We start from the raw sequence: 144,179 nt of genomic DNA on the forward strand, positions 1-144,179 counted from the left end.
TACACCCATAACCCTGGAAAGACATTTATATTTATCATACAAATATCTTCCCTTGGCGGGATTCGAACCCGCGACCCCTTGTGTAGTGACCATGTCACTTACCACTACACCAGCCGGCCGTTTAAATATTAGTATAGACTCGGATTTTTTTTCTTATGGGTTATTTTTTTGTTACCACTGTTTTGTTTTATGATCACCAAACTTAGCTTACTAAATGTTTGAATTAATTTGTGACTAATTTAGTAGGGATTTCATAGATTGTTTGAAAACGCCTTTTTTATTTATTGCCTTCAAAACTAGACTAGTACGCCCCAAATCTGAGAGCTTAACGTCGCCTATTAACATTGCCTAGAGCTCAATTAAGGTGGAACAGAAATACTGTGGAGGACAATCCATTCCTGAACCAAATGATACGGGCCAAAAATTATATTTGAACGCAAAGTGGATGAGTACTTTTTTTTAGGAATGAAGTACCGCTGCCTTGGAATCCATTCCAGTTTCACCAGGACAGGTGGGCGAGCATGGGCTCTGCCAGGAGGGGTCAGATTTGCTAACAGCCGCCCGTGACCTAACGGCACAAGGGCAGCTGCTTCACGAATGAATCTACCATCGGATCAACATCGCAACCCGTTGATAAGATCCGGCGACAAACTCAGCGGGATGATATATGGGTCAGGCTGCACGTCAAACTCTTTGCCGTGTTTGTACGAGTAACAAGGTCCCTAAGCCTGCTTTTAGTGCTAGCTGCGTCTAATAGTAGTGGGTCGGAAGGATCCGTAAGGACGGATGAGTACTGTTGTTCTGAGAAGTTGGGATGAACTCTACTCTGGTGGGACCAGGAGCACTCACCAAAAATTAATTGGTATGAAAAGCTAAGATTATCAAAGTTCCTCTGAAGTTCTAGAGGTTCTAAGCCGACTTATCGTTCGATTACTGGTACCAGATCAGATCAGATCAAACTACCTTTCTTAATACAATATAGTATAAATAGTAAAACGGAACAAGCAATATTAACACACATTCTTTGATGTATAAGATCGTAATTCAAGTTCCATTATAAGGTAATAGGACAAAATTGAATGATCGTCGATTCATGAATATTCCGATAGCCGTAACGAGTACATCCCTTAGAATTAATCCTTAATTTCGAATTGTTACAAAGTTCAGCGAACGTTTTAATATATTTTATGATAAATTTTGCTTAAAGTAATTCCAACGATTCGTCAGGATGCCGGTTACGTTTTAATGCAATTTCGTTTCAAAATTTAACTCGAGATAAATTGGTTTTGTTGATCAACTCCTTTCTAATATTGTTAGACTTTTAGATATTTCTGAAAAGAACAAGTTCCTAACTAAACTTATTTAATCTAAAATAAGTTGAAGAACTGTGGCGTAATTTGCTTAATTTTATTATTAGTTCGAAGAAAAATTTATGCGCATCGCATTGTGATGAGGGCTGCGACCTTATGTCCCAAAGTGGCAGGCGATAGTCAGATGTGGCTGTAACTGTCACAAAAAGAAATAATTCAGCGAAAAACCTGAATCACTCTTTTTTTATGGCTTAGATGGGTTGACGAGCTCACAACCCACCTGGTGTTAAGTGGTCATTGGAGCCCATAGACAACTACAACGTAAATACGCCACCCGCCTTGAGTATAAGTTCTAAGGTCTCAGAATAGTTACAACGGCTGCCCCACCCTTCAAACTGAACATTTCAAGACAATCTTGCATAATATCATTAAATAAATAGTCCGCACGGGTAGGTACCACCGCCCCGCCTATTTCTGCCGTGAAGCAGTAATGCGTTTCGGTTTGAAGGGTGGGGTAGCCGATGTAACTATACTGAGATCTTAGAACTTATATCTCAAGGTGGGTGGCGCATTTACGTTGTAGGTGTCTATGGGCTCCAGTAACCACTTAACACCAGGTGGGCTGCTAGCTCGTCCACCCATCTAAGCAATAAAAAAAAAAAAAAAAAGTATTGTGTAGTCATAAATTCCGTATTACAACTGTCGGTCTACCGAGCAAAAAGACCCGTTCGGCGGACCATCTTCCGTTTGTCATTCTTCAAATTTTACAATGGGGAATGGGCAGCTCTTCCGCTGTTGCGAATTAAAAAGAAAAAGCGATCATTGTAGTTTTAAAATCGTATGTCCATTTTGCTCGAAATAGACTGAATACCAATTTAAATGGGTTCGTCTACGCCCTATCCAAACGCAACGTCTTACGTAATTCAAATTATTGTTCGCACCCTCTCTTTTAACACCTTAAGCTTAGAATTTATTAAAGAAATTTATATGAAGATTTATAAACCGGTCTTTATTTAATCCCGTTGAATTTCCAAACCACTGATCCGATAAGTCGCTGGTTTTGTAGCGTTTTCAATTCATTCCAACGCTTTCGGTTTAACCTCAATAGAATCTAGATCAAGCCTTGAAATACAAGAAATGGGATCGTCGCGACCTGAGGAACAATTGCTGTCTTAAATTTGATAGTAATTCGGAAAATGTCTTGACGACAGTTACAAGAAAAAGAAAAAGAAAATAGAATTTAATTATAAATTCCAAACTAACAATTCATTTGGTTTTTTTCTGAAATTGTGAACATACGTCCTTTGAAGGTATAAGGGAAAATTTTCAAAAATAAAGGTGAAATTTCTCAGTAGTACCAACGGCCCGAATCTTATTGTTCAGAGCTTATATATATGCAAAACTTATCTTGAAAATGTGATATATGATAGATAGTTCGTACCAACGTCTTGCCTAGTTCTTCTAGGTATTTCTTTATACCAGGGTAGCCGGTATGTAATACAATTCAGACTTCATTCTTACATCTCAAAATGGGTGATAGCAATCATATTATCAAAGTTGATCCTTTCCTCCTCTAGGAGTGTAGAGGAATTGACAGAATGGTTGCTTGTGACAATGATTATAATCAGGCGTTTGCCTCCGTAATCGCAAGGCACCAAATAATTGAAAAACATGGTCAACAGACAAACGTAATTACCTGACTTTCGTCATAGATAAGTAGTTAAGTTTTGACGAAACGGAGCAGTGTGATCAATCATACCATAGATATCACAATATTGCCTTAAATGCTTTCGTAAGTGATGATGACATTTTCAGTAACGTTCCCAGTAATATTAAAAAGTCTTCCGAGCTGAGAAAATATACGCCAGAAAATCGAGTACAGGTGTGATTCATTCGAAGTAAAAAAACTTACCCAAAATCCCAAGTCTGTAGTTAATTGTGACTACAACTAGTCCCGCGTGAGAAGCTAGTACCGTCCCATCGTAGGGGTTTCCAGAACTCCACTCGTAACTCTCCCCGTGGACGAAGACCAACACTGGATATCGGGCTACAGCATCTCGTACACCTGCTGAAGAAGACAGGGTTTTAGTTTTGCAACGTGATGCTTTTAAGCTATAATAGTATTTTGGGTACAGATAAAAAGCCTGGCACTAGATAATAACTCGATCCCGGTGACTTTGAAAGGTGAAAGGCAGGAAAGGTGTATGAAATAACATCTTCGATTCGTCAAAATAAAAAGCACAGTTAAAGGTTATCAGTTCAAGAATTGTTGATTACTGTCAGTAAACTTTCGACCGTAATCATTGAAAGCTTTAGATTTAAATTCATTTTCTATATTACACTGTCTATTTTTTTTTGTTCTTAACAATTTATCTCGAGAAGGTGAGGGAGAAACACTTTATTTAAATATTTTATAGTCTAGTGACGTTACGAACAAAAAAGAAGGCAATAACTGTAAGATAAACATATTGTAACTGTAAATAACTATAAACTATTAGTACTTAGCTCGCCTTAATGCTTTTGGATTCGATGACATTGGATAAATTGTTAATGTCTATTTTTTAGAAACAAAATTGAAATAAAAGCATTGAAAAATCAAAAAAAAATGTATGGGTAGAGACGCTATTTTGGCCTTTAACTTTATTTGTTCTGTTAATTAAGCTAATCTAAAGTTAGCTGCGCTTCTACAATGTTAAAGTCTGAAAAATACCAGGGGTACATTTTTGATACTTTATGATATTTTCTCCCCCGATTCTCCTGAAAAACTTGGGGGTAGTAAATTGAGACATAAATACGATCTCTTTATTTAGTACCCATGAACTAGGATTTACTTTGTAAAAATCAAACAAACATAAAAGGAAACTTTACCGAAGTGCCTTCAAAGCAAAAGTAGGGCTAACTAGGTTACTTTCAGCAAATTCACGCATTCGCCCCTTACCATAGGGATGTCTACTATGTATAAAATAAAATCTTAATTAAATCATTTTACATATGAACCGAAGAGTTAATGATCTAATCGACGGAGTGGTAGCGGATCCATCAGTAATTGTGGTTATAATTACAGCGGTATAGGTAAAAGGAATCTTAAATTTTAGTCTCAAAAAAAACTTGATTACTTAAGAAGAATCACTTATTATTCAATGCTCATGATAGGTCAACTTGTGGGTATCTACCAGTTTGTACTAATAAAGTTTGAAGGTATATAATATAAAAGGCGTCTGAAAATGTGTCAACTCTTAGGCCGTGTAGGGGAAATTTGTTCCGGAGCAGATAGTGTAACAATAAACAGAGATGTAGAGATTTCCTAAAAAAATATCTAGATCACTTTCCTTGAGTACATCCGATACCCTATTGATAAGCAATCTAAGCAGTTTTACCTTCGAATTTTTAGAGACGATACCACTATTTCACGTAGGGCCAAGCATTTGGTCTGAAGCGCATTAGTCATTGACTAGACGCGAAGTCTATCTTTGCCCTGTTGAAAAGTCTAACATTTCAAAAGCTATATATCAAATAGCAAAATTGACTTTCTCAAAAGAAATAATAAACTTATCAACTAAAAGAAGAAGGTTCCAACCCTTAACCCTATAGTTTCCTCCAGCATCAGTATTGAACCATGAAAGTTTTACTCTATTTTTAGTTATATGTTTTAGTTTTTATACTTTAAGAATCAATTTGTTGATGTTCCTTCAGGCCCAATGAAAAGTACTTAAAGAAATATTTATTGTTTAAGAGCAAGCGAGATCCCACGAGGCCTCCACGTAGAGGTAGAAGCTCTAAAAAGCTCTGCGTAAAGTGCCATCCCTACAGTGACCACTAACTCACAGTACAGTTTGTTCCCTCTTTTATTATTTCCAATACGGTCATAAAAATAACGTATAGGTATTACTTCTCGAATAACCTTATGTTACTGCGCTTAGAAGCTGTATAGTCACTGCGTTATTACTATTTGTAACGCTATCTATTGCCAGTTGTGTGAATTCAATAAGGCAATTTGAGGGCCGGTTTCTGGTGTTTGATATTGGACTTTACCTGAACCTTGTAGGACAACCTTTTTGTATTTTTACTCTTTAGCTACATGGTGTTCAAAAGCTAAGTACTGTTATTAGTTATCAAAGCCTTTTTGTTATAGGAGGCATTCCTGATGGAAACAATTTTAAGCAACTTTAATCCACACAGCACGCAGTGTAGAGCACAATTCATAACAGAATATCTTTATGAAATCTAGTTAACATTTTTTGGAATCCCATAATCTTCCTACATATAAATCTCTTTCCACAAAAAAAGGTTCCGACAAAACATACATTTTTACTATGTCATTGGAGAGACTTGATAAAAACGGTGAAACTTTGACAATCACATTGAAATTCAAAGTCGAAAAGAGAATGGCTGTCTATCGCGTTCGGCCGAGTTTGCGAGATATCTACCCCACTTCGAATAGGGATGGGAAAAATTGAACGAGTTTCCCGAGTCAAGCAGATCGTAGATTTATTTTTCAAATGTTGTACTTTGAGAGATAAAGTTGTTATTTAAAATAGAGAAAGTATCAATGAAAGAGCCAATATTGATTTTGTAAGTAATATAACCGATGGTTTACTAAGTTTAATAGTACTCTATGGTATGATTCTGAGTCTCTGAAATTAATGCCGCCACCTTGAAATTCAAATTCTAAGTCTCAGTTTTGTTGTACTGCCACTTACTCACGCTACAAACTGAAACGCATTACTACTTCACTCGCGGCAGAAATAGGCAGAGCGGTAGTACCTACCTACCCGTGCAGGCTCAAAGGCACTCTACCGCCAATAATACGCAAATTGTAAACTTTACGGGTTTATTACTAAATTTTTTACAATATTTTAATTATAGCTCATAAGTCGCCTTAAAGTAAACATTTGCTAAATTGGGTTGGACTCTCTATTTGTTATTTATTAGGTAAATTTGTCAACACTTCCTTCTTTCAATTATAGATTAAATAAATTTTTTTTTAAGTCAGTCGTAACATCAAAAAAATTGACTCAAATTAAGGGACTCAAGTACGCTGGCACCGCGTTACTATATAACGCCTTATTCGTCTTATCTCAGCAATGATGGATCGGAAAGAAAAGGATAAATCAAGTTTGTGTCCGACATTTTGTACGGAAGATAGGAAACTGACAATTTTGTACAAGAAAAAAAAACGTTGTTATGAAAAATTACATTGTGCGGAAAGGACAAGAGCCTTTTTCGTTTTTATGTTAATGTTTTTATGGGTTCGATTAACACAATATCTTGTTTCAGTTATTCGTTCATTGAACTTTTCTGAATGCGGATTTTTACTGGTGGTAGGACCTCTTGTGAGTCTGTACGGGTAGGTACCACCGCCCCGCCTATTTCTGCCGTGAAGCAGTAATGCGTGTCGGTTTGAAGGGTGGGGCAGCCGTTGTAACTATACTGAGACCTTAGACCTTATATCTCAAGGTGTGTGGCGCATTTATGTTGTAGATGTTTATGGGCTCCAGTAACCACTTAACACCAGGTGGGCTGTGAGCTCGTTCACACATCTAAGCAATAAAAAAAATGCTATATCATCATGAGTCATTCGGTACATAAAATAAGTAATATCGGCCCTAATATTGAACTAGTGTATGCTTTGCCTTTTGTTTTTTTTTTCCTACTTAATCGTTGGTCTTGAGAGGGCATTTCAGCGTAACCTTAACTAGTAAGTGAGCTCACGGGGCTCAAACCTGACGACGTTGCTAACACTAACCCTAGCAAGAGCAGTGCTTCGCAGAATCTACCGCCGGATCAGAAACGCGACCCACTGAGAAGATCCTGCTAGAAACTCAGTGGGCACGCCTCATTGGATAAGAAATTAGGCTTCAATTGTGAAATAATTACATATATGTATAATTAATTGCATAAAGTGTTCGTAATTTTCGAATGCTGGATGAGCTGGTCGAATTCTTGATACTTCTTGTTCATGTTTTTTTATAGTTTAGATGGGTGGACGAGCTCACGGCCCACCTAGTGTTAAGTGGTAACCGGAGCCCATAGACATCTGCAACGTAAATGCCGTCGCCCACAGTACAACGGCTGCCCCGCCCTTCAAACTGAAACCCATTACTGCTTCACGGCAGAAACAGACCTTTATCTCTATTTTTTTCCCTACCTATTCGGAGGTAGCCTAAGTGGCTATTCTAGCTATGCCCGGATGGGCTCAACCTGAGAGAGTTTGCCAACACTAGCCCTAATAAGAGCAGTGCTGAGCAAGCAAGCAAGCAAGATCAGAACGTAAGATATTTAGGTATTGGTTCTAAATTGAAATCGTCATGAAGGTCGATGTTGCTCACGTTCCACGATGCTTCGACGGCTAGAAACGGGATTGGATGACCTGGAGAGAGTTAATGTGTGTACGGGCCGCGTTAGTGAACACTACACTTGCATAGATCAAGACGGAGGTTCATGTGGTTCATTTTACTGGTGGTAGGATCTCTTGTGATTCATTCTAACTATTGCTTTGTGCAGGTTAATAAAAAGCTAATCTTTGCAGACTCTGCAGATTTTCTCACTTTTGACCCTTAGACTATGTTCATAAGAGCTTACATAATTTATGGAATGGAAGATGACTGGCTTTAAGCTAATGGCATATCTAAAAGCGTAGGTATTTAAAGTAATGCTACTGGTGGTAGGACCTCTTGTGAATCCGTGTGGGTACTGCCCTGCCTATTTCTGCCGTGAAGTAATAATGCGTTTCGGTTTGAAGGGTGAGGCAGCCATTGTAACTATACTTGAGACCTTAGAACTTATATCTCAAGGTCGGTGTCGCATTTACGTCGTAGATGTCTATGGGCTTCAGTAACCACTTAACACCAGGAGGGCCGTGAGCTCGTCCACTCATCTAAGCAATAAAAAAAACATGTTATCTCATGATATTTACCCACCAGATCTGTCTCGGAGATATTTAGAATTAGTATTCTATTATCTTACTATTTATTTAATAAGTATGCATTACGGTAACTAAAATGGTATATCGTTCTCTTGAAATGTTTGAAGGAAATGACGTGAAACGAACAAAACGACTATCAGAAAGCGTAATAAACAATGGCCAGTCGTAAAAGTCGGTAAACAGGGTTCCGGGATAGTCCGCAGCTATCTTGCAAATCAGAACGTAATGAAGGCGGTGGCAGACTCACGTTTATGAGCTGTCTCTACGTGGTACAACCTCTGTTTTATGACGTATGACAAAACGCTACCGAATTTGACAAACGCCAAACTTTAGGGACGGTACAACAGTCATAAACTGTCGAAATGTTGCTGTGAAGTATGTTAATTTCAGTCGATGTACGTGGGATTTTTTTTAAAACGGGCTCACGTAATGCTAACACTAAATGTGCTCAGAGAAAATATGGTGGTGTAAGAGCTATCTTTTTAGTGATGAACAAGCTCATGGTGCTTTGGGTTTGAAATGGTTACCAGAACCCAACCAACCATCGCCTTAAGACATGAGGTCGTAGTCTTAGCTCGAACTTATAACAGCTTTACAATCCATCCATCAGAGAGGCACAGCTACCTAGCGACGGGAATTGAGATTGTCGTCATACTTAAACACAATATCAAAATTTTATCATCCGATACTTTACAAAGTACTTACGCAAAAAAAAGATAATTCTATACTACATAACCGATTTGTTTGTTTATTTTAGGTCTTTTTTTAAGTTATCATTTTTTCTCATTTGAAGTCGTAAACCAGTCTTCGGAATATCAACAAAAGACAAACAATACATCCAAACGAAATGTATATTATGTATTATATATAAAAAATGGTGCCGAGTAAACATCAAGAAAAGTCCTTTCAAAAGTTCTGAACAATTTATTGATGTACGCACAAAAATCACAAAACATTAAGGGCTATTTTTTCCCCGCCGACCGTAGTACTAGAGCTTTCCGATAAAAAGCTCTCTTAGGAATAATAATGCTTTGTTGAGTTCTGAAATATAAAGCTGTTGAAATAAAAGCTAAGTAATATTCGTTGTATTAAGTTAAACAAAATTTTATAGAGCTTATTCGGTTGCTCAACGTGGCCTGAATTTTTATTGACTTCCAAGGTAGAGCCACGCTAAGGAACCACTCACGAATCAAATAACATGAATCAATCAAGCTCTCCCTTGTTTTTTAATACTACTAAACTTATAAATAGAATTGTTCTTAAATTTAAACTCACAAGCAAACAAAGTTTGAAAAAAAGTTTTCCTGACGATATGCATTTACTGAACTTTTTTTACCAATTACTAACTTACGGGCTATCCAGTATTGAATGGTTAGACACATACATTAATGCGCGTATAGCATCAGCAGTGCCACATAACTTTTAACAAATATTCCACCCTCAAATCGGAATATTTGACAGTAGAAATATGGCAGGACGGTGATGTCTAATCGGACACTCATCCCTAAAGAGGAAAAAATAAGAAAAAAACCATGATTTCAGTAATCACTGTCGTTGCTATCATATTAAACTCTTAAAGGACGACAGTCGCCCGTTACTAAAAAAACTACAAAGGAATTTTTTTAATTGTTTAGATGGGTGGACGAGCTCACAGCCCACCTGGTGTTAAGTGGTAACTGGAGCCCATAGACATTTACAACGTAAATGCGCCAGCCACCTTGAGATATAAGTTCAAAGGTCTCAGTATAGTTACAGCGGCTGCCCCACCCTTCAAACCGAAAAGCATTACTGCTTCACGGCAGAAATAGGCAGGGCGGTGGTACCTACCCGCGCGGACTCACAAGAGGTCCTACCACCAGTAGAAGAACGTCAGAAATATACTCGTAATGACAATAAAAAACATGAAAATAAGCCACAAAAGTAAATTGAATTACGTCTAGGACTCGCGAAAACCGAAGAAAATATGAGTAAATTCGGTATAAAGGCACTTTTTATATTCAAACTTTTCAAGTTTAAATTTAAAACAGGCAACGAGATTTTATTGTAATAAATTATGTTTTGATCCAAGAGCGGGTTGTTATTTTTTTGTAGGCGATAAACAAGCTTAACAACCATACCTCTTTCGTTTATAGAATGCATCGGCTGAATTAAAAAACTGACGTCACGCGGAAACTACGAGCTTGAATCTCGAGAGGAAGCGGGTGGAGGAAAGGGTAGGGGGGTCTGCGCTTTACGATTGTCGGTTCATAAAATTCGAAATAACTAAAACCAAGGAAACGGTTATGTTCAGTTTAGTACGTGAATATTGTTTACTTTAGGTTAATAGTTGGTTTCCGTTTTGGCACAGGGAGCGATCCCTTAATGCCTTTTACTAATTAGATGTGAAATGCAGCAAGAGTTCAGCTAACCCGTGGTAAGATGTTCGGATGCGCATTGAGGGCTCAGATCAGGTGCAAGTGTAGAAGAATGCACATGCTTTTGAGATGTCGACCTGATGCCTCAAGGTGAGTGGCACCATTAATGTTGTGATACAAGCAGGCTCCGTGAGCAATACCACCAAAGAGGTAGTGACCTGCACAGCAAGGCGGGTGAACCATATCCGACCCAGGCGAAGTGGAAACACAAAGCCACCGTCGCCCGAAACATGTCTTATGGGATCCCCCTGATCGGGTCTTGGTGCTTTTAGCCTCTTCAAGCATCAATCACCGACGTACTTGTCGAACTCGTCAATTACGACGAAGAGTTCGACGAGCAAACTAACCCATAGACACAGCTCATACCCGATCCTGTAGACCGAGTGGTAAACAGTCGACGTCACGCTAAAAAAGTCATTACGGATCCTCCCGATCCATTAACGATGCTTTTAGCTACCTCACGCACCGGTCACCGTCCTCGCTGAACCCGTCGCTTGCGACGAAGGATTCGATGAGTAAATTAACATAGAGACAGACCACTGAGTTTCTCACCGGATCTTCTCAGTGGGTCGCGTTTCCAATCGGGTGGGAGATTCTGCGAAGCATGCCTCTTGCTGTTCTCTCAGGTTGAGCCAGTGAGCTCACTTACCCGTCCGCGAGAAGGTGGAATAGCCCCACTACAAGCGAATACATACATACATAATGTGTAGGTACATATGAAATTATACAAGACGGATTACGAACCGAATTGCTCAGGAAGCCCGTTTACATTTCAACGCATGTAAATATCCATCAATAACATATCTCCATTACGCACAAACAAAGCAATAACCGTTGTGGAAAAACAGGCTGGCACAATAAGCGTTCCATTTCTGTTTAACCTAATTTGTTAAACGAATATCTTAAGCTCAAAACGTTAAGGCCTAGTTTTGCTTGAATAGCAGAAAAGCACTAGTAGAAAATAGCGTGTGATTGATTGCGTTGGATCGCCTTTAATGTAAAACCTATTGGATCTATTTGTGACGAATATTGTAGACGTCGTTATCATTACATTCTATACAGCTCCGAGGAATATGTCCTCGTATAGTGAAATAATTTAATTGAATATTGCTGCTAATATCTGTCGTACTTCAGATTTTAGTATTTATATTTGAGGTCTATAGTCGATATGAATCAGTGACGAGGTTTTTATTTAAATGTGCCTAAAGCTTAAATCTTACCCTCAGAGTAGATATATCGAAGGACAGAAAGGAAATACTCGTAATGAAATATCAGTTATTGAAACATGGTCGGTACCGTTGCTAAATGCTGTCACTTTATGACTAGTTACTGGTGGTACTGGATCTCTTGTGAGTCCGCACGGGTAGATACCACCGCCCCGCCTATTTCTGCCGTGAAGCAGTAATTCGTTTCGGTTTGAAGGGTGGGGCAGCCGTTGTAACTATACTGAGACCTTAGAACTTATATCTCAAAATGTGTGGCGCATTTACGTCGTAGATGTCTATGGGCTCCAGTAACCACTTGACATCAAGTGGGCTGTGAGCTCGTCCACACATCTAAGCAATAAAAAAAAACAAAGGTCTATAGTCGATATGAATCAGTGACGAGGTTTTTATTTGAATGTGCTAAAAGCTTAAATCTTAGCATACACATAATTTTCATGTAAGGATTTTGATTTCTTTAAATACCCTTAAAGCAGATAATTATATTGAAGGGTAGAAAGGAAATAAAGAAATATCAATGATTCAAACATAGTCCATACCCTTGCTGAATGCTGTGAAAAACACTTTATGACTAGTTTCGAAAAGAGCCATAATTCTGAGAAGAACTAGAGATATAAAGTTGACTGGTTTTTTAAATTAAACCTTTTAATTCTTATACTGGTGCACGCTTTGTAGTAGAGTATCCGCAGTGCAAACATTTGTTATAATGACTCGTGGGTCAAACATATTTTTTTTTACTTAAATGGGTGGACGATCTCACGGTCCACCTTGTGTTACGTGATTACCGGAGCCTATAACTTAAATCTTGCCATCTGTCTTGAGAAATGAGTTTTAAGTTTCAGTTTTACAGTACAAAGACTGTTTCATCATGCCACATTGCTCTACACCAGAATCATTCTATCAATTTTCAAAATTACCGTAGAAACTTTCAAATCAGTAGTATCAAGGTTACCTGAATATTTGTAAGGAACACGAACAACCAAACAAAGAAGGAAAATATTCAATACAATAGGTACGAAAAATTGCTCATACCATATGATTGGGATCTTATTGAAAAGGCTGACACAGAGCTGATTACAACATTAAAAGTGATTGTCAATAAGCACATGTTTTTTTCCTAATAAATGGATGAAATTTCCTAAACATTAATAATACAAACATTCCTTTTTAATAGTCAAATTAGTAGTTAGCGTGAGGTGTATTACCTCCTCGATAACGTCGAAGACTGTACAATCATATTGTTTAAGTCAAGATTAAATCTGGGATATAGTTGTAAATAAAGTCTACGACTTGCTAAAATCTATTTGTTTTTAGGCTGTGCAATCTGAAACCTTTGGGAACCAATCACTATTTGAAGCTAAAGTATTTATTAAATTTTAAAAAATACACTGATACGCCTAATTTGGAAACTCAAATTTTCCTTAACTACTTACCCCTAAGGATTCCCTCGAGTGTACGTTATAAATAGCACAAGCAACCCTCATCTGCAGACGGAAAGTTTACGGAAATGTTGAAGATAATTCTGTATATCCAGATCATCTCGGAATAAACAAAACCGTGCCCTTATATCAACAGCAAGACGAGTTCTTTTTGCGTGATGAATATTTTGAACGATTACATTAAAGTAAGATGATAGAAAAATACAATTTTGTACAAGTCAAATTGATGAAGCTCTGTACAATTTTATTAATTCAACGGCTCTATAAATGGGTGTGAAGAGTGGGGAAAATTTACCCCATTAACATACAATAATAGCATGTGAGCTCCCATTTAAAGTGCATTAATTTGATTTACTCCATGATATAAATTACAAATTTGTCACCGACTTCAACAGAAAAAAACCGTCAGTTAAATTCATTAAAAAAAGCCATTTTTTCCTTGGACATCATATTTTTTCCAGTTGTTTTTATTTATACCAAACTATTGACGAGATTTTGATGAAAAATATGTATCTATGGCACGAAAATGAAGTTGTATTCATTCAACGAACTTTATAAGTCTGGTTAAATCTTATACATAATTTATAAAGTCATAAGAAATGTTATAGATAAAGTTTAAGCGAAAACGTCGTCTTTTATTAAACCTGGTTAAGGAGTAGATATGGAAAACAAAATATCTTACCTAAAAGTACTGACAGTGATCAGAAGCTGAAACCCAACACTGTATAGATTCAGGGTTATAAACCACTCGACCTACGATGCGATTTAAGCTACATATAAGTACGTAAGCTGTTTAGAGACCTCGCGCGATTTTCACTTTGAGTCCGTGGACTGATGGCAGCTTCTATTACGGCTTTTAAGCAGGGGACTAATCAAGATTGAGTACAATGTAACGAGTGCTCACTCCTCCAAATTGACAACTCTGCCATATTTCAAGACATCCTCTCTTCTCTCTGTGTCATCCAATAGAAAATCTACATCACTACATAAATTAGGCGCGTATCATAGAATGACCTCAGCGGTATTTTTTTAATAGATCGGACTTTTAGTGTATCCCAAATTGCCTAATTCTATGAGCTCCAAAATAAAAATCAACCCCATATAACATGTTCAACAAAGCGGTTCATCACACAATGTTTGCCCGATTTGGGAATTGAACCCTTCGCGCAACATTCAGGACTGCTAACCACCGCACGACCGAGTCAGTCAATGAAATCAGCTAATTTACAATTCTGCCCATTTCCAATTACAAGAATACTAGGAAGCTACCGCTGTCCATTGTGTGTCGGTATTTCGGTGCCACATACATTGGAACCCTGCGGCGAATGACGGCTCTAAATGCCTCGTATTCTGCCTCTGTTTGATCCGAATATTCGTAATACCTGTTCATACTCAGTGCAAGCGATCCACTTTGTAATGAAAGCCTGAATCTTTCAGTCATAATTGTATCAAATTTTTGGTGTTAACAGTATCCTATGGAGATTACTTCATTATAATGGATATAGTATAAAGCAAACCGACCTGTACGTCACTCTCGCGGCCGTATGTATACCCGCTGGCTATACATACATAGTTTTTATTGTCTATATCCGTCTTTTGACAGATAATTAAGATCGTTTCCGGGCGCTTCCGTTTTATAGTGTGAGTTGCGTGCGCCCGCGTCATGTTGTAATTATTGTTCTATATCGTAAATTGTTTGAGTAACAAGACTAGAATTTGACATCTGCTGATATTAGTGAATAGCCCATAGTTTTATTAAATAATACCCTGAGACCTACCCCTCACTATATTTTATTATCTGCATCGCATATTTTACAAATCATACATTGACAGTGCTCAAATAGTTTCAAGTCAAGATAATAATATTGTGTTTACGATCGCTTAATTTTTAAATCTTTACTTTTGGTGAGTAGTTGTTAGCATCAATATCTAATTTGAGAACTAACATCAAGAATACAATAATAGCAATGTCAGAATTCACATTGATTGTGTCACTTTAAAATTTAGAATATTTAATTTTATTTAGATTTAAGATACCTATTTTTTTATATTTTTTATAAAACATGTTTTATTATTTCAATTACCAAGAATAACATTTCGTAATATAGCATTTTTAATCCACTTAGCATTATTAGTTGCTTTTAATAACTCTTAAAAGCAACTAATAATGCTCAGAGGTAGCAGGCTTACAATCCTGTCACGTTGCACAAATAACTGTTACCATAACACTAAAAACTGCACCAACAGTTCAATTGTCGCGAAAACGCCCATTTTTCGGTCATCATTAAAACGAAACTCTTCATATTTTGTGTCGCGTTATGTCACCAATTTTCTCGACCCCAAATGGGCCTGTAAATCATATCGTTTGCGTGACGTGCGTGATAAACTTACTTTAACAACTGTCCCAACACAATGCCACTAAAATGTATCATTTATGGGCTCAAAACTAGGTTGTATGACTCGTTTCGGCACTTTATAGAGGGAAATGTCAACGTAACACTAAAAGAATGTTAACAAGGGGCTCTCTTTGTGTAACGGTACACGTAGTTTTTCGGTGATCGTTATAGAACTCTTTGAAAATAAAACTTTTACGTTAGCTATTTATAGTTTCTACTTTTTGTAGATATTTATGGGTATTGAACTATGTTATTTGTAATGTAGTGTTTGGTACTAGCTGACGCTAAACTTTATCCTCAAAATCATTAATGTTTTTTAGCGTACAGACGACTATTTCATGTACCTAAGGGGGTATTTTATTAGAAAATAAATTATCAGTCTTATTTTTCTCATTAACTTAAGTATTTTATATCTTTCTGAGATTATTCTCGTAAGTATCATTTTCTTCTTGCTTGAGCATGTGTGTGTGATAGGGGATGGGTTTTCGTTCACGGTTATTAAAAGCAAGACGACTATTTCGGGGAGGGCTTTAAACCGGCAACCGCACTCCTCAGTTGACGCAAGTTATAAGCACAATAATTATAGATTTTCGTGGTATATACACATTACGATTTTTTTTAATTACCTCTAATCTTACTATAGCCATACCTACCATACTTACCATACCAAGCCATAGCTTTAGGGCCACGATGACTTCTAAAAAATTACCTACGGAACTATTTTGAAAAAAAAAAAAAAGTGGGATATACCAAGAAATTCTACTTGCCTAAGCCTGAATGATACATCTAACATAATTTGCTATAAAAGTGTCAAAAAATGTACATAATATAAGCCGATTTTATTAAGTACTAAGAAGTATCTAAAATTCCCTTTTATATTTATTAAGTTTTACGCTGGAACTGTAAATTTGTATTATTCTGAGAAATAATTCCTGCGTATTGATAAAAGTTCAGCCATAATCTTTTCTGGCAATAAAAGAAAGCAAACAGCCGTAGACACTGAATACTGTACAAAGCTATTTGATTAAAGAGTATTTTTTTGTTTTTTATTTCGAGATCACAGACAAACATGCTTTTGTTTATTTTTATGTTTAAATATAATATTATTTGATAACTGAGTAGGCTTATTCAAACACAGCAGACAAAATGCGTAATGCGTTTCGGTTTGAAGGGTGGGGCAGCCGTTGTAACTATGCTGAGACCTTAGAACTCACCCACCCAAGGTGAGAACTCACTCTCCAGTGAGTTGTAGATGTCTATGGTCTTAACACCAGGTGGGCTGTCAGCTCATCCACCCAGCTAAGCGAAAAATAAAACCGTATCGCTCGGAAAGCCAAAAAAAGTTTGTAACATACGTCTTGATTTTGTGTAGATAAAACGCTTTAGCTTTACATTTGGGCCAATCCTCGCAAAAGCGTAGGTGAAAAAGTATTATGTATGCACAACGTCGCACACAGGTTTGCGACAAAAGCTGAATGTTGACGAATCCCCTACGTGGGATAACGCGCAGGCTTCCACGTAATATCAGCTTCTAGCAGCCTACGGGTTTTTGGCAGTTCGTGCTTTTAATACTCTCCGTAGATTGGACGGCTCGACGTAATCCGTACAGTTTTTTAGCCCGAAACTTTCTGGTATTGTTTTGTACTAACTGATCCGCCTTGTGTTAGGAATAGGATTAATATAGTGCGTGGCAATTGCAAGTACTAATTTATCATCGTAAATTGTCGAATGTGTAAGACGCCTGATTTAATTTTAATGAGTGCTTCATCACGCGAAGCTTACCAATTCTTCTAACTGAATAACACAATACGTGCTTATGAACACGTTTCACGCTGGAGAAATACCATCATGTACAAAAATGAAACCAATAAAAATCAATAACTTATTATTAGCATATTGTGTGGGTAGAAGTGGATATATTATTATGTAGCATAATGCATTTTAAATTCAAGAATAGGCCTGATGTCAGAATTTAAAGTTTCAAGTTCATCACTCAATACCAGCGTTGACTTCATCTGACCACAAATATTTTCTATTTGTATAAAACTAATTATAATAACAAACTCAAAGAAGTTTTCTCTACAATGATAAAACAAGACAAAATTGAATAAATCAAATAAACCAAACTACATTTTATTTCAGAATCAGGTCCGACCAACAATATTGATTTCCGTTAGCTCCTCAGAAAGATAAATACTTAGATTATATTTAGCGTTAATAAGCTAACATAGAAGCATAGTACGGTTTTAACTTTTCAAGTTGATATATTATATATTATTTTTTTATTGCTTAGATGGGTGGACGAGCTCACAGCCCACCTGTTGTTAAGTGGTTACTGGAGCCTGTAGACATCTACAACGCAAATGCGCCACACACCTTGAGATATAAGTTCTAAGGTCTCAAGTATAGTTACAACTGCTGCCCCACCCTTCAAACCGAAACGAATTACTGCTTCACGACAGAAATAGGCAAGGTGGTGGTACCTATCCGCGCCAACTCACAATAGGTCCTACCAGCAGTAAAAAAATCGTAATGATAATTCGGATTGTATTTGTTTATAATATATTTTAGAAATCTACGCAATTATTTTTAGTGATTTATATACACAGGAGGTTGAGAACGCACAAATAAGACAAAAAACTACGAAACAATCCGTTTAATAATGATTTCTACTTGAAACTAGATCTGGTCTTTTGCATGGAGGTTCCCTTTGGTATTCTGGAAGGGTAGACCAGCTATGACACCTACTCACCCGAAGAATCTAGTATAACCCCTCGAGACTACTAGAATAGTTAGAAAAAAAAAGCTATGATTGACCCAAGTAGTTGATATTTGATTCCAGGTGAATATATCAAATTATTAAATCTAAGTGCAGAATACACACATTCGTACAAAATACCATTTAAATATAAAAACCACCTAAACACAAATATGAATTTATCATGAACGTCTAATTAAAACTCCAGAAATTAATTTTAATAACTTTGGTAACTTAAATCATTTGGATGGCCAATTAGCAACATCACATTAATAAAACATAATGTAATCTCATTTATGTTTCATGCGAACCTTCAGGTTTTTATATTTGACTCGTTTTTAAAGGAAAATGTGACCGAAGGAAAAATATTCAACATAATCTCAGTTACAGCCTGAGGCATTTACCTTTATTCATAGGCCGATTTTTAACGATAAGCATGTTCAAATTATATCTTGAGGAATTCACAAAAATCTGAAACTAAGAGACAACAAAGCCAAGCGGTTGTCTATTGAACGTTTGTTTTGCTAATGGAATTAATGACAATCCGAACTGCTTTTTATAGAATATTCTAGAATTAATGAAGATCTTTAAGATTAGTTAAAATTTGTTTCTATTTACTAGATTGTCACTTACTAATTTGTTGCTACTTGACTACATTGAAAAAGGATTACTTGTTGTTCCTTGTTCCTTGTGTCCCCTAGACACATGAATCAAATTACATCAGATGGATATGGTACGTTTTGATCACACGAAGAGCGACACGTTTCGGGCTTATCTTACTTTTTTCTACGATCTGAATAACGGCCTATGTTGATGAGATTTTGTGTGAGCTCACGTAATATTCCAGTTTTTACGGCACGTGACAAATTGGAGTACGTTAGTCTTGTACCTACAAGGAAATATTACAATGAAAATTTTTAGGAAATTTTATAGAAAACAATCTAAATTGATCTTCTTTAAAACTGAAAGTTTAATATCTTTAATAACTAATTGATTATTTAATGATTTATCGTGTTTTTAACGATAAATTTGAGATTTAAATATTTTCTGGTGATAAGTTGGGACCAAAGTCACCATCAGTCATCTTAATACCAGGGTTACAATTATAACAGTTATCATTTCTAATCTGATTGAACCCTATTATGCGTGTAAACAAAATCATATATGCTTAACTATGCTATCAGTTCATTCCAATAAACTAATATTTTTCATGGGTTCAATTTATCCGATTACAGTATTTAGATCAGAAATAAAAACCTGCTTCAGTTAGCAACCCGCAGCGAATTCACAGCTACGCCAGACTTATAATGTAATTAGCGCTTTTGAAAATGTCTGTATATTAGCGTACAAAGATAATAAATGGATATAAGGCAAAAAAATAATCATAAGACTTAGTATTAATTCTAAGAACTATTGCCAGAGAAATCATATAGGTACCATCAAACGATTTCCCACAGGAACTAAGCGACCGATGTAACTTCTATTATAATATAATTAATATTGTACATTACAGATCAAGTACTTTAATAAACTGAGCAAGTAATACAATAAGAATAAGGAGGGAAATTGCGTTGCTTTGAAATAACAGCTACTATTGTATCTTTTAAAAAGAACCCGTATTCCTCCACAGAATTGTCAGATGTGGCTTGAGATAGCAAAAATTACGGCAGTTTGACTTACCTTGAGCTGGGGCATAAATGTTCAAATACAAGCAATCTTCAGACTGGTTCGTTAAAAACGGCAATATCCTCTTTAAATACTCCAACCTCCCTTTTGATATCCTCTTGAGCACGACGGTCTCATTCCTTATATCCGGAAGAACTTGTGGGCAGACTGGACCGAATTCCTCAGCTATCTTCACTCCGGACCATTGAGCGCCTGATACCGGAGGCATAAACCTAAGGGATCCCACGGGAGGAGACGCATAAGGTACACCTCGGAATACTTCAACCGGTTCCAGATATCTCGATTCGGGAGTGACGATAAAGCCTCGAATATCGCCATATTTAGTTCTGACTACTCTAGAACTAATATATTGCTGGGGTGTTTTTTCGTCTACTGTCGCATCACCCATGACTGGTTTGGAAGTGAGAACCGGTAGCGTGATGAAATATACGATCATCAGAATGATCATTTTTTCGCCTCCAGCGCCAACGTAGCAGGTTTCGGTCGTTCGCTATAATTTTGCCATTTTGATGGAGAAATCCGCTCTTGCCCACCATTTACTCCTTTGTCTGTAACAAAAAAAGAATTTATTTAAAAAAAAATTAGTTGTCTGTAAAGTCGGCTTACTAACGATAGCTGAACGTGACAACGTCATAAGAAAATACTGATGGAATGGTTTCAATTTTCAAAAGAAAATTTTAATTTTATTTGTTTGATAGAATTTTGTATGGACAATTGTCACCACATTCACTTTTCACTGAACTTCATACTTAACGAAAACATGTAAATGTATTATATTGTATAGCAGCTGTCGACGCGGATGCATCGCTCACTCAAGCAGGAGAGAGACAGATGTCGAACGTTGCCGAACGCGGAGGCCGATTGTGCCTCTTTGTCGCTCGTTGCGCGCTCTCGCTTGCACTTAAAGCCTTAAATGGAACGCCTCAGAGCGAGGAAACGCCGCATGAGTCATATTTTTTCGTGCGTGCAGCCGGCTTCATCGAATTATAAGACGTCGTCACGTCAAAAATCTACTCAACGGAAACCAAGCTTATAATTTTGTAACAGAGCCCTTTTGTTCTACTTTGCTCAGAACGTTTTGTAATGAAGCAAATATTCAACATCCAAATAAATCGAGTTTCGTCTTTGGAACGTAACACACATTTAATTATACATACTAACAAAGTTCTCTCAACTCTGCAAGATCACATATCTACCCACACACTCAGACTCTTGTTTTCAAGTCACGTAGCCTACAGTTCTCATTATTTGTACATGTTCAATCAGAACTATTTGAAGGCATAGTCGAATGTACAAAGTCAGATAGACAAATTTGATATATACATTTCTGTTGAAATGCTTAAGAAATTTTTAGAGTATCTCTACATTGTTTGAAATGGTTAATGATCTTCTAGTTGATGATGATATTTCGACTTGTATTTACGATAAAAAAACTTCAATATACGTCATTTAACACGTGAGGTCATTTTGGGTATGTTATATTTTATACCAAAGGTTCAGACTATCCCAATCTATCCAACTATTGGACAGTAATTCTAGTTGTATGTGAAACTAGGCATCTTAAGCAGCTGTCGCTACTTCTTCCGCATAGTTGCTAATAGCCGCGCCTAATTTTCTACCTAACTAATTTCCCGATTCCTATCAACAACAGTGACAAATGGAATTTTGGGCGACTATATTGGCATGTAGCAATTTTTAAGTTTCAGCTATAGTTTAATCTTATGCGCATAACTAACAGAATTGCCTTAGAGACGCTTTTCTTAAAAAGCTCGCGGTCATGGCTCTATCCGACCTTCAATTAGAATAGCTGCTATCTATATTGGAAACATTATTATTGTAACAGATTCTTACTACGGATTTCACATTTAACAGATTCTCGACATTGACGAGTGTTGGAAACGCCGTGGTCAGAAGTAGACTGAAGACTGTGGGGAGAATGTTAGGAGAAGATAAATTTGGAACCTATGGGTCTACGGAGGGACATCGGTTCTCCCTGTCTTTTGTACAGTGTGTTCTACGGGAAGTACTCAGAGGAGTTCTTCGAGATGATCGTCTTTTTTGGTCCACAGCCGGAAAAAAGTTCATCTGGAACCGCATACTATCTGGAACCGCTGCGCTTATAGTCAGTGCAAGTTTAGATATCTTTTTGCCACGTACCATCCGGCTCAATTAATTATTGCTTTCCGAGCGCTTTCTTCAAATGAGACTTGTGGAAAGTACTAAGTAGCAGGCAGCGACTTCGTTACACTCCTGGCATTACTGACATCTACGAGGGACGGTAACCACTGACCCTCAGGTATACCGTAAACTCTTCCACCCATCTAAACAATAACTTAATAAACTTAAGAACTCATTAAATGTAAAATCATAGTAAGAACCCGTTAAATATTAGAGATCATTTTATTATGAAAACCATTTCAATAACACAACTGTTAAAGTCACAATTACTGTTAGAATTGATAATCATTTATTTTATGTCTTAGGTAATAATATCCTTATACGATGTATAATTGATTCATAAGCAATTTAGTAAATGTGGTTTTGATTACACAAAACATTATGCTTCATCTCAATTATCTTTGAAGCTACTTGATTAGCTTTATAATAATTGGAATATTAGATCGAAAGCATCCCTAAATCAAGACATTATGTTAACTTAGATCGGCCTTATAATAATGCCACCGAACGCAGACAGTGTGGTGTGCTGTGCAAATTTATTTTATATCATACTATTTCGCCATCAGACGATTAGGATAATGCTATATAAGTGTTTGGACGAAGGAGCTAATTTAGGATACGCAATTGTAGCAGATACAGATACTGAAATCAAATTCTAAGTGCAATTTAGTAAAGATTTCATGAAAGGCAATCTATGTAGAATAAATATAGCTAGATTGTTATTGAAAATGTTAATATTTAAAACCATGTTGCTTTGTTACATGATCTTTAAATTTTAAGATAAAGAGCTAGTGTGTCTGTTTGGCTTCACCCAACTTATTTAAGTATGGTTAGTATTTAAACAAAACGGTTGGTTGATTATTGTGGTTATACATACAATTATACAAACGATTATAAAAAGAAGGCTGAGATAATAGTATAATCTGCAAAGAAAATATTCGGCGCAACAACCACATTATTGTTCAAGATTAACTATATTATATTGTATTGCCTGCACCCAAACTTGGGTCCACTCCAGCTATAAATATTCAAAGACTTATCTCTTATTTTATGCTCGTATCGAAGGCCGAGGAAACGATTCTTTTCGGGCGGCAACGTTTTACGACGCTCGTTTGCATGTTTACATGTGTGCCTGTTTATCTGTTTCGATTTATTGCCCCCAATAACTCTGGAAACCTAAGCTGAATGGTATAAGGGCATTTTGTTTATCTATTCGGTCGTATTTGTCTTTTATGAAGTAGAAATTGAGTAATGAGTATTAGAAACGTTATAGGTGTATTTATACGATATCATTGTATACACAAACACATATTCGTTACTTTTTTGTACTCTGGTATCTAGATTCGTATATCGGATTTTTTTACATTTAGTTATGATTTTAATAACAGAAACCAGCCGTAGCACTTAAAGAATACACTTAACGTTTCATATCCATATGCGTCAACTTAAGGTTTACTTACTTACAGAAGTACACGATACTGTGGCATGGGGAGTCTAAGCCGTAAGTCATTAGACTAACAAGGGAATTAAATTACCGTTCCATTAATAATACTTAGTGTTCAATTTTTTTTTATGAAATATTAATACATAGCTATATTTGACGTATTTGTTCCATCAGAATATGTTCTGCTGCCAAACATTAACGGATTTGGTTATAGGATAGGATAGCCGATTTTATAGTTCAATTAAGACATTCATCTCCTGTCTCAAGTTAGAAGGTAACCTTCGTGATGCGATGACCCTTGGCTACAGCGGTAGCTGTGACAATAAAAACACATTTAAAATAAACCACGCAAATGTTAAATCCTAACGTAAACGACTCTTATCACATTTTCTTCAATGAAAAAGAAAGAAAAGCAATACGAAAAATAGAAATGGTATATCAGAACACATCGACGAGGGATTCGCACATTCACATGGCACTACCCAGTGATACGAGGAATCTCTTTGAAAATAAACGAAACAAGGAAATACCGTAATCAGATCCTTACGACGATTGGTCGTTGAGAATTTGGCCCGTATTAAGATGTCAAGGCTGGGATACACGCTGTGATTGCGAGAAATTTGATACAGTGGAGAATGACAAAAAAAAACATGATGGCAACTGTAGTTTGGTATAGGCAAACACCGCCGCTTCAAAAGTTTTCTTTTATTAGGCCGGATCGGCTCTGTGAGCTGAAACATATCGACACGTGTTGACGAATGTATTTTGATTACCATTCTAGGCAGACGTAGACTTTCCTAATGGAGAGTAGCGCTAGTCATTATCATCGTCATCAATGTTAGGAACATAGCCAAACTAATGCACACTGAATATTTACATAAAATTAAATTTGTGTCAACTCCAAATATACGAAGCAGAACAGCCCTATTTGACAAAACGAAGTATTCGGTTTTCATTTTTTATGCAGATAGTGCTATAAAAAAAAACAAACATTTTAGCCTGCACTGTTCCACTGATTCTTATTCTGCTGTGAAGAATTCGTGAGTTCCACTTTCCTTAGTATAAGGCACCCTTTATTATAATAATATAATGAGTGAAGTTCGATTTGAAGTGAAGTGACATCTACTTTGTGGTGACTTCTTCCTTTGGTAAACATTCAACTTGTATAATTTTTATTGCCCTGAGAGGTGAACAAGCTAAAAAAAATTTGTAAATCTAAATATTGGTGTATGTCGCCGCATTGTCAGCTGATTCAAGCATGATTAATTGTTTTTGAATAATAATCTTTACTTCTCAATAAGATTTACCTTTTTAAATACTCTTAGACTTAATTAGCATTCGACTTTAAAATACGTTTTGTCAACATTGGCAACTTACAACTTATTAAAAAATTGTGATGCTACCGACACCTGATAGATCTGTAGTAAAGTGCTTGGCTGACGTTCGCCTTTGGTGGAGCGAACGAACATGTTAAAAGGCGTAACTTGAGCACGGAACTTACTTCGCTGTCGATTTTCGAGAGATAAAATTAGAAAACGCTATTCGGTTAAAAATTAAAAAGTGACTACAGCTCTGTTTTATTGCTTTTGTTTTGTTAAGCTCCCTAATTTAATAATAAATGTAGTCCTAGAGTTGTCTTTATAGCATAATTATGACATTGTAAGACTTTGTAAGCTGTAGCAGAACCGATGACCAGAATAAGGTCAACGGTTCTGCCTATTTTCTAAATCATTGCCCTACTTTATTTCCGACACATAAAATAATAAAAAGTTTATCACAGAACCAAAAACGGATGAGATAATAGAAACACCAAAAGAGGAATTAAAAAAGTCCCTACCTATGGTACCCAATGAATACACTAATGGAGATACAACCCAAGAAGGTTTGACGCCCGACAGGCGGCCTGTCGTAAAACTCACGCCAGATTTCTATGTTACATGATAATAGAACATGCTGCAAATAGCCCAGGTAATAAGAGTATGAAAAAGAAAAAGACAAGCTCATGGGCTTTTTGATATTCATTGATCGATCATTGAAGCCTATACTCGTCCAAAAATGAATACCGGCACCCATCTTGAGTCACAAGAATATAGTCTCAATTTTATAGTAGGACGACCTTTCACGTTTCTAACTGAAACGCATGTTGCAGCTGCAGAGATAGGCAACACGGCTATTTAAGTTAAAATACAGATTAAGGAGCCTCTCAGAAATTTGCTCTTATTTGTCCAGTTCTGTAAACTAATAAAAAGGTCGTTAGTTTTACATTGCTATTCTTACATGCAAAGATTTTTCTTTCATAGTACATTATTGCTAGGCACAATTCCTTCCTCGTACACTTATATGAGCACTCTCATTGTGTTCTGTATTTTTCGAGATAAAAAAACCCACGGGTAAACAAGTCCATCGAAATTTGGGTAATTCAATAGCTTACAAAGAGACTTCAAACTTATAAAAATGAAATTTGGGCTCGAATCGATTTTTCCGTACAATATAGTAATTACAGGTGGGGTTCTTCGTAGTTTTGGGCTAGTCTTGCATTTTTCTGTTGTAAAGTATTAAATAAAAAAGATCTGGTCTTAAGAGAAAGGTTCCAATATTTATTAATTCACACTTTTACCTCATTCGAGGAGAAAATAATTCAAAATATCTGAACTTAAATTAAATTCGGGACTATACAATACTAAAAGAACCTAACAATTAATGTAATTATAGGTTTTAAACCTATGTAGATTGTGGTGACTAAGTAAATTGCGTGTAATTGCCCAGGACTCTTCGGTTTTGGGGCACTAATTTTCTTTGAACTAACATTTTTCGTAATTAAAATTCTAGGTTAATTGGATATACGAGTATAATGAAAAGAAAAGGGAGCTTACTATATTTGCATATTTTTGCCTTAAAGAATGGCTGGTAGCAAGACTCAAGTCTACACTTAAATTGTTGGAACTACTTAATGCATCGGCAGCACCATAATCATATAATTAATCTTTGCCAACTGGTATTTGCTGTTAAATAATTTACCTGTTGTGGTAATGTAATGTAATTTCTCACAGTCCTATATCTTCACTTTGTCTAAGTAATCTATAAAGTAATCAAGCAATCAAGCTTTTCAGATTAAGATAGCGGTTGTTTCAATTCCTTTGAAACTTTAACCGTATAGTCAAGTAGGTGATGTGAAGAAGTTCAGATCTCCGCTTATGACAAGCACGTCATTCACTTCGGTCGTGATCATATTATCTTAACCTCTTAATTAAGAAGTCGTAGCTTGGAAACTAAAATTATTCATCTTTTTGTTTCACGTAACAGGAAACATGATAATTACGTTGCGGTTACGTTACGAGCTCACAGCCCACCTGGTGTTAAGTGGTTACCGGAGCCCACAGACATCTACAAAGTAAATGCCGCCACCCACCTTGAGATATTATGAGTTCTAAGGTCTCAGTATAGTTACAACGGCCGTATTACAGTGCTTCACGGCAGCAATAGGCAGGGTGGTGGTACCTGCCCGTGCGGATTCACAAAAGGCCCTATCACCAGTAATTATGCAAATTATAATTTTGTGGGTTTTATTATTATTACACGATGCTATTCCTTCACCGTAAAAGTCAATCGTGAACATTTGTTAAGTACGTATTTCATTAAAAAAATTGATACTGCCTGGGATTCGAGCACCGGTGCATCGGTCAACAGGAATGCACCGGACGTCTTATCCTTTAGGCCATGGCGACAAAAATGTTCATAGAATTATTAATAACTACTATCTAAATCGAAAAAAAAACTTCATTGAAAATTCGCGATGACCGTATTTTATTAAAATTACAAGGTATTCTTCAAGGTTGATTAGTTATCAATCAGTAATTAGGCTGTCTGCCTATTTCAAAAAATTAATAGATTGTCTAAACATTATACCAGTAATTGCCACAAAATCAACTATATATTCCTACCAACTCAGCTACTTACCGGGCTTTTATCTCAATTAAACCTCCTCGTATACGACCGGATCAGCTCACGCGTGAGCCCGTAGCCTTTGAAATAGCACAATGTGCCCAGTTTACAGTCAGAGATAAGTCGTCGCATACAATGGCTCCGATACCTAAAGTGGCCACACAGCTGCGCGCCAAGATATCCGGTTTTCGGGCCATTGTTGCTTGTTTAGGAAAAATGTTTTCAATTTAGGTCACAGTCTGTTGGTTTTGAATATATTTTGACTAATTATATTGGTTTTGGAATATAATATTTAAATTCGTTTCCATTAGAAGATCCCGCATGTGAAGATTAGTCGATGTTTGAATGTTAACTACCGTCAAATAGGAAAACATAAAAGCCATCTACGTTTTTTGTACAGGAAATGGAAATATCTTATGTCTGGCAGTATGTTTGACATAAGGTTTTGTATTCACAATTCTATTAGGATATCAGCTGTTAGGGCAAATAAACCTAAACAAAGTAGTGCAACTGCAGAATTTATGTTTTAATTGTTAGTTTATTTATCGCGTCGTCGATCGCTTAGATAGTAGCCACCTATATTCCGTGGATGACTTTTTTTTTATTGCCCTTATAGGCAGACGAGCATACGGCCCAACTGATGGTGAGTGGCTACCGTCGCCCATGGACTTCAGCAATTCCAGGGGCAGAGCCAAGCCGCTGCCTACCGACTGTATTATTCCGGTTTGGCTTTCGGTCAGAGTCAGTATCTTTCTGCAAGTATGTATGTATTTAACTTTAACGGTCTGTTTCTACTCGTTTTTGTCTTGTTACTGGCACGCCTAATACAGGAGAAAGTCCTATGTCGAAATGCTATTGTCAATTATTTATTTATATCATAATCCCACAAATCCTAATATCCCACAAAATTTACAAAGTTGTTTTATCTGAACTATTTCTTATATTACCCCTTTACAAATTAATCGGATAAACGACATTACAACAACAATCTAATGTTAAATTATATTAAAAAAATCTCTCATTAAAATTTTGTCAGTGTACTAAATGGTAGTTTGAATCAAGGCAATTTCTCTTATTAATTAATTATATATGGAAAATTACTGGTGGTAGGAGGTCTTGTGAGTTCGTACGGGTAGGTATCACCGCTCTTCCTATTTCTGCCGCTAAGCAGTAACGCGTTTCGGTTTGAAGAGTGGGGTAGCCATTGTATTTTTAAAAGTGAGACCTTATAACTCATATCTCGAGGTGGGTGGCAGCATGTCCGTTTTCGATTCCTATGTGCTCCAGTACCACTTAACACTAGGTGGGCCGTGAGCTCGTCCACCCATCTAATCTATAAAAGAAAAAAACTATCTTTCAACCCACAAACGTCCCCTGCTGGACATAAGCTTCCCCCGAATCTCGTCACAACGATCGATTCTCCGCTGCTTGAATCTAGCGGATCCCCTTACCATCCATAGAAGTATTAAATTCTCGTTTTTGTTATAACCCTCCCCTTTGGCTGCCCAGTGATCTATTTTAGGCCACGTTACAGAAACCGCGCAACAGCGAAAAAAAGCAAAGGGTAAACCCCAGCTCTTTGTATCGCTACCGTGCCTCTCCGGATATCCCTATACTCGAACCGGTTTGTAGCTTAACAACGTTTTGTCGCAATTGGATCTATGATTTCGTTACGTTTCAAGGAATAACGTTAAGCCGGTCTTATCACAAACAGAAGCCGGTTTTTATTGAAAGTCTTTATCGAAGTTTTGATCATACGAGAATCCGTAATGTTCCGAATGATTTGTTCCAGTTTTTGTTGACAAATCTTATTTAAGTAAATCGTTCACTTGTTTTGGGTTTGTTCTCGTCAGTTTTGAAGTTAATAGGCTGATAAAGTAAGAGTCAAGTCCAAAGTCACCTTACCGTGATAACCATATGTTTTTCTACGCCACGCTACTAATAAATGTTTTTGCTATACTTAATATTCTTAACAATGCTTAAAGTGGGTTTTGTCTCGTTCGATACTGAAGGTAAAATTATAACCAAATATATCAGCAATGTTTATCGTCTCTTCCTTTACAAATTTTTAATTATTAACAATATTTTTAACTCTTGTATAATTAACTCAGTTCTATTTCAGGAACAGAAATCGATGTAGAGGAATAGTCAAAAATGTATTTAACGAATGATGATTCGCGGCGATCAGTATACAAACGAGACGGATAATTGGGCATATAAAATGTATAGTCATAAAAAATTCACACTATTACTAAACATTCGAAATGAATGAATTCTCACCATAAAATACAGCTGTATCAGACAATGTCACGTATCAGTCGCGTCTGTTATTTGTCAAGCACGATTACCTTATAATATAACTGCAGACCGACTGAATGGACTGCTGCGGGAAATTGCGGTATCACGGCTCGTGGAGACGCATTCAAACGACGCGAGCTCGTGACGTCACAATTCACATAGAACGATTCAGAGCAGCGATACAAGAAATTAAAATGTATTTTTTAAAGGCCGTGGATAATTGTATTATGCTATTGCATAGCTTTTATCGCGGGCTTTGACCGCGGCGACCGAATCAAGAAATTCCGTAACTAAAATAAAACCTAACACTCCCACTCCGCCCACCATGTAGCTCGCGTTCAACACATTCACACGTTGCGCTTGTGTAGTGTTTGTGAATAAGCGCGCGGCGTGACGTCGCACTGCATGCGCATCATGAAAAGTCTCTCTCCATCTCTCTCTCGCGCGGTCTAGCTTATGAGTGTGAAGGGGACAGTTAATGTTTTGCTTTTGTTAATGTTTATAAATAAAGCGTGGTCTTATTTTATTACTGTTTTAATATTAAAGTATTATTGTCTAATTATAATTGCAAAAGTTGATAAAAAATGCTATGCAATAGCTTTACGGCGGCAGTACCCGAGTGCCACAAGATTTTATTATATTTTAAGTATCATCATCATCATCATCAGCCCACAGTCGTCTACTGCTGGACATAGACACCTCCCCATCCACACCACTGAGCCCGGTCTTCGGCTCTGCTTATCCACCTCTTACCAACCACCGTTCGGAGGTCATCGCAACCACCTAGCCAGGTAGTTATATATACATATAGTGTAGGCAGCGGCTTGGCTCTACCCCTGGCATTGCTGACGTCCATGGGTGACGGTAACCACTCACCATCAGGTGGGCCGTATGCTCGTCTGCCTACAAGGGCAATAAAAAAAAAACATATATATAATTAGAAATTTCCTTGATGCTTCTGTTGTTACTATTGCTTAGAAGCTTAAAGCTAAGTTTGATGCGTACAATGTGTTCTATAGTAATTAAATATGCTTCTTTCTTATTTTCTTTTAAATGAGCTCTTGGCCGTTTCTTCTAACTCATAAAGCTATACTGGATTTAAATTAACGGCCGTCTGGTGTAGTGGTAAGTGACGTGGTCACTACATAAGGGGGTCGCGGGTTCAAATCCCGCCAAGGGAAGATATTTGTATGATTAATATAAATGTCTTTTCCAGGGTTATGGATGTATATTAATTATATGTATGTGTATAATAAAAAATCTTACATTTATTTCCGTTATCTGGTACCTGTAACACAAGCTCTTTACGAACTTATCACGGGACCAGTTAACGTGGCGTGATTGTTAGTAAATATTTATTTATTTTATTTATTTATTTATAAATACCACAACGTGAATGCCATTGGCTCTTTTAGAATTAAGAATTGAAGTCTCGACTGACACTGTAGGTACAAAACTGGCTTTGTACAAACCTTGGATCCTTTACGCCAGAAATATGCAAGATGATCCTTTGAAATCAATAGTTTTACTATTATTCTAGAGTTGTAGATTTATTGTTGTAGATTGATGGTAGTCCATATCGTGCGGTCCATGCCACCCTTGATCGTACACTGTGGAGGAACTTCTCGAGGAAGAAAAGTAAATTGACACGGCTAGCCTAGTGATATAACCGGGTGGTGAGAGAGGGAAGGAAACAAAGTACATTTCGTGCTTCAACGTATATATCTAAAAGGAGAAAGTTTTCTCGACCAAAAAACAAACCGTAAATGATTTTACGGTAGGCATCGTATTGGCTCTGTCATTGCTGATGTCCATGACCGACGTATATCACTCACCGTCAGGTGGACTATATGCTCGTCTGTCTACAAGGGCAATAAAGAATAAAAAGTTATCAGAAGTCATCGTAGCTTAAAGTATAGGATGTCCTGTATACTTACTTGTATCGAGCGATGCGACCGGATCGGAGTTCGAATCACGCAGACGAGTACTATTTTTTCTAATGAAATACGTAGTTTGTTCATGAATGACTACCACGATGAAGGAATAACAGCGAGTTATAAAAATCAAACGCGGGTAAATAATATAATTTCCGTAACATTGGGCGTTTTGTTGCAGGCACTTGGAAGTACTACATCCTGCCTATTTCTGCCGCAAAGCAACGCGTCCCCAAAACCTCAAGTCTCAAGGTTGGATGCCAACGGGCTTCGGTATACACTTAAAATCATGTAATAAAATAAAACTTGAACTGACTAAAATTATAAATATAAAAGAAGCTTTTACAAGATATAAAGTGGCACGGACTTGAAATAAAAATCTAGAACCTCGTGACCACACGAAGGAACCTATGGTTCAGACTACGTGTGCATTAGTTCCGTATAACGTTTCTTATTTTTTTATTGCTTATGTGGGTGGACGAGCTGACAGCCCACCTGGTGTTAAGTGGTCACTGGAGCCCATATACATCTTTGACGTAAACGCGCCACCCACATTGAGATATAAGTTCTAAGGTCCCAGTATAGTTACAACGGCTGCCCAACCCTTCAAACCGAAACGCATTACTGCTTCACGGCACAAATAGGTAGGGCGGTGGTACCTACCCGTGCGGACTGACAAGAGTTTCTACCACCAGTAATTACGCAAATTATAATTTAAGTAAGTAAGTAAGTTATTCCTAACATATTCTCTTCCAACAGACTGAGCTGCTTTCAACTGTGCACATCGCTAGAATCCAAGTATTTTAATCATCCATTCTCCCGCTCCATTTTACGACTCCATTCAGCATCTCACAGGGAGAGCAGTAAAGTTTTATCTAAGCATTAATATTTTGCAGTGATGTACAATAAGTTTACGAGTATGACGTAATTATTGGAATGTTAATGTAATTAAAATTCATGTAACGACTTTAGTGAAATCTTTGGAATATCCAATCGAACTATCAAACTGTAGAATGTCAACATCGCGAACATGAGTCAACATAATAGCGATCAAATTTAATTTAATTCGTAAAGTTCGAAGGCGCTTCGACCAGACAACCTTAAAGGCATAATACACTATGTACTCTCAATTAAAGCACTTATATCAAATTCAATTTTTTTTTATTGCTTAGATGGATGGACGAGCTCACAGCCCACCTGATGTTAAGTGGTTACTGGAACCCATAGACATCTACAACGTAAATGCGCCACCCACCTCGAGATATAAGTTCTACGGTCTCAGTATAGTTACAACGGCTGCCCCGCCCTTCGAACCGAAACGCATTACTGCTTCACGGTGGAAATAGGCAGGGTGGTGGTACCTACCCGTGCGGACTCACAAGAGGTCCTACCACCAGTCAATTGGAAGTGATACTCGTTATTTTGTTTATTCAATAAACTCCGAGGGTATTTTCTGGATATTCCTAATCTCGAATATCATAGATTTAGGTCAGGCCTTATCTGTCAGTATTAACAATGAACTTAAGACTTTATTTGGCTATATCGAAAAATTAATGCTCATCAATCTAGACCCGATTCTCTCAAAATGCTCAAACAGCATTCGTTTGGTCCAGCTATTTGTTTATGTTACTAAGCAGATTTATTTAATGTGAAATTGTAATAACATTAACTTAAAGTAGTATTTTAGTGTCATAATAGTATAATAATATTTTACAATTTTTTTTTTTTTTTTTAATTTACGCGTGTTGTAGATAATATTTATTGGTTACATCTCTTATTGGTTGAGAATTCAAAATATCGTAAATAGTATAATGGTGATTGAAACGCGAGATAAAACCCTAAGTAGTTTTAATTGTAACATGAATTAATAGATCAGAAGTGCGAAAGGTGGCACGACCTAACAGCTTTATTTATTTATTTTTATTGCTTCATAAGTTCTAAGATATCAGTATAGTTACAACCGCTGCCCCACCCTTTAAACCGAAACACATTACTGCTTCACGGCAGCAATAGGCGGGGCGGTGGTACCTACCCGTGAGGAATCACAAGAGGTCCTACCACCAGTAATTAATTAGTAACTGACTGGATAAAAATTCAAAATATTTGACCTACGGTACTATAAATACAACTGCGTTAATGTACGTCACGTGTGAAAAGAAATGGTCGAACAAAAACTGTCACTTATAATGAATACTCGTATCGTTGGAGCGGAACAAGACTGCAGGAAATTGCAGTCCGCCTCTTCCGCTAACCACGGCACAATGCCTTCCCCACTATTCTATACAGAGCCAGGTTTCAAATGAACTAAAACCACGACGTAAGCGGTCGATCATTTGTTTTAAAGACATTAATAGTTTGTTTTTTTGTTCTCCGCAAAGTTGAGTATTTTCAATCAAGGGTTTTCTGTTAAGAAAAAAAACATTTATAATGCTCAAATGGACAACGAACTAATAGTGCGTACGGTGATAACGAATCTATATATATATAAAAATGAATTGCTGTTCGTTAGTCTCGCTAAAACTCGAGAACGGCTGGACAGATTTGGCTAATTTTGGTCTTGAATTATTCGTGGAAGTCCAGAGAAGGTTTAAAAGGTGAATAAATATGAAAAAGCTCGGAATTAAATGAACATAGCAATGGTGTTTTTCCTTTGATGTCCCCCCTGTCGGACGAATTCCTTCTGTTTGTTTTAAGTTTATTTTATTTGTATAACCCGGCAGACTTCGTAGTGAAAGATCTAAACTTTTGTAAGTTTAGGTCTTTTGTTAATCGATTGAGGCACTACGAAGTCTGCCGGGTCAGCTAGTAAATAATATAAATAACTGGAAACAAACAACGCACTGTCGTTCGTTCGCATATTAGAACTCCCTGTGTTATAGACCATAGACTGACATACATAATTATATATGTTTAAAGATATACATAACAATATATAGATACTTAACACCCAGACAGAGAGCAAACAAACCTGTTCATCACACGAATGTTTGCTTGATGTTGGAATCGAACCCACGACCCTTGATGCAACAGTCAGAGGCGCTAACTACAGCACCTAGTCAGTCCAGTTCAAATGACTATAATGTTCTGCCTCTTTATATCTCTTTTTTTTCTACCTAAGCTGATAGCCTTGAGAGGCTTTTTCAGCGTAACCTTAACTAGTAGGTGACCTCACGGGGCTTAAACCTGATAACGTTGCTAACACGAACCCTAGCAAGAGCCGTGCTTCGCAGAATCTACCACCGGATCGGAAACGCGACCCACTGAGAAGATCCGGCAAGAAACTCAGTGGGCTGTGTCTGTGGGTTAATTTACTCGTCGAGCCCACGACGGGTTTGACGAGGACGATGACCGGTGCTTGAGGTACCTAAAAGCACCGTTAGTGGATCGGGAGGATCCGAATGACGTGTTTTGGGCGACGTCGACTGCTTTATATTCTGTCCACAAGATCGGGAATGTCTTTAAATCGCAAATCTTTCAATGTATTCCGGTATAAAATACCAAGAGGAACAGCAGCTATGCAATACAATTCACGTGGTGAATCTCTCTATATCCTCTATCTCTTCATACTAGTCGGGCTATGAGCCAATTTGAACCAATAACAAGTTAAGCACCGCTACGACTGTGCCCTTAAAGACACATTTGTTGAGCATCTTCTGTTAGGTAGACCGCAGACTAATTTCCCTATGCACATAATCATGCCTCTATTGTCCACAGATTAATACCAAGCTACAAACAGAAGCGTATGTTTGATAAACTAATCTATTTATAACAAGCTACATAAATCTTGTTATGATAATTGACGGCAAGTGTACCTATTATAGATACAAATGACGTGTGGTTGTGGAGGTGTTGCACAGCTTGTGTCCTGATAAAAGGATGTTTTAGGAAATGTCCTTATTTAAAGAGGACTTGAAGATCTCTCGGGTGCAAACGCAGACCATTAAATTTTTCAACAAACTATTAGAATTCTTATTAAATAATAAAATTACAGCTTAGATAAATTAATCCGAAAACCATCTGCTGAAAAGTTTTTTTATTTTATTTTCCACCCTAAAATAAGTTTTTGAAATGACACAAAATGATATCTTTTTATTTCTAGTTTAACACAAAAATAAAAAATAATGCTTCTATTCTCGTAAATCTTGTAAAAGACGCTTTCAAAATTGTATAAGAAAATAAATGGTTCAATTCAGACATTTTTTCGTCGGAGCGCTGAGATATTCGGGACAGATAATGAAAATAAAAGAAAGAAAAGAAAATGTTTTAAAGAGTGACATTTTCTCGTAGACTAGCGATTTCAACTTATTTGATGCATAATTTCAGATTAAGTTTTTCAATCAGGTCTGCTGGAATATGTAAAAAAGATAAATGCTTGATAAAGGACGAGAGAAATTAAAAAAAAAAAGTAATTAAACAGACTTCGTTACTAAAACATCAACTTAACTGGAGTCGCAGACGTAATTAAAACTATAAAACGTAACGTGTTAATCTCGCATTCTTTACGGACGACTCCGCGACAACGAAAACTACTGGAAACGTCGAATAAAATATTATATAATAAAAATAAAAACTCGATATTAAGCCATAAAAGTAATTTAAAATACACCAAACTCACTAATGAACTATAAGTAGCAATAATAAGCTTTTGGAGGAAGGACATCATTAAGTAATGTGCTAACATATCATTGACAATCGTGTTGAGATTAATTTTAGATAAATTAATCTCAGCACGATTTTTTCATCGCGATAAAAAATAATTGAAATATAAAATTTTACAAATATCAATCGGGGAAATTACGAATTAATACAGCATACTTAACGGTTTAAACAAGACGGTGGTTTGTTAACCAAGCAGCGTACGTACCTTCAGCTATTAGCGATTTGTTAGATTCTTCGCTTTGATTTTTGTTACAAGATAATATTCATCGTGTAAATCGTGGAGAACTTAAACAGTGTTGAGCATATTATTATATAGACTAATAAAGTTGTCACTTGTCTGCGGGTTTTGAATTCAGACAAATTCGCATCGCTGTGTATGAGTTCACAGATCGTCAGATCCTTGAGAAAACGATTATTAAATCACGATCAACCCTGCAGCGCAAATTAAGTTTACTTTGTTATTAATATAAGTAAAGCTTATGTTTGAAAGGTACCATTTTTTTTTTATATTGTTCCACAAATCATCGGTTCGCATTAAAAGTGTACAATTTCAAAAAATATTCGAAATTGAGTTAGTATGCGGAATCATTTGGTATCGCCAGTATTTTTCTCATAAATACTATCAAAAGAGCGTAGTTTAGTTTTTTTTTTTTTTTAAGTTCACCTATGTTTTGACTACTATTAACAAAATTAATACATAATTTTATCTTACTTTAAAAGACCGATAATGTAAATGGCAAAAAAAAAAATTATGTTGCAAAGATGATTAATATTAAAAATATCGCATGTTATGTTAAACCTTTAAAACACTCTCCTGTAAAATTAGTAAGTTTTGAGATTATTTGTATACAGTTTTAATTCGAGAAGACGAAATATGTATTAACCCCAATCCTATAATAATTCACCACGCTACAGAACGATCGCAACTATCATTCGATACAGTGTATATCGGAATACATCCTGTGATTAATTACTCAGCTGTAATCGAGACTGAATCGATTAATAACTCGATACGACTCGATTCTGAGTAATGGACTTCTTGTCGTGATCCGTTTTGCCATTACTAATGATTAAAAATAAATTTCAAAATTAATTTAACTGTACAATAATGTAATTTATCAAAAATAAATTTCTTCCAAGCCGTTATTATTACAGACAGAATATTACACTACATTTAGAAAATCAGTAAGTAAATCAAAGATTTGTTAAAAACTGGAATGTAGTGAACTATTTTAAAACTAAAACAACAAGAAGACGTATGTATCATACGTGATTTAGCACTACTGCTGCTACAAATCCATCATCTATCGGTAGTAGAATTACATCACCCGTAGAAGAAAAGATGTCGGTGTCTTTATAGGTTTTTGTTTCTTTGTTGCTGTAAATGAACAGACGAGTTTATGGCCCGCCTGATGTCAAGTGATACCACCATAACATAATTTAACTTAAGGACGAGACATATGACATCTTACAAATCAAAATGACTTGGAAGGCAAAAATAGTTTAGTGACTACATGCAGTGGGCTCGCAATAATTACCACATTTTATAAAAGTATTAAAGGCTTCGTCAAACAGAACGCGTAATTTGCGCGCGTCAGAGCGCTAAACTGACGCCGTGCTATGACGCCGAGATGTGTTGGTAACATACCGTCAAACGGAGCTCCAGCGCTATAAGTACACAATGCTCCGTCGCGGCGTTAGGACGCTGTGACGTCAGGCGTTATAATTTTTTACAAATTTTTTTTTAGCGTCCGAGTGAATGTGTATTCAAATACTAGATAATGCCCGAAAAATTTATAGAAATACTTAGAAAATACCCATGCTTATACAATGCCACATCTGAATCACTCGATTTCTTAATACTTTTAAATTTTCACACTGCTATCGAAAGGCACTATGATTTGGCGAATGCGTTGCGTCAAGGAGCATAGACTCGTCTAGTCAATTGGTGTGACATGAAAAGAGCGCGACGTGAAAACGTGACGCTAAGTACGCGTTCTGTTTGACGAAGCCTCAAAGATTACAAATATTAAAAAAATGATAAATCTGTTTCTAGCATCCACAGTCGTCATGTTACCCGAGATTATGGCGTTTGTAAAAGGGATTAATTTTCAGGAATTAATAACATATTCGCAAAAGTTTGAAAGAACTCGCGTCTTGTGCGTATTTTACTTACGTTTTTAAGTTCGTCAATTTATTTCGAGGGCAAAGAGGATAGATGGCCTTTATTACAACGCCATTTGAAGCTTAATCCAAAATAAATTAAAAATATCCTAAAAAAATCCTATGATAGTCATAGTTCGTTAATCTAATTAATTATTTTGTTCGTGTATATCTAGTTAATTATTACAGTACTGTATCAACTTAATCCAAATGGAATTAGCATGAATACAGTACAAATTTGATCGGATTAGATCGATGATTAGTTCATCGGTTGAATATTGTTCTCGAATTTTATGGGTTTTTTTTTATTGCTTAGATGGGTGGACGAGCCTCCTTGTGTGAACACAGGCTCACAGCCCACCTGGTGTTAAGTGGTTATTGGAGCCCGTGGACATCTACAACGTAAATGCGCCACCCACCTTGAGATATAAGTTCTAAGATCTCAAGTATATTTACAACGGCTGCCCCACCCTTCAAACCGAAACGCATTACTGCTTCACGGCAGAAATAGGCAGGGCGGTGGTACCTATCCGTGCAGACTCAAGAGGTCCTACCACCAGTAGTAATGGTTCAATGAAAAGGCTAAAACTTTGCAAATAGTACTTTTTTTGGGGCCAGTAAAAATTTTAAATTAATGTGCCTATGTAAGAGCTTTGCAAAAACTAACACTAAATACATCTTATTCATATTTTGGTATCGTAAAACTACATGTGACATTGCGCGTCTGCGAAATGTATCTAGCGCTCTTGTGGCTGGGTTCCAATATCTGTGATGTTGATACGAAGATTCAACTTCTCCCAATTGTGGTCAGAGCTGGAATTGGATGTGGACCCAATCCCCGAACTTTCCAATGCAACAACTACATAACTATATAATCACAATTTATCCACATATAGTGCTCTGTGGAATTGTTCGAAATAATTCATCCATCTTTAACCATAGTATATCACGCCACCGAAACCTGGTTTATCCCGATTACAAGAAACATCGTAGCGTACTCATACGTGAGCTTACTGTCCTAAAGCATAGATTAATAAATAGTTACTACGTAACCTAAAGTACGTTTCTAGAGGTCATTTCTGTCCCACATTATCCAATTTGAAGTAGTCGTCGTGGCCTAAAGGATAAGACGTCCCGTATCCATGTTGAGCTATGCACCGTTGTTTCGAATTCCAGGCGGGTATCAGTTTTTCTAGTGAAATACGTACTTAACAAATGTTCACGATTGACTTCCACGGTGAAGAAATAACATGGTGTTATAAAAATCAAACCCGCAAAATTATAATTTGCGTAATTTTTACTGGTGGTAGAACCTCTTGTGAATCAGCACGTGTAGGTACCACCACCCTGTCTATTTCTACCGTGAAGCAGTAATGCGTTTCAGTTTGAAGGGTGCGGCAGCCATTGTAACTATACTGAAACCTTAGAACTCGTATCTCGAGGTATGGGTATGGTTTACGTTGTAGATGTCTCTGGGCTCCGGTAACCACTTAACATCAGGTGGGCCGTGAGCTCGTCCAACTATCTAAGCAATAAATAAAAAAACCTATTTCTAATAGCTGCAAAGAAGGATGTGCCGCTAACACTTTTATTATGATTTTTCACACGTCGTCTCTGAACCTTATAGTGATTTGGAAGGAATTAGTGGCACGGATTAATGAAACAATGATCGATCATTCAAATTCGTAGAAGAAGCAGAGTGGAGTGTGGTGTTAATCCATCAGGTTCGCAGGATAATAGGAGTAAGCCTTTGTAAGATTGAAAGGTATTTGGTACGATCTCGATTAATCTAAATATTTTACTTCAATTTGGATGTCCTCATTGAAAAAGTAACAAATACTTACGAACAAGAAGAAATCTGATAAAATATCTTTTTAATAACTTTTCCTCAGCTTTCTCGAGTCGTCGACACAATTAAAACCACTTGTACGCTTTAAGCTCGCGTTTATTATTTTTCACTATTTTGTTTTAAGTTTATCTCTTATTTAATAATTTGGTCACGGATGACTAAGATGTCAATAGTTGACATATCCATATTGTGGTAAGTACTTTTAATTTTTGATAAATATATCTTGACGTTTATTTATCTTTCCACAGAGAAAGAATTAATAGTGTCTTGTGGTCTGGTAGTTTATTGAATGGGGATTTTCATCGATAAGAAGAAGCCAAAGTGTCATCAAGAAAACTGTAAAGTCTTCGGATCCCCGGAAATATTGTAATTGTAATAATAAAAGTGACATTAAATACTTTAGAATGTTTTTGATGTAGTGTAATGTAGATACATACGAAAAGGTTGCGACCGAACGACTCGCTATCTCACTCACTCACTTCATGCTTGCTGAGTGTTGGGATTCACACAGCGATGTCAGTGAGCTCCATTAACCACTTAATACCAGGCGGGCCGTGAGCTATTTCACCAATATATGACGTAAAAATAAAATGTACCTATGTTTCTGTCTACTAACTATGCCATTCTTTTTTGTATTTGTATGTATGCACAATAATTAAATATAAAATCATTTACAAATCATCACTACATAGTATAAAACAAAGTCGCTTTCTCTGTCCCTATGTATGCTTAAATCTTTAAAACTACGCAACGGATTTTGATGCGGTTTTTTTAATAGATAGAGTGACTGAAGAGAAAGGTTCATATGTATAATAACATCCATTAAATAGTGGAAAAATTAATAATAATTTACAGTTTCCGAAGCGAAGCGAGGGCGGGTCGCTAGTAGATGTAATTTAGTTTTAAAACTGACCACTCGGTCGACTAACTCCGTTATTAGACGCCTGCAGCTCTACCACTGGGACCAGGCTTAGGGATCCTGGTAATCTTACACGTAGAACTGAGCAGTTTGATGAGCGACATAACCCATACATCAACCCACTGAGTTTCTCTCTTCTGAAGGCTCTTCTCAACAAATTACGATTCCGATCCGGTCGAAGATGCTGCCCTTTAGTTGTTAGATCTCCTTCGAAGGAGCTTGGGCAGTTGTTGGCAAATCCCATAACTCTTTTTTTTTTATAGCTTAGATGCGTGGACGAGCTCACAGCCCACCTGTTGTTAAGTGGTTACTGGAGCCCATAGACATCTACAACGTAAATGCGCCACCCACCTTGAGATATAAGTTCTAAGGTCTCAAGTATAGTTACAACGGCTGCCCTACCCTTCAAACCGAAACGCATTACTGCTTCACGGCAGAAATAGGCAGGGTGGTGATACCTACCCGCGCGGACTCACAAGAGGCCCTATCACCAGTAATTACGCTAATTATAATTTTGCGGGTTTGATTTTTATTACACGATGATATTCCTTCACCGTGGAAGTCAACCGTGAACATTTGTTGAGTACGTATTTCATTAGAAAAATTGGTACCAGCCTGAGATTCGAACATCGGTGCATCGCTCAACATGAATGCACCGGACGTCCTTATCCTTTAAGGCCACGACGACTCCCTGCTGAGTTCGCGCTTACCTACCTCGCCCCGGTAAAACTGGAAAGGCCTTAGGGCCATCTATAAGCCTTTCATCCTAAAAAAATTATGAAAATCGTTTTTTTAATGGTATTACGGCTGCGGCTCTCAAATGAAATTGTCATTCAAACCCACTCAGTAATTATAATTTAATCGAAACATGAATTACAATGAAACTTTCATGCAAAATGTAAATACATTTAATCCGTACACAATTATAGCGTTGACATATCGACTCGTGACACTGATGGAAGTTAATTAAAAACGATTAATAGCTTTAAAAGCTTTCTCGTTGCTCTTTTATTCGGCGAATTGACTTTTGAACTTTCCCTTTTGTTGGATGAAGATTTAATTCTACATTTTATAATTTTTGGTGTACCGAGGTATATTTAGAACCATGAGGCGTTAAGTCTGAATTGTCTTGTATAAGTGGTATATGTCCTTTAAATTTAAAAACGTGACTACTTCGCGGCAGAAATATGCAGAAAACGGATACTTGCCCGTATGGACTAACAACCACTTTACACAATTGAGATTATTCAAGTATTTTAGTTTTGTTGTTTTCATATTTATTACACGGTGTTTATCCTTTATTGGGGAAGTTGTTCATGAGGCTGTGCTAGCTATGTATTTCCCTGAGGAATTTACTTGGAGTTGAACGCAGACATAGACGCGTCACTTGACCCGAGTACATCAGGTGTCTTCACTACATAGTATAAAACAAAGTTGCTTTCTCTGTCCCTATATCTGTCTGTCCCTATGTATGCTTAAATCTTTAAAACTATGCAACGGATTTTGATGCGGTTTTTTTTTTAATAGATAGAGTGATTGAAGAGGAAGGTTTATAAGTATAATAATATCCATTAAATAGTGGAGAATTCAATAATAAATTACAGTTTCCGAAGCGAAGCGAGGGCGGGTTGCTAGTATCTTATAAGCCACGACGGCTTCATGGACTGCAGTAGCCGATTTATGGTAGAAGATCATCGTTAGTCAAATAATAATTGAGCAGCATACAATAAATCCACTTTAATGTTTAAATATCTAGGAAAAAGTAATATTTCCCAGTTTTGAATCTTTGACATAACGAACGAGTTTATCACAACATGGCTCATGGCTCTCTCATGTACATCGCTTGATAGATTTAGGTCAGCTATTCATTTTCGTGCACTAAATGCGCTAACACGCCTATCTAGTTTCGTCAAACACTTCACGACCAAAGTAGATATAGATGGCCGAACTAATTTGGGGCTATTAAACTGATTTTCGATTAAACAATCTCTAATTGGTTTATGCTCTTAGTTTATGAGGAAACCGATATTCGACACTGTCAAGGCCTAATTAAGAAACCATTTTATTTATCTTTTGACGTGACAACGTCTTATAATTCGATGGAGCCGGCTGCACGCACCAAAGAATATGACTCATGCGGCGTTACCTCGCTCTGAGGCTTTCCATTTAAGGCTTGAAGTGCAAGCGAGAGCACGCAAAGAGCGACAAAGAGGCACAATCGGCCTCCGCGTTCGGCTGCGTTCGACATCCGTCTCTCTCCTACTTGAGCGATGCATCCGCGTGGACAGCTGCTATACAAAAATGAAACCATTGCCATACCATCAGTATTTTCTTATGACGGTGTCGCGTTCAACTATCGTCGGTAAACCGACTTTACAGACGAAGGTTTTGAAACATACTTATGATGCTTGGCCGCATTAGCGCTAGGCTGCATTACGCACACGTACCTACCCAAACAATTTGATTGCTTCTGTAGCTGGTAGGCTAAAAATAATTGTATATATTATTAGTTTTGAAGAGTTCTTTCTAAATAATTTACTCTACGGGCATTCTCACCTCATGCTCATTTATCTGTTAAAACTTACCGGCACCCTAGACTTCAACAATCTTTGCTGGTAGTGGGGCGTATTGTGAGCTCGGTATATGCCACCACTCTGCTAATTTCAAACGTGAAGCAGTAATGCATGTCAGTTTGAATTGTGAGTTAGCCGTTATTTTTGCTTAGATGGATGGACGAGCTCACAGCCCACCTGGTGTTAAGTGGTTACTAGAGCCCCTGGACATCTATAACGTAAATGCGTCATCCACCTTGAGATATAAGTTCTAAGATCTCAGTATAGTTACAACGGCTGCCCTACCCTTCAAACTGAAACGCATTACTGCTTCACGGCAGAAATAGACAAGGCGGTGGTACCTACCCGCGCGGACTCACAAGAAGTCCTACCACCAGTAACAGTACCACCGTTGTATGGAAAAACTGAGACTTAAAACGAGCCCTAAGAATACCCTTCAAACCGATGGATGGATGGATGGATGCATTACCGCTAGCTGCAAAAATAGGCAGGTTGGGCATAAGCTGCCCATACCGGCTCTTAAGGCAACATACGATTAGTAAAATATGTGTAACCAAACACATTTTAGTCTACATTTAAAGCATTACTCAGATTCAAAAGCATTAATTAGCTAAGTGGAGGAATTTTATCATTAAATCTTGCTAATGTACAAATTTCAATTAGCTTATCTGTTTTATCCAAATAAAAAGGTAAAATTTTGTCTTACCACTTCAACATATTTTACAATCTCTTCAACGAGCCTTAACTTATAACGCCATTTAGCAATATTAATTACATAACTTTCAATATCTCCATCAATAAACTAAGCCGTTAAAAATTAAACTTAATTAGTTTGTTTGGAGAAAAGTTAACCAGATCTGAAGTGTAGTTTATTTGAAAATAGATTGAATTTGAAGGAAAAACTGATTAACAATTGGGAACTGATTACCTAAATAAAGTAGGGGGTTATTTGGCAAATTAAGTACAATGATCCTAAGCTACAATGAATTCGTGTCAGCTTTTAAGTTCATCTGCTTATTAAAACATCTCAGAAATTTGAGTATTGAATTTGACTTACTTCACATGGACCTTTTCGGAGGCCTACATAAATGTTGTGAGTTTCAAAACAAAGAATGCCCTCATGAATTGAATAATAAACAAAACAGACAAAATATTCAACATTTTCCTGTTGTCAAAGACAGATGCTGTTGACCCAAATCATGGGAAATGTGCACCTGGGTACTTAGATATAAATCCCTTGAGTTACAAGTATATTTGGTATTTATTAAATACATTAACAAATAATTTTGTTCTATAAAATACTGAGCGCCTGTCAGCACATTCTGTCAAACTATATACCGATTTGCTTGAGTCAAATAGCTTGGTAGAAATAAGAATGATGGTGGTATCTACAATACCTATAAATGGTAATAAAAATGAAAAAAAGATTTACAGAAACTCTACCTAATAATATATAAATGTTGTGGATAACTATGCATTTAGACCCAGCCAAGAGTATCAGAATGATACGCATAGGCACTGAGTTTCTCGCCTTATCTTCTCGGTGGAACACGATTCCGACCCGCTGGTAGATTCTGCGGAGTACTGCTCTTGCTAAGGCTAATGTTAGCAAATTCACTCAGCTTGAGCTCATGAGCTCACTTCGCCCCGGGTAAGTTCGCCTACCCATCAATAGCTCCTTAGGTTACGAGCAAATAGAGGAAAAAAAATACGCATACGGGAAAAGAATAAATAAATCGAGACCTAGATTACTACATATCTTTAATAGATTTATTGATTCTGACAGAGAATCGAAATCAGTAAGTATTGAAAACGATAAAAATTATATAATTATGCTAAACAACTATATATTTCTTAACCAGTTTTAAGAAAAATGAAAAAGGTAATTTAATACAAATATTGTCGTTGAAGTAAGATACCACTGTCTTGGAGGTGTTGAAAAAGATTTTGCTCTGCGTGTGACAGGTAGGCGAGCAAAGGCTCAGCCAGGAGGGGTGGGATTTGCTAACAAATGCCTGAGCGCCTCCGAAGGAGACCTAACAACTCAAGAGCAATTGCTTCGCGAATGAATCTACTACCGGATCGGAATCGACCGCTGAGAAGATCCGGCGAGAAACTCAGCGGGCTGATGCATGGGTTAGGCTGCACGTCGACCTCTTTGTCGAGTTCGACGAGTACAGTTACCGGGATCCCTAAGCCTGCTCCTAGTATTAGAGCTGAAGGCGTCTAATGCAAAGGTTATTGGATCTGATGGATCCGTAAGGACGTGTCTGGGGCGTCGACGGTGACTGGCTCCTGCATGATCAGGATTCGGGGAGTAGTCAGCAGCGGCAACAATAAGGCGATTATCATGAGGCATAGTTTTATCGAAGTACCGCTCAAGGTGCCAAGTAATAAAACAAGACGACACAACCTAAAAAAATATGTGGTGTCGTGGGACACCAGGTAGGAACGAAGTTCCTTCGGCTAATGTGGAATCGACACAATTTGCAAAAAAAGAAATGGTGCTCAATTTTATGTAGGTTTTCTTGCTTTTTCTCTTAAATTTTGCTGATTAGTTTTTATTTAAGTACGGGAAAGTATTTAGGAAATTCAGTATTTTAGGAAATAATAAATTACGTAAAATAAAAAAAATAGTAATTCAAATTATCAATTAAAATAACAAAATATATCTCTTTATTTTTGGTTGACAACATAAAATTACATAGAAATAGAAATAATTACTAAATAGAGAGAGAAGGGATTAGAGAACGAAAAGAAAGAAGGAGAAAGAGAAAGGTATTATACACTACACGCTTGTGTATACGACTGTCGCGCCTGCGCACGTCTCATTGAACGGTTTTATTCCACGCACTTTTTTCCACGGATTTTTTCTTACGGTTTTACTATCACATTTTTTTCAGTTCGGTCGCGCAGCAAAATCCCTATCCCCTCCAAGCCTGTCGTAAGGAACTTCGTTCCAAAAAAGTTACTAAATCTTAATCGCGGTAGCTCATCTAAGCAAGAAATCGATTCGCAAACAATCGAAACCGTGAAACAATATATTCTATTTCGGATTTAACTGAAGGGGCTTCGAATTATATTTGGAATGACCACTGACGTATTTGGGTCAGCTTCCAGCGCAGAGTGTGCGTGACGTAAGCACCACGTCACTTTTTTCTTTGTGTTTTATATTTTATTCTGTAAAGACTAATATAACTAAATGTATGAAAACATTTAAATATAATTAATGGTGCGTGGTTTGAATTACACCGAATGGCCAATGCATTATTATATTATATTGAAAGGCTTAACACCTACATTTTCAACTTAATATGTTTGTTTGATTCAGGGTACATATTCATGATAAGTTATTGTGGTTTCGCTGACGATTTAACACTACATTAGTTGCCTCTACTGACAAGATAGAAACGCGTTAGATAAAGTTTTTATTTTTATTTTTAAATACCTTTACTCAAAAGTTCTTTTTTGGTGCAATTATCATGTTTGAAGCTCCAAAAAAAATAGTGGTATACGCCTTTCATGTGATTGAATATTTTGTTAGCGGTGGTAGGCAGATCAAAACCAAATTAAAGTGTACACGAAAGCTGGTCAAGTGTGAACTTTCGCGATTTTATGTACTTTACGATACATTGAACGTATCTTTTTTTTTTATTGCTTAGGTGGTGGAACCAAAAAAAAACCTGGTGTTAAATGGTTACTGGAGCCCATAGACATCTACGACGTAAATGCGCCACCCACCTGGAGATATAAATTCTAAGGTCTCAAGTATAGTTACAACGGCTGCCCCACCCTTCAAATCGAAACGCATTACTGTTTCACGGCAGAAGTAGGCAGGGTGGTGGTACCTACCCGTGCGGACTCACAAGAGGTCCTACCAGCAGTAAAAGTTACTACTAATAACTAAAAGCTTATAACTAAACTAACTAAAATAACTAACTAATAACTAAAACTACTAAAAAAATACTACTAAAAATGACGATATTCAAATTTTGAAAATGGCTGGATCACAAACGTATCTCATTAGAAAAATTGGTACTGGTCGGCGGGATTCGAACACCGGTGCATCGCTCGATACGAATGCACTGGACGTCTTATCCTTTAGGCCACGACGACCTAAATGTATTGTATTAAAATTGCCGCAATTGCTCAAAAATTCTAACGATCTAATTGTTCTACTTGGTTCTATGTATTATTTTGTAAGTACTATAGTTTAATGTACAGGATGAAGGATTTTAAAGGTGTGTCAGGTTAGTCCGAATAGGCACAAACAAGGTAATAATGTCGAGCTCTGTTGTCGCAGGTTAGCATTTACTGAGGGTCCCTTAGTCAGCATAGTTAATTGGTTATTCCTATAGAGAAAACTGTCTACAGGATAAGCTGATGCTACCATACTCTTCCAATAGATACTACTCGTACGAGAATTGACACTTTTTTGTATTTACCTGTAATATTAGGTTCGACATTTCCGTTTAGTATACAGAAAGTTTAAATCATTTTTTTTACATTTAAAGTCGATTTTTTGTTAAAGCATGCCTATTTACATTTTTTTATGTTTGTGACTCATAACTTTTGACTGGGTGTATCGATCTTGACGATTCTTTTTTCTTAGAAAGCTGACGCTTCCCGCGTGGTCCCATTTCAATTAGTCCAGTTCTGATAATGTTATCCATGAGAAAACCATATAAGTCTTAAATTTGCATTAAGTACATGCGCGACAAATAGATGAATAACTCAATATCACGCCAACCGATTTCGATATTTTTTTTTTTTGTGTATATTAATTTGTTTTGGAATATCTTTTTTAAATATGTAGTATTCTATTTCTATCAATCAAAATATGCACCATGGTATTGACGCGGTTAAAAACCATTTTATAGTTTAATATCGCGTTTCTTTGCTTTTCTATTTATCTATGAAATCCGACGGTGGTAAGCACAATATTCAAATATCTATCTTAAAATATCTTCGTCATCGGTGATCACGACAAAATGTAAAGTATTCAAAACGTTAGATATAATAAAGAGCAAATAATAAACTCCAGATAAAACAGTTATATAGCGGCTTTAATTACGTCTAAGGCTCGCGTAAAACGTAGAGAATACAACTGATACTAAGGTACTGTTACCTGTATATTGCTGTAACGCTGCGCACGGGTCTTTTTTTATTTTATTTTTTATTGCTTAGCTGTGTGGACGAGCTCACAGCCCACCTGATGTTAAGTGGTTACTGGAGCCCATAGACATCTACAACGTAAATGCGCCACACACCTTGAGATATAGTTCTAAGGTCTCAGTATAGTCACAACGGCTGCCCCACCCTTCAAACCGAAACGCATTACTGCTTCACGGCAGAAATAGGCGGGGCGGTGGTACCTACCCGTGCGGACTCACAAGAGGTCCTACCACCAGTAATTACGCAAATTATAATTTTGCGGGTTTCATTTTTATTACACGATGTTATTCCTTCACCGTGGAAGTCAATCGTGAACATTTGTTGAGTACGTATTTCATTAGAAAAATTGGTACCCGCCTGCGGGATTCGAACACCGGTGCATCGCTTCAACACGAATGCACCGGACGTCTTATCCGTTAGGCCACGACGACCAGAAAATCGAAATACCGAAGTAATCTGTATCTGTAGAAATACTCGAGGAAGACAATTTCAACTTCCTTTCTCGATCTGCTTTTATCTCTATATATACTAATGAATTGCTGTTCGTTAGTCTCGCTAAAACTCGAGAACGGCCGGACCGATTTGGCTAATTTTGGTCTTCAATTATTTGTGGAAGTCCAGAGAAGATTTAAAAGGTAGATAAATATGAAAATGCTCGGAATTAAAGAAAAATAACAATTTTGTTTTCTCTTTGATGTGTCCCCCGTAGGACGGATTCCTTTTGTTTGTTTTAAGTTTATTTTATACAAAAGTTTAGGTCTTTTATTTACCAATTGAGGCACTACGAAGTATGCCGGGTCAGCTAGTACCTAATAAAAAGGAGCTGAGCATATTTCTCCAATAAAAAACTGTCAACGTAACATGAAATATCTGTAGCACAGCGCAAGCTTTTTTGAGCTTCAGAAAAAGGCAAAATGCGTTAAAGCCAAACGCACTTTATCCTGTAAAGTGGACCGTGAACAAAACAGAGTGCTCCGATTCAAAACCTTTATCTATCGGAACATTCCTCCCTATTGCGAACGTAATAAGAGACAAAGTTCGATAGCATTGTAGTTATTCAACTGTAAAATATGTCTTTGCCCAGTTTATCCATGTCGCATGATCTTTCCCTCATCACAAATGTAGCCAGCAGTAGTTTAACATTATTTCTATAATTTTATGAACAAAATGTTATTGATTTTTAGACTCTGAAGAAGTGAATGTAATTGGCAATCACATTTAAATGTGAGGAGAACCAATAAAAATGAATTACTTAGAATCATCTAAAAGTATATATCATCTAAAGTATAGGTATAAATCTATAAGACAAACTTTAAAAGTTACTCTAATCCGATAAAGTAAAGTCTTAGTTAATAGTTTAAGTTTTCCTTTATCTCAGTTTATCATCGAAATCTCTCCAGTTGACATACTGTTCTCGTAATATACTGGCACCAAAGTATTGATTTTAATTCTGCCCCTCTTCGAACTAAGCTCTGGTTGCGATCTCTCTTACCCATCACGAGAACGTATGAACGCGCAATTTGATCTCGGGATACGTGATAACGTTATGGGATAGATGCAATCGAGGATAATTTTTAAATCAAGCGACATATCTGTAGGGATATTTTAAAAGTGGGTCAAGCAAAAATACTTTGATAGACGCTACCGTCTACTATACTCTGTATTCATTTTATGTTCATTGGGGTCATAGCTACATAAGCTGAGAGATAAAGCTAGTTTAAAAGTGATTAAAATGTGATAGTTGGAATTGGATAATTTGTTTTTCTGAAATAGAAATATTTCTGGTTGCGAGATGCAGATGTTTTCTGATAAGATATCATTAATTGGTCACATTATCTTGATGAAAAGCTTTTCTTAGTTTTATGATTGTTATTTTTTTGATTACTGGTGGTGGGACCTCTTGTGAGTCCGCACGGGTAGGTACCACCTCCCTGCCTATTTCTGCCGTGAAGCAGTAATGCGTTTCGATTTGAAGGGTGAGGCAGCCGTTGTAAATATACTGAGATCTTAGAACTTATATCTCAAGGTGGGTGGCGCATTTACGTTGTAGATATGGGCTCCAGTAACCACTTAACACCAGGTGGGCTGTGAGCTCGTCCAACCATCTAAGCAATAAAAAAAAAAGTAATTCTTAACATACGTTATTCCCAACGTGCAACATTTAATGATTTGTAATAAAATGATAAGAGAAATAAACATCCTGCTACAGGACAAATACAAAAACATAATAGAATATTTACTGAGCACACTCTATGTACATAATCAATTTAATTTATACGTTCATCGTTCGCGTTCATTTCTGTTCAGTATTCGTTTGATTGAATCGCCTACTGATTTATTTAGCGTCGTTTTATTGGAATACGTTCGTCGGAACGACTGGGATAAGCTGTCTCGTCATCGAGATATTTTATTGGTTTTCGTGACAGCCGATTAGTAGCTACCTTGGTCCGGTGATTAAAACAAATAACAGTCAGGTATTTTTAATCACGGCTAAACGAAGCTAAGTATTATTACATGACGAAAACATGTAAGCGAGCTCACGATGCTCTAACCGGAGTGTTGCTAACACTGGCCCTAGCAAGAGCAGTGCTTCGCAGAATCTACCACCAGGTCGGAAACGCGACCCACTGAGAAGACCCGGCGAGAAACTCAGTGGGCTGTATCTGTGGGTTGATTCGCTCGTCGAGCCCTTCGTCGCAAGCGACGGGTTCGACGTGGTCGGTGACTGGTGCTTGTGGTATCTAAAAGCACCGTTGATGGATAGGGAGGATTCGTAATGACGTGTTTTGGGCGACTTCGACTATTGACCATTTAATTTTGGTCTACAGGACCGGGTATATAATTTCCAGCAGCCACGACAAGAGGGTTTTCATGTCGTGCCGCCTTCTCAAAGTGGCGCAATAATGCCGACTGTAGATACTTACTGACTGAATAACTATTGTTTGTTCGACCCGTTTATGTATGTTAGTATCGTTTTATCAGACACGTGCCATCGTACTTGCCACGTACCATCCGGCTATAGAATGAGCTCCCCTCCACGGTGTTTCCCGAGCGCTATGACATGTCCTTCTTCAAACGAGGCTTGCGGAGAGTATTAAGCGGTAGGCAGCGGCTTGGCTCTGCCCCTGGCATTGCTGAAGTCCATGGGCGACGGTAACCACTCACCATCAGGTGGGCCGTATGCTCGTCTACCTACAAGGGCAATAAATGAAAAAAAACGTATTGGTATAATCATAGCTTAGAGCACAAGATGCAAGTGGTCGGTGTTTAGGCCCTGCAGATGAGTACCAATTTATGTTAATCTAACGATATGCCTAACATATAATCATAAATGACTTTCGTAAATTAGGAATCTGTGTAACAAACAGTAAAAATAAAAAAGTAAGTGGTAAGGCGTCTTGTGAGCTTACAAAACCATGTATCATCATCCTATCGTCATGAACTCTGATGCGAAGGGAAGTGACAACCCTTACACTATACAATCACTGGTGGTAGGACTTCTTGTGAGTCCGCAAGGATAGTTACCACCGCCCTGCTTATTTCTGGCGTGAAGCAGTAATGCGTTTCAGTTTGAAGAGTGGAGCAGCCGTTGTACTATACTGAGACCTTAGAACTCATATCTCCAGGTAGATGGCGGCATTTACGTTGTAGATGTCTATGGGTTCCAGTAATCACTTAACATCTAGTGGGCCTTGAGCTCGTCCACCCAACTGTACAATAAAAATAATAATGAAAAACCAATTTGGATTTAGGCTTTATGTTTCAATGACAATGGCGACGTTGACGTTACGATTTCTATGGGCTCAAAGCACGCTTGCAATACGCCCTACCTTATTATTCCTCGTTTTTCATATATGTTACTAACCTAAATTATACTGCACTGATATGAATTACGGTGTGTGGGACGGCCACCTTTCAGACGGACCGACGACCTTGTGAAAATCGCTGGGTCACGTTGGATGCAGGTGGCAATAGTCCGGCCGCACTGGATATCAATCGGAGAGGTCTATGTTCCGCAGTGGACGGTGGACAGGCTGAGATGATGATGATAAGAAATTTAAAATCAAAAATTTATCCGGATTAACATTACGTCGATCCGATGAAGAAGTCAAGCAAATTTGTTGCATGTGACACGTATGTGGTGCTTGCATTCGATACGTCACGCCTACCATTGTCGCCTACAAAGGACAAAAAAGGAAGAAATCCCTTTTTTATGAAGTACCCGATATAAAATATACTAAAACAAATGTCATATTGAAAAAATCTAAAACAAGAATTTGCTGGGATACACATAAAATATATTATGCAAGGTATCCATACGCTACAAGAAATTTTTGAGTTTTGAGTAAAAAAAATATTGCAAATTTTTAAAGTAAGAACAATAAGCCTCGTCAATAGCTACGGAATAAATAAAATCGAAATATTTTTTACGGACAAAACAGAAAACCATATTTAACCTGATTGTCAATTAAAAAAAACACAATATTCATTTTTTTTGGTAACGCTAAAATTCGACAGTTTTTTTTAAATAAATAAAAGATATGAATAAATTCGGTTGAAAAAGAAAAATACATTTATCTGTTATGTATTTGCGTATTTTAACATACATAAAAACCGCCTACATACATAAAAACCGTCCATATGAAATTCATATTCTATGAGACATTTTTCGCACAATAATAACACTCGGATTCTTTAATCTAACATGAATACTTTTCTGGTCATAACATGAATAATGAATATATCCATATTTTCACGGGAAAAACTTCGCCATTTCCCTCGAAGGTCCTGCTGGATCAATATTTAATATCTGCCGGCCTTAGGACTGATTCATCAGGCTGAATATTCTTTGGAAAAGCTTAGTATAAGAGAGTGGAATGTGATTATTACAGTAAGTTTATTCATTTGACAATTTTCTGTTACAAAAAAACTGCTACCTCTGAATACTTTCTTCAATTAATGTTAATGAAAAATGTATTGCATTATTCTAGGAATGACCCAGGATATTGGTTTTCTTCTGAGACCTTCAGCGCTTCAAGAAGGAGAAGCATCGCTTGCTGAATATCGGGCGCGAGACAAAAAAAGAATCAGCATTTATTAAGACTCCGTAATTTCATATAAACAATTCACAGCTCCTATACTAGCCGTCCCTTCCACGAATATTTCATGACTCGACCCCAAAAGGGACAGATTAATTCACGAGAAGACTCTCCGAAAGGGCACCGCCTCCTTTGATTAGTAAAACGTCTTAAGGTAAAATTGGTTTTGTGATCATTTTTGGGCTCCGACACCTGGGCTGGTAAGTGATCAACGTCCAATCTAACCATTTGGAACGGATACGTCTGGTCAAACATTTAAGGGTTATTTGTGGACGGCTAATGGTTTATTTCAACCTTGCACAGAGAGAGGCAATTCACAGTGCTCTAAATTATATAATATGAATTCTATCGCAATCTATTGTTTTGCATATCTATCCCAATATGGCATATAGATTTTTAAGTTATTCTCTTAATTTTTTTTTTTTTTTTATTGCCTAGATATGTGGACGAGCTCACAGCCCACCTGGTGTTAAGTGGTTACTGGAACCCATAGACATCTACAACGTAAATGCGCCACACACCTCGAGATATAAGTTTTAAGGTTTCAGTATAGTTACAACGGCTACCCCACCCTTCAAACCGAAACGCATTATTGCTTCACGGCAGAAATAAGCGGGGTGGTGGTACCTACCCGTGCGGACTCACAAGAGGTCCTACCAGCAGTAAATATATTATATAAATTTTATAGAAATATTGGTATTTTTTAGTTTGACTAAACAAAGTTTATAATACTTATGTAAGATTGGTAAGAACGGAAGGTATGAAAAGAGTGTGGATCGGAGCGTTAAAACGTGAGTGAGAGAAAACGGAATGAAAGGGAGAAAAGAATGACAGACAGAATGAGAGAGAATTGGAAGATGGCGAAGACGGTTAAAAAATGAGAAAGGCGTAATAAAAGTGTTAATTTTTTTTTTTATTATTATTATAAAAGAAGATTTTGGAACAGTGGAAGTTTTATTTTAAGTGCTGCGATCCCTATTCTATACTTATTATTACATTTTTATGCCTATTTCTGCCGTGAAGCAGTAATGCGTTTCGGTTTGAAAGGTGGGGCAGCCGTTGTAACAACTATACTTGAGACCTTAAAACTTATATCTGAAGGTGGGTGGTGCATTTACATTATAGATGTCTATGGGCTTCAGTAACCACTTAACACCAGGTGGGCTGTGAGCTCGTCCACCCATCTAAGCAATAAAAAAAAACTCAAAAAGTCTCAGATTTTAACTTTATAACGGCTGCTCTACGCATTACAGCTTCACGGAAGAAATAGGCAGGGTGGTGGTATCAACCCGTGCGGACTCACGAGATGCCCTACCGCTAATAATTATGCAAATTATAAATTATGCCACTTTTGATTTATATTACATGATGTTATTCCTTCATCGTGAAAGTCGTTCGATTTTGTTTAGTACGTATTTCACATCCGAAAATTTAGAACCTGCCTGCGGGATTCAACTTCAAAATATATAAAAAAATATTTACAATTGTCCAAAATTACCGATGCCAAATATCATAGATGTTAAGTGCTTGCTTTTATGTGTCTTCAACAAAAAAAAGTAATTAACACATCAGTGCGATTTCCAGAATTATACCCTAAACTAAATCATTCGCTTTCAGGGAAAAACCAAATAAAAGGCAATCCATTGACTCCAAAGAGTCGATTTTCTACAAAAGACATCTTTGATAAAAAAAACATTCGATTTTCCTTTTATTTTGTATTTCTTTTTTGAAAGTAGTTGTTGGCTTACAAATATAGATTTATTTACGAGTCGTTACTAGATCTAAAAGTATTGATGGTTATCACAAGTACATTAGGATTGCTGCTTACTTCTACCAATAGGGATACTTAAATAGGAAGCTGAGCACACAACGTACGTAGTTGGTACAAGAGTAACAAGAACAAAGTTTCACTTACATTTGAATTCAACTAATATCAATAATGGTAAGGATGTATTTATTGAAGAATTTACATGTGTTGTGGAGTTGGAACGTTTGCATACATTTGCCGCTGTTCCAACTGCATACACATTTGAGTTAACTTTTACGATATCGAAAACGTTAAAAAACTGGCGCTGACCTAATTATTAACTCGGGATAGAACAATAAATTCTTGCATTAGGTGAATCATGTGCAAGTAGTAGCAGCTAATTTAATTATTTTTCACGAACATTCACAGATTGGTCTAAAATCCAAAAGCCTGTAGGCCGTAGCGTTTTTAAGGGACCTTTTCATTCCTCGATGTTTTATCAGAAGTTAACAAAATATGTTTCAAAAGATTCAAATTTATTTCCACGAGATCATTAAATAAACATATTATCTCGAACAAATTAATGTATCTGAAGTTATGTATCCTTAATTAAGCTAACACGTACTTAACCCTATAATGCGTCGAGACGTTAATTAATTTCAACGCGCGAACGGCCCTCGAGACCGATACAGCTAACGGCGCAGAAGATACAGGACTATGTGAATAATTCTGTGTCCCAGGGATAATGCGATCATATTAAAAAAATAGGTACAGCCATATACGAGTATTATGTTGAAGACCACGGCGGGAGATTTCGGAATGATCTTATTATGTATTTGAATAATCAAAAGACTTGTGAAGAAGATACGAGAGACGGTTGATAATAGGATTTTTTTTATTGTTTAAATGGGTGGATGAGCCCAAAGCCCACCTGGTGTTGAGTGGTTACTGGAGCCCATAGACATCTACAACGTAAATGCGCCTTGAGGTATAAGTTCTAAGATCTCAGTATAGCTATAACGGCTGCCCTACCCTTCAGACCGAAACGTATTACTGCTTCACGGCAGAAGTGGTGGTACCTACCCGTGCGGACACACAAGACATCCTACCACCAGTAAATAATCTACCACTTACCACCACCAATAAATTTCCTTGCTTTGGATGTCCAAAATACAATTATTTACACATATCTGGTAGTGCTGATAACCCAATTACAATTGGATATAGGCAAGTCAAGCTAATCTAATAAATAATAAAATATTATAGCAATTTCATCAACTCTACCAACCCGAAAATAATACAAGAATATTATCTAAAAGGCAGTCGTTATTATGTATCAGCATTAGTCGAGCCTACATTTCTATTATGTCCGGATAATCCATGCGCCTGTAATTGTTGAAACGGCCACATATTCAGCCCATAATAGCTCCACCAATTACCAGATTATCCGTCTATTATGGACCAGGCCCCTTGATAAGTAGAAACAATGATCCGACTTGCAATTTTTTTGTGCAGTTAGCTTTAATTTCTTTGGTCGGTTTTTGGAGTTTACTCCTTTAGAATCGATTTACATATATAGGCCCGGGGTATGAAAATTATGGGGACCAAAATCGTACTAGCATGTCACACGAAATGCGTTATGCGCCTGATTGGCTCCTGATTGCGTGATGCGTGCGCGCGCCAATCAAAATCGTACTAGCATGTCACACGAAATGCGTTATGCGCCTGATTGGCTCCTGATTGCGTGATGCGTGCGCGCGCCAATCAAAATCGTACTAGCATGTCACACGAAATGCGTTATGCGCCTGATTGGCTCCTGATTGCGTGATGCGTGCGCGCGCCAATCAGGAGCCAACGCGCGGCCGCGTTATCGCAGGTGACGCCGGGCTGCTGCGCCGGCAGTCCGCCACAAAGCCTCGTACTGATCGCGCGTTTCTCTCATTATTGTATTTTCATATATTTGTTAGTCGTTTGTTTTGTGTCTCGTTAATTTGTTAATAATCTGTAGTGTATCGTGTTGTCGTAATATAGAACTATTTCTCGTATTGTTTCGTTTAATTTTTTATATCCAGTAAACTCCAGTCGTGCGTCGGAGCGGACACACACACTTTTTTATTATTATTTTGGTTACTTAATTTGAATGCATTTGCATTTAAGAGCTGTATAGGATTATTTGAGAAGAAATCGATAAAAACGTTTTGGTAATTTGAATGTTAAAGGACATTTTTTTAATCAGGCTTAAAATTTGTCAAAAAAAAAAAATGAAGTAAATTGAATACAAAAAATCAATTAATAGGAGTTGAACATTCTACGGCGCATTTTAATTTAATATCTACAAGTCTAGTATAGTATATTATTATTTAAGCTTTCAGAATTAACAATAATAATGTTTTGTAAAAGAAACCGGTATTGTTTTCCTACTACACATTCTCTATTAACAAAAACCTTCCTAAAGAAGAAGCATTTTCTAGAGAATATCCATCTAAACGAAAAAGTCTATAGAATCAAAATAAACAAGCCAAACTCAATTTTTCGTTTATCTTGTTTACTGAAATCTTACTTTTTGACAACCAGTCTTCGACCGACGCCTGATATCGTTTGCGAAGAGGGTATCCGTTTTACAAAATTTAATATCTTGCGTCTTGTTTACACGTATATAATCAACGTTTTTGCTATTTAAGACTCTTATTATATTTTATCTCTCAGATTACTATTGACAGTCTATTAATGGTGAACTTTTATTGCTGAATTGCTTTGGTGGAATTATTTTAAAAGTGATTTTAATGAGGTATGAAACCATTCAGAACGTTTGGAGTCTAAAAAATTTGTTTCAGCCTCAAAAATTATGTCAGTAACTATTAATTATATTTTTTATATTATATTTTGTAAATATGTATAAATTAGGAACAGCACGACATTTAAAAAAAAAACAAGCTGTGGCTAATACTTGTCGGTCTTTTTTTAGAATTGAAGGATTCTTGGTCGCCCGGAGGCCTTTCCAGTTTCACCAGGACAGGTTTCTTCTCGCTCTGAGATGTAATCGTAGAATATAGAGAAATAAAATTTAATATTTTCATAAACTACACACATTTTAATTCATTTCGCATTTAATTTAGTATTTTGTAAAGTTGTTTTAATTTAACTTTATCTAAAGCTAAATATTTGCTAAATTTAACCTCTTCTCGAAATTGATTATACATGCCTATAAAATAATAATAACGCTATTGCAACATGAATACTATTTAATGATGGCAAGGTGGTAAGAATCATGCTGTATATTTATTAAAACTAGTGGTTCCGCAGTAGTCGAAATTCGACTATAATTAATTGAAATAGTAAGTTCTTACACTACTATGATTCTATTTTCAAAGACTATTATACTTTTTTAATCACAAATTTCGCCAAGACTACACTATAGAAAAATATTAATAAAGACAAACAATATTTAATGTATTCTCAATTTGACCACAAACGTCAAGAACAAAAGTTTGACAATAAATAAATAGTTTGCATGCGTGTGTGCGTCAAATACATGGTAGTGTGCTTAATATTTTTTTTTATTGATTTCATGTATTTTTTAGGCATAATTATAAAAAAATATTAACATTTGGCACTCCTTCTCTATATTTTCTATAAGTGTGGGAAATTTCATAGTCCTCCGTCCGCGCAATTTTCGTAAAAAGGGATACAAAGTTTTTCCTTCACGTATTAATATATAGATTCTGAAATTTGCGAAAGACCTTGTAACCACAAACGTTACAAGTGAAGCCGGAATCGAATTGCTAACTCCATTATTGAATATTTAAATCTGGAGCACAAAAGTCAGTTCTCCGACTTTTTATCCCCGAAATGAATTATACGGGAGCGAGACGATCATTAATTCTGGGTCATTGTGTGAGCCTCCACCGTGGGGGGCTTTGACACTGAGGAGTCTTAAGTCACTGATGAATCAATTACAGATAGAGTGTGGTTAAAGCTGCTTGACAGTAAAGTAATGGGGTTCAGAAATTTTATTGCTCTCGTTAGTATAATACCAAGGCGTGGAGAAGTCCTTTTCAAACGAGGCTTGTGGGGAGTACTTAACGGTAAACAGCGGCTTGGCTCTGCCCCTGGCATTGCTGTAGTCCATGGGCGACTGTAACCACTCAGCATCAGGTGGGCCGTATGCTCATCTGCCAATAAGGGTAAAAAATATAATAAGTCGAGAGTGTGTGTCGTGGCTGAATCAATTGTGGTATCTAGCTTGGGTGGCTTTCGTGGGTTATTCGTGGGGATATCGTGGGTTTATGTTTGAAGCTTAGTAATTAATATTGGACGATAATGATCCGTGTTATCTTGCTATTCTTAATAGTGGGTTATTGTTGATCAATTTTCTCATTTAGTGATTCATCCGTCAGCGTTGTGGTTAGAAGAACAGGAAAAACGCTTTGCAGTACGATTTTGATTTCAACCACATGTCTAAGGTCGATGAATGGTGACATTCATGTTGTGGATTCTGGGCTCTTGTGACTATTTAAAGCCAGGTAGCCGTGAGCTCCTTCGCATAATAAATAAAAAGACACTAGGAAAATACTTTCTAATACATAAAATATGACTATAGCATATTTGTAAGAAACATTGAATCTAAAGCCAAAGTATATCTTAGTTTGATGTCACCAATGAATATGGGATTAATGAATCACTTTCAAGGGTCAAGGTCTCTGGTGACTGAAATTTGTCAACGTAAAGAGATGTTCACGGTTTTTTGTTGTGGAACTGACCTTAGTGGAACGGACGTTAGGGAGTTAGGGTAATTTTAATGTTACTATGGTGATCAATACTTAAATGCGTAAAACTTTTAACAGAAGAGCATTAAATTAAGAAAAACGGATTTAGTTTGAGCTGAAGCTTTTGGTCAATATACATTTATATTTTGTAACTAGCTGACCCGGCAGACTTCGTAGTGCCTCAATCGATAAATAAAACACCTAAACTTTTTATAAAATAAACTTAAAACAAACAAAAGGAATCCGTCCGACGTGGGACATATCAAAGGAAAAACATTTTTTTTCAAACCTTCTCTGGACTTCCACAAATAATTTAAGACCAAAAATCGGTCCAGCCGTTCTCGAGTCTTAACGAGACTAACGAACAGCAATTCATTTATATATATATATATAATAATATTATTATACAATGATATAATTGACTTTTACAAAAAACTAAGTATTTGCCAAAAATAAAGAGATATTCATAAAATAAAGCATAACTACTAAATAATAAATAACTGAATAAACTATACGAAAGAAAACTAATTCGGTTGACAGAAGAAAGTTGTTGTTTCCTCTATGTAAATATAATAGATATTATATAGATGGAGAAATATGTATAGTTTTAAGCAACCTCGCAACAAATATTTAGATTGTTTCCTTGCTGGTCACTGGTTGGCTATTGTATGGTGACTATAGAATAACTATTGGGAAAATAAATCTTGTTCAAGTTAGCAAAGTATCATTTATATTACTGATTACAAATGAAACTCTTGATAATTATTATACTCGTAATTAGATTCTGCGTCAAATGATATTCTACAGTAAAATTTTGACATAATTATAATTTACATTAATATAGCTAGTACATGAGCACTTAGTGTGCAAAAGACTTTGATTTGACTTTAATATTCATAATGATGAACGATCTTTCAAGTCACGTCAATTAGCCTCTCTATGATCTAAGAGTGGATTATTTGGAATTTAAAGTAAACGCAGGTGAAAGACTGTTAGTAAAAAACTGATTAATTCTTTTACATCCTATTTATACTATATAGCTATATTCTACAGAAAAAAAGATGTGTGGTGTCGTGGGACAGCGGATAAGAACGAAGTTCCTTAATAGAAAAATATTAATTTTAAGTTCTATTCGAGGTATAAAGAAAATAAAACTGGAGGTTTCGCAACAATCCACGGTCATTCGGTAACGTGCGAACTTATTGTGGTACACTTCATTCACGGTTGTTTGCATAAGAGTCAGTGTATTGCGCAAACGAACGCTCTGAGATCGTGGTCAATTAATGATAAAAAATATGTTATTTTTTGTACGTTATTACAAAGTTAAGTTGTACACTGTGTGCATTACTAATAAAAATCTTACGTTACGGAAGTTTTTTCCCGGTTAGGATACCCCTCCGCATCGTCACATAAGGAACTTCTTTCCAAAAATTAGGCGAGTGACAAACAATATTTTCTTGCATATGTACCTTTATGATTCTTTGAAAAAAATATGTGTGTGTTCAAGTTACACACGGTAGAAGTGAAACTTGTAAAATATAAAAATAATCGCAAGGGTCAACCACTCCGCAGTGCAATGGAGCAGCCGCACCCCGGGGGAACCGCATGATCACGGTATCCCGACGCCTGGTAGGTATAATTTAGCAAGAAAAATACGAGAATGTCTATCAACTGTGTAACATCTCGTCACCGCGATTCAGGAATTGTTGAATTTACGTGCAGCAACATCTGTTGATAACAAACTAAATAGAAATAAAATAAACATGGTGCGTAACGGAAGAAATTAAGATGGCGCGTAACCGAAAAACGTTTCATACGTTTTTTCTTCCCTACGTCGATAAAGAAGTTTCACTTCAATAATCGCTTTAGATATAAGACCCATAAACTGTTTCAAAATTTTTATCTATATATTAATACGTGAAGCAAAAACTTTGTATCCCTTTTTACGAAAATTGCGCGGACGGAGGAGTATGCAATTTTCCCACACTTATAAGAGATTATAGAGAAGAAGTGCACAATGCTAATATTTTTTTAAAATAATGCATAAAACATACATTAAATCAATAAAGAAAACATTACACACACTACATACCATGTATTTGACGCACACACGCATGCATACTATTTATTGTCAAACTTTTGTTCTTGACGTCTGTTGTCAAGTTGAGAATAGATTCAATATTGTTTGTCTTTGTTAATATTTTTTATAGTGTAGTCTTGGCGAAATTTGTGAATAAAGAAGTATAAAATACAATCATAATAGTGTACAAGCTTACAATTCCAAATAATTATAGTCGAATTTCGACTACTGCGGGACCTCTAGTTTATATAAATATCACAATATTCAGATGTCGGCGAATAGCACCCCAATTATTTGTGGCGAACACGTAAATTGTTAAGTATTCGAAACGTCGTTAATAATAATAATAATATAATATAAACATTAAATAATGCAAGACTAAATAAAATAATGCTGAAATTAAAATAATATTTATATGTATTAAAAAAAAAATCTCTCTATCTCAATCGACATGCGAATGTTTTGTTGCTATGGGTCAACGTGAGAATGACATAGTTGTCACTACACGTAAATAATACAAAGTGGACGTATGTAATGCATCTTGGGACATGAGTTCAGATTGTCAGCAATTTTATTACAATAAATTGTGCTCTACATTCAAATTCGTTTGCATGAATTTTCATCAGAGATACGAAAGATATTAGGATAACTTGTTTTGAATCAATGGATACCCAACTAAATAACATAGTCGTAAATTAGAATATAATATTGACATAGATATCACTTAGGAAATTGCCTACGGATTAATATTTAGAAATCTGCAGTCTGGAATCAGACATATCTAGTTAAGATTAGCTTAAGCAGTAAATTTAGAATCGACTATGAATATTTTAACTTGCCACCAAAATGAGGTTAATATCTCAATTTTATTGCATAATGGTTATCTTACTATTCAAAACGGAATGTTTGAGAGCTTTACGGTATAAATAGAATAGTGGTACTTATTAGTACGGAATACGGATATACAGTGCGATGACTGATATTTATTTTTTGACCTGCTATTAAGTGGTTACCAGATCGTATAGACATCTACAACGTAAATGCCACCACATACCTTAAGATATGAGTTCTAAGGCCCCAGTTTTTACAGTACAACGGCTGCCCCACCCTTCGAACCGAAACACATTACTGCTTCAGGGCAGAAAGAAACAAGGCTGTGGTATCCCATGCGGACTTACAACACGTCCTACCCACCAGTAATTACGCAAATTATAATGTTACGGGTTTGATTTTTGTTACATGTTTTTCCTTAACCGTGTAAGTCAATCGTGAACATTTGTGAAGTACGTAGTTCAATATTAATATTGGTACTTGCCTGCGGGATTCGAACACCGGTGCATCGCTAGATACGAATGCACCGGACGTCTTACCTTTTCGGCTACGATAACTTCAACAATGATTATGTTTAAAATGCAAAACAGAACCTCATAATTTAATTTGACGCGCTTCGTCCTCACTCAATTTATCTTTCAACAGTCCATTCCATAGCCTAGATGGCAAGCGTAAAACGTAACTCAGAGCTGTCATTTGAAACAATTACCAAAGCGACAATTACAGGAATATGTCCCGTCGGTAACGCGACCACGTTTTACGAGCGGTTTTACATGGCGCTATATAAACGTAAGTTATATATTTTATTGGAAAATTAACGGTTTAATGTGTGCGTCGAGTGAGGAAATTGATTTCAAAATTGCATTGCGTTTTCAAACAAGGTCTCATCTTCCTTAGTTCTATAGTGAATAGTTTTATCATAGCCATCATCGAAGATAGCGGCATCTACGCATATACTATGATCTAAGCCGTTTCTTTTTTGTGTCGAAAACAAAAAACATGGTGCGTGTACTTATGTACGCGCGTAAGAAGTTATACTTTATTTTTATTAAATTTATTTCTTTTTTTTTTAAGTATTAAATAATTATTAATAATAAATATTTAACGTTAATAATTTAAAAAATTAATGCTAATAACACTTTTTTTACGAGTGTACATGCGCGAAAGTTCACCTGCGGCTATATTCAGACTCGCCAAGTTACGTCGGTCGTATTGTAATGAGCGATTTAGTGGGTAGCTTCATTCTGTTAATTTTGTGTCACGGTGCGAGCGCATCGTAAAATCACTGTCATCAATTTTTCATAACACCCCTAAAGACGTATAACTTCAATAAATAAACCATAAAATAAATAAGCCAATGCTGACTAAAACCATCAATATAAATATATAATATAATAAATACAGTGTAGATTTGACTTGCAATATATAACCTATTTATTTGCCACTCGAAGTAAGGTTTTAAAAACTTCGCTTAGAAACTTTTTGAAGCAAATAACACGAAGCGTAGTCAGTAGTCTGGACAGAAGTGTACGCGTTTGGTATACTGCCAATTTGTTGATTAAATTTTATCTATATCAAATGTGTGAAAAAGTGTTTCTGATGTTTCATTTTTAAAAAAAATCTAATTTGACGACCTCATTTTTGACAAATGAACTGTGTGCATTAAATTTACGATTTTTAATTAAAATCTTTAAATCAACTCAAACCTCCCTATAAATACTAAAAAAATATATTTTTCAAAATATGTACGTACCATACTTTTTAATTAAAAACAAATTTTATTTAGTCTACAAATCATTTTTTGAATTGCTTGTACAACTTTCGCGTAAATCAAATGCTTAATGAAAACGAACGATGGAGCTTTTGTATTAAATCAAAGCTTAATCTAATTTAAGTGCTAGATTCAAGAGGAAATCGATGGTAGTGCTTTACTATCTTAGCTTTATACTTTTAGATTCTACGTGCAGATCTGCGGAATACGATTTTCTGGTGCATTGATTTGTTACCAAACATAGATTCCAGCGTGGGTAGTAAAATGGCTGATTAGATATAAGCTCATGTCTCAATGTGGGCGGTAATATTCAAGTTATAAGCACGGCCTTTGATATCAACCTTGGCATGAGACAACACAACATCAAAACGTCATTTTTTTTTATTGCTTATAATAATATATGTGGACGAGCTCATAGCCCACTTGATATTAAGTGGTCACTGGAACCCATAGACATCTACAACGTAAATGCGCCACCCACCTTGAGATATAAGTTCTAATATCTCAGTGTACCTATAGTTACAACGGCTGCCTCACCCTTCAAACCGAAACGCATTGCTGCTTCACGAAAGAAATAGGCAGGGTGGTGGTACCTACCCGTGCGGACTCACAAGAGGTCCTACCACCAGTAGCCTGATCATGATAATGATGATGCAACAATTATATTTTACGTCTAAAATTGTTTTATCTTTGTCTTGTTCTTTTAAGATTACTGTGAAAATCACAGAGCGGATGCCACCACGTTTCTTCTGACGAAATATTGAGATCTCAATTTACTCTTACAATACAGAAGTATTAGGTTCTATTAATTCTACTGATATGATCTTATCTGATATATTCATATAATCTCTCTGATGTGATACATTATCTAATATAATGATATAATCTCTCTATTAGTATCCTTACTATGTTTCACTTAGCTCCCTAATTTATATTTTCGTGAGTTCGTATCGTGAATTTTAGTGAGGCAATCTGTACATAATATGGGTATCGGCTGCCTATTTCTGATACAGAGAAGCCAATTGCTCGTTCCAGTATGAAGGGAATCGTTGTACTTGTTGTCGTTGTGAATTTTTTTTTTTTTTTTCTTCCCTACCTAAGCTGATAGCCTTGAGAGGCTATTTCAGCGTAACCGTGGCTAGTAGGTGAGCTCACGGGGCTCAAACCTCATGACGTTGCTAACACGAACCCTAGCAAGAGCCGTGCTTCGCAGAATCTACCACCGGATCGGAAACGTGACCCACTGAGAAGATCTGGCGAGAAACTCAGTGGGCTGTGTCTGAGAGTTAATTTACTCGTCGAGCCCTTCGTCGCAAGCGACGGGTTCGACGAGAACGGTGACCGGTGCTTGAAGTACCTAAAAGCACCGCTAGTGGATCGGGAGGATCCGAGATGACGTGTTTGGGGCGACGTCGACTGCTTTCCATTCTGTCCGCAGGATCGGGAATGGTGAATTTAAGTTTAAGCTTTGACCTTTTATGCCTGACTAGCTAAGCAGCGGCGATCGTGCTCTCTGAACTAGATGCATCGTAATCATTTATTCACGCCAATAAAAACGTCGTCTTGTATTCTAGTTGTTATGAATTAATCATAATATGGAGGAGGCGGGATTAATTTTATTCAACTTTACAGCTCTTGAGTTATTTGAATTGAGTAAACTTAGTTGAAGTTCAATTAAAAACATAATTAATTTAATCAGATAGTAACTTACATATATGTGTGAGTGTGTGTGTGTATGTGTACATGGTATTTATTCAACTGTGCAGTAGTTAATTTTTTTTCTGTATGCACCTGTTTTGAATTGCAATCCAGATTGTTATGTTAAACATTTAAACTTATAATATCTATGTCAATAAAAAATATCAATAAAAAGAAAAAAAATGTTTATACTGATAACAAATAAAACGCACCTTTAATTACAAAGATAAATGTCGCGTATTAAGCGACATGTCGCGTATTAAGCGAAATGTCGCTTAAACCAAATAGCTTTTCACCATTGAATGTATTTAAATTGATGATAATATTATTAGCTTTATGAAAAATTAACGTTCTAATTATTTACTAGTGATCCTCTGGTAGTTGAAAGTCGACTATAATTAATTGAACATTATTGTGGTTCTATTGTCAAAGACTATATATTTTATTATACTAATATAATCACAGATTTCGCCAAGGCTATACGGCTACACTATAGTGATGATATTAAAGATTAACCAATACCAATCTATTCTCAATTTGACCACAGACCTTAAACAATAAAAAAAGTTTGACAATAAACAAAAGAGTATATATACGTGTGTGTGTCAAATACATGTTAGTGTGTGTAATGTATTTTTTTAGTGATACAATGTATTTTTTATGCCTAATTTAAAAAAAAACCATCCTGCGCTCCTTCTTTATATTCTCTATAAGTGTGGGGAATTTCATACTCCTCGGTCCGCGAAATTTTCGTAAAAACGGGGTACAAAGTTTTTGCTTCGCGTATCAATATATAGATGTTTAAGCATCAACATTAATTGCTTATATTTACTTTTGAAATAATATATTAAATTTTGTAATATGTGAGTGAAATAAATAAATAAATGAACAATATATTTTCAGTTATTTTTGTTCTATATTTTTATTGCCGGTAATGTGATTCAAATTGTAAGCCTCTAAATGTTTAATTTATCAAGCGGTATTCAGTTATCGTGGGAATAGATTATCATAAATGGGAATGAGAGAGAATACGAATAAATTTCTCGTATGGGACTTTTTTTTTTATTGCCCTTGCAGGCAGACGAGCGTACGGCCCACCTGGTGGTGAGGGGTTACCGCCACCCATGGACTTCAGCAATGCCAGGGGCAGAGCCAAGCCGCTGCCTACCGCTAAAAATAAGCTAAAAATAAATAATACCTGAATTAAGAAGCGTGAATCATTAAATTATAATGTCGGAACTTATTTTTTTCTATTTTCTTCTACATCTACACGAGCGTGCAATCCACAGTCACACATCCAAACACTATTTAAGGCTTTAAAAACCATAGATTGGGGGAATCGGATCACTTTCCAAATCCAATACAAATTTTGTACAGTTCATTACAAAATATACACAAAAACTGAAAAAAACTAGCTTGACCCGATTCACCTTGGCTTTGGTGGGAATCAGGCTACGTATGTGGATAATAGAGTTTTTACGATAGGACTGGCACTATTTAGTTGTTAGGAAGGTACCTAACTTTAGGTAATTAACTTTTTAATATATTTAATGAGTTACAAAACTTTGATGACTAAATTATACTATTTAATATTCTTAAACACTAAATAAAAGTCATTTTCACCTCAACAAAGCTAAATCTAACAACTGAACAAAAGTATTGTGACATCCCAGATTTGTCCCTATTCTAACTCTGGTATCTATTCCCCCCAATCTACTGTAATGATGTTTAATTGCAAAATGTTTAAGCAATGTACAATTTTTAATCATATCCATTATAATCTGGTGATTAATTAATACTAGGTGCATGGTGACCTTAAAACCTATTAATGCAATCAAACGGAAATGTCGATCGCCCTGACGCATGAGAAGGAAATCCAAATGGAGGATTATTACTTTATTGAGATTCTCTATCAATCCGCCGGAATGCTTCATCCTAGACATTCAGAATGGCGACAATTAAGCTCGTCAGTTCAATCTTACTACGACCTCGTTCAGCCCATAGTGTGGCTCATACCCATAAGCAATGATAGGTATCTTAACATGTCATTGTACTTATTGTAGAATTGTAATAAAGTAACAGCAGCCTTATCTGCGGCTGTAGGTTTGGACCAAACATATACCCATATAATATAGTACCAAAATCCAAATTTTTTTGGGTTGAAGAAGCGATCTCTTAATATATGTTTTCTGAAATTATACCCTATTTTGGATTTATGAGTCTGTCATTAATTAGTCTTATGAAATTATATTCCTTGTTGATCCCTCGTGACCTTCAAACTCAATTAAAACATAAACAAAATACAACTTACCATCAGAAAAAATATCCTTGGACAATCAACAACAAAACCACAAAAACACTAACCGATCCATTGCACACACACACGCACATGAAAATCACAAGTTTTACTTTCGCATACACAACTAACAGTCACGTGGAAAATCCTTAATAAATCTAATGCGTTCGAAAGATTAAATTTGATTTATTATTTAGATGCAGTTACGCGGGTCGAGACTATAACGCGATACGGCAAGGCGCGCCGCTTCACTGACGGCGTTTGACTGGGAAAACCTTTTTGCGCATGTCTGTCCGCGCATCAAACGAAAGGGATGAGTGGCGCGTGACGATTGTACGCGACTGTACCCGAACTTAGTAACGCGAACGTTTTCTACCTAGTTAACGCTTTCATCGCGATGTCCTTCTAAAAATTTTTATATTTCTGATAGGCTCTGACAGAATAGCGTGTTAATGGAATGATCAGAGATTGCCGTAGCATTATTATGTTATGTGGGCTGCGTTTTTATTTTCAAATAATAAAAAAAAATGTGCCAATAAAGCAACCAATTTTGGCTAAGATTCTCTCGATCCTCAACGCAGTTAGTAGAACTGATAGCGTTTACTCATATTTGCCTATTCAGTTCCTAGATTCAGAAACAAATTAACAATTGACTGATTAAGCTCAATTTCTATTGCTTCTCTTCTTCTATATCGTTCCTTCACTGCTGAGGATCGCGACCACATGTGACGTTCTTCCACTGTGTTCGATCATGGGTGGCATGGCCCGCATTGTACAGACTACCACCATTCTATTGCACACAATTTCTATTGCACATAGGTAATAATAATATACTTATATTATTATTTTTTAGATATGTTATGAATATAAACGTTTTTTCTTTTTTATATTTTGGAACGAAGTTCCTTATAGGACGATGACGGAGGGGTACCCTAACCGGGGAAAAACGTCCGTAACGTAAGAGTTTTATTAGTAATGCACACAGTGTACGACTTTACTTTGTATAATAGCCGGCAAACTTCTTGAGCATTTGTTGACGTAGTGGGGGTAAGTTTGGGCATGGTACACTCACGTGCAAAAACATTATTTACTCTGCGTCATAATGCAATTAAATTATTAAAATCAACATATGTATTTATTTATATATTTATTAGAACATCAACAAAAAATATAGGTTAATAATTGTAATAATTTAATCTTGGGGTAAAATAGATATTCCTTCTATTAAGTCAAAACTAGAGCTGTTGCCAGGTCTTCGTTCAGTTGAAGCGAAGCTGGTATTTGTAATTTTTTTTTCGTTATCATAATCTTGACCATCATCATCATCACTGTTTTCATCACCCGAGTCGCCATCATCGTGATAAGTGGACATAGGGTTCATCGGTGTAGTTTACGACTCGGTCGGTTCGATCTTCTTTTTTGTCTATAATTAATTATTTTTTGAAAATATTCGATTCGTAGTAATCGAATGTTACTTTTTTCAATTACTAGCTTCCGATTATTTTCTGTTTTTTTTTCCATCTGAAGCCTAGCTCTTTCATAATTCGTCGTAAACTTCATTCCGAGCCATTAAAATGTATATCTTCTTTAAAATTTTCGAAGCCTTTCTACGGTACGGAATTTCGCTGCTTGTTATGTAGTTATTATGATTACATCTTTTTATTACAGATTGAGCGAAACTATCCATTTCGGTAACTTTCTTCTTCCCTGATCTTTTCTTACCCGGAGTCCCAAACACGGCGAGCAAGCCAGAGCCTTTAGCTTCGTTAATAATGCACCTAACAGTACTCACTGATGTTTTTGTTGCTTCCGAAGTCTGTTTTACTTTTTTCATATCATTCTTCCCCTGTTTTATAATGAAGCAATATACGTCGTACACAATTTTTCTACCCTTTCTTTTGAATACTACACCAGTTTGTCGCGGCATAGTGTATTTTTTATAAAAAATCAACAAACACTCAACAAATAGCAATGGCAACAAAGTCAACAAGCAATTATAACAAATAACTTAACGATTAATAATGATAGACTTTTCACTGTACGCAAGCGTACTTTTGGGAGCAAGCGGAACGAGGGTGCGGTGCGGGGCGCAAGGTTCGACTGATCTACCAATAACGCGTTCGATACGATTTCCCCTGCCGTCGTGCCTTACCCTCACCACCAAAGTGATCTAAAATTCGGTTCTGCGCAGTCAAGGTCATTTGCTCAAGATGTTTGCCGGTTACTATAATAACGTACATAAAATAACATATTTTTTTCATTCATTGACCACGATCTCAGAGTGTTCGTTTGCGCAATACACTAACTTTTTTATTATTTTTTTATTGCCCTTCTAGGCAGACGAGCACACGGCCCACCTGATGGTGAGTGGTTCCGTCGCCCATGGACTTCAGCAATGCCGGGAGCAGAGCTGAGCCGCTGCCTACCGCTAACTCTTATGCAAACAACCGTGAATGAAGTGTACCACAATAAGTTCGCACGTTACCGAATGACCGTGGGTTGTTGCGAAACCTCCAGTTTTATTTTCTTTATACCTCGAATAGAACTTAAAATGAATATTTTTATAATAAGGAACTTCGTTCCTATCCGGTGTCCCACGACACCACACATCTTTTTCTTTTTATAGATTCGTCTTTATTGAATGTCGTTATGTTATTGTTATTTATGTTGCAAAATTGTGGCAATCCTCATAAATTATTATAATACTTCTTAACATGTAATTTAGGTTTTTTAATACTAAGCCGGCATTCAACTCAGCTGGTGTTAAGCTGTTTACTCTGCACGGACATGCAACATAAACCCAGCCATCTCATTTAGCAACAAAGAATTGGGAAAGGCGTTTATCTCATAATTACTGTTGTCTGCAACATTTTAACGTTTTTTTTATTGCTTAGATGGGTGGACGAGCTCACAGCCCACCTGGCGTTAAGTGGTTACTGGAGCCCATAGACATCTACAATGTAAATGCCGCTACCCACCTTGAGATATAAGTTCTAAGGTCTCAGTATAATTACAACGGCTGCCCTACCCTTCAAACCGAAACGCATTACTGCTTCACGGCAGAAATAGGCGGGGTGGTGGTACCTACCTGTGCAGACTCACAAGACGTCCTACCACCAGTAGGACGTAATTGTTTACGTGCTATTTATATATCTTCGTGACATTGAATCGTAATATCTTACGAATTACGATCGCAAATTGGACTTCTTGGAAAACTCTGATATGTCGCCGCAACGATTTTTATAAACTCCATTGACATACCAGAAGCGATGCAGAGCACGCATCGCGCATCAGTATGGCCGTGTCGCCGCAACGATTTTTAGAAACTTTATTTTAAGTTTATTCATTATAAAATTATTGTTTATATTATTTAATGACGATTTGTTGATTTGTGAACAATGTCGCAATGTCAATGTCGTTAATAATTAGGCGTTGTATTACTACGAGACCGAATTCCTTTAACTACTTCCATTTTGTTAAAATGGTGGTAGTCACATTTATTGTGATTGGTCAATTATTCTAAGACATGAATTACTTTCGCTGATAGATTATTTTAGTGCTAATATTTTAAAATCAATTGTAATAAAATCAAATCAATTTAACAAAGTAAAACTGCATCGATTACCTTAATAATTATTTTGTAAAAAATATTGTGGGTAACACTAAATGTTATGATGTTGAACAAATGGTATAAAACCTGCGTCACACCGGCACTTTTGCTCCAGCTCTCGGAAAGGAAACATTGTGAGTACAGTCTATGTCGGTTTGCATTTAAAAATGTTTAACTAGGTAATTCTTGTGAGTCCATAATTAAAAGTTGTGAAATAATTATGACTTACTTCTCATTAGTAAAATTCATTTGCATACCTTCCTTCCAAGCCACGATTTAGTGGTTTGTATTTCATGTAAATTACATACATTGAAATCACGTCTTCCCTTTTATTTACACCCATAACCTCATTTTATTCGACATCAGAAGTGAGACACGAATTCCTTTTTCTGCTCGTAAAATTTTCTATTTCAGTACTTTTCAAGTTGACCTACAGCAATGGAAGAACGGAACATACCCGTGGTATCGGGCTCACCACCACGCACCACGCGCGGATGGGGCGATCCTGAACAAAGTACATCTGTCAACATATCACTGCTGCTACAACAGCGTGGCGCTAACGTTCTACCGCTACTAGAACAGCGTAGTGGTAACGTACCACCTAAATTGTATCTTAATTATGCAATGCATGAGTGAAAACCATTCAAAGGGATCTGATAAGGTTAAAATCTGACGTATTTCTACCCTGCATATGACCCAGACGGAAATGTTGAGTTCGGGAGTGGTATAATCATATTTCTTTAGCCAAGACCAATTACGCGACTGTGATATTCATATGAAAGTAACTAGTTTACTGAAAGTTCGGGCTAAAATGTGGGCTGATAACTAGCTTGTCACAACGTCCACGTGAGATGAACTACGCCAAAATATCATTGCTACATTTAAAACCTGAAAGCTGTTATTCAGGGAACATAATTATGACCATACAAAAAAAAACAAAACTATCGCGGAATTTCTTTAACAATCACGGATCCTCTGGAGGCGTGTGACCAGAGATAAACTCAATGATAGTGACTCTGTAGATGCAGTGATAGGAACTATTAGTAACGAACGCCTTCGGCACTGCTTACTCGGTACCAGAATTAATATCCGTTGCTTCCTATATTCGTAGTACTAAACTTCCTAATTTCATTCTCATCCACCTCTTAAGCGCTTAAAATACTACATAACCGAATGCCTCGTTTGCAGTTTTTGTAAAAAAAAAAAAAAAAACTGACATTCTAGTCATGTAGTCATGGCTGTAACGAAAAAGTATTTCTTTTTTTTTTTTTTTTTTTTTTATGGTTGAAAGTTTACTGGTGGCCCGAAGGCCTTTCCAGTTTCACCAGGACAGGTGGGCGAGCAAAGGCTCAGCCAGGAGGGGTTGGATTTGCTAACAGCTACCCGAGCGCCTCCGAAGGAGACCTAACAACTCAAGAGTAGCTGCTTCGCGAATGAATCTACTACCGGATCGGAATCGCGACCCGCTGAGAAGATCCGGCGAGAAACTCAGCGGGCTGATGCATGGGTTAGGTTGCACGTCGACCTCTTTGTCGAGTTCGACGAGTACGGTTACCGTGGTCCCTAAGCCTGCCCCTAGTATTAGAGCTGAAGGCATCTAATGCAAGGGTTATTGGATCTGATGGATCCGTAAGGACGTGTCTAGGGCGTCGACGGTGACTGGCTCCTGCATGATCAGGATTCGGAGAGTAGTCAGCGGCGGCAACGATAAGGCGATTATCATGACGCATAGCCTTATCGAAGTATCGTTCCGACGCTGACTTCATGTATTTCCGAATTGATTCGAGGCCCAGGTCGTCGTGTAGGTCAACGTTCCTCACGAACCACGGAGCGCCGACAGCTAACCTGCAAAAGCGGGATTGTAGGGATTGGAGGGTGTCTATGTGTGTGCGGGCCGCGTGAGCGAACACCACACTCGCGTAAGTCATGACGGGCCTTATGCAAGTTTTGTAAAGTGTCACCTTGTTCCGAAGGGACATTTTACTCCGCTTACAGATCATGGGGTAGAGTCTACCGAGAATAAACGCGGCACGGTCACGGACTGATTTTATATGCGGGCGGAATGTCATCGATGCATCCAGGGTAACGCCCAGGTACTTGACCTTCCTGGCCCAGGGTATGGGTTGTCTAAAGAGAGTAATCGGGGGTGTGAGATTCCTCCTCCTAATCCGGGAGGAAATCCGTGTGGAGCTTCCCCTCTGAAATAGCACCGCAGTACTTTTCGCTGGGTTGATGTCTATGCGCCATTTTCGGAACCACTGTCCTAGGGCTAGGGCTGCGCTCTGAAGCTTCTTCGCGATTAGGGACTTATTTCTACTAGAATAGTAAACAGTCGTGTCGTCGGCGAATAAAGCTAAATGGGTCGGCGGCGACCGGGGAATATCGTTGACGAATAAGCTAAATAGGAGGGGTGAGAGGACAGAGCCTTGCGGGACTCCAGCTGTGAGAGGTCGTGAGGAGGAGCGGGTTCCCTCGACTCGATATCGAAAAGAGCGGTTCGACAAGAAGTCCCGTATGATGAGCACGAGACTATCCGGCACGCCCATGTTGAATAGTTTGAAAATCAAACCATTGTGCCAGACTTTGTCGAACGCTTTTGCGACGTCGAAGAAGAGAGCTCCCATGTATAACGGTTTTGGTCGATTAAGCCCCACAAGAATGTGCTCCGTGAGGCGGTGCACCTGTTGAACGCATGAGTGATTTGTACGGAATCCGAATTGTTCATCGATGAGAATGCCCTTGGATGAGACGAAATCTCTGAGGCGCTTGTAGAGCAGACGCTCATACAGTTTGCCTAGAGACATGAGGAGGCTAATCGGGCGGTAGCTCGTCGGATGATTTTTTGGTTTACCGGGTTTATGTATGCCGATAACGTCCGCTTCTTTCCACACCGCGGGAAAGATACAGTTCGCCATAGCGGCATTGAAAATAGATGCCAACATCACGATGAGTTGGACGGGTAGAAGTTTAATAACGCGGTTAGATATACCGTCGGAACCGGGAGCCTTGCGAGGACGTAGGTCTTTGATCAAGTCTTTAACTTCCATCGGGGTGACGGGTGGTAACGTATCCGAGGGTGGCAAGGAGGCTCTGCGTTCTACCTCACTGTCTACTAATTCTACATGAACAGGGTCCACGGATTGAGTGCTGGGCGTGCACTGGGTTTGCAATGTATCGGCCAGCAGCTCTGCTTTTTCGTCATCATCAAAGGCCGCGAGTTGGCCTGAGGGGCCTACGAGGGGGGCATAGTTACTACCGTATCCGATTTGAGAGTACGAGCTAAGCGGTAGTAAGACCTTTGGGAGGGCGCGAGTCCTTCTAAGAAATCAGACCATCTGGCATCTCGGACTTCGGCGATGCGAGACTTTACGTCGCGTTGTAGGGCACGCATTCGAATACGATTTTCCGCGGTAGGATACCTGTCGTAGGCGCGTATCGAGGCGTTCTTAGCTCTAAGGAGTTCCCTAATATCGTCGGACAATTTGAAGCGGTGAAGGAAGTCCTCCGCTACAACTTGTTTCGATGACCTATCTAATGTCGAGGTGATGTGTGATGTTAAGATGTCTATGGCTTCAGCGGTATCCTGAGGAGACGGGGTAGAGTCCGGGTTAAACGGGAGCGATGGTGGATCAGATTCAGCCAGGCTGATGCCCAGCGTGTGCCAATCCACCACAGTCCTCGTGACGGGAACGGAATCGGGAGCGCGACCGAGCTTCATGACGACGGGACGGTGGTCTGAATCTAACTCTGAAACTACTTCGATCGAGTGTAAGCGCAGAGTTACGTTTTTTAATAACGCTATGTCGAGTATATCCGGGCGATGCGCGATATTTAGCGGGTAGTGAGTCGGGGTTAACGGAGCGACGATATCGAAGGCGAGATCATCGACTAACGCGTCAAGCCGCCTGCCATTCGGGGTTGTGGTGTGTGAGTTCCACCTGATGTGTTTACAATTTAGGCCGCCCGCCAGAATGACAGAGCTCCCCATACCGAGCAGCGCCTCAATATCGCTGCTTAGAACGATCTTATCCGGTGGAAGATAAATGGACGCGATAACGATCGGCGCGTGTCCCGTCAGTGAGATTCGGCACACTGATGCTTCGATATTAGCGAGCGCGGGAGGATCGAGCGGGACGCAATGCAGGGCTCTTCTATAGTAAATAACGGTACCACCACCACGGGCAGAGAGCCTGTCGTTCCTGACCATGTTATAGTTCGCGATTTTAGGGTCACGGCGCGCGGGCTTAAGTAGGGTCTCCTGCACTAAGAAAATGTCAATTTGATGGTCACGCAAAAAATCACAAACCTGATCACGTTGATTTGCGAGACCGTAAGCGTTAAAAAATCCTATTGTTACGGATAAGGGTTTTATTCTACTAATGTACGCCATTGATTACCGGCGGAGTGAGGGGAGGACGTACGTATTTAACGACGCGTATACGTCAGCGTATTCTTGCACAACGGCGATGAAATGTTGTGCAGTGGAGGCGGCGCGAATGGCGTCACCCAAAGCGTTAACACGCTCAAAGTTGATCGACTGAAAAAAGTCGATCGCTAGAGCGAGATTTTCGGACGCGGTCGGAGGGCAGGTCGCGGGGGAGGGACGTATCGCGGGGGTGGGACGAGTCGCGGGGGAGAGAGTTGTAGCCGTGTTCGTGTACGGCAACGGTTTAGCCCAAGCCGAGACGCTGGGCACCGACGCCGGCACGAAAGCAGGCTTAGCCTTCGGCACAGAGGGTACCGTGGCTTTGATGTCTGGGCCGGAAGCTCGGAGGCGGTTTTGACGGGCGACGCGGCGATTTATTTTTGGAGCTCGGGGGCATCCACGGTAGTTCGCGGGGTGACCTTGTGTTCGGCACAGGACACAGCTAGGCGGTTCCGTCGCGGTTTTTTGGTCGCGAGCGCAGAGGGCCGTGGCGTGATCGCCCAAACACTTAACACATCGGGGGCGCGCGTGACAGTTACGGGAAGAGTGCCCGTACAGTTGGCAGTTATGGCACTGACTAGGAGTGCCTTTTTTATGGGGGACTTCGACGGCAATACCGGAGAGCCTACAGACGGTCCGAATGTTAAAAATTTGCTTACCCTCGGGGGTAGGCTGGAGGGCGACTAAAACCATATTGTATGGCTCCCTACCGCGGCCGGTGTGCATGCGGTGCACGGAATTTACTGGTAGGCCTTGTTCTATCAGATCTGCCTTGACGAGATCGGCATCTAGCTCCTTCGGGATTCCACGTATGACAACGCGGAGTTCGCGCTCCTCCTGGAGCGTATAAGTGTGGAAACTTATACGCTCCTTTCGGAGGTAACTTGAGAGGGCCCTATGGTCGTCGGGTGTCGTTACTTTTATTTGAATCCCGTTGGCGAGATTACGGGCGCTGGCAAAATTAATATTTTTGGCCTTAAGGGCCAGGGAAACTCGGTCCCAAGCTGCCTTCTCTTGAAGGATAACCGGGGGAGGGGTCTGAGTTTTAGATTGCGCCACCGGTCGCGGCGACGGAGTGGCACGGGCTGGAGGCGCAACGGGAGTCTGAGGGCGGGGGCGCGACGCGTTCGCGGCTTTGCTAATTTTAGCGGCCGCGAGAGCTCGAGACTCCGCGGCACGCTTCTTACCCTTTTGTACCAGGGTGAATCCATCCGTCGATGAGGCGGGGGCGAGGTCGACCTCCATCTCCGAGTCAGAGTCGGAGGACGAGGAGGCGGGCGCAGGTGACCTACAAGCAGGAGTTTTGGAGGGCGCGACGGAGGCCGCGGATGATCGCGCTGCTGGAACGGTGGCCACGGCGGACGACGCAGTAGTTTTACTCGCCAGTATAGGCGACGCGGGAACGGCAGGCACGACGGAGGCTGCGGTGCTCGATGTAGACGCTTTGCACGCAGGTACAGGCGACGCAGGAGCAGCGAGCACGGCGGAGTCTTCGAGAGAGCTCGCAGTGTGATTGGCCTTGAAAGCCAGAAACTCTGAGGCGAGCTGTGGGTGACGAAGTCGGAGGAATTCCACGAATACAGCGTCCATGATCGCTGAGTACCCAGGTGGGGCGGCCCCGGGTCTTGAAAACACTCGCCTTGCGGCGAGGCCCCAACTTCTCGGACCTGAGCGGTTCTATTGAACACAGGTGGCAATGCGGCGCGATTACTACAGGACAAAGAAAAAGCACAACAAAACAGAAATTACAAAAAGAAGCAAAACAAATAAATACTTGCAGGAAAACACTTTGTCGGCAAATGTTCCACGAACACAAAAATAACTAAAACAAAACAAATAAAAGCTTCCAGGAAACACACTTGGTCGGCAGATGTATCACGAACACAGGCCGCGCGAACAATGGCCGGGCTAACAAAAGCCGGGCGAACAAAGACCGGGCGATCGAGTGGTCGATGAGCACGTCCGCACGTGACGGGTGCCTCTATCGGAATGTGAAAGTATTTCTACGGCACCGGCGTTATTATCTAGACCGTGCAATAAATTTTGTCATACGTTCGACACCTGCTATCGCCGAGAAAAGCAAATTACTTCATACGTTAATTTTATTTCAAAGAACTAATTTAAATACTATGCGCATGAGGGTAAATGACATAATTATTGATACAGCCTTTGACAGCAGAACAGAATATTGTTATGAGTGATCTACTGCGAATTACCGGGCAAACAACGATATACGGTTAATTACCTACGTGGAATGGGTCCCTCTTCGGTAGTGCCTACTAATATGTTAAAAACAGTGTGTTATTGACGACATAAATGTTGAGGTCTTATCTTACCGGATCACGAATTGACTTTCATGTTTTAATAAGTGCAAATTTATTATGCATTAATTATGCAGAACGGGAGTAGCTGTAGTTGTAACTGAGCAAAGCGTACGTTTGTTTTCTCAACCCTGTGTCGTGCACATGCAATCGAAAGCCGGTTTGTTTGAAAATTTGAATAGTGATCTAAATAATGAATCAGATTAATTAATTAATAACGTTACTCAATAAATATTCCGCTATTTTTACACGTGGTTCCGCAGTAATCACCTTACTCTAGCCCAATCATACTTGTGAAAAAGAAAAAAAAATGGTGATGATCGCATGTGCGTCGACTATCGCGAGCTTAATGCAAATAGATTCGTGATCATTATCCCCCTCCTTTTAATAGGTAATCAGATCAACCAATTAGCAGGTGGTCTATACTATAGTTCACTCGATATGGCATCGGACTTCCGCCAGAAGTCCTGGTAGTGCGGTTCAAGTTCATAAGTCATGATTTTGGCATGTGGTCTTCAATACCTAGAGAGAATACTAATAACATTACGCGATTCAGGATTTTCCATTAACATCGATAAATGCCTCTTCGTTAAAGGATCGATTGAGTATCTCGGTAATGTAATCAAAAACGGACAAATCGTTACTGAAGGCCCCAATACCGACTAACATTAAAAAACAAATTCGCCAATTTAACGGCCTTGCGGAGTATTTTCGTCGCGTTAAGCTCTGATTTCACGCGTACTATAGCTCTCTTATATAGTCTTTCAAATGGCAATGGACTCGCGTACATACACAGGCTCGTCAGATCATTATTCACCATTTAACTTCCTCACCGGTCCTCACAATATTTCAAGTATGTGAACCCATAGAACTATTTACTGATGCAAGCAGCATCGGATTTGAAGCGATTTTAGTGCAGATTATTAACAAGTCACCATGTGGTGGTCTACTTTAGTATGCATACAACAGACATAGAAATTAGGCTGTAGTTACGAGCTATAAAACATTTTCGGCGTTTTCTTTATGGGTGCCAATTGAAAGCAATTCCGGATAGCAACAAAAGAGACCTATTGCCTCTCATTCAAAGGTGGTGGTGGCCTTTCTTCAAAATTTCGAGTTTGAAATTGAATATAGGATGGGCGAGCGGATGCAGCACACGGATTTCCTAAGCAGAAACCCGAACCCATTGACAGTCAATTTCATTTCCAGAAACTTGGATTGGCTAAATATTGAACAACGTGATAGCCAACTGTGATCTATTATGATCTATTATAGATGCTCTGCACAGTGGTCAGGATACCAATTCGAAGATAATGTCCTTAAATTTAAGAGTAGAGATGTCTTGGGTGCAATGAAACTAATTGTTGTACCAAAGTAGTTTCTGTGGAGCCTTATTAACCAATCATACTGCTCTTAAACATTTAGGGGAAGAAAACTCTTCATAAAACTAAGGAAGATTTTTTTTTTTTTTTTCGATAAAATGAGCTCCACTGTTATAGAGTTGGTAGATAATTGCATGATATAAGGCATCAAACATCCGGAGCTACTCAGGTACAGTTGCACCTTATATCGAAGCCAACCCTTCCGTTTGAAGGAATACACATAGACATTACGGGTAAGCTGGAGACTCCTAATGAGCAGGAGTACGTAGTAGTAGACTCATTCACCAAATATGCTTTGCTCCGTAAATATGTTTTGCTCCGTTACACCGATGACAAGTCAACATAGCACTCTTCCAGCTTTAACGCAAGCTGTTCACCTGTTTGGAGCCCCGAGGCAGATCGTCGTTGATGAAGGACGAGAATTTTTAGGAGACTTTAAAACTTAATGTTAATCTTTTGGTATTGAATTACATTCTATAGCACCAGGCGTAAGCAGAGCTTAACTGCCAGATAGAGCGGGTGATTGCAACATTAAAAAATTGCCTAATCATAAAATGATTACGAGACACCAGAATGGCACACGACGTTAGAAAATTTTCAGCTAGCTTTAAACTATACTGTCCACAGATTCCAACGAGTGTGCCTTACGAAGTTTACAGGATTTTAGAAAATGACCGCTACCTTGTGAAAAAGGTAATGGGGCATCGTGGGCGACCACACAAGTCGTGCATGAACAATTGTGTTGTGCACCACTACCCGGCGGTGGTGATCGGACGACCGTGTCGCCGCTACATGCAGCACCGAATGTTGATCCCTCCCGCAACGCGGCAACATCGCACCAGCCAGCTGATGCCTGTATGTACTCTTGCGGTGTCCAGCGCGTCCCATAGATCGCCAGACTATTAGGAGATGAGTATTAATACTACCCACTTTTCTTATTTTAACTATCATTTAATGAAAAAATATTAATAATAATTACTGGTGATAGGTGCTTACTGATGGTAGGACCTCTTGTGAGTCCGCGCGGGTGGGAGCCACCACCCTGCTTATTTCTGCCGTGAAGCAGTAATGCGTTTTGGTGTGAGGGGTGGGGCAGCCGTTATAACTATACTTGAGACCTTGGAACTTGTATCTCAAGGTGGGTGGCACTTTTACGTTGTGGATGTCTGTGGGCTCCAGTAACCGCTTAACACCGGGTGGGCTGTGAGTTCTTCCACCCATCTAAGCAACAAATCTGTTTACGAACCATAGTAAAGGTCGAAAAGCAAGGTAATCTAAGTGTGCTATTGACACGCAGAGTTGTTCAATAAGCCAAAAAAAAAAAAAAAGTGCTATTGACACGCAGAGTTGTTCAATAAGCCAAAAAAAAAAAAAAAAAAGTGCTATTGACACGCAGAGTTGATCAATAAGCCAAAAAAAAAAGTGCTATTGACACGCAGAGTTGTTCAATAAGCCAAAAAAAAAAAAAAAAAAAACAATAAAAACAAAAGATGCTATTGACGTGTGGAGCCGTTCAATAAGCCAATTAAATGCCCTGTCCTGAAAGAATTATAGTCCCCTGTGTACCACGGCGTACGAGACCGCCCAGAGCACAGCATCGACCCTTCACTCATTCCTTTAGGGCCCCTGTGTTCAGCAGCATCAACCCATCACCACCCTATCCTTTCCTAAGCCGTTAAATAAGGCAAAAAAAAAAAAGAAAATAAAAAAGAGAAAATCAAAAGATGCTATTGACGTGTGGAGCCGTTCAATAAGCCAAAACAAAAGATGCTATTGACGTATGGAAGCGTTCAATAAGCCAATGTCCTGTCCTGAAAGAATTATAGTCCCCTGTGTACCACGGCGTACGAGACCGCCCAGAGCACAGCATCGACCCTTCACTCATTTCTTTAGGGCCCCTGTGTTTAGCAGCATCGACCCATCACCACCCTATCCTTTCCAATTACGATAACATAATAATATGCTAGTGCTGTTGTCATGTGGAATGAACAGTGCAAAGATTATACGCGATGGTTAAGTGAACTGTGGAAGTTCTTGACCTCAGTTATTACAGGACATACCAGAAGCAATGCAGAGCACGCATCGCGCATCAGTATGGCCGTGTCGCCGCAACGATTTTTATAAACTCCATTGACATACCAGAAGCGATGCAGAGCACGCATCGCGCATCAGTATGGCCGTGTCGCCGCAACGATTTTTAGAAACTTTATTTTAAGTTTATTCATTATAAAATTATTGTTTATATTATTTAATGACGATTTGTTGATTTGTGAACAATGTCGCAATGTCAATGTCGTTAATAATTAGGCGTTGTATTACTACGAGACCGAATTCCTTTAACTACTTCCATTTTGTTAAAATGGTGGTAGTCACATTTATTGTGATTGGTCAATTATTCTAAGACATGAATTACTTTCGCTGATAGATTATTTTAGTGCTAATATTTTAAAATCAATTGTAATAAAATCAAATCAATTTAACAAAGTAAAACTGCATCGATTACCTTAATAATTATTTTGTAAAAAATATTGTGGGTAACACTAAATGTTATGATGTTGAACAAATGGTATAAAACCTGCGTCACACCGGCACTTTTGCTCCAGCTCTCGGAAAGGAAACATTGTGAGTACAGTCTATGTCGGTTTGCATTTAAAAATGTTTAACTAGGTAATTCTTGTGAGTCCATAATTAAAAGTTGTGAAATAATTATGACTTACTTCTCATTAGTAAAATTCATTTGCATACCTTCCTTCCAAGCCACGATTTAGTGGTTTGTATTTCATGTAAATTACATACATTGAAATCACGTCTTCCCTTTTATTTACACCCATAACCTCATTTTATTCGACAGATATAATAATAAAGCTTAAGAATAATTATCTTCGAAGACATGATGATAAAAACATGTTTACGAGTATATTCTTCGATTTTTGCGAGTCATAGTCTAAGTAAAAATACATTTAGCTATTCTAATATTTTAAAGCTGAAGTTTTTTTTTGGTCGCGCTAATCTCAGGAACTACTGGACCGATTTAAAGAAATCTTTCAGTGTTAGATAGCCCATTTATCGAGCAATAGGCTATATAACATTACGCTAGGACCAATGCAAGCGGAGCGTCAATAAATAATGTTTCAAAATCGGGGTTATTTTTACCTTTTGAAAGCTTCCGCTGCGTGCGCTGCAGAAACGGTTAAAGTTTCGCTAAAATAATGTATGACGAAATTGTTCCCCTTTAAAGATCTAAGAAAAGGTCCGCGACAGCATATGTCTATATTTTAAGGTTGGCTCACTATAAAGTTTTTTATGCTAACCAAATTTGTTCTAAAATAAAGCATTATTCGTGAACTATTCCACGCGGACGAAGTCGCGATGCAAAAGCTAGTTATTTAATAGTACTTAGCGAAATATTTAAATGGCAACGTATGATACCTTAGTCGTCCGTGAATATAAAAACTTTGAAGTATTCAAAACATTGAATAGGATAAAATGAAAATATTTAATGAAACTCAACAAATGTTCACGATTGACTTCCACGGTGAAGGAATAGCATCGTGTAATAAAAATCAAAACCCGCAAAATTATAATTTGCGTAATTACTGGTGGTAGGACCTCTTGAGAGTCCGCGCGGGTAGGTACCACCGCCCTGCCTATTTCTGCCGTGAAGCAGTAATGCGTTTCGGTTTTAAGGGTGGGGCAGCCGTTGTAACTATACTTGAGACCTTAGAACTTATATCTCAAGGTGGGTGGCGCATTTACGTTGTAGATGTCTATGGGCTCCAGTAACCACTTAACACCAGGTGGGCTGTGAGCTCATTCACCTATCTAAGCAACAACAAAAAAACCTAATATTAGTACATTATACATGTAGGAAAGTGGGTTCGGCTTCTTCCTCGTCGCCAGAGCCCTGAAACTGCGATACTTTAAGACAAATATTTTTTCTGTATGGAAACTAGCGACATCTTGTAGCGGATGCCCCTAAACTTTAATGTTGTTAAAGTTAAGGCTTTTAATTATTGCATAAGTAAACACAGAAAATAAATAAATAATACATCATACAATTCTTTATTTGTTACTAGATGATGACCGAGCTTTGCTCGAAAATTTACAAAGTCCCTCATTAAAAATAAAATATACGATAGGTAATATGTTACTGCCATCTACAGGAGCAATAAGAAACTAATCGAAGCGAAGCCATCTAGTGGCCGACGTCCGTAAACATTTTTGTTGAGTGCTTGAGTTGCTTATCTATAACTAATTTAAGTGTATTATCTATGCTAGTCACTATTATATAGTTATATAACATTAAGAAACCGAAAATTCGTTGTTAACAATATTAATAAAATAATATGCCATAGACAAATGTTAAAAATAATTAAAATTCGGCGTTGGCTGTTGGCGAAGGCCAGCTCTTGAAAGAAAATTAAAAAGGAAAATCGAATTTCGGTAAGCAACGTTTTAGCTCTGCTATTGGCATGACAGACGTTCTCTAACCACTCACCGTTAGGTGGGCCGTATTTTCGTGTGCATATGCAATAAAAATTATATATAGAAAAATAACAATATTATAAATAAATTGATGCTGATATGCATGCTGTGGCTGCATAAATTCCGATCTCTTCAAACCCGAACGCACGACTTATTTGCGGCAGAAATGGACAAGATATAAAATATATCCTTGGGGTCTTAACGTCGGCAGTCTTGGGCAGTATGTAACTGCCATCGGTAAGTATTAGGTTTAATACTTAGGTTTTATGTGTCAGGCTTATATTAAATTTGGAAACTATTATTACAAATTATAAGTTTTGATATTGACCACGATTAGCAAAAAAAGTTAACAGTTTTGAAAAGATTAGAGAACCTAACAGCACGAACTTCGAACAAAGAGCTTCGTAGCGCCAAAACAGAGCTTCAGACTCAGTGCGCTTATGAGAAAGCCAAAGCATAAGTAAATCGTTAATTTCTGAGACGCTTGACCCAATTCTAGCGTAGTTGCCGAGACAGCACAGAGCAGCGATCAGATGTAGATAGTGCCGAGTTCAAAAACTAAGTACATTTGGGTCTTGGTACTGGAACTTACAAATAATATTATTTAATTCTTAAACGAATTAAGAATATAAGTTTTTTTTTAGTGCTTAGATTGGTGGACGAGCTCACAGCCCACCTGGTGCTAAGTGGTTACTGGAGCCCATAGACATCTACAACGAAAATGCCACCTAAGAGAAGTAAGGTCTCAGTATAGTCAATCGTGAGCATATGTTAAGTAGGTACGTATTTCATTAGAAAAATTGGTACCCGCCTGTGGGATTCGAACACCGGTGCATCGTTAGAGACAAATGCACCGGACGTCTTATTCTTTAGGCCACGACGACTTCTTAGTCTTTTGTTGAGAGAATTATGGAAATACGGCCTCTATTTATTATTTATCTTGCTGAAATAATGGACGAATATTTTACTCCGGTATCAACTCACGGGTGGCTAATCCGTTATTGCAGATAGAGAAATAGTAAATAGTACTTTTAAATCAGACCTGGAAATGTCTTGTTTTTTTGTATAACAAAACCCTCCATTAGCATTCTCAGAGCAGTCCCAGGGAATTATAATTCACGTTAGAAAAGCTCTTCGTCTCTGAAGCTCCTTGGGCTATTTATTCTAATATGCAGCTTACGGCAGCTATTGACAGACCAAAGTCTTGAAGTAGGATTTAGAGGGTTATTTATGCACCCCTCGCTTTTGTTTCTACAGCATAAAAACTTCAAAGCTAGTTCGGGTAGCATATTAATGTTTAAAGTCTTATCGGAGCTTACTAATAGAACTTTCATTTAGAAACACTGATGTTTGCGCTTTATTTGGAGCGGAATAGCTCACGGCTGCTTGGCTCTCAAATGTAAGTACCTCAGGATATGATGTCGATATTAGTTGTCTATACTAATATTATAAAGAGGAAAGATTTGTTTGTTTGTTTGTTTCGAATAGGCTCCGAAACTACTGGACCGATTTGAAAAATTATTTTTCCATTAGAAGCCGACATTGTCCCTGATGATCATAGGCTACTTTTTTTTAATTTTTTTTTATTGAATTTTTTTGGTTTCATGTGTGTTTTAATGTTTCCGAAGCGAAGCGAGGGCGGGTCGCTAGTATTGTAATAACTTGACTGACTTGGTGGTGGAGTAGTTAGCGCCTTTAACTGTTGTGCTGAGGGTCACGGGTTCGATTTCCGCATCAGGCAAACATTCGTGTGACAAACAGGTGGGTGTTTATTATCTATATATTTAAAAAAACGTATGTAAGTATTTTTTTATTTTTTTTATTACTTAGTTGGGTGGACGAGCTCACAGCCCACCTGGTGTTAAGTGGTTACTGGAGCCCATAGACATCTACGACGTAAATGCGCCACCTACCTTGAGATATCAGGGTCTCAGTATAGTTACAACGGCTGCCCCACCCTTCAAACCGAAACGCATTACTGCTTCACGGCAGAAATAGGCGGCAGAAATAGAAACATGCCATAACAGGGAATCCTAATTTGGGGCCGGATGACCGTGCGTGATTTGTTCCCAGTTATTTATTACTTATTATAACCAATTATTTACTTTTAAGCCGGAGCATATGAATTATGTTTTAGGATTCGTGGCCTAGAGGATGACACACAAACCCCGGTGTATTCGTATCGGGTGTATACTTTGAACACCGACGTTGTTGCATCACACACCAGACCTTAAGTCCCGGTAACAACCAATATTTAAAAAAAATACTTATCTAGTATTGTACTACTTATCATGATAAAGGAATAAGATAATCTTATGAAAATCAAACCCCCAAATAACTTAAATTTTAATAAGTCGTTCTGGTATCCTGTTAGTCCGCACGGGTATATACCACCACCCTGCCTATTTCTGCCGCGAAGCAGTAATGCGTTTCGGTTTGAAGGGCAGAGATAGTTTTTATAATAAACAACTGTGATTTAGACCTCATTGAACGGTCGAAGGATCAGTTGAACGGTCGTTTGTTCTAATGTCGTCTTATATGAGAACGGTCGATTCGTTCTTTTTCGTCTTTTTGTGTCTTTCTTTAAGGACGTCACAAAATGTACTGCCCGTGCCGCTGGTCACGTACGCCCTCGTTCCATTTCTTTTCGAATTATTTTCAAATCTCTGTCTTGGTCCGTCTATGTCTAGTCAGTATAGGTCTTATGTCCTGTCAAGGAGGTTGCGCGCCACGACACTCATATATTATCATGTTTCAAGCTGGAGGTTAGACATAGTGATATCAATGAACTCCAGTAAATACATAACAGCAGGTGATACTAGAAATTATAATATGTCTAACCATTACTTCATAAGAAGTTTTTGTTTTAGAACATATACACATGTAAGTATTTATAAAATTCACCCTTCTGTTATAGTTGTTTGTTCTTTGCCGAGGCAAGCTTCATGCAACGCTTGACTTATGTATCCACGTTGGAAATACAATTGTAGCTGTTTTCAACAATGTTAGCTTTACAGACGCTGTTTGAATTTATGTCTGGCTAATTAGCAGAAGAATAGCATTGTGTTGAAGTCTTATTCTGTACGAGATAGGGTAGCGGTAATTTGAGATAATCGAGATTTCGATGCTTCTTGTGTTACGGTGAGTGGAAATAAACATTTTATAATGTTTACGGACACTATGTATCTATTTAACACAGGGTTAAGATTATTTGCGCCCAGCCCACTGAGTTTCTCGCCGGATCTTTTCAGTGGGTCGCGTTTCCGATCCGGTGGTAGATTCTGCGAAGCATTACTCTTGCTAGGGCCAGTGTTAGCAATACTCCCGGCTTGAGCCCCGTGAGCTCACCTACTCGCCCGGTTACGCTGACATGGCCTCTCAAGGCTATCAGCTTAGGTAGAAAAAAAAAACTGCGTATTTAAATCAATTCAAAAAGTCGTTATTATTGTTCTAAACATACCACAGATGGTTGTACTTGAAGCGTTCTATATTGAAGAACTCCGTATACACTTACAAGAAAAAGTACATTCGGATCTCGGATACCAAACATCTTTAACTACGAGACTGAATGTGAGCGCGCATCGAACCCTAAATTCCTTTACAGCGAGGATCCCAAACTTCTTTAGCAGTGAAGGTAAAGGGAAAGTTGTGGAAAGTAGTCAGGACTAAGTTTATCCATCAGGACCCTCCGACAAAATTTTCTAATTTGTGTAAAATGTAATAAAAAAATGTAATAAAATAAAATATTACGAAAAAATAATTTGTTTTCAAGTAAAACACAGGTTATGTGTACTGTAGTAAACAACACTGTATACACTACGGAGTATACACTATAGGTATCCGAGCTCAGTGTAGCGAGAGAGATGGCTTAACGCGGAATCGAGTGGGAGAGAATCGCACAGTCGATTGCGCATGGCGACGCGTCGCCACGGCATGCGTCGCCAAATCGGTTTTACGTGCGGCTATAGATGTTTCACATGAAAAAATCATTTTATGTCATATTTTTAAAGAGGAAATGGTGTAGAGGTCTTAGTTTAGTTTAGTCTGTGTCGAGCCGTCGCAAAACATACAGGTTGCAAAGTGTCTTCAATTAATATAATACGCACTCTCTCTATATATAGATATAGATAATATAGGTGCTTCTATAAGCACAGACTCAATATCTTATTCAAAGATTTCAGAAATTTAAAGATGAATTTAAAAAAGAAACAGATTGCATCAGGTAGGCTGTGAAATCGGTAGATCAACAACGCAAATATTAAAACAATAGCCAATAAATAACTAACCGAAATAATAATTGTTTTATTTTTAATTCAACCGAAAATTATGTGTTATGTGACTGACGTAGCGTTCCTTTTAAGGTTTTTATTGGGTAGATAAAATAGGAATTTTACTTTAATTTAAAAATGCATTAAAACAGTACCCTCAATACTGCGGATGATTTACATACTACTGCTGTCTTGAGGATCTCTATCAGCACGGTGTAAGTCACAGGCGTTTATCCAAAACAAGTATCTCAAATAATGTTATACTTAGCCTATTTATGAAGAAGTAATGAACGATTAACTATTTGTACTTCTTGACACAGACTTTTCTAATTCCTTAGAGGTTATATATTATTTTTACCACGTGAAAGCCGCCACTCACCACCACCCTTGACATAAGTCTAAATTTTAATTATATAGTATTTATGAGGACTGCTGGCTGGCGGTGGAGCATCCTTAAAACTGGAACTCATTATTGCTTTACCACAGTACTAAAGATATCCGCTGAAATTAATAAAAGAATTCTTCGAAATTTATCCGATTAAAATCAAATATGCATTTTTTTATTACTTACATGGGTGAACGAGCTCACAGCCCACCTGATGTTAAGTGGTTACTGGAGCCCATAGACATCTACAACGTAAATGCGCCACCCACCTTGAGATATAAGTTCTAAGGTCTCAGTATAGTTACAACGGCTGCCCCACCCTTCAAACCGAAACTCATTACTGCTTCACGGCAGAAATAGACGTGGTGGTGGTACCTACCCGTGCGAACTCAAAGAGGTCCTACCCCCATGCATCCATGACGCGTATCAAAACCCTTATGAATTACACCAAACATTCAATCTCAATAGCAGGTAATGAAGTTTGAGCTCCGCTATAGCATTCCGAATCCCTTTTGGCTTGATTTCCGCATTTCTAAGAGTTTTTCTCCTTGAGATACCTCGGCTATACTGAGGCTATTGAACAAAGTGTAATGCTGGCTTTATTATGCATACTTAAATTCTTTAACTTTCGCCAACATAAACCGGAGAAACAATTTCTCAGGTATTTGCACGCCATCTACTCACATGACTTTCAGTCGTGTGTAAGAAGTATGCAGAGATGTAATCACATGACTCTAAGTAATGAGATTCAGGAGACTAAAGGGAATGATAATTTAAAAAAAAGAATACAACAGGAAGCTTAGGAATTTAGAATTCGATATCCCTTCTTGCTATATTATTGTGGTCTGTCTTAGAAATAAGAATAAGTCTAGAAAGAAGAAAAACTCTAAGAAATAAGAATAGTAATAATTCCCTTTCACGCTGTATTTTTATATTTTAAGGTAATTAAGTAAGTAGAGATACCCAATTGCTGATCAGTCTTGACACGAAGTCTGAGTATAACAACTATCCTCCCCTAAAAACTGTTGTAATAAAGTAAATTTTCTTTGTATAGGAATTAAAATAGCACAATATATTTACAAAAAAAAATCAAGTTCACTATGAAATTTTTATTTTATTATTATTAATTTATTATTAATATTTGTGCCAGTGATATTTTATTTGCGTATGTTTTGTTTATATTCGATTCTATTAAAATAATATTTGACTAATAGAGAGAAAATAATACTGAGCTGTGTAACGAAATAAAAAAGCGTGTATTTTGATTGATAGTCGAACATTTTCATGTAAAACTCTTTTAGTCATATCCACGATCCGCCAAAGTCATCGAATAAATAACAGTTGCTTAATACTTTATTCAAACTAACTCACTATTTGATGTTAGATTACTGGGTCGAACTATAACAAGGCAAGGTTCTTGATAACTATGTATAACAGGCTATTACCGGATGAAGGCTTGATAGCAGATGATATTTGCATACTCCTGTCGACTTCAGAGCTCAGTGAAATTATTGCCTAACTTTAATATTAAAATTTATTAAGAAAGTTTAAAACTTTGTTGGTTATTAGATTAACTTTGCGATGGCAAGAATCACGTTGATGTCAATGGACTCTGGTAACCAAGGTATACCAGGTATACCAGGTAGCTTGTGAGCCATCAAGTTCAATGTTAACATGTATAACATGTAGGGACGGACTCAACATTCAAATTGGGGCCCACTATTGATGCGCGGTATAAATAGAGAGGCTATTAGAGTCTATCCGTGCCTGGGGGTGGACCCACCTTCACCTACACAAGGAAAGTTTGGCCGACCAAACTATATAATTAAGGAGCTCCTCCGTTAGCCAACACAATCAAACCATCATAGTTCTTCATCGTACACCACTCACAAACGATATTCAACGCCATCCTCATCACTAACAAACCAGCAGAAACATAAATCCCTCCAAGAGGGCGAGGAATTAAAGTCCGGGCAGAGGAGATTTCCCTGAGGCCCGTGTCATGCCCCCGTCCGGGGACATCAGGACCCAGGAGTGGTCTATCAGTCCGGGTCTACATTTCGTGATCAGAGACTTCGATCTTCTGTATCAAGGTGAGTGATAGCATCCGATACCACGGCTCCAGTAGCCATTTGACAACAACTGTTCTTGAGTTCGTTCACCCATCGAGTGTAGTAAACATTTCTGATCCTTCTGTACGACTTAAGCATTTGTTTTTTTTTTTTTTTTTCCCTACCTATGCTGATAGCCTTGAGAGGCTACTTCAGCGTACCCTAGCTTGTGTAGGTGAGCTCGCGGGGCTCAAACCGGAGAATTGCTAACACCGCCCTAGCAAGAGCAGTGCTTCGCAGAATCTACCACCGGATCGGAAGCGCGACCCACTGAGAAGATCCGGCGAGAAACTCAGTGGGCTGTGTCTGTGGGTTAATTCGCTCGTCGAGCCCTTCGTCGCAAGCGACGGGTTCGGCGAGGACGGTGACCGGTGCTTGTATTGCCTAAAAGCACCGTTAATGGATCAGGAGGATCCGTGATGACGTGCTTTGGGCGACGTCGACGGTTTACCAAACGGTCTACAGGATCGGGTATGTAGTTTCCGGCGGCCACGACAAGAGGGTTCTCATGTCGTGCCGCCTTCTCAAAGTGGCGCAGCGATGCCGACTGTAGATACTTACTGACGGGGTCGAGCTCCAGGTCATCGTGGAGGTCCACGTTCCTCTGGAACCATGGTGCTCCGACGGCTATCCTGCAGAATCGGGATTGTATAACCTGAAGGGGTTTCAAGTTGGTGCGGGCCGCGTGAGCGAACACTACGCTTGCATACGTCATGACGGGGCGTATGCAAGTTTTGTAGAGGGTTACCTTATTACGGAGGGACAGTTTGCTTCGTCTACAAAGCATTGGGTAGAGTCGTCCTAGTATAAACGCGGCGCGATCGCGTACCGTTTTTACGTGGGGACGGAATGTCATCCCTCTGTCGAGGGTGACGCCTAGGTATTTGACCTTCGGGGCCCACGGTATGGGCTGGTCAAAGAGAGTGATGGGGCTAACGGCGGAGGTGTTTACGCGCCTATTGGGGAGTGGGGTGCTCGAAGTGGTATTCGGAGGGCGACCCCTTTTGAATAGCACCGCTGTGCTTTTCGTGGGGTTAATGTCTATTCGCCACTTCCGGAACCACTGTCCCATGGTGGTTACTGCGGTCTGGAGTCGCCGATGAAGCAACGACATCTTCCTACACGAGTAGTAGATAGCCGTGTCATCGGCGAAGAGCGCTAGATGGGTCTCCGGAGACCGGGGTATATCGTTGATATACAAACTAAATAGTAACGGGGAGAGTGCGGAGCCTTGCGGGACTCCGGCAGTCAGATGACGGGGACGAGAACGAGTTCCCTCTACTCGATATCGAAACGAACGGTTCGACAAGAAGTCTCGTATGATGAGCACGAGTCTGTCTGGCACTCCCATGTTGTACAGTTTGTAGATCAAACCGTTGTGCCAGACTTTGTCGAACGCCTTCGCTACATCGAAGAAGAGGGCGCCGGTCGGGATTTGTTTACGCCTATTTAGCCCTATTAAGATGTGCTCCGTGAGGCGGTGCACTTGTTGTACGCACGAGTGTTTGGCGCGGAATCCAAACTGCTCGTCTATTAGAATTTTATTCGCGGTAACGAAGTCCCAGAGGCGTTTCCGAAGGAGCCGTTCGTAAATTTTGCCTATCGCTGGGAGGAGACTGATCGGTCGGTAACTAGCGGTTTCATTATTCGGTTTGCCCGGCTTGTGTATACCGATAACGTCTGCTTCTTTCCATACCGCCGGAAAGATGCAGTGCGTCATAGCGGCATTTAAGATGGTAGCCAACATTGTTATCAGTTGGACTGGTAAGAGTTTTAACGCGCGGTTGCGGATGCCGTCGGAGCCGGGTGCCTTCTTAGGTTGAAGGTTGTCTATTACTTCTCTAACTTCGTCAGAGGTAATGGGGGGTAACGCGTCCGAGGGTGGCAGGGAAGCTCTGCGCTCGACCTCCCTGTCGACTGCCTCGGTGTGTTCGGGGTCCGCGTATTGAGTGCTGGTGGTGCACTGCTCTTGCAGTGCATCGGCCAGCAACTCTGCCTTGTCATCGTCATCGAAAGCCGGTGGTTGGCCTGAAGGGCGTACGAGAGGAGGCATAGTAGCGGTAGTTTCGGACTTGAGAGTCCTTGCTAGTCGCCAGTATGCTTGATGAGAGGGCGCGAGTCCTTCTAAGTAACTATCCCAATTCTCATTTCGGGCGTCGCTTAGGCGAGATTTTACATCCCGCTGTAGACGACGCATCCGAATCCGGTTTGAGTGCGTGGGAAGTTGATCGTAGGCCCGGATTGCCGCGTTTCTAACTCTTAGGAGGTTCCTAAGTTCGGGGGACAGTCTGATGCGGTGGAAGCTATCCTCCACATCGACTTCTTTTGAGGATCTTATGATCGCGGAAGAGATGTGATCCGTGATGATGTTTATGGATTCGACTGTGTCCTCGGGGGATGGAGTTGAATCCGGGCCGCAGGGGAGGATTGGTGGAGCGGCATCGGCTAAGCATTTGCCCAGCTTCTTCCAGTCCACCATGGTCCTCGTAGCTGTGACTGGGTTGTGGGGGCGACCGAGCTGCATAACGACAGGTCGGTGGTCTGAGTCGAGCTCTGACATTGCTTCGATGGAACGCAAGCGCAGAGTTACGTTCCTCAGCAGTGCCAGGTCTATAGTGCTCGGACGGAGCGCGATGTTATACGGATAACATGTTGGAGTTGGGGGACCGACTACTTCAAAGGTAAGGTCGTCTATAAACGCGTCGAGACGCCTACCGTTTATGTTTGTACTGTGGCAGTTCCACCTAGTGTGGTGGCAATTTAAATCGCCTGCCAGGATGACGGAGTCTCCCATGCCGAACAGTGACTCGATGTCACTGCTCAGAAGGGGCTTGTCCGGGGGGAGATAGACGGATGCGATGACGATCGGCTGGTGTCCCGTCAGCGAGATACGGCACACTGACGCCTCGATATGTGAGAGCGAGGGGGTATCGAGAGGGACAACGTGCAGGGCCCGCCTATAGTAAATGGCAGTCCCGCCTTTGGAGGCGGTGAGTCTGTCATTCCTAACCATGACGTAATTCGCGACTTTCGGGTCACGACGCGAGGGCTTCAGGCAGGTCTCCTGCACTAGCAGAATATCTACAAGATTGTCGCGGAGGAATTCGTAAATTTGATCGCGTTGTCGCGCGAGTCCGTTAGCATTGTAGAATGCTAACGTAAGGGAATATGGTTTCTCTCTAGCGTTTTGCGCCATTGATTACCGGTGATTTTAGAAAGTACGGGCCACGGACTCATAAACGTCCATGTATTCGAACGCGGCCGCGAGCCGTTGTTCGGGGTTTACCGCCCTTCGCATCGCGTCTGCGAACGATCGCAGACGGTCGAAGTTGACCGCCGTGACGAAGTCGCGCACGAGCGTGAAGTCGTTGACGGCTGAGGGTTGCGGGGGACGGTACGCGGGCGCGGGGGGAGGTGCGAGCAGGGGCTGCGGCGCGGGACGTGTCGCGAGCGGGGGCTGGGGTGCGGTTTGTGTTCCCGACCTCGTATACGGCAGCGGTTTGTTCCACGCCGAGACGGTGGGAACCGCAGCCGGTACGAAGGCGGGTTTCGGTGCTGAAGGCACCGAAGTCTTTGGGCCGACGGTACGGGGGGCTGGGTGGGTCGGACGTTTTCGCGGAGCCCTAGGACATCCACGGTAATTCGCGGGGTGCCCTTGCTTAAGGCATAGGACACAGCTTGGAGGTTCGGTCGCGGTTTCCCTAACTCGCGAGCAATCTACCGTGGCGTGATCGCCGAGACACTTCACGCAGCGGGGGCGCGCGTGGCAATTCCGAGCCGAGTGGCCATATAGTTGGCATCTGTGGCACTGTCCGGGAGTGCCACGTCTATGGGGGGCTTCAATGGTAACCCCGGATAGGCCACATACTGTCGCGAGACATGCGATCTTTTTCTTGGCCTCCGGGGTTGGTTCTAGAGCGACTAGAACCATGTTATATGGTTTTTTGTCGCGTTCGTTGTGCATCCGGTGCACACTTACTATCGGGAGGGACTGAGCGGTCAGATCCTCCCTTACGTACTCTATGTCGAGTTCCTTCGGAACTCCGCGTATTACTACGCGGAGCTCGCGGTCCTCCTGAAGAGCATAGGTATGGAAACCTATGTTCTCCTTTCGGAGGTACGCGGATAGAGCCCTATGGTCGCCCGGCGTTGCGACCTTTATTTGAATCCCATGCGCGACGTTACGCGCATGGGTATAATTTATTTTGTTTGCCTGAAGGGCGTGGGAGACGCGGTTCCATGCTGACTTCTCCTGGAGAATCAGCGGGGGCGGGGCGACAGTTTTTTGCGCGGGTGCGGGCTTGGGACGCGGCGGTGGGGTTGCGCGGCGGCCGGAGTCCGACTCCGGTGTCACGACTACCTGCGGACGGGAGGCAGTCGCTGATTTTGTTTGTTTTGTCGTGGAGCTCCGGGACTCCACGGCGCGAGTACGTTTTTTCCCGCGTTTTACCGTTTGGAACCCATCCGAGGTTCCGGGCTGCGGGCTCGTCGCGGACTCGAAGTCCATCTCCGATCCGGTATCGGAGTCTGAACCTGAGTTAATTATTACGGACGACGCGACGGATGAGATTGGCGAGAATGACGTCGCGGGTGCGTTAGGCGCTTCGTTGGCGCTAGGCGCTTCGTGAGTCGCTACGTGCGTACGTGCGCTCAAATTGGGTTTGGGGGCGGGGCCTGACTGCGCGGCTCGAAATGACGCGGCTAGGGACGCGGGCGGGGCGGGACTCGCGCGGGTGGCCCTGTAGGCCGCGAATTCGGCCGTGAGGTTGGATAGCACCGGGTACTTCTCGGCAAGTAACCCGAGAAACCCTAAGAGCTCTTCTTCCATTTTTTTCGTTTTTGCCCGGGGGGGGGCGTCCCCGGGACTTAAGGCACACTCGCCGAAAGGCGAGTCCCCTGAGTAGGAGTTCACCCCCTGAGCTTTACCAGCTCCAAGGGGGGGGAGTGCCTTTGCCGTGAAAACGGCAGTCGGCTAGGATTGGGGTGGAAGTTTGTGAAGGTGGGGCCCCCCTGGGTTGTGAGAATGCCACAACAAGCGGTGATCTCAGGGGGGGTTAGTCTCGAAAGAGACTGTTTTACTCGCCGAATAAATAAATAAATTTAATAAATGATATGAGTGGATGATAATGTGAAGTCGTTACGAATGCACAATCGACAAGTTCGAGTTGCTTTTACGACACAAGGTCGCGACGCCAGCGATAGTGCGTCAAGAATTCGCAACAATGCCGCGATCGATGCGACAACGACAATGCAGCGAAACTCAAGACACAAGATCGCGACGGCAGCGACAGTTTCTCGCAAAAACACGTCCGGACTGTAAGGTGATGCAATCGGAACTCGCCTCAAAGCATTTGTTTTATATTTGCGCATTATATATCTCAGATTTCAACCAATCTGCTTTTGATTTGAGCGTTTCATCGACATTAAAAAGTTCTGCATTATTGTTGGGCGTTAATTGTCCATGCTCATCACAAGGGCTGGCCTTGGACGAGTTAATTTTATCCCTAACAAAGGGCATTTTAATTGTTTAAAACCCTTTCCGAGGCACGATCGCACTCCCCCTGTATTTCTATCTCAGGGTTTTAAGACACTGTAATATACATATTTTACGGATATTCTGAACGGGTTTTCAGTTCGTTTTGTTTAGAATACGATTCACAAATTCGTGTTTTTTAGTTGGGGCTACAAAATTTGTTCAAAAACTCGGAGACATTCCTACTAGCACACCACGAGTAGCTGTGAAATCCATTTGAATCATTTTACATTCAGTCCTTTGTGGGGTGACTGCACACTGCTGCATACTACCGCAAGATATCAGCTAATTACAATACGTTCAGACAGTATCAGCTCACTGCTTTATATAGTATGGAATTATTTCATGTGATTGCGTCATTTGCTTTTACCATCGTACCACCAGTTATCAAAGCAACCTTCATCCCAACTACTTATAACCCCTGTTCTACAGTGCGTTTTTAGAGATGGTTTCTGCTACCTACTCTCCGATGTTGAGTCGAACTCTACAGCAGACCTGAGCATTACAAAGAAGACGTTTAAAAAGTTATCGCATCAATAGGCAGCGGTAAGCTGGGCCCTTGTTATTGCTGACGTCCATTGGTCGCTTAACACCCCCCACCATCAGCAAACGAAAGTAGAAAAATATTATGTTCTTGTTAAGATTATATTTGGTTTTGCGAGTGAATAATTAAAATTTAGTAGAAATGAGTAGTAGAGTCTATGAGGTTCAATAACCGCTTATCATCTTATGGGTATTGAATTGGGCTGCTCTACGAAAGAAAAATATTATCAACAATAAAAAAAAAAAAAAAAAAAAAAAAAAAAAAAAAAAAAAAAAAAAAAAAAAAAAAAAAAAAAAATAGGGTAAAAAAAACAACATTTGTGTTTAAAGCATTATTTCCAGCTTGATAATATTATCAAATACATTCTAAACTGTTAAGATTGTTACGAAAACGTTGTTTCGAACAATAAAAGACTTTAAAACCGAAGACACAAGGCCGAAATCAAGAATATTAATTACCTATAGCAAAAGCAGCATTATCTCGGTAAAGCTGAAAAAGTAGTGAAGCCTTCCTTCTGAGGGGAAAGGCGATTAATTGTTTAAGCACCCCTTGAGAGCAGTCAGCGGAGATTTTAGATGGGCAGCCTCCAGGCTAGGGGTGGATAGTGTATTGCAAAGTGGTGCTCCAACTTTAATTTGACTTTGAAATGATTGGTCAATACTCACTCACAATAAATCATTTTTACCCAATGAACATAACTCGATCATAAACACTAACATCACAAGATTTCAATTCATTTTATTCATCACATTTTGTATTGTTACGCCGGTAAGAGTAACACCATCTATCGTCGAATAGTTAAATGAACATCGAAGGATCTAGTAGCATCTAAAACGCTCGAGAAGTACAACGTAATCTATTGTCAGATAGCGGAAACACAATACTGGACTTGTGTGGAATATTCTCGATAATTCTAGTGATTTCGTCTCGACTATATAAGCGTTGCAGAGATAGCACGCAGCTAGTTAGTAATCCGAACTACTCGAAGCAAAATAGCGAACGGATCACCTGAAGCGAAGCGGAAGAAGAGAATTGAGAATTTTAAAGTGGTTTAAGTGTTCTAAGTGCTAATACAGCGTCAATTTGTAATTCGGTAGGATTTTTATTTATCCCGAACCCTAGCGCCTCACAGTATGTTAGCTTGTATATGAGTCGTCTATTATCAAAGGTGGCAATCTGTGCATTTGGACAAAAAAATGTTATTGATATGTCAATACAGATTGATTTGAATATAATCATCTCCTTCAAAGAATACGGTTCAAAACCTGCATTAAATAAAGGTTAATACTTAACCTGTTATTTATCTAAGATGTCGTTCAGAAGAGTTTTGTGACTGCCAATGGAATACAAAGTCAATAATTCGTTTTTCTGATTTACCAATAATTGTCCAAAAGTCACATTGCCGGCTTTGATAATAGTGGACTCATATACTTTCCAATTTTTATATTGATTACCCTATACAGCTTGTCAATAGATTGTCAACAATAAAAAAACGAATTTGTGTCAAAATAGTAGAGAAAATTGTACTTAACAATTTTGTCTTTACCTATTTATTTATGAACACTTATGAATCAAAAGGCCTACATGTATCAGGTAATCTGATTGTGTAGTTTGAGCCTCGCAGAGCTGTTTTAAAGAAACACGTGTGTATTAATTGGCGTCTTTTACGAAACTTTTACATAGTAAAAGGCAGCGACTTGGGTATGCGTCTGCCATTACCAATGTCCATAAGCGACATTGACTGCTCACCATCAACTAGATCTTATATTCCTCTGCCTAACAAAGGTAATAAAAATGATATAATAAAAAGTTTAACAATATTTGCTATGCGTATAAATGCATTACTATAATTCTTATGTTGTATTTGTTATTTTAGCTGTTCTACACGCACTTATCACTTTTAATTATTATTCTCATAATCCTCTCGGAGGTCTGCTGGAAGAGATTTCTTAAAGAAATAAGCAGTGTCTTTGTACAAAATTTTCCTATTACTCTGTACTATGTCTCCTTTTTTGTGTGTACATAAATAAATAAATAAAATAAATAAATAAGACTATAATACAAAATTTATATAATTGCGTAATTATTAGCGGTAGAAGTGTTTAAGAAGAGAGTTTTTACCGCTTTTCCAAAGAAGCGTCTATTGATGCCTCAGCAATTAATTTGAATTAATTGAATGCATTTCCTCTGTGGCAATGGATCGTCAAGGAAATGTAATTCAGAGGCATTTTCGAGGTCTCAGCTGTAAGTAGGACATTAGGAACGAGAATGAAGATAGTTAAATAATAAATGTAGAGTATCTGGAACCTTCAAGAATTTAAAATAAAGTTTTATTAGTGTAATGCAGTTAATGGGATTCGAATATAATTTTATTTTTTATTTTGACGTTGTTAAAAATTGTTCACATTATACATAATATGAAATCATCACTGATTCCTAAAGCAATATAATAATTTATAATATAGTTTACGTAGTCTACTCTTAAATATTATTGTAACGAATTTTTTTACATTTCAATATGGAACTTGTCATCCTCATATGAATATACATTGGGTTTTGGATATTTTCCCGTCAATCTATGTTGATTGTTTTTGGGATTACTCTCATGCTCCAACTGACAGGTGAATGCCGCTATCCACCTTGACATACCGAATAGAATTTTAAATGACATAAAAACTGTCACACCTTAAATACATAATGCGCGATTCTATTACATAAGCGCACCGGGTTCATGACGCTAATTCTTCCAATTCACTTGAATCAACCTTGCTGTGGAGCAGCTTAAAGCTAACATCATCACGATAGTACTTTCGTAACATACAAATGATTTTCAAAACATCTCATAATGTTTATTTAAAATTCACGAACAAAATTTATAATACCTATATATTTCACTAGCGACCCGCCCTCGCTTCGCTTCGGAAACATGAAATTTTATTATTGACTAGCTGACCCGGCAGACTTCGTATTGCCTCAATCGATAAATAAAAGATACATCAAGGGGACACATCAAAGAAAAAACATTTTTTTAATATTTTCTCACCTTTTATACCTTCCCTGGACTTTCACGAATAATTCAAGACCAAAATTAGCCAAATCGGTCCAGCCGTTCTCGAGTTTTAGCGAGACTAACGAACAGCAATTCATTTTTATATATATAGATTATTTACGACATCACATTAGAAATCTCAAAAATAACAGTATTTCTCCACTATTTAATGGATGCTAATATACATATAAACCTTACTCTTCAATCACTAATATATTAAAAAAAACTGCATCAAAATCCGTTGCGTAGTTCTAAAGATTTAAGCATACATAGGGATATAGGGACAGAGAAAGCGACTTTGTTTTATACTATGTAGTGATTATCAAAGAGTTAAATCTTAAATCTCAGAATTTCCTTTTGTCACTTGGAATGCAAAAGAAGCATTGCCGAGATTTCACGACGGACATAAACGGTATAATCAAAGCATTTGAACATTAAATTGTCTCAGAGCGAAACGAGACAATCGTCCAAAGGGAACATCTAATTAGCTCAATACGAGATTACGCAAAATTAATTACGCAGCCCTTTTAATGCTAATCACGATTGTCGTATCAAATAACGTTTTGTTTTGAATTAAATTCTCGGCTCGTGTCGCTTCTGAATGTTTGGACTTTTGTTTTTTAAATCCGGAATTTTGTATTTTTTGTCTCATGAAAGAAAATCCAACAACATAATTTTCAATTTTTATCCTCAATATAGTTTCCCGGTAAAATCTTCGAGCTCCTGATTAGCTCAATTTTATGTATGCGGAACGCTGTGTTTACGTGACATGGCATAATCTGCTCAGAATTAGCTATCACAAGCCCACTTTGTAACTTGAACGCTTGTGGTTATATTCTCTCAAGAGTACAAATGCTTCCTTTAGACTCAGTTTGGGGGGATATATCTTAAGACTAAATTAATTTAAATTGAAATCACACTTTGTATTGTTTATTGTAAAGAAATGTTCAACAAAGATGGATTATTTCATTAATTCGTAAGTTTTCTTTCAACTAACCGTAAAAAAGATCAATAGAAATAAAAGAGGCAGAAAACCGTTTGTAGTCGTCGTGGCCTAACGGATAAGACGTCCGGTGCATTCGTTTTGAAGCGATGCACCGGTGTTCGAATCCCGCAGGCGGGTACCAATTTTTCTAATGAAATACGTACTCAACAAATGTTCACGATTGACTTCCACGGCGAAGGAATAACATCGTGTAATAAAAGTGAAACCCGCAAAATTATAATTTGCGTAATTACTGGTGGTAGGACCTCTTGTGAGTCCGCGCGGGTAGGTACCACCGCCCCTCTTGTTTCTGCCGTGAAGCAGTAATGCGTTTCGGTTTGAAGGGTGGGGCAGCCGTTGTAACTATACTGAGACCTTACAACTTATATCTCAAGGTGGGTGGCGTATTTACGTTGTAGATGTCAATAGGCTCCAGTAACCACTTAACATCAGGTGGGCTGTGAGCTCGTCCAACCACCTAAGCAATAAAAAAAAAAACTAATTTAAAAATCAATTTTTGGTACATCTAAATTAGATAATGGCTTCAACAAAAACAATACACATTTTTCAAATTTTGATAACACGTAGGTAACGTGCGTGGTAAAGGACAAAAATGTTGTTGTGTTTTTCACTATACAAAATGTTCCCCGAGCGCTATGACATGTCCTTCTTCAAACGAGGCCTGTGGAGAGTATATAACGGTAGGCAGCGGCTTGGCTCTACCCCTGGCATTGCTGTCGTCCATGGGCGACGGTAACTACTCACCATCAGGTGGGCCGTATGCTCGTCTGCCCATACGGCAATAATAATAATAAAAAAACATGAAACTAAAGCATTACTTGTATTGTAACCGAAGTCTTTCAAGGACGACGCAGTTAATAAAATCAACCTGTGCGATTTAATGACGAAAGAAAGATCTTCCACCGAGCCGGCGATATTGCTCGATAGACCGACGCGTCGGTCCGAATGTTGTTGCTCGGAACTTGTATATCTGCCAGCTTGTCTTGAAAATGCCGTAAGTGAAATTCAGGCATCTGTCAAATATTTTATGTTGTGTGATGGTTACCGTCACATACTTTTACGGTTTAATCTACTCTTGTTTTATTGTTTAATATATTAATTGCGGCGCTTCCAATACTTTACAGTTTTCTTGGTCACGGACGACAATGTAGCTATTCCGTTTTAATTATATCTACGACTTAAGAAAACCTAAGAAAATACATCTTCTGTAACAAAATTCAAATAAAAAACATTTTTGAACGTTTTCACTATGGCTCTCAAACATTTTAAAATACAATCAAAAATCAGTAAACACTTAGAAACTCTATTAAAATTCCTTTATTCAATAGGCTCAATCATAATTACAAGGAAAATGTAAATATATTCTGGGGCTGCCATAACCAGACCGAGATAGGCTGGACGTTCACTGAAAGATACGATTTTTTTTCATCGTAATTAATTCGCTGGCGTATATTGAGTTATGCAGAATTTTATGAATATACGTATGAATCGATACCTATTAATTGCCTTTCATGTTGTAGTCTTAACATTAAATATAAATCAAAAAATGTAAAAGCCCTCCAAAGAGCTTGTGCTCACAAAGCGCTAAATTAAAGTTAAAAGAGCAAAGATTTGTTTGTTTGTTTGTTTCGAATAGGCTCCGAAACTACTGGACCGATTTGAAAAATTCTTTTTCCATTAGAAGCCGACATTGTCCCTGATGAACATAGGCTACTTTTTTTAATTTTTGTTTTTATTTTTGGTTTCATGTGTGTTTTAATGTTTCCGAAGCGAAGCGAGGGCGGGTCGCTAGTTAAAGTTATATTCGGGATAATCGAGTGTAGTGGTTAAAATTAGGATAACGGTAACTTCAACTCTTTTGGCTTTGGAATGAACTCCACGGTGTTTTCCGAGCGCTATGACATGTCCTTCTTCAAACGAGGCTTGCGGAGAGTACTTTATGGTAGGCAGCGGCTTGGCTCTTACCCTGGCATTGCTGACGTCCATGAGCGACGGTGACCACTTACCATCAGGTGGGCCGTATGCTCGTCTGCCTACAAAGGCAATAAAAAATAAATAAATAAAAACTCATTCATAGGAAATAGGGTGGTAGGATTTAATTAATCAATTGATAATGTATTTTATACTATATGAGCTATTATACATTTTATTAAACTTCATTTACTAAATTTTCTCCACCGAGGATAGGAACTATTCTTCATAAGACATAGCTTTTGGTTACATAATAACTATGCACGGCCCTTAGCCTCTTACCGAGATGACAGCGGGCAATTGTTACGGAATTGAAGTTGACAACCCCATTATAAGGCTTTCTGTATTATTTATTAGTCGATGAACGATTCCAGCGACTGAAATATGCTCCAATGTTTGTGAATTTTGGGTAGATAATAGGGGCTAGTGAAAATTACTCCTAGAAGCACCCCGTAGACTTACTGAATATCAGTTTCAGACTCATTGCGAAGGAGTTGGAACGGCTCTTTGAGAATTATTTAGGTAAATACTTCCCACAAATAATAAATGTTTTATTGAGTAGTCGACACAGAGAAAACCGGCTCAGATCTCGTTTTTAACATTTAGATTTTACAAAATTCATTGAAAATCTTAACAAAGCATTCCATCTGTAAACGCTGCACGTAAATATTTTTATACGGGCGACACTCACAGTTTTTTTTATTGCTTAGATGGGTGGACGAGCTCACAGCCCGCCTTGTGTTAAATAGTTACTGGAGCTCATAGACATCTATAACGTAAATGCACCACCCACCTTGAGATACAAGTTCTAAGGTCTCAGCATAGTTACAACGGCTGCCCCACCCTTCAAACCGAAACGCATTACTGCTTCACGGCAGAAATAGGCGAGGGATGGTGGTACCTACCCGTGCGGACTCACAAGCGGTCCTACCACCAGTTCCCTTCATTGCTAATTTCAAAACATTAGTAATAAACTGGGAACCGTGACCACTTTAGCTCACTTTAGCCCACATAATATGAAGTATTAAAAATAATAAAAAACGGTTATTTGCACAAACTCAATCTGGAACTGGCGGGGTGGTACTAATTCACTTAGCACCGATTATACATAAATAAAGAGTAAAAATAATAATATAATAAATTTAAGTAATTATAATTACCTAATATATTTGCTATTCAATTTAATTAAGGAACACTTAATATTGGTATACAATCCATACGTTATTGAGCTAATAATTAGCGTATGCCGGTTCACTAAAAGCCCTGGAGGAATTTTCAGACCAAAGAAACATTAGGATAATTAGCTAAATCATTCATATTTTATACTTTTACTCATATTAAGTGTACAATGTGTATTGTACCTTATTATTTTCATGAAAAATTTGTCTTTCTTGGTAATAGAACAAGAGGCTACAGGTTAGGGGTCCAATGTGCTTGCTTGATAAGATTAACGATGGGAGAAAACCGTAATATCTGATACCTTGAGGATACCTTGAGGTAACAATGATTAGGGACACAACACAAGTAATACGAGTATGAGTAGAAGTATTACTTCAGTATCATGAACAATTATTAGTTTCATTTTCCGGTTTCTATATTATTTGAATAGTTATCTAGTTCGGAGACTTTATTGTTGTAGATTAGCAGACACGCTTGATGGTAAACAGTTGTCAGATGCCATAGGTATCACAATCCAAATGAATTGGTGCTTAAGAAATTTTGACGTGACAACGTCTTATAATTTGATGGAGCTGGCTGCACGCATGAAAAAACATGACTCATGCGGCGTTACCTCGCTCTGAGGCGATGTGAGCGATGCATCCGCGTGGACAGCTGCTTTACAATGATACATTTTCATGTTTTCGTCAAGTATGAAGTTCAGTGAAAAGTGAATGTGGTGTCAATTGTTTATAGCAATGATAATTGCGATAATTGAAAAATGAAACCATTCCATCAGTATTTTCTTATGACGTTGTCACGTTTAACTATCGTCAGTAAACCGACTTTACAGACAACCGATGTTTTTAAAATACTTCGGTTCACTGCAAAAATATTTCAAATCCGTGCAATCCTACAATTTCTAAAATCGCTTTAAGGCCAATAAGAAAACATAGCTCAATAATCATGTTACAGTGTAACAAAGTGTTTCACGATTCGTTATATTGGAGCACCACTCCGTTGTTTCGTGAGTGATTTTCGTAAAAATCTCGCGTTTGGATCTCCTGTAACAGGCTATTTCGGACTCGAGGGTCCCTCGGATACAGTCAGCAAATTTATTGACGATGTTTCCTTTGAGTGAGTCGGATTTTTTCTCGCAGAAAACTGTTAATATATAATTCGTACTTTTATTTAGTAACAGAAAACATTATTCATTTGAAACTGTGGACCAACAAACGGGCAAAATTACTGATAGCAGATATGTTCCAATCAAATATAACTCCTAATTTCATCCACACTCTTAATGCAATTGCTAGAGCACTAAAAACAGCCAAAACAGGAGTCCCGACTAGTAAAAGGTCAGAACATATGGGCTTCGTAACGTAAATCTCAAACTAATCAAATACCACTTCCTTAGCACAAAAAATTTAGGTATTTTGGCAATTTATTTCCCGTACATACATAAAAAGTCCGGATTTGGTTTTTCCCGACTCATCTACTATTATTATAGACGGTTTTTACCACGTTAAGAACCAAGATAGACTTCACAGAACACGTAACTCCAATAAAAAGAATAGGGAAAGTACTTAAGCTCATACAGAGGGTTGCCAATTTGGATGTTGTTACATTTTACGGAATTGGGGAAAAAAATATTTAAAATTTCAACATTGAAATTTTTATTTGATTTTATTTGAATTCCTGTTTTTTTTTCTATAACCAATGTCGTAGTTGAATAAAATACATCTATTGGAATTTGGATAATTGAAAGACATCCATGAAACATTCATTGAAATTGAATTATTACAAAAATAGTAAGTACTGGTTGTAAGCAAGTCCTAGGCATGTAATTGACATTTAAAAAATCCGCAAAAATAAAATTGTCAAAAAAACTTTAGCCTTGTGTGATTTGGTAAATCAGTGTAATTAGACAAGAAGAAATCAATTTTAAGTGTAAACTTAGCGTTACATTTTTCGTAAATATTCAGAATACGAGTACCTTAGTGGTTATATGATTGAGCAATTTAAAGTAGTTAATTTTAATTTTGAGTAATTTTAAATCATTACTCGATGTGGTACAACATTATTTGAAAATTTCCCGAAATATTTAGGTTGTTTTTACATTGGCCACCCGTTTCGCCATCTAAGCACAAACCCGGCAATCCGTCATTGTCGTTACAAACGGTGCTAAGAAAAACTTCGTAATGACTCGCCAAGGCTCCTTTTTGTTAACCTTAGCATACAGAGACAATATTACTTAGAGCCCTACTTGCTCACTGCCCAATGGTATTAGGGGTCGTATTTAGCTGGAAGGATGTTGGTTCTGTACCTAGTGCTGAATGTTAGGGCCGCATTGAATGAATTACGTTTATAAGGGTATTTTATAGTCATTCGCTTAAAGTGCGATCTAGTAAGCTTTAGTTAGTATAAAGTAAATGCAGATATACAAATTAGAATCGATAGATTATTAAGCGTAGACAATAGACAGTGTGGCGGTAGCCATCATACAATACAAGATATTTGACAGATGCCTGAATCTCTCTTACGACATTTTCAAGATAAGCTTGCCTATATACAAGTTCCGAACAACAACATTCGGACCGGTCTATCAAGCAATATCATCCGCTCGATGGAAGATATTTCCTTTCGTCCTTATACCCACAACAGCATTGAGATCGTCGTGGCCTAAAGGATAAGACGGCCGATGCATTCGTATCTAGCGATGCACCGGTGTTCGAATCCCGCTGACAAGTACCAGTTTTTCTAATGAAATACGTACTCAACAAATGTTCACGATTGACTTCCACGGTGAAGGAATAACATCGTGTAATAAAAATGAAACCCGCTAAATTATAATTTGCGTAATTACTGGTGGTAGGACCTCTTGTGAGTCCGCACGGGTAGGTACCACCGCCCCGCCTATTTCTGCCGTGAAGCAGTAATGCGTTTCGGTTTGAAGGGTGGGGCAGCCGTTGTGACAATACTGAGACCTTAGAACTATATCTCAAGGTGTGTGGCGCATTTACACGTTGTAGATGTCTATGGGCTCCAGTAACCACTTAACATCAGGTGGGCTGTGAGCTCGTCCAAACAGCTGAGCAATAAAAAAAAAAAAAAGCCGTTGTAACTATACTGAGACCTTAGAACTGATATCTCAAGGTGGGTGGCGGCATTTACGTTGTAGATGTTTAAAGGCTCCGGCAGCTACTTAACACTAGGTGGATCGTGAGCTCATCCTCTCGCCTAAGCAATATTTTTTTTTATAAAAAATAGGCTTTATCATATAAGTTGTTCGCGAATACTTATGAGTTGTATAGCAAGGACATTACGACCATCCTGTCGAATTATGTTTCTGCTGCTCAGTATTCACGTTTGTCGTTACTACGGACGAGTAGATAAGCTGTTAGATAAAAAAAAATAGTTTAAAAAACTAACAAAATACGCTTTTATAGAAAATCCAACTAAAAAAAGAAAATAAATTTGAATTAAAAATAGTGTAACAAAAAATTATTTTGTTGTAAAAAAAGCGTATTTTTTAGTTGGATTTTCTTTAAAAGCGTATTTTGTTATTATAGTTTTGGGGATATACCTAGTCAGGTCATAAGTATTGTCACACAGTAAAAACTTTTCTTTTAGAATGCTGGCCACAAAAAAGTTTATTGAATTCGAATTTCGAATTGTTCATGAAAATAAAAATGTATACTTTTAGAATTTTTACTCATTTTTAAATATAGAGTGGACGCTTAAAGAAGACCGTGTTGCAGTTATTGCGTTGCATCGTTGCGGTTACGCGCCAATTCAAATTTTTAACATACTGAAAAAATTGAATATAACCAAAAGATTCGTTTATCGTACCATCAAACGATACAATGAAGACTCTAGTGTAGATGACAGGTCAAGAAGTGGTCGCCCTCGGTCTGTTAGGACTCCAGCAGTGATAAAAGCTGTGAAGGCGCGAATTCAAAGAAATCCCAAACGTAAGCAGAAACTGTTGGCCCTTCAGATGGGGTTAAGCAGAACCACGGTGAAAAGGGTGTTAAATGAAGACTTAGGGCTTCGGGCATATCGAAGAAAAACAGGACACCGTTTGAATGCTCGTCTAATGGACTTGAGACTGAAGAGATGCCGCGCTTTGTTGAAGCGGTACGCGGGAAAAAAATATCGGGAAATTATTTTTTCGGATGAAAAATTTTTTACCGTAGAAGAGAGCTACAACAAACAAAATGATATGGTGTACGCACACAGTAGTGAAGAAGCGAGCAACCGTATTCCGCGTGTCCAACGAGGTCATTTTCCATCCTCGCTCATGGTATGGTTGGGAGTTTCTTATTGGGGCTTAACAGAGGTAAATTTTTGTGAGAAAGGTGTAAGAACGAATGCAGTTGTGTATCAAAATACAGTCCTGACGAACCTTGTGGAACCTGTTTCTCATACCATGTTCAATAACAGGCACTGGGTATTCCAATAAGATTCGGCGCCAGCTCATAGAGCGAAGAGCACACAAGACTGGCTGGCGGCGCGTGAAATCGACTTCATCCGGCACGAAGACTGGCCCTCCTCCAGTCCAGATTTGAATCCGTTAGATTACAAGATATGGCAACACTTGGAGGAAAAGGCGTGCTCAAAGCCTCATCCCAATTTGGAGTCACTCAAGACATCCTTGATTAAGGCAGCCGCCGATATTGACATGGACCTCGTTCGTGCTGCGATAGATCCTGGCCGCGCAGATTGAAGGCCTGTACTCAAAATCACGGAGGTCATTTTGAATAAACTTTAGTGTCATAAGAATCTATGTTTTGTTAAGTTCATTTTGGTATATGAATGGTTACATAATAAATAAACTTGTTTCAATTATTTTACATTAAACATGTGACAGAATTTATGACCTGACTAGGTATATACGACAAAGGGAAGATCTTCCACCGAGCGGATGATATTGCTCGGTAGACCGACGGTCCAAATGTTGTTGTTCGGAACTTGTATATATGCGCTTTATCTTGAAAATGTCGTAAGCGAGATTCAGGCATCTGTCAATTATCTTGCGTTGTATGATGGCTACCCGCCACATCACTCCCCTCCGAGACCGGAGGTCGTGTCATTTTAGTTATCGTTGTCCGTGCTGAGATTAGCTTGCAAGTGCCAGTGCTGCTCGAAGTTTGCGGTGAGTGGAAACTGAGCTTGAATGCTGCGTGATTGTCGCCAGTGCTGCTCGAAGTCTGCGGTGAGTCGAGACTGAGCTTGAATGCTGCGCGATGAGGCAGTGTAGGTGCGTGCCGTAGGGCCAGGAAGCGCGGTGAGTCGGCTGCGATGGTCCTGTTGAGGCTGCGATGCTGGCTTGCTGTGGGACGACTGTCGATGACTTGCTTTTATCTGCGAGAATGCGGGGATTGTGGTAGCCGAAGTTCTTGATGCGCTGATGATGAATCAGAAGGTTGCGTGTTCACATCACGTCGGGGTCACCAGTTTGGTGATATATATACGACAAAGGGAAGATCTTCCACCGAGCGGATGATATTGCTCGGTAGACCGACGGTCCAAATGTTGTTGTTCGGAACTTGTATATATGCGCTTTATCGTGAAAATGTCGTAAGCGAGATTCAGGCATCTGTCAATTATCTTGCGTTGTATGATGGCTACCCGCCACAATAGTTTTTTTAAATTATTATTTATTTTTCATTTTTTAGTGAATTTCAATTTTTTCAAATATTTTTTAAATATTGAATTGTCGTTGGTCCTTAATAAGTATACCAAATTTCGAGTCAATCCGACGTTTTGAAGTGGGTCAAAATCATGTTCAAAGATTCCGTTACATACTAACATACATACGTCTGAAGCTAATAAAAGCGTATTAAAAAGATATTTCGACCCCACATCTAAGATGAACTATAGTAACATCATGATTTCTACTGGCTCCGTTAGAAACTTAATATCAGATGAGGCTTGTCTGCCCCTTTGAACTTGGCAAACCACTCAATCAACGTCTAATCAGCCTACAAAAACTAAATTCGGCTAAACTAAGATTTTCCACTCACCTTTAAAACCTTATTCCTTGGTTTTCATCGAGCTAATATTTATTTATATGCTATTACTTGATATGTATGGAACTCGCTGAATAAAACATAACCATAATATATTAGACATTTCAAAACCCACGAAAATTTTGGACTAGCTTTCTGAAGCATGGGGAGAGCTCTTAGGAATTGTTCGAGATGATACCTTCATCTCGTTTTTACCATCGCACCGCCCGCCACCGGAATAGAGTTCATCCATACTACCTGGAGCCACTGCGGTCATCCAAAGTGCGTTTCCAGAAGACTTTTTTGCCACTTTTTGCCATACCATCTGGCTATGGAATGAGCTCCCCTCCACGGTGTTTCCCGAGCGCTATGACATGTCCTTCTTCAAACGAGGCTTGTGGAGAGTATTAAGCGGTAGGCAGCCGCTTGGCTCTGCCCCTGGCATTGCTGAAGTCCGTGGACGATGGTAACCACTCACCATCAGGTGGGCCGTATGCTGGTCTGCCTACAAGGGCAATAAAAAAAAGCAATTAGGTCAGTATGTAGTTATTTTGATTACTTTTACAGTAAAAAAAACCCATATAATATTATTTTCCACATGCCACATTTCCCTTCATCTACAATAATGAAAACATGCTTCACGAAAAGGGAAGACACAAATATTAATCTTACATTCAATTCGTGGGTCTCGCTGTCGTATCCGGGTCGAGTACAAAAAAACCGGAAAACGCCGGTAAAAACCGTAAAAACGTACTAAGTGGGCAGTGCCCACCGCTGGCAATAAAATGTCTGGCCCTGACATAAGACCACCCATCTCTCATACCGCGGAGCTTTTGGCCGATTCTCGTGTTCAAAAAAATGGTAGATTTTTTTTAAATCTCCACAATGGAATTTTTTTTTTACAAAATGCGCTAATAGATTTATTATAGGTATTGTCTAAATAAATAAATAAACTTCTAAAAATAATAAAATAGAGAACACGTAGATGTTTGATTCTGATTGGAATAATTAACTGAATAATTAAAGGCATTTAAAGAAGAAATAGATTAAAATATAATAATTTAATAAAAAAACCAACCTAAAATAAATAATAAACATTTTTTTCGTACATAATATGTCTACAAGCATTTCATAGTTATTAAATTAAATTGGGTGAAAAGAGAGAAGAATATCCTATTAATGGTCAAATAAGTTATTTTAGTCTTGACAAATGAATATAACATTAAATTCAAAAAGTAATTTAGGAATAGCTCTCTCTTACGAGTTTCTGTAAGTCAACAGAAACGGTTGATTCTTAGCTAATACAACATAACAATTTTCTATATATATTATATACTCAACTAGAGACCCACCCTCGCTTCGCTTCGGAAACTGTAATTTATTATTGATTTCTCCACTATTTAATGGATGTTATTATACATATAAACCTTCCTCTTCTTCTATCTATTAAAAAAACCGCATCAAAATCCGTTGCGTAGTTTTAAAGATTTAAGCATACATAAGGACAGACTGATATAGGGACAGAGAAAGCGACTTTGTTTTATACTATGTAGTGAAGCCATATTCTATGCCTACACAATTTGCTAAGCATTATTAAATTGTTGGCCGAAGATGAAGTGGGTTGGCACTTGGCAGCTAGTTCTGTAGGGCGGCCCCGGGAAAATTATTGACGTTCGAAATTACGAAACAGTGCCCGAGGACAAAGACGGATGGGAGACCTTCCCAGCCCTTACTTTCTAGCTGGAGATATTATTCTTTTAACGCAAACGTTGAAGTATTTCGTAAAACCTAGTCAAGTTATTTTTTTACAGGAAGATTTGATGAGCTAAGTACCTGTGGTGATTGATCTTCTTCTTCTCCAAGTGTCCGCTTCTATGACTTTCTGAGTGAAATAATAATACAAAAAAAACTAGAGAGTTTAGGGGAAGTCAGCTAAGACATTTTCTCTGTGCCCTCACAGAGCATTGCAGCATTGCCAAGCATGTATTTTGAACCTGTTTGACGACGGTAACCAACTGACAATGCATCTGGGAGACGGGAAATGTGCAACACATAGGGTGTGAGTCTCATGGTTCAATAAGGACCAAAATGAATATTTTTGGAAATAGATACCCGGATCAATATGTCTATTGGCTCCTATTTCCAAACTCTAGTTAAGAATTCGTGTGAACAGCGTTTTGAGATGAAGAGTAGAAAACCTAAAATATCCCAAAGCTTGAAATATTTGGAATTTATATGTACACTTCGAGCTGGAGGACGAACCTCTACGAGGTCCCCTAGCGGGTGCGCGGTTTATGTGGGACTGGTCCGCGACTGCGAACTGCGGGCCCAAGGATATTTTTAAGGCTCTATCGCACTAAACGACTCCCCTACACTCTTACACCCGACGTCCGGTCTCCGCCTGGGGTCAAAACCCGGTCAGAGTAAGAGGGTTCTCGCCGGCAACACTACAACCAGATTCGCAGCGCTACTTCTAGGATGCCCAGTACGATAATAGCCTGACTTGAGTTATCAAAAACTACAGAGTTGAATTTGGGGACTTTCCTTTAGCCGTTTTCGGTCACTGGATAATCCAACAGTCACGAATTTTAACTAAACATCGAAAAGAAACAAATCAATTCCGAAAAATACAACTAGTACAAACGAAAACCAAATGCGAAATCTAACCCGTCAACCGTCAGTCAAACAGTAAACCGGTTAATTTACGATCGAAACTTAACCCCGCGGTGATCAATCAAGCTCAGAGCTCCACAATTACGGTATTTGGTTACCGGGTTGCCGCGTTACCGGATGCGCTTGGCTTGTACCGGTTTTGTTAACATTACCGATTGCGGTTTGATCATCTGGAATATTTCTAAAAAGTAATAATATAAAAAAAGCGAAAATGTGTTCGAAGTCCGCTTACAATTTCAGATTATATATCTTTTGACCTAGCCTCAGTTGAAGAAGAAATAGGAGTAATTATACAACACTACAGGCACCTGTGTAGAAGCTAAGTAGAAATCTACAGCATTACAAATAATGGAGTAGAAAGTAAATTATAATAATTATTAGTAGTACTGTTTTCACTATTTTCTGTGATACGACAAAACAAGGTTGCTTAAGAACATTATAGAGAAAATTGTTTCTAAATGTATGATCGGTCTTGATGGGACCCAGTCAAGGGAATAAAAAAAACAACTACCAACCATTAATAATGTATGTAATAAGTGACATTGACTTAGGTAGACAAAATTTGTAATCAACAATAAATTGAGAGATCATTAAATTAAATATTTATCTGTAAACGAATAGCTTAAACTTCCTTTGATTGATGCAAACTTTGAGAATGAATAAGCGAAAACAAATAGAAAATAAAACATTAGTGCTCCTAGTATCGATAAAGTTGATTTCTCTGGCAACCCCAAAATATAGGTAGGCAGTTTGGTGATACTACGCACTCTGATGCTTATTCCTGACCTCAGCGGTTAAATTGACCTTGAAGGACGAATGGAGTGATTGAGCGTCACTCTAATGGATCTATGTCCAAATTGTATGGCTGCTAAGTGGAAGGTACCGAGCCATGAAATAAAGCTCAAAATTCTTGATCGTGTTTTAGCTAAGCCAGTATAAAAGTTGACTAAAAATCATTTGTGTGATTTTCAAATTTCAGCTTAGTCACTTTGAGTCAAAGTTGTTATTTAATTTGGTCATTATTTTGAAGCACCCAATTCAATGTTTAGTCAGTTCCTGGGCTGATTTCATCAGCACACTTACAGAGTCTATAGTCCATTAATCTTTCTATACCCCAAATCTGTGATGGCAAAAACCACAAAACTTCGCAGAAATTCCGGCAAATGCCAAGAGCCTTCGAACAAGCGCATATCTCAGATAAATATTGAAGATTCAGCCGTAGTTAATGGGATTTGACCATTTTTATATTTTCTTTGATCAATATTTTTAATAAAAAAGGCACAATTTTTGTATGTCCTCAAATCTTCAATGGTTTTATACACAATACTGTTATCTATATTTTTATGTGCACTGTGTTGGACTTAAACGTCAGTTTTATTTTATTTTATTGATAGCCTCGAATTACCTACTTTTCTAATTGCAACACAAAACAAAATCTACCACCGATCAGAATTGCCACCCACTGAAAATATCCGGCAAGAAACTTAATCTATTTATCTATCAATTCGACGTCCAGAAAACTTTCATACATATTGTACTTAGCTCGTAGAAGAAATACAAATTATTTATTTATTTATTCAGTCAGCAAGTGACATTCATAGAAAGTAAAAAAAGGTTGCATGTCACGGGTTATTTTTTTAAGGCATCGGCTCCACTTTCTGTATGTCACTGATGATGTCATCACCTTGAAAAGCAATTGTACTTTTAATTTATTACTAAAAAATAACTACCGAATAAAGCGGAGTGAATATTTAAATTAAATTTATAATAGTTCCTTAAATTGGTCTATATTTACTAAAAGAAAACTTATTTTTTTAATCAATGCCCATCGGGCACGGTTTTAGTAGAATCAATAAGGTTTCCACTTTTGGACTTATTAATATAAGTAAGTAATAGTAAATAGCTTTGTGATATTGTGATAAATCAATGGTAAGAACGTACTGGTGGTAGGACCTCTTGTGAGTCCGCGCGGGTAGGTACCACCGCCCTATCTATTTCTGCCGTGAAGCAGTAATGCGTTTCGATCTGAAGGTTGGGGTAGCTGTTGTAACTATACTGAGATCTTAGAACTTATATCTCAAGGTGGGTGGCGCATTTACATTATAGATGTCTATGAGCTCCAGTAACCACTTAACACCAGGTGGGCTGTGAGCACGTCCACCCATCTAAGCAATAAATAAAAAATAGTAAAATCAATAAGGTCCCCATTTTTGGAGCTATCGCTATTACCATAATAGCAACAGCTTTGTGATAACGATAAATCAATGGTAAGAACGTACATGTAATTGCCTACTCACGAGGCAAGTACTCGCACGCTACTAAACGCAGCTCCACATCATATACGTCTACGTCATATCCCCGGATGTTTGTACCGGTCAGTATTATTGTTGATTAGGTTTTTGTATATAGGTGCGTGTTGATATTATTTTCAGTAATTGCACTTTCTAAAAGTGATCTGACTACTAGACACTTTATAATCAACTAAGCACCTGCCGTAAAAGATAGGAGTGAATTCGAAAGCTAAATCGTATTTTAATACTTTAAGCTATTGTTTAAGTTATAACTTGATTCCACATAAGGTTAAATGGCCAATGGACTTCACAGATAGTGAAATATAAACCTTGACTTATGAAATTGCAATCTCAAGCATTCGGTTCACGTAGTTGTTTACTTAATAACATTTCACTTATAGCATACTTATATATTATTATAATTATAAACTTTATTGCTTATTTAGATACCTTATTACAAAAGGAATGTAATCCAAAAAACAATGACCAAGTCAAAATGAAATAACATGTTACAAGGGAACAGGTTCCGTAGCAAAATTCACAACAATTCTTTCAGCTAACCTTTAATGGAAACAACATAAATGGAGCGATGGAAATTTCATAGTAACGGTTATCAAACAAGGTCATGTACATAGTTGCTTGGGGGCCAATAGACAAGGGCTGGCTCCATGCGGGAATAAAATATAACACGTCACCACTATTTCTTAAAACAGGATAGAGTTAGGGATGAAATAGCTTAGCATCATATTCCTCTAGACGTATGATAAAAAGAATCAGCTCGAGGAAGCTGGACTTGCATTCTCGTATCTTCTGATGAATGACCTAAAATTTTTGGCAGCTCATCTCACCTGACCTCAAACAATAAGATATGAAATTAAACAGACTCATCAATCTTATCTTATAAAAAAATTTAATTCCAAACGAATCTACATAAACTGATACATTTCAGCTTTAGAAATACTAAGCATTGGAATAGTGCCAAAATAAAACTTATCCGTAATAAAATTTACAAACTATTTGTTCAAATTAATGTTTTTGTCAAAGGGCCAAAATTTGTGTACTTTTTAGGAGCCTATTTAATATTTTTGTTCCTTGAGAATATACGTACTGCAAATTGTACATCGGCCTAAAGCTTAGCCAAGTCACGGAAAAAGGTTGAATCATTTCGCATAAGTACTTTAATTTTCTCAGAAAAACTAGAATAGTGGAAGTATCTAATAATTTCGATATTAAACAAAAAAAGCAAATGTTTGCAGGGAAAGTATTTCGATTAATATTAGGTAAGGAACAGAATATTATAAAAGTTGACATTAACAGACTTTTTCCTAGAAATGAATTTCAAGCCATACACAAAAGTGAGGATAGATCGCCCGGGGCGTTTCATTTTATACTGCTCGGTGCGCTGGCCGTCACTAGTGCTGCGAAAGTTGGAATAACAATCGTGAATCGAACCTAACTTATCACTTAAGTGCCAAGTGAGCCTTTAGCTGTTCTTTTTGCCGTTATCCCACTTCATATGGGGTCGGCGGATCATGTCCTGTTCCTCTATTCAGAACAATCATATGTCTCACACTCACACTCTTCTCTGCAATATCCTCTTCCACATAGTCCATCTCGCACATTAACACCTACTAAATTTGCCTTTGAAACGGTCTTATAAATGATATTCTAATTTTTGTTTTTATAACTGAATCTGATTGAAGGAACACTACTACACCAAATCAGAAACTGCAGTAGTAAGCAAAGTTATTCTCTGCAAGTTTTTGGACAACGGTAATCAGATTGTCACAATAATATTCGTGCATCCAAAAAATAAACACATACATACATAGCTGTGTTTTATACAATTATTCAACTTAATCTACTCGATCTGAAAGGTCAACTATTTTTGTTATTGTTTTAATGTATAAAAATAATGTGATCAAAACAAGCAATGTTCTAAGCTATGAGTTAAATTGTGGTATTTAACTATGTATTATATTTTCTACATATAACATTAAGTTGGGTACACGACTACTTGGAACATTCAAAAAGAATTGTCCTAACGGATAAGTACACGGGAGACTCTTGAAATCGTCAAGAACACTTGTAGAGGATCATGTGTAAGCAGCTAAAATTTGAAGTGGTATCCTTTAGATACTTTCTTACAGAGTTCCTGGCTTCCGGACGGTATATTCAAATTGTTCCGTCTATCTATATGTTCGGTAATGCTGGCTCAAGTGGGCGGAAGAGCTCTCACATACGAAGCGTTCATCAAATCATTTAGATAACAAAATTTCGTATCAATCAATCTAACTTTCACAAAGCCTGCAACTTGAACATAAAAAAATAGATCCAATATATCAACGAATACATTTGGATCAATAGCAGCAGTGATGCCTTCATCATGGAAAATACCTTTCATTTCGGTTTGCTATAGTTTCTAACAGCCCATATAACTCATGAGTTCATAGTTGATCTCTTATTGAGCAGCTTCTGAAGTCTATTGAAATAATTAGGTAATCGGTAGGCAGCGGCTTGGCTCTGCCCCTGGCATTGCTGAAGTCCATGGGCGACGGTAACCACTCACCATCAGGTGGGCCGTATGCTCGTCTGCCTACAAGGGCAATAAAAAAAAAAAAAAATTAAATAGAATTAATATTCAAATTTTATATAAGCTCATTGCTATAACCGCTAACTATCTACATTTTATTTTCTAGTAGATGATGACCGAGCATTGCTCGGTTTTTTTTTGATAAATTGTGTTTTTTAGAATATTTATTTAAACACGAATTACATATTGATAAAATGATGAAATATTCCAAGATCGTTTAGGCATTTTTAAGTGAACACGTGAGTTAAAAAAGACACAAATAATGTAAATAAACAATTCATTTTCTTGGTCTAACTTTAAACCAAACACTCATTGGCTTCGGGTTGCTTAACAACGCCATCTGCTGACGTAACTTCAGTGTTATTATGTCTTTAAGGCAGTCAGTTGTTCTCAATTAAGAAAATAGTATTGTTATTCGCCAATAGATGTCGGGAAGAGTCATAAAGTTGATTACCGATAAAGTTGATTATTGAAAACACGAATAAAACAACATTTTCTGAAAATAAATCGTAGCTAGATTGATTTATCGCCCCCGAAATCCCCTGTGTACTAAATTTTATTAAAATCGTTGCAGCGGTTTCCGAGATTCAGATTATATTATTATATATCACACAAGAATTTCTCGCTTAAAGATATAAGATAAGCGCGTGCGGATTTATCTCATCGAACTTGAATCATCTATCATGAATAGTTCACTAAAGCCCAACATTAACTCTTTCATATGCATTGTGTGTACTGAAGCGGAGGTGTCACAAAGGAATCTTGTAGAAAAGCTATCTTGCGCAGGCTTGATTCTTGATGCTATGCGGCCGGTAAACGAGACATCCACGTACTACGCTTCTATGTAGAAAATTTCATAAAATAAAATAGCTTTTGTAGAAGGCCCTATCACTGAAAAGCAAAAATCCGGCACCAACTTGAATATAACTACGTCATTTTCTAGAAGTTTTGCTTTTAGTGAACCTCCGAATGACAATATTGGCATTATGGCGCCTTGCTCCAGGATGAGGTAACACATTGAGTCGGCTTCCTGTAAATGCAATATTGGCTTGGTTGGTATAAGCTGCGGTAATCGATGTTAGTGATGTAGAAAAATTGTTTAGTACTTTTATTGTAATATGCAAGATTATTTTAAAAATCACATAAGGTGGTTTACGTTTTTACACCATTACTTGGATTTTATAGATCGCCAACACTACTATAAAGGTAAGTGGGAAGTAATCTGTGATAGCGTACGAAGTGGGATTGCTTGGATTACCCCTTAACTTCTTACCATTTTAATATTATGTATTTTTTATTTTATTTTAATTAATCTAAAGCCTATAGACATTTACAACGTAAATGCCGGTACCTACCTTGAGATATGAGCTCTTAGGTTTCAGTTTTTACAGTATAATGGTTGCCCCACCCTTCAAACCGAAACGCATTACTACTTCACGGCAGAAATAATAGGCAGGGTGGAGGTACCTATCAGTGCGGACTCACAATAGGTTCTACCTCCAGTAATTACGCAAATTATAATTATGCGGCTTTGATTTTTACTACACTATGTTATTCCTTCACCATGGAAGTCAATCGTGAACATTTGGTAAGTACGTATTTTATTAAAACAATTGGTACTTGCTCGCAAGATTCAAAAACCGTTGCATCGCTAGATACGAATGCACCGGACGGACGCCTTATCCTTTAGGCCAGGACGACTTCTTATCATCACTTGTTTTGTAATTACTTTCTTTGTTTAAGCTTCAAACTCTCCTTTATTTTATTTGACTACTTCATTGTCCTTTACTACTAAAACTTCAAAAACTTATTTACTGAAAGGCGTATTTTGTACGTAATTTTAGAGACTTTGGAAATATAATTTAATTCACTCCGCTATATCTTTAGCTTTTCACAAATCGAATAAACGCTGGTTGGATGAAATGGCGACAGGTCTCTGCAACAGCATGCGATCGTAGAATGCCCCTTCAGCTCAAGGGTAAAATTTACAAAACGATCATTAGACCTGTCGTGCTGTATGGATCTGAGTGTTGGGCGACGAAAGTTAAGCATGAAAGAGGAGTGCATGCGGCCGAGATGCGAATGTTGAGATGGATGTGTGGAGTGACAAGAATGGATAAGATAAAGAATGAGTATATCAGAGGAAGTTTGAAAGTGGCCCCGGTAAACAACAAATTAAGGAGCAGACGGTTAGCGTGGTATGGACATGTGATGCGTAGAGAGAAGATGCATGTGACTAGGAGATGTATGGAAATGGTAGTGCAAGGTAGAGGGGGAAGAGGTCGACCGAAGAAGACATGGATGGAGTGTGTGAATGACGATATGAGAGAGAGAGGAGTGAGTGTTGAGATGACGGCTGATAGAAGAGAATGGAAGAGAAAAATTAGCTGTGCCGACCCCACATAGTGGGATAAGGTGGAGAAAAAGAAGATATCTTTAGCTTTTCTTAGAGCGGGACATTAAATTTTCTGTCTTTGATTTGACTTTTTCTGTTCAACGAAATCACTCTTGTCTGCTTAAGTGATTAGTATTCGTCTTTTTGGATGCCACAGTCGATAATATCATAAAGATATGTAATTTACTGTTTTCGAATAGTCAGAAAATGTAAAGACAAATAAAAAACAAAATGTGTGCAATTCACACGTGGTAGAAGTGAAACCTTCCAAAATTAAAATACAATTATCCTAAACGTCTTAAGTATATGTAAAATTTTGTCATTAGTAAATAATTGTAAGGTAGCGCCCTCTGTGAATTGATATTTTAATTTCACGTATAATCCTAAATTAAAATTCACTACAAGAGCTTTCATACACACGTTAGTATTAAAAAATCTCACAGATGGCGCTGTATTAAATAGTATGTATATTTCTGTCTCATTCTTTGCGGGCTTCATCCTACACATTTTTGTATTTGTGTCTCTTACCTGTCGTTTTTTCCGTTGCATCCGGTTTGAAATCACAACGATTATAAAGAAGTTTTCACTTCAAAAAAGCAAACGAGACGCACTTCGGCACGGGTAGGTACCACCACCTAGTCTATTTCTGCCGTGAAGCAGTAATGCGTTTCGGTTTGAAGGGTGGGGTAGCCGTTGTAACTATACTGAGACCTTAGAACTTATATCTCAAGGTGGGTGGCGCATTTACATTATAGATGTCTATGGGCTCCAGTAACCACTTAACACCAGGTGGGCTGTGAGCCCGTCCACCCTTCTAAGCAATAAAAAAAAAAATTAAATTGAAATTTTTTTATAGTCACCGTATAATATACCCTGGGTTACATTGCAATATTTTATATTTCTTTTAGGTACGGTTTTTTTTAAAATGATGATGATTTAAAAAAAAAACATAACTTGTAGAGTTATACATGAAGTAAATTATAAGGTGTCTGATATCGGTTATCTCATTAATCTGTATAATTATCAATTTGTGTTGTACTTATTTTCTCACATAATTAACTTAAATACGATTATTTTAAATTTAGTCTTAACCCCTTGTAGCTCATGATAATAAATAAGATTAAAGACTTATATTTAGGTATGTAAAATGAAACAGGTATTTTTCAGAAAATCCATGTATTTATTATATGCTTGTTTATTTCGGAAAGTAGGGAGTGTGATATATCTGTGAAAATGAGCCAATATTATCATATTATTTTATGTTGTGTGGAACTCTTTGAAGTTTTTTTTTTTTTGTAGCGTAGAGTCACCACACCAAATTTGTCAGATAAAGTTTGAGAGAGTCTTGTGCAATTAGGGAACTTACGCCTGATCCTATATTTTCATCAAACTGGCCAATGCCCGATTTGATCTAAATAAACTTTCCATTACATACTAGTGACGCTATCTCAGTGTGCGGCTATTTATTACATATTTCCTTAGTACTGTATGTAGCAGTGAAGATACGATTTTTTTATTGCCCTTGTAGGCAGACGAGCATACAGCCCACCTGATGGTGAGTGGTTACAGTCGCCTATGGACTTCAGCAATGCCAGGGGCAGAGCCAAGCCATTGCCTACCGCTTAATACTCTCCACAAGCCTCGTTTGAAAAAGGACATGTCATAGCGCGATGAGTTAAAAGGAAATAAGTACGGTCTGTGTGAAATTTTTAGGATTTTTTATAGTTTGTTACAGAAATGTTACAAGGGGCTACAAGAGGATAGCGGTATTTATTCAAAGCACGTTTCTCTATGCTTTAAAAGTTAGTCAGAGTTTTTCAGTAGCAAGGTATCATTTTTTTTATTGCTTAGATGGGTGGACGAGCTCACAGCCCACCTAGCGTTAAGTGGTTACTGGAGTCCATAGACATCTACAACGTAAATGCGCCACTCACCTTGAGACATAAGTTCAAATGTCTCAAGTATAGTTACAACGGCTGCCCCGCCCTTCAAACCGAAACACATTACTGCTCCACGGCAGAAAACAGGCAGGGTGTTGGTACCTACCCGCGCGGACTCACAAGAGGTTCTACCGTCAGTAAAACAAAATTTAATTCTTTATTATCCACAGTACGTTGTCCAGCCCGCTGAGTTTCTCGCTGGATCTTCTCAGCGGGTCGCAATTCCGATCCGGTAGTAGATTCATTCGCGAAGCAGCTACTCTTGAGTTGTTAGGTCTTCTTCGGAGGCGCTCGGGCAGTTGTTAGCAAATCCCACCCCTCCTGGCTGAGCCTTTGCTCGCCCACATGTCCTGGTGAAACTGGAAACGCCATCGGGCCACCAGTAATCTGTCAATCATAAAAAAAATAAAAAGTAAATTGTCCGTCCGCACATTTGTACCGGTTAGCGACTAAAAAGGTCCCGAAGGCGTTCTACGTAAAACTAAAATAAATTGCAACTCAAAGGGGCCCAGTCGTGATTTATGCTCCACGCCTCGGGGTTGATTCATCATTTTCATACGATAAAAAAGCGTGTTATTTTTCGCGTTGTAATTCAGCGAATGAGTAATGATCCGACCGCGGTAACAATGGGAACTTTCAACCCGTAAGTAGTTGCGTGGTTAGTTGTCATGCCGAAATAGGTTCCGGCTTTTGTCTCTCTTTTTTTTTGTATAATGCTAATTCACTTCACACTTTACGACAGGTACGGTTGGAATTTGCGTGACAGGTAATTAAGGTGTTTTGAAAAATCTGTACATTTTTTTCGGTGGCTTCTTATTCAACATAAGGATCACTATAAGGGGTCTTTGTTGCTCATAGAATAAGTCAGAGGCACAGCCCAAGCCTTCGCGTTGGGATGTGTATCTAAATTGCCATTTTATGACATATATCAATTATCTTTGGAGTACTGCACTGTAAATCCAGTAGCTCTCGATCTCAATGTCAATCAGAGATAGCGAGATTCTCTTTAAAGATACGCTATAAACTCGGAGAGAAATATCACATGAAACCCACGGGATTACAATATACCGTCCAATCATCTATAAATTGTTATATCACCATGAACTCTTATATCATTAAGCATACTTCTCATAACATCACTGACGAGTAGCACTTAGAAGAAGCTAATGACTGATCACTGGCGAATTCTGTCCTGCGTTATTTATTTTTTAATACGCTTTTATTAGCTTCAGACGTATGTATGTATATTTGTTTGTAACGGAATCTTTGAACCTGATTTTGACCCTCTTCAAAACTTCGGATTAATTAAGGACAGGTTACAAATCAATATTTAAAAAAAAAATTAAAAATTGAAATTCAACTAAAAAATGAAAAATAAATAATATGGGGTGCTTTTCAGGATATTATCAAAATAACACTTCTACTCATATCTGTTCATAAAATATTTATAACTACTTATACCATGCAACCCACGCTTTTTTACAATAAAATATATTTTTTTTATACTAATTTTAATTCAAATTTATCAACAAAAAATTCTATTTTTCAGTTGGATTTTCTATAAAAGCGTATGTTGTTAGTTTTTTAAACTATTATTTATTATTTAGTCCTAACGATCATTTTGGAAAACTGCCAAAAAAAAAAAGTTTTCAGTATCAAAAAATACGATATGTATTCTTATACATATTTCGAAACAGAAGTTCAAAAACGTTACTTGCGTTATAGAAAGACGTACAATTTCATTTTGTGTATACGGACGGAGGTTAATTTACATGTATCCGATAAAATATTCATATTTTCATTTGTGAATTACCAAATGCTATGTTTCGTTTGATTAATTTGTTTGCTTATGAATTTATACGTTTGTTTTGATAAGAATTTGGACTATAAATAAAGCGGGAGAAATGTAGCGAATGTAAGGTATATTTCATTTATATTATTATTATTATTATTTTTATTGCTTAGATGGTTGGACGAACTCAGCCCACCTGATGTTAAGTGGTTACTGGAGCCCATAGACATCTACAACGTAAATGCTCCACCAACCTTGAGATAAAAGTTCTAAGGTCTCAGTATAGTTACAACGGCTACCCCACCCTTCAAACCGAAACGCATTACTGGTTCACGGTAGAAATAAGCAAGATTGTGGTACCTACCCGTGCGGTCTCAGAAGAGGTCCTACTACCAGTAATTACGCAATTTATAATTTTGCGGGTTTGATTTTTATTACACGATGTTATTCCTTCACCATGGAAGTCAATCGTGAACATTTGTTAAGTACGTATTACAAAAATTGGTACCCGCCTGCGGGATTCGAACACCGGTGCATCGCTCAACACGAATGCACTGGACATCTTATCCTTTAGGACACGACGACTTCAAAGTATGTATTGTATTATTGTATTATTTATATTTCGTTTATATTTCATGAGTACTGGAAGCGTGGACACGACGAGAAGAGTTACTGCTGAACTCCGAATACGAAATATATGTGGGATCGTTCATGAGTAAAAGCGGGATGAATATAGCGAAATTCTTTATTTTACTTCACAATCACTTCGTACACGTCTTTCTAAAACTTTTCCTTTTTCGACCTACCCTCTCTAACTTTAAACTGCTATCTCTTTCTAAACCTAATAGAATGTTGCCATTGCAACAGGCACAAAATAAATATTAAAAAATAATAATAATGAAAAAACGTAATAAAAATAACACTCCCCGCATATATATTATTAACTTTTGCCCGCGACTTCGTCGGCGTGGTATATTTACTTTCGCATAACGCTAAATTTTAACCGCGACTTCATTTACGTAGAAAATGAAAATATTTTTGAACAATAAAATGTTAAGGAGCTATTTAAGGAACGAAAATCGCGCCATTAACCGACTTCAAAAGAGGAGGCTATCAATTCGGAGTAAAAAACCCCGATTTTGAATCATTCTTTATTGGTACTCCGCTTGTATTGGTCTTAGCGTGATGTTATAAGCCTTTCTCAATAAATGGGCTATCTAACACTGAAGGAATTTTTCAAATCGGACCAGTAGTTCCTGAGATTAACGCGTTATACCAAACAAACAAACTCTTCAGCTTTATAATATTAGTATAGATTCACAAAGATGCTGAATCCGACCGGGAATCAAACTCGGACCTCGAACCTGTATTCAGGGTTACTTAACTATGCCAACGAGTAAAATTGATATTATTACTGATTATTTAGTTTTCTTTTTGCGTTAACTGCCTTAAGAAGTCAGATCGAAGTCTCAATTGTGATGTATAAATAATGGCCGTCCCGTCCTCCAAGCCACAATGCATGACTGCTTTACGGCAGAAACATGCAAAATGGAATTTAACATGGAGAAATTAACTACTACTACTATACTATTTATACTACTACTATACTATGCTATTTATACTACTACTATACTATAGTACTTATACTATTTAGACTACACTATTTTATAACTTATAATCTATGATCAAAACGGCCCAGACACGCATTCGGATACGATTTTCCTCTCGGTCGAATACCTATCTTAGGCACGGATTGAAGCTTACTGGTGGCAGGAACTGTTGTGAGTCTGCACGGGTGGGTACCACCACCCCGCCTATTTCTGCTGTGAAGCAACAATACGTTTCAGTTTGAAGGGTGGGGTAGCCGTTGTAACTATACTGAGACCTTAGAACTTATATCTCAAGGTGGGTGGCGCATTAACGTTGTAGATGTCTATGGGCTCCAGTGACCACTTAACACCAGGTGGGCTGTGAGCTCGCCCACCCATCTAAGCAATAAAAAATAAAAAAAAAACAAAGCATTTTTGGCTCTAAGGAGTTCCCTAACATCAACGGGAGGGTGAAGGAAATCCTCCGTTATAACTTGCTTCGATGACGTTAGTAAGTAGAGAATTCGTGTAACATCATAATGAAAAGTAAATGTACACAGCAAATGGATAAACTTCTTTTTCGAAATTGGCTCTCTCATCTTAATATTTTCCTATCAGTCCACGGACGTCCACTGCGTCCAGGACTCCCCAAGCCTCGCCACAAAGACCGGTCCTGCGCTGCCTGCAACCAGAGGATCCCGGTGAACCTCAATAGGTCGTCGACCCACCTTGTGTACGTACGCGGTCGCCACTCAAGAGCTTTCTGGCCCCAACTGCCATCCGTTCTGCGAGCAATATGTCCTGCCCACTGCCACTTCAATGTCACAATCCTTTGGGCTATGTCTGTTACCATGGTTTTCCTGCGAATCTCCTCATTTCTGATTTGATCTCGCAGGGACATGGCTGACACAAATCTTAACATTGTGTCATCTTAATTTTGGAGATTTTGAAATTGAACCTGACATAGAGTTCCATGCTACCGAGATTTCAATAATAATCGTACTAAAAAATCTAAAAACTACACAAAATGAAACTAGAAGTTTAATTTTAATAAAACAAAGCCAAAAGTAGCACGAGTAAAAGCTATTCCGAAACTTAAATCGTTCGTTAAAAAAGAGTCTGAAACTTAAACAGCGTGTTTCGCGAAAAAGCACTATCATTGTGTCGCGAAAGCTCTTAAACAACCACAAAAGTTTAACTGCGTTCCCACTGGGTAGGTAAAATAGTTGTTACAGCTTAGTTTTTTGATTAAAATGTGTACTAGACTAAAATTACACTGGGGTGTTTTATTTGGGTGTACGTGATAAAAATGTCATATATGATGATTATATTATGTAATCAAGACATGTTATATTTCACAAGAGAAAATACCTTCACGGACATCAAAATATGAAGTAGGTAAATTCTGTAGTAGAATTTGTTTATTTTAGAGTTAATTTTTAAAAGGCAGATTACGGCCTAGACTATGAGTGGCCCCCGATAGACATCATGGACCTTGGCATTAGCCACTGCCCACTGCTCACGACTCTATTCAAACTGAGTTTTTTTTTCCTACCTAATCTGATGGCCTTGAGAGGCTATATCAGCGAACCTTAACTAGTAGGTGAGCTCACGGGGCTCAAATCTGACGACGTTGCTAAATAATGAAAGTGTTAGCAATAACTAATTCAATAAAAATAAATGGAGATTAATCCATAAGAATACTTTTAATTTTGTTTATAACAATATTTTTTTTTTTTAATATTGTATTTATTGTATCCTCCTCCCTCCTCGCGTTACTTTTCTAATTACTGATCGTCGGGACTCCCCCGCTGCGTCCTTCTCTCACGTACGATATTCCTCTATCTGCTGCGATCCTTGGCTTCGTGAAGGGCATCGTGGAACTTGATGTTCAGAGAAGATCGAATTTGGTCCGACCATCTCGTGAGGATGCATCCTCTGGGACGTTCGCCCTCTATCTTGCCTGTCGCCAACCTTTGTTCGAGATTGGGACCGCCTGTCAAGCATTGTGCCTAAATAACTCCAATACTATAGGCATATGTTGGAAAGTCTAGTTTTAATGTCATGTTCTTGTAGGATTGACACATAGGTGCGAAGGGCAGTCCTTGGAATCCGCAGCAATTTCCTCCAGCACCACATTTCGAAAGCGTCTATGCGGTATCTGTATTGACGGGTATAATATATTCGCCTTAAGAATAAAATAGTAAATTCTCTCTTTTGATTTAAGATGCGAGAGTTTTAAAATGAGGAGGAGTGCAGAGGTACGTTCCGCTGACTTGTCAATTGTCGATGCAAAGCATTTGTGTGTCTCGGCTTAAAGAGCTAAAGGCGTTGATCAAAATTATAATTTCACTCCAAATTATAATTTGCGTAATTGCTGGTGGTAATATCTCTTGTGAGTCCGCGCAGGTAGGTACCACCACCCTGCCTGTTTCTGCCGTCAACTTAACACCAGGTGAGCCGTGAGCTCATCCAACCATATAAGCAATAATAAAAAAAAGCTGAATTGAAAGTGTTTGGATTATGAAATTGAAATATACTCGTACTCAACAATTGTTCACGATTGACTTCCACGGTGAAGGAATAACATCGTGTAATAAAAATCAAACCCGCAAAATTATAATTTGCGTAATTACTGGTGGTAGGACCTCTTGTGAGTCCGCACGGGTAGGTACCACCACCCTGCCTATTTCTGCCGTGAAGCAGTAATGCGTTTCGGTTTGAAGGGTGGGGCAGCCGTTGTAACTATACTTGAGACCTTACAACTTATATCTCAAGGTAGGTGGCGCATTTACGTTGTAGATGTCTATGGGCTCCAGTAACCACTTAACATCAGGTGGGCTGTGAGCTCGTCCACTCACCTAAGAAATAAAAAATAAAAAAATATATATATATAATGAATACTGCCCATACCGGATACCATCTTCAGTCATTTTCACTTAACGACCATTAGGCTGTTTTGATCCAACAAAACTTCACCTGTTGAATTTACGATGAATCCATCCGGTTATTTTGTACATAATTTAATCACGACGTCTGGGTGTGTGGTGAACGTCATATCTGAAGTATAAAGGAATTATTTAGTCATCTAGCCTTTCTTTTTTTTTTTTCTTGAACGAATTGCAGGATTTCGACTAATTTGGAACTGTGGGCATAACATTCTCTACATTCTCTAAGATATGTTGTAGTCAAATCGGCTTATCGCCTAACAGGCCATGCCCAAACTTCGGATGAAACCGATCCCAAGCTACGCAAACGCGGTGCAAGGTAAAATGCCACGGTACGCCAGACTAGTGATTATTTGCGCCACGACCAGAAAGCTGTTCGAAGCCCCCCTAGACCCACATGCCATCTTGAGATTCCTCGCTGGGGCAGGTTCATTATGGGTTGGAAAGCGCAGCGTTCTATCACTGGGTTGCTCGTTCCCAAAACACACATAGAGATCGTTTGCTTGAGTCTTCTTTGCCATTCCCTAAATTGGAGTACGCATGGAATCTGAAACACAACAAATTTTAGTACTGTAACATTCCTGGACATGATCAGCAATTTTTCCTTAACTACAAAACGTATGCATAAAAAGTAAATACGTTAGTCTTAAAATCTGCCGTTTAATATTTACACAGCCGTGCAAAACGTGCCCCGCTCATGCTGGATTACTGAATCTAGAAGCTTTGATTAAAAATGCACACGTTCAAACGTAATAAACTCGACGGCTCTGCGATGCATCCAATCGATGGATATCTATCTCATACCAACGGTGAAGTTAATATGGCAATGATATAACTTACGTGATCAAAGAGACTGTACTCCATCTAAGTTAAGGAAAAAAAATGCAAATAAGTAGTTTTAATGGCTTTTATACGTAAGACAATGAAGTTTCTGAATTAGTGTCCCAACCTTAGTAATGGAATGATACACTATAAACGAGCAAGAGATTCAAAAGTTCGTCAAATCTCTATTGGTAATTTATTCCAAATAGCTTCGAAAGGCAAGGAAAAGATACTTTTACGAAAACACGGCTTGATGTTGAGCGATTGAAACAACAATAAATATCACCGTCGGTCGATCTTAATTTACAATCGTCCATAACTTCATTTCGTCATTCGGTACATATAGTTTCAAATGTAATAAATTTAAGATTATCACAATATAGGTCAAGTCAGCTTGAACACTACCGGCAACATAATAATTTAACATCAAAGCCAGCGAAAAAAAAATTAAGCGGTTTGGCTTTTCCGCCAGCGCGGAGCCCAAAGAATTCCCAAAGTACAACTGACATTTATTGACCCTAAGTATTTTCACGTCCCGCTCCGTTCCTTTCATCCTAATGCGTTTGTAAAAATATCTTCTACATTTTTCGTTTCTTTAATCGTTGACGGACATCCTTTGGCCCGAAAGGAGGGATTATTGCTGTGAAGGAAAGGAATCGCCTGATAGATACACAGTCATGGTTTGCGACATTGAGAATCACAATTGAATTTATATCCATTGACGGCGACGTAGAATCGTTTTTGATTTGAAAGAAACAGAAACAGCAATCTAAGCTTTGCAATCAGGTGATGTTGCGGAACATGAGTTAGAGGTAGAAGATAGGTCGACGTGACGAGGAAACGACACGCATCCAATGTATTTTTCGAATGGCACGTGAATTTCTATTGTTTGTTTCTAATCTATTGTAACGCTGTAAGGGTATTTGAAGGAAATTGTTTCGTCTATTTGATAAATACTTCTTTGAAGGTTTCCTTTTAAATTAAACATTCGTTTGCTAAGCCAAACACACTCTACTTTTAGTATATTTACACTCGAAGTTCCAATGTGATGTGACAAAAAAATCGGATAGGCTCTCTTAGTCAACTTTTAACTCGCATATAAATCATATTTGCTTGAATTTATGTTAGCATTGTGCGTTCTTAGATAGAGAAACTCATTGATGACCCTCATGATACGAAGTGGATGCGGAGCCCATCGGGACAGCCTCAATATCGGCACGCAATTCATCTTAATTGTATTGTTTCTGTGCAGATTCACGATTATTAAAAGCACATAAATTAAAAGAAAGGGTAATTACGCAGACTACAGCCGTAGCGATTAAAATAAGACCAAAAATCTATTAACTTATTTATTAGAATTTTAATTATTACAATTAATTAATACTACGATACTAATGAGTGGACTTGGACGATGTCAGTACCGAAGTGAAGCCAGCGGGCCCCGGCCTGGGCGGCATAGCGACGCTACAGTGTCAGCACTTGACGCCAATCGCGTACTTTTCCATGGACATAGAATGAGGTTGCTGCGTCGACCATTTGTAGTTTCGTAAGCCACTGATTGCTAATTGCGAAATCGCGAATTAGCAAAATGCAGGTATCTAGAGTACGTAACAGGGTTTTCTTTTTTTTTCCTACCTATGCTGATAGCCTTGAGAGGCTATTTCAGCTTCGCCCTAACGTTTGTAGGTGAGCTCACGGGGCTCAACCGGAGAGTTGCTAACACTGACCCTAGCAAGAGCAGTGCTTCGCAGAATCTACCACCGAATCGGAAACGCGACCCACTGAGAAGATCCGGCGAGAAACTCAGTGGGCTGTGTCTGTGGGAACCAGGGTTTTCGATGAATACATAAATTACAGTAAACGTACAAAATAATCATGAATTCCAAACTCATATAACTCAACGAAAACAAAACACACACCGGGTTTACCTTTCCGGATACCGGTAGCAAGCAATCCACAGAGCGCTTAAGGACCTTGATTAATTCAAATTCCAATTCGCTTGAAAGTTTCAAGATGTTAATGTTTAAAGTTTTCCTCTAAAGCGAACGTGTGTATGAAAATTAAACTTAATGTGGGTCGCGGAAATCTCAAAGTAAAACTGAGAAATTGCTGATTTTAAGTTGTAGGTTCCAAATTCATGTAGAAAGGAGCTTAGAGCTCGTAAGGCAATTTGAGATGTACAATACGAGTTATACGTTAAGGTCTTCTTTTTGACTTTTCCTATATTTTTATTTATTTTATTTATTAAGACACACCAAAAGCAATACACACAAAACATTCAAGCTTAAAATTTACATGTATAAAATTAAGTACTGGTATGTAAGCCAGTTACAGGCATGTACAGCAATCTCTTATAACACACTATGACATGTTACAGCTATTTTACAAACAGCGGAAAAATAGGCTAAATTTAAATGTTAACAGTAGGACAAAAAAAGTATATTTGAAAACAGCATGAAAACAAGAGTTAACTACACACACTACTAACGTCACAGATTACTAAATAAAAAAGTCGAGCGCGGCAATGCAAAAAATATAAATACATAGAACAGACTGCGCAATGTAATCAGAATGACATTCTCTCGTCAATTATAAACAAAGGAACTTGGATACTAGTTTGTTTTTGAGACCAGGACACGTCTCGTTAAAAATATCAATGCCGTCAAATAATGCATACACATATTTATTATTTATATACATATTTATAGTAAGACTTCTTTATATGTATTAAGACACAGCTAAAATTTGACTACGAACAATCATTATTATAATACATGAATTTGTTCAAAACAAATCTTCTCTTATAACTTTTTTCTGCATGAAATAACTTTTTTAATTATTACTTTTTTATTACGTAGATGGGTGAATGGGCTGACGACTCGTCTGGTGTTTGGTTGGCTAAGTCCATGGACATCACATTGTGAATGCCGCCAGTCGACTTGCATAATGATTGTTCCGCGCTTCAAACTAGACATATTATGATAGGTAAAGAAATATGTATCTTCCAGTCGAGCTAAGAATACCTTCTAGCCACATATCTGTATTGTACAATATTTCTATAAGTCTAGGTGTAGTATCTTTATTCCAGCAGTAGCTTTTTAGTTTGAAGGATGGATTCACTACTTTATTTATTAGTTTGATACTTTGGTTTATGTTTTGATGTGCGTGTCGACACTTACATTTTAATGTCAATGGACTTCAGTGATCACTGTTCACACTAGGCAACTTAACTGCCCATGTGATGCAATAAAATATACTAGAAGTCCCCTGGTATTCGAAATTTGACTATAAGTAATGGAAATTATAAGTTTGTACACTATTATGATTCTATTGTCAAGGACTATTATACTTCTTTAATCACATATTTCGTCAAGACTACACTGTAGACAAATATTAATAAAGGGAAAACAATATTTAACCCATTCTCCATTTTACCGACTATAACTGATAGACTGCAAAGAAAAGTTTGACAATAAACAAATATTATGTAGTATGCATGCGTGTGTGTGTGTCAAATACGTGGTATGTAGTGTGTGTAATGTTTTCTTTATTGATTTAATGTATCTTTTATGCATTATTTAAAAAAAATATTAGCATTGTGCATTCTTCTCTATAATCTCTATAAGTGTGGAAAATTTCATACTCACCCGTCCGCGCAATTTTCGTAAAAAGGGATACAAAGTTTTTGCTTCACGTATTAATATATAGATTCATAGCGTCATTTCTATATTTTAGAACCTCGATTGATTCGCGATAGAATTAGACAGGATATTGGTACTTCCTTTTGCGATAAGTTTAATATAATAAATCGACTAATAGCTTCGACTAATCGACTTCTTCCTTCACTGTCTTCTGTTATCTTATCTTAAATTTATCACCAAATATTAGCTACACGAACAATAGCTGAGTTACATCTCAGCCTACCTGACATATTAGGGCACACTTACAACTTACTAGCTACTCGAGCTGTAATTATTTTAAACGAAAACTACCCTTAGGATGTTCCACCGGAATATTTATAGCCGTACCCTTATTCCGACTAAGCCTTTAACATTATTTTAGATTAAATCTTAGCTGGCTAACACGGGCTTCATCCTCATTATAATAAACTGTAGTCATTATTATAGGTACAACGGATGCTAACTGCTGCAAGCTTTAAGAGTGTACTTAGTGCGAGTTTTTTAACGTTCACGATAGCGTAAAAGTTAACCCAATTTTGTAGGCAGTTGGAACAGCGCCTCTAACGGCAAACGCAGGCAAACGATCTCATTAAATACAAATATGAGCTAACTTTTACGCTATCGAGAACGTTAAAAAACTCGCACTAAGCACACTGCTTTTATTGGAGTAAAAGTAAGTTTGAAGTCACCGTGGTCTGCGAGATAAGACGCCGGTTGCATTCGTATCTAGTGATGCGACTGTGCCGGTATTCGAATCCCGCAGTCAGGTAACAATTTGTGATGAAATTCATAACGATTTTTTTTGCTTAGCATGGTGGACGGTCCCCCTGGTGGTGGTGGTGGTGGTGGTGGAAGTGGTTACCGGATTCCATTGACATCTACATCTACCGTAATTACTGCAACTTACTTTGGGATATGAGTTCAAAGACTTTAGTTTTTACAGTACAATGGCTGCCCGACTCTCAAGACTTTCTATTACCAGTAATTACGAAAATTATAATGTTGATGGTTTGATTTTATTACACGATGTTATTCCTTCACCGTTCAAGTCAATCGTTACAACATTTGTTAAGTAGGTATTTCATTAGAAAAATTGGTACGTAAGTACCAATTTTACCAGTGTTCGAATCCCGCTGTTACCAGCGGGATTCGAACACTGGTGCATCGCTAGATACGAATGCACCGGACGTCTTATCCTTTAGGCAACGATGACTTCCACGACTGACTTCCACGGTGAAGAAATAAAATCGTGTAATCAAAATAAAATTCCTCCTAAATTACGATTTGCATAATTCCTAATACAGCGTCTTGTGAACTACACGGATAGGTTCCATCACCTTGTCTATTTCTGCCGTGAAGCAGTTATGCGTTTCGATCTGAAGGGTGGGGCAGCCGTTGTACTGAAAAACTCAGACTTAGAATTCGTGTCTCACGGTGAGTGGCGACATTTATGTTGTTGATGTCTTTGAGTTCAGGTTACTAATTAATAAGGTAATAATACTAATAATTACTAATCTATACTAATATTATAAAGAGGAAAGATTTGTTTGTTTGTTTGTATTGAATAGGCTCCGAAACTAATGAATCGATTAAAAAAAATATTTCACTGTTTGGAAGCTACACTATTCCCAAGTGACATAGGCATTCAAATAATAAATTCAAAAAAATTTGGGATCTTTACTAGAACTCCATTAATGTAACCCAAGCTGTAAAAAAATTACCAAAAATATTCTTTACATCTCGTACCCTGCGAAAACTATTGATGATAGAATAAAATAATGTACTACGACTTTGTAGAACACATTATTATTTACAAAAAGTGTCGCGACAGCATATGTCTAACTATTATAGTTATGTCACAATAAGTGTTATTTTATTTAAAAAAAACAACAACTTCGAATATCGTTGAATTTTTTGTTAAAGACCCGAGCGGACCGCTAGTAACTGTAATAAAAAAAAATTATGCGCCTTTGTAGGCAGACGAGCATACGGTCCGCCTGATGGTGAGTGCTTACTGTCGCCCATGGACGTCAGCAATGCCACAGGCAGAGTCAAGCTACTGCTCACATGTCATGAATGATGCAATTTTATAACTACTACTTTAATTTAATACCATAAAAACAGCTAGGTATATTATTATTATTATAATATTTCGTCCGGATCGGTTCATAGTTATCACCGAGATATCGGCGACCCAATTTGCATGTTTGTTCGAGTTGAAATGCTAACATTGTTATGCGCTTAGTGACTGTCTCTTATACATACTAATGTTGATTTCAGACACAGTTTGAAAGCATTGCGGCAGGAATTTTACTATGAGTTATTTATAGCATGAGACATTTTTATACTATGCTTATGCCGATAAGAGTAGTGCCATCTATCGCCGAATAGCAGAAACAAATATCAAAGGAACTAGTAACATCGAGAACGCTCGAGAAGTACAACGCCAGCTATTGGCAGATAGCGGAAACATCGAAGCTACTCGACTTGCCCAGAATTTTCTCGATAAATCTAGGGATGTCATATCAACTATAACAGCGTTGCAGAGGTGGCACGAAGTCAGTTAGTAATCGGATCTACTCGAAGTGAAACGGCGAACGGATCACCTGAGACGAAGTGCTAGAAGTGAAATACGAGTTGTAAAGTCTTTGTTAAGTGTTTAAAGTGTTCTAAGTGTCAGTTAATACAATTTTAATTTGTACTTCCGTAGAATTTTTATCTATTCCGAACCCCAGTGCGTAATACTATTTTACTCACACAACCCAGCTGGAATTAAGTGACATCATACGCAAATGCAAACTACAGTCATGAGATCAAAAACTTTACTGGTGGTAGGAATCTGATTGTGGTGGTGGTAGGTGGATGAATCTGCGCGGATAGGTTCCATCACCCTACATATTTCTGCCGTGAAGCAGTAATGCGTTTCGGTTTGAAGGGTAGGGCAGCCGTTGTAACTATACTTGAGACCTTAGGACTTATATCTCAAGGTGGGTGGCGCATTTACGTTGTAGATGTCTATGGGCCCCAGTAACCACTTAACACCAGGTGGGCTGTGAGCTCGTCCACCCATCTAAGCAATAAATAAAAAGGAACTCATTCGCCTTACATTACATAATAGGCAGAACAGTAGTAAACATGAGGGCAGAGAAACAATATACTAATATGCAACATGGTCATAGTACACCAGTGTATACTCAAAGAATACTACTGCTCCTTCTCCAATAAATCCTTTAGTCGATTTTGTGACGATAACCAGAAAATATGGAGCGGCCCTAAATTTTTATGTCCACAATTGTGTAGACAGAACACAGCCAAAGGTCCAGTCTTCGTACAAAGTAGATATGACATGGCACTAAATAAAATTATAATAAGGTTCCCGTTGTTTGCTATTTCGAAGTACAGATATAAAACTGCACAAACATAAGAAACTGTACATCAGGAAGTCAAAGCAAAAGGCATGCGACCGGCACCGTACATCAGACACTTTAGCAGCGGTTTAAATTACCTAATTGTTAATTATCCGAGTTGAGCAAGTTATGCTAGCGACGTTCACTTAAATTTTCATGTCGCTTCCAGATGCTGCTTTTGTTGTGGTTGACTTTGAAGCAGCAAGCTTTTGTTCGGGTGCTTTTAATATTTTTACGCGCTGGGGCTCGGGATAAATAAAATTTCACCAAAGTACAACTTAAAACTGTATTCACTTAAAACACTTAAACACTTCACACACACCAACACTTTAAAACTCTCAATTCGCTTCTTCCACTTCGTTTCAAGTGATCCGTTCGCTGTTTCGCTTCGAGTAGTTCCGATTACTGACTGACTGCGTGCCATCTCTACATCGCTTTTATAAAAGCTATAGCCGATACCTCATCCCTAGAATTATCGAGAATATTCCACACCTCACCAGTAGCAGTTTCCGCTATCTGACAATAGATGGCGTTGTAATTTTCGAGCATTCTGGATCCTTCGATATTCGTTCGGCTATTCGGCGATAGACGGCGTTACTCTTACCGGCGTAACAATATGATTTTTTTAGGGATTTTTTTCATTAGAGCGTTTCGGGCAAATAAGAATACTATTATCGACGATTCGCGAATATGATAACTTAATTATTATTTTTTAAGCTATGGCTTTCTGTTAATTGCTTAGAGTTTTCTCACCCGTTGCTATCGGTTTCCTAATCGTGACCCGTTGCGCTAAATTCGAAGGTCACATCGATCTGCCCCAGGTTTCAGATAACTTAGCCGACGTAATCCGTGAGGATCCCCCACAAGCCCTCCGTATCCCATTGGGCAGTACTGACACCAGCCAAATTGTTCTTCGAGGAAATCACGCAAAAACAACCTTTATTGGCAAATATTAAAGGCGGATTTTACGTAAGGTTGGATAAAGACTAGTCAAAATAAACAATTACCATCGTACCCATAATAAAGTTAAAACTTATATCTCTTTTAATCATTGAATCTTCGTTGAGGGATCTTTAATTGCATTGACATGAGTATCAGTCGAGTTTTATAGTTTTGGGTCGACGTAAATTTCATAGAATCGGTTAACGCCCAACTTTATGACTTGGCCGGCTATTAATGGTCTCTACAACCTGGCTATTTGTCAGTAGAACTTCGCAGATAGCACTTTATTCCAGATTCGGTTCTTAAATGACTTAGTAAAAAAATCGCTAGTATTGTATAAAAAGGATTGGTTCTACTGCGACTTATACATTTATCTCTAGTACTGTACTTAAAATATAATGTTTAAAGACTACTTCGTCATCAATAGATTATTCATATTCAGTGTATTCATTTTCACTGGAAATCGAGGCAGTGCTGAGAGTGATGTAACAACATACTGCTACCGCTATTTGAAGTCGTCGTAGCCTAAAAGATAAGACGTCCGGTGCATTCTTATCTTGCGATGCACCGGTGTTCGACTCCCGCTGGCAGGTACCATTTTTCCTAATGAAATACTTACTTAAGAAATGTTCACGATTGACCTCCACGGTGAAGGAATGACATGATGTAATGAAAATCAAACCCGCATAATTATAATTTGCTTAATTACTGGTGGTAGGACGTCTTGTGAGTTCGCATGGGTAGGCTGCTTATTTCTGCCGTGAAGCAGTAATGCGTTTCGGCTTGAGGGATGGGACAGCCATTAAAAACTGAGACCTTAGAGCTCATCAAAGTAGCTGGCAGCATTTACGTTGTAGATGTCTATGGACTCCGCTAAGCACTTAATATGAGGTAGACCGTGATCTGGTAAGCAATAAAAAAACACATGTTCAGATTTGATTTCCACGATGAAGGCATACCATCGTGTAATAAAAATCAAACTCACTTGAATTATTTTTTGTGCTATTACTGATGGATTCGTGTCTCAAGGTGAGAAGCGACATTTGCGTTATTGATGTATATGAGCTTCGGTAACCACTTAATACCAGTTGGGCCGCCCACCTATTTACTCAATTAGGAAAAAGTGAAGATAAATATTTGACAGCTGCATTTATAAACAAATTTCGAACGATAAGATTTGGAGCGTGCAATTAGAAACGCTCAATAGAAGATTTTCAACTTTTTCGATTCCTCTAAACTCGTAACCTTTAATAAGCCTTTTTAACCTTCATCGGCTTTCTTATCCACCTAAATATTCTATTGTTATGAATAAATTTCAACAGACGAAATGTACAGCATTTTGTTTCAACGGATATGTAGTCATTTAAATTGGAATTTAGTTAATTTATTTTCAGAGTATATGAAATACAGATTGACATTTCATTGGTATTTTGTTCAGTCAATCAGCTAACAACGAGAATAATAATTTACTTCATCATTATACACAAATGACTACATTTTTGGTTTTCAATTACAAAATAATACGTACTCCGATTTCAAAATATTAGCTGGTAATCATTTATTATTCTTCTTATCAACCCATATACGTCCACTACTGGCCTCCCCAAGCCTCGCCACAAAGACCGATCCTGCGCTGCCTGCATCCAGCGGATCCCCGCGAACCTCAATAGATCGTCGGCCTATCTTGTGGGAGGTCTACCCACGCTACGTCTTCCAGTACTTAAATTATATTTTTTGGTGTCCAATCTCTTGTGTTTTGCTTTACTTTAGTCAACTTTGCTCAAATTTTAATTTTCTTATGTAAATTCTGGCCTAGGTTTTGAGATTGGTCATTGTTTTGCCAAATATTAGTTGGATGCAAACAACTGCCGGTAAATACCAGTACATATAATCCCACAACAAACACAAATTTTATATATTTATTGTTATTTACTAATACACCATGACTATCGATATTAGACCCTGTTTAACTTGAAAACCTATAAATACGGCATACAAATGCTTAGTGGTCGTTGACATCAACTCGACGAAAAGCACGGCGGTGCTCTTAAAAAGGAGTCGCCTTCCGAATACCACTTCGAGCAGCCCACTCCCTAAAAGGCGCGTTAACACCTCCGCCATTAGCCCCATCACTCTTAGTGACCAGCCTATGCCATCGACAGATGGATGACATTCCGACCTCACATTAAAACGGTACGCGACCGTGCCGCCTTCATATTAGGATGCCTCTATCCTATGATTTGCAAGCGAAGTAAATTGTCCTTCGTAATAAATACGTCATATGGATCCTCCCGATCCATTAACGGTGCTTTTAGGTACCTCAAGCACCGGTCACTAGCCGAACCCGTCGCTTGCGACGAAGGGCTCGACGAGTGAATTAACCCATAGACACAGCCTGAGCCCATAGACACACACTGAGTTTCTCGCCGGATCTTCTCAGTGGGTCGCGTTTCCGCTCCTGTGGTAGGTTCAGTGAAGCACTGCTCGTGCTAAGGCCAGTGTAGCAAATTCTCTCGCGTTGAGCTTGTGAGATTACCTACCAGTACGTGAGCAACTAGAATAGCCTCTTATGCTACTAGAGATTAAGTAGGGAATAAAGCTTGGTGTGCTCGTGTGTAATTCACCTATGCGAAGCACTACTCTTGCTGGGGCCAGTGCTAGCAACACATCCGGTTAGATCCCCGTGAGCTCACTTACACGTCAAGCAGTAGCTGAAATAGCCTCTCAAGGCTATCAGGACAGGTAAGAAAAAAAAATTGTGGTCGCTTCTTCAAGGCTTTTTTTTTTTTGGAGATTCAAAATAGGCTTACATGGTGTAAGGTTCCCCCAGCTAGGCAGATCAACGTCTCACGAAAGGCGGCCGGTAACAGCTGAATCAGAAACACTGAAGACAGAGCTCAGTGATGCGTATTAGGGAAGAGGCATATATTCAGCAGTGGACGAATGTAGGCTGTTGATAATGATTACTTCCTGGTATTTTGAAATTACCTTCATTACGTTCTTAGTGCTCATTGATTTTAAAGATGATAGTTATCTAGTTCTATATCTAGTTCTATATTTATAGACTAGTAGTATTAAATTCGTAAATCAAAATAATTCATTCGCGTAAGTCTACTCAGCATGCCAAAATCATCGTAGTTTACTTTGGTTGAATCCCTAAAATTCGAGGGAAAATAATTAAAGGTGGAATTAGAAGTTGGATTGTTTGCGTCATTAGCTAATCAGATTGCAATATAACCAACTTCAAAACATCAGCATGTTTAGAATATTTAAAACCACTAACCACTCACCGCGCATATAGTTGGTTACCTTTTAATTTCCAAGTTTAATGAACATCGGCCGTTATTTCCATACCGTCTGTGGTTTCAGCTATGGCTTTTATCTCGCTAAAATTAAGAGCGGTTTTTGTGTGATTAATTAGAATTAAGGTAGCTTAGTAATTTTGCAAATATCTTTCAGCCACTCGTCGGGGCCTGCTAAATTATTTAATGTAGGAATTTTTTGCGGTGTTTCCCCTAATTCGGTAGGCGATGAGCTATTCTTATTCTTAAAATTATAATGAGATTATTCCAGAGATTTGGTTTAATTAAGATTTTTAGAAAGATTATCGAGTTTATTTAATCATTAGTTGATTCTCGTTTCCGTTTTGGGCTTTGAGTACTTTGGCATTAAGTAGTAAAAGCTTTTGATTTTTAAGCATCGATAATTTATTTTCTTATGTGTGGCAGGTATGTTTTTTACTGCCATTTTCAAAATATCTGACTCTAGGGATTTTTGAAATGGGTCAGTCAAATCGTCAATTTTATAGCCAATTAGTGTTAATTTTATCTCGTCGTAGTTTAAAGATCATTAAATCTATTCATCTCTTTTACGATTCGGGATGACCAAACACACAATATTACAGAGCCTTTTAAATTAGTCAGTTCTGAAATGTGACACCTGCGTACGTAAAATTAAATTTCCAGGCCACTTAATTCCCATCCTGCCTTACTTAAAGGATTGAAATATGAACTCATTTATATTTTCTGACGTTTTGGGGCATTGTTAATTTTTTTAACCTGGTTGTAAAATATATATTTTCTGGAATAAGTTCTGGTTCTCTTCATAATTTACACTGTTCTTACAACAGTGAATTACTGTTAACGCAATGTAAGTATTATGAGTCTTGTTACTATCTGAAGTTGTATTGTAACTGCTATTTCAATACACTTGAAACTCAACGGATCATACGGTCAACGCTGTTTGTAATCTTAGAATGTATACGACATATCGTGTCTGCAACTTGCCGAAACTACCTGTATAGTTAGAATATACCTAGTATAGGTATATCAAATCATTAGTTGAATTTTTTCTCTTTTCAAAAGTATATTGTGGATGATGAGAGTAAAAATGCAATTCTTTAGAATTGATTGTGCTACTAACACTATGAATGCTCAGTAGCTATCTTACCTACATATGAACGATCAGGTATATTATAAGTTCTCCTGCTCTTGTAAACCATTACAAAGTGTCAGTTCAAGAATTGTTTTCGTCTCAATGTTGAACAACGTAGATATTTCTCGGAATATCTTCCCGAACAATCTTGTAAAACGTTAAACATAGAATACGTGCCACAATACATCATAAGTGCAGACAGCGAAACGAGCTGGCCGCAGGTTTTATTTTACTTCGCATTGAATTTATCGTTCCTACTTCCTTTGCAATGTTAGAGGTGGGCTCAGTATAGGGCGGAACAGTGACGCGATCTATATGGAAACATAGTTTTTTTGTGGCTAGATAACATGGCCTTCTTGTTCGAAAGGTTTGGAAGAACGACTTTTTTTACTGGAGAAAACCGGTATGTGGTAATAGAACCTTACCAAAAGCTCCTGCCGCTATCAGCTGGCGCCCGAGCACGGACCGGGACGGAGCCCAGTTAGGGCCATTGACACGGCGGGACAGTGTTGACGCAGAGCATTAGCAGTAATGCGTTTCGGTTTGAAGGGTGGAGCAGCCGTTGTAACTATACTGAGATCTTAGAACTTATATCTCAAGGTGGATGACGCATTTACGTTGTAGATGTCTATGGGCTCCAGTAATCACTTAACACCAGGTGGGCTGTGAGCTCGTCCATCCATCTAAGCAATAAAAAAAACTCAATAGAATTTTTTTTTTTTATAACTTTTACATCGATATAAAGTTACTATAATATTTGGAACGTTCTGTGGTTCGTTTCACATACGTATTTACTGGTGTATTCATTTGCTTTTGCCATATACACTGAAACGATAT

The 144,179-nt window shown here is 38.2% G+C and overlaps 1 protein-coding gene across 3 annotated transcripts; it reads right to left on the reverse strand.

Moving 5' to 3' along the window:
- Positions 1-3,139: 3,139 nt before the first annotated feature.
- Positions 3,140-69,818, reverse strand: LOC114247199 (neuroligin-4, Y-linked-like). Of its 3 annotated transcripts, none has more exons than XM_089733070.1 (3): positions 29,996-30,110; positions 20,146-20,699; positions 3,140-3,378 (listed from the first exon to the last, which is right to left on the reverse strand). In XM_089733070.1, exons 2-3 carry the CDS (start codon positions 20,597-20,599, stop codon positions 3,200-3,202), a joined length of 633 nt encoding a protein of 210 aa, XP_089589196.1. In that variant the 5' UTR covers positions 20,600-20,699; positions 29,996-30,110; the 3' UTR covers positions 3,140-3,199. The 3 variants fall into 3 exon arrangements, with proteins under 3 accessions (XP_089589196.1, XP_089589195.1, XP_089589197.1); XM_089733069.1 differs by lacking the exon at positions 29,996-30,110 and adding an exon at positions 69,589-69,818 and having other exon boundaries at positions 3,141-3,378; XM_089733071.1 differs by lacking the exon at positions 29,996-30,110 and adding an exon at positions 69,589-69,818 and having other exon boundaries at positions 3,142-3,375.
- Between the last annotated feature and the right edge of the window lie 74,361 nt (positions 69,819-144,179).

The sequence above is a fragment of the Bombyx mandarina genome, chromosome 15 (assembly GCF_030267445.1).
Source record: "Bombyx mandarina strain Sakado chromosome 15, ASM3026744v2".
Taxonomy (NCBI): domain Eukaryota; kingdom Metazoa; phylum Arthropoda; class Insecta; order Lepidoptera; family Bombycidae; genus Bombyx; species Bombyx mandarina.

Coding starts and splice junctions, on each gene's coding strand:
- LOC114247199 (XM_089733070.1), bottom strand. CDS start 20,599: ATGATCATTCTGATGATCGTATATTTCATCACGCTACCGGTTCTCACT. Junction 3,379..20,145: donor CATTTATGCCCCAGCTCAAG/GTAAGTCAAACT, acceptor TGTCTTCTTCAG/CAGGTGTACGAGATGCTGTA.